This window comes from Nicotiana tomentosiformis, chromosome 5 (assembly GCF_000390325.3).
Source record: "Nicotiana tomentosiformis chromosome 5, ASM39032v3, whole genome shotgun sequence".
NCBI classification, from domain to species: Eukaryota; Viridiplantae; Streptophyta; class Magnoliopsida; order Solanales; family Solanaceae; genus Nicotiana; species Nicotiana tomentosiformis.
In genome coordinates this window covers 17,882,995-18,000,709 of record NC_090816.1, presented here as the reverse complement: position 1 = coordinate 18,000,709, position 117,715 = coordinate 17,882,995, and the positions used below count along the sequence as shown (strand labels likewise).

The 117,715-nt window shown below is 36.6% G+C and overlaps 3 protein-coding genes and 1 long non-coding RNA gene across 5 annotated transcripts; 2 read left to right on the top strand and 2 right to left on the bottom strand.

Annotated features, from left to right (window-relative positions):
- Positions 1-6,834: 6,834 nt before the first annotated feature.
- On the top strand, positions 6,835-7,740 carry LOC138891979 (uncharacterized). The gene is made up of 2 exons (XM_070175669.1): positions 6,835-6,931; positions 7,025-7,740. Exons 1-2 carry the CDS (start codon positions 6,835-6,837, stop codon positions 7,738-7,740), a joined length of 813 nt encoding a protein of 270 aa, XP_070031770.1.
- A 22,370-nt stretch (positions 7,741-30,110) lies between these two features.
- On the top strand, positions 30,111-30,677 carry LOC104103388 (ethylene-responsive transcription factor 1B-like). Its single transcript, XM_009611286.4, has one exon. It carries the CDS (start codon positions 30,111-30,113, stop codon positions 30,675-30,677), a length of 567 nt encoding a protein of 188 aa, XP_009609581.1.
- Positions 30,678-50,753: 20,076 nt separating this feature from the next.
- LOC108946375 (uncharacterized) lies at positions 50,754-92,770 on the bottom strand. 2 transcript variants are annotated; one of them, XR_011415947.1, is made up of 3 exons: positions 92,298-92,767; positions 79,594-82,480; positions 50,754-51,444 (listed from the first exon to the last, which is right to left on the bottom strand). It is a non-coding gene; the product is annotated as an uncharacterized lncRNA (long non-coding RNA). The 2 variants fall into 2 exon arrangements; XR_001970678.3 differs by having other exon boundaries at positions 79,594-92,770.
- A 12,374-nt stretch (positions 92,771-105,144) lies between these two features.
- On the bottom strand, positions 105,145-106,276 carry LOC104103386 (ethylene-response factor C3-like). The gene has a single exon (XM_009611284.4). The coding sequence runs from the start codon at positions 106,212-106,214 to the stop codon at positions 105,510-105,512; it is 705 nt and encodes a 234-aa protein (XP_009609579.1). The 5' UTR covers positions 106,215-106,276; the 3' UTR covers positions 105,145-105,509.
- Between the last annotated feature and the right edge of the window lie 11,439 nt (positions 106,277-117,715).

Below are 117,715 nucleotides of genomic sequence, written 5' to 3'. Positions count from 1 at the left end.
AATTTTATATTTACTCATGAGGAGTAATATTTCAAATTACATTATTGATGGAGTTTATTGATTATTAATTTTTTTTTTTTGGACCCTAGAAAAACCTGCAGCCGCTATAGCCTCTGCCCTTCGGGTGAGCACTCTGTGCGCACTAGGTAAACCTCTCACTGTGTAATAGCCTGCAAACTACACAAGGGATGTAAACCGCACTAGGCAAACCCCGTGCGACAGGCTCAGACCCAGAGGGCATTGAGGGGGGATCGAACTCGCGTCGCCCGTGTGGACAATACCCTCCAAACCAACTGGGCAATAAAAATTGATTATTAATTTTTAGAGAGGTAAACCGTGCAATCTGATAATATTTTTTTTTAAAATATTATGTTCTTTTAATCGTTTGAAATATAAGATGTTAAAGTTGAATTTTGTCTCATAGTAACTTTAATTGATAAGATTTTTAAACTTGAATTTGAATACTATATAAATATTTAACAATATGTAAGTCATGCAAATAATAAAGTGAAGATGTAATAGTGTACTAAATAAGATATGATTTTCGCCATAAACAGATAAGACGATAATTATAATTTTGTTAAAACACGTAATTAAATAAATTAGATCATAGTAATACTAGCATTCAGCAAAAGAGAATGGGCTCATTGGAGAGGGGGGTGTCAAAAGATGAATAATTATATGAAAGAGATGTGAGCCTTACAACCTTGAAAACACTCTTGTTGACAAAACCAAATCCACTATGTGTTGCTCGTAAGTTATTTGATGCATCACTCATATCTCCATCAGCATTAAATATAATAGCCTCAAGACCAATGATTAGATGAAACTTTCACAACGCCCTGTGAGGCTGAAGGATACAAAAAATTAAAGTTCCTACCCTTTAGCTCATAGTCTTGGTTAGCTCATAACCAAATTAACTAGCAAAGAAAGGCATGAAATTTACAGAGCAACTGGGAGGTTCATTATGCGGCAACAGAGTAAGGTATAATAACATGCTACCTGACTCACTGTACAGACAAAAATGTTGATTTAACACAAGGATCAAAAGAAACCATTTCGGAGCAGCAAGAGGAACACTAGAAGAAAATAGCATGTGTGTCGAGGATTAAGATTTCTTGTACCTTTTCTGCTGCAACCACAACCATAAGGCATCCAAGGATCTCTTTGTCAGATAATCTTGCAAATCGGACCAGGGCACATATACACTTTGAATCAAGCGCTCAATATTTCTGTCATCTGATGCATTTAGCTCCAAAACAACCTCCTTATAGTTTGGTCCCAAAAGCTCATGAGCAAGAACCAATATACTAGTGGTTTTGCCAGTACCAGGAGCAGAGGTGGACCCAGGATTAGAGAAAGACGGGTGCACCACAGTATGCTAATCACTAGCGATAAAATTCGGTGTGCAACTCTTTGAAAACTTAATATTATGATGACTTACCATTCAAATATAAACAAAAAGAAGTTCTAAAGAAAAAGAAAGCACTGAACAAAGAGAGATTTCTTCGCAAAATGGATGTTATGGGAAGGGAAGGCGTTTGATTAAGTATGATTATTATTTTAATAAATGAAAAAGAGGCCAATGATCAAAAGGGCGTCCAAACTTTAAATTATCAAAATTTAGTAAAGAAATCAAGATTATGGGCATATTAATGTGCGATATGTTGCAATTTGAGACTTTTAATTTTAAGATAGAAATTTGAAAAAGAATAAAACTAATTAAGTTGACTATTATGTATATTAGTACTAAGCTATAGTTGAATTCAAAAAGAAGATAAAAGTTAAAAATAAAGCAATTTGCAGGGTTTCGAACCCTCGTCATCCAGCAAATGAGCGAATTTAATTGTCCTACACAACCACTTCTCCATCAGCCTTTCTCTTTTTTTGGGGCACAACTCAAATATTTATTGGGTCCCATATATATGAACAGATATATATATAACATATATATACAGTATTTTTGCCGAGACTAACGGGGTCCCGTGACCCCTCAACCCACAACGTAGGTCCGCCCCTGACCAGGAGGACCCTGCAGAAAGTTTTATATAGAATTGAATATCCAACATGAAGAAACTATGCACAAAATATTTAGCAAACTGCTATTGCCATTTCAATGTGACACCAAAGGGACAAACATTTCAGAGTCTCAAAGTCCTAAATTAGATTTGCATTTTTGAGTAAAAATGCAACTTCCAGGAAAACTAGCAATACCTACTTTGTTTTTATACATTCTCATCGATCAACACATTGAAACTCAATATTACTCAAGGATACAACTCAGGAATAATAAAAAGATGGTATGTGAAACCAAAAGTCCATTCTTCCAAAAATAGAGTACGCACAAGAGGTAAAAGAATCAGTATCCAACATCTGGTATAAGCTAACACAAAAGACCATAGTTCTTTGCAAATATATGTACCTATAACTATGAAATTCTGTGATGACCCAAAAGGTCATCTTATATTTTAGAATTCGAATATGCGCTCTTAAGCCTTAAAAATCTCATTTTTACCCTTCTCGATTTGCGTATGTAGTCCGGGCAGGTTTCCGGAAAGCTTTTATGTTGAAAAGTAATGAAAATAAGAATTTTTGCCTTAAAAGTTGATATTAATTGACTTCGGTCAATATTTTTGGTAAACGAGTCCGGATCCGTACTTTGACGATCCCGGTAGGTCCATATCGAATTATGGGACACGGGCGCATGCACGGAATCGAATTTGGAGGTCCCTAGCTTGAGTTACGGATTTTTGATGAAAATTAAAAGTTTGGAAATTATTTGTTTTTAAGAATTGATTGATTTTTGGCATTGTTAGTATCGGATCCGTATTTTAGTTCCGGAGCCCGGTACAAGTTCATTATGATATTTAAGACATGTCTGTAAAATTTGGTGAGAAATGGAGTTGATTTGACGTGATTCGGACGTCCAGTTGAGAAATTAGAAGTTTTAAAGTGTTCTTGAGAAATTCATTTGAATTGGTGCTAAATTTAGAGTTCTAGGTGTTATTTTGGCGATTTGATCGCGCGATCAAGTTTATATGATATTTTTAGACTTGTGTGCATGTTTGGTTTGGAGCCCCGAGGGCTCGGGTGAGTTTCGGATAGGCCACTGGATGTTTTGGACTTTGGAAATCTGGTTTTTCTGCAGAATCTGTGTTTTGGCATGTCCTTCTTCGCGTTCGCGAAGGTACTCTTGCGAACGTGAAGAGTAAACTGGGCAGCTGAGGATATCTTCTTCGTGAACGCGAAGGCTTGGTCGCGAATGCGAAGCGATGGGGGCGTTACCCTTCGTGAACGCGACAAGCCCATCGCGAACGCGTAACGTTAGGCACTGGGGAGGGGGAGTCAGCCTTTTCTTCATCGCGAACGCGAGCAATGTCTCACGAACGCGAAGACCAGGGAAGGGTAGCCTATGCGAATGCGAGTACTGCATCGCGAACGCGAAGGCCTGGCAGCCCATACACTTCGTGAACGTGATAGTGATAGTGCTCTCGCGAACGCAATGAACACTGTCGCCCAGCACTTAACAAAACCCAAAAATGGGATTTTAGCCAAAAACTCATTTTTCTCAAAAAACCAAATGGTGAGAGTCGATTTTTCAAGAATTATTTCTTCCCCAAATTGTTGGTAAGTGATTCTAAACTATTTTATTTCAATTACCCATTACATTTCTTGAATTTTCAACCTAAAATCTAGAGTTTTCATGGTAGAATTAGGGGTTAGCGTTGAAATTAGGGTTCGGGAATTTGGGGATTTAGACCTCAATTTGAGGCCGGATTCCAAAACTAATTACATATTCGGGCTCGGGGGTCAATGGGTAAAAGGATTTTGGTCCGAACTTCGAATTTTGACCAAGCAGGTCCGAGGTCGATTTTTCTACTTTTTGGAGGAAAATTTAGAAAATTTAATTTATGCAATATAATTGATTCATTTAGCAATATTTGATATTATTGAGTCATTTTTGAATATATACGAGTGGTTTGGAGGTGAATTCCAAAGGAAAAGTTGTGATTGAGAATTAAGTGGCCTTCGGAGTGAGGTAAGTATTGTGTCTAATCCTGACTTGAGAGAATTAGGAACCTTAGATTATTTGCTAAGTGAAATTCATGTGAGCGGCGTATATGTGAGATGACGAGTACCTATGCGCCACCAATTTACCTGTTTTTCCATGTTTCTCTATTTTTCTGTTATTGTCTCATTCCTATGCCAAATTGCTACGTGTTATACTAGTGTTGTTCAAATTATCGTTCTTATCATGTTTACGATTTTTTCTGGTGATAACTGAGTTTTTATTTCAAAGTTGAGGTTGATATTATAGAACCAAATGTTGAAGTAAGGTTTGTACTTGTTATTCTATCTCCATGTTGTTATTTATGCGTTGCATTATGGTAAGGGAGAGTGTTAATACACGAAGGGTAATGTCGTGCCATATTGTGAGTGTTAATGCACGAAGGGCGATGCCGTGCCATATTGTGAGTGTTAATGCACGAAGGGTGATGCCGTGCCATATTGTGAGTATTAATGCACGAAGGGTGATGTCGTGCCATATTGTGAGTGTTAATGCATGAAGGGTGATGTCGTGCCATATTGTGAGTATTAATGCACGAAGGGTGATGCCGTGCCATATTGTGAGTGTTAATGCACGAAGGGTGATGTTGTGCCATATTGTGAGTGTTAATGCACGAAGGGTAATGTCGTGCCATGATATGAGAGTAAAATCACGAAGGGTGATGTCGTGCCGTTTCTATTAATTTTATGGTGAGATTGAGAGTAAAAGCACGAAGGGTAATGCCGTGCATTTTTCCTTACTGTATTCACTATTCCTGTTGATTCATGGTATATTGACTGCTCCGGTGATCATTCTGTTGTAGTTTTTTATCTTGTATTCCCCTCAGTATGTTTCCCCTCCCGACATTTCCTGTTTAGTTCTTCATTCCTGTTATTTGCGTATACACTATTAAATTATATAGGTTGATTTGTAGGTGCCTTGCCTTAGCCTCATCACTATTTCGTCGAGGTTAGGCTCGACACTTACCAGTACATGGGGTCGGTTGTACTGATGCTGCACTCTGCACTTTCTGTGCAGATTTTAATACCGGCTAAGGTTGATCGAGATTTGCTATTGGTCCGCTGTCCGAAGACTCAAGGTAGATCTGTCGGCGTTCACAGACCTTGAAGTCCCCGTCTATCTTTTTATGTCCTACTGTTTTCTTTCATTCAGACAGTTGTATTTATTTTAGACTATTACTTGTAGTAAATTCTAGAATGCTCGTGAATTATGACTCCAGATCCGGGTGGTAGTTATTAATACAGTGTTATGATATTCCGCACTTATTATATTTCATCTTAGTTAGTTATTGTTATTTACTAAATGGAAATAAGGAATTGGTTTAACGATTTTCTAACGTTGGCTTGCCTAGCAAGTGAAATATTAGGCGCCATCACGGTCCCGTCGGTGGGAAATTTCGGGTCGTAACAGTTGGTATCAGAGTACTAGGTTACGTAGGTCTCACAATTCACGATCAAGCTTAGTAGAGTCTGGAGGATCGGTGCGGAGACGTTTGTGCTTATCTTCCAGAGGCTATGAAGTTTAGGAACAAGTTTCACTTCTATTCTTCTTTGTCGTGCGATTTTGCTTTCTCAATACTGATTGAACTCTTCTACTCTTATTCTCTTGCAGATGGCGAGAACATGTACCGTTTCCTCAGCTGAGCAGCAGTCAGAGCCTCTAGTGATAGCTCCTACGCGGGGCAGAGGTCGAGGCCGTGCCAGAGGCCGAGGCAGGGCTCAGCCTAGGGGCCCAGCAGCAGCCCTAGTAGTGGAGCCTCAGATAGAGATTGACGAGGAGGTTCCAGCCCAGACTGTTCCTGTCGGACCAGCTCAGGTTCCGGAGGGGTTCATTGCTACCCCAGTACTTCAGGATGCTTTGGTCCGTTTGGTGGGCCTTATGGAGAGTGTGGCCCAGACTGGCGCATTTCCCATGGCACCAACAGTCTCTCAGGCTGGAGGAGGAGCCCAGACTCCTACTACTCTCGCTCCGGAGCAGATAGCTTCCCAGTATCAAGCTCCAGCAGCTCAGCCAATCGGATTAGTTCAGCCGGTTATTATGGCACAGGTCAGAGATGGGCCAGCTATGTCTTCAGAGGCTTTATGGAGATTGGACAGGCTTAACAAGATCTTTCTTGTTCACTTCAGTGGTGCTCCTTCAGACGACCCCCAGGAGTATCTCGACAGCTGTCACGAGGTTCTACGGAATATGGGTATAGTGGAGACCAATGGGGTCGATTTTGCTGCATTTCAGATGACTGGTTCCCGCCAAGAAATGGTGGAGAGATTACTTGTTGACCAGACCAGCTGGGTCGCCTGCTCTTACTTGGGACTAGTTCTCTCAGCTATTCATAGAGAAGTTTCTGCCTATCACATTGAGAGAGGAGCGTCGCCGTCAGTTTGAGCATCTCCAGCAGGGCAGTATGACTGTTACTAAGTATGAGGCCCATTTTGTAGATTTGGCCCATCATTCCATTCTTCTGCTTCCCACCGAGAGAGAGGGAGGGTGAGGAGGTTTATTGATGGACTTGCTCAGCCTATCAGATTGCAGATGGCTAAGGAGACTGGAAGTGATATTTCTTTTCAGGCGGCTGCTAATGTCGCCAGACGAGTCGAGATGGTTCTTACTCAGGGAGGTCAGGGGCCTGACAAGAGGCCTCGTCATTCCGGTGAGTTTAGTGGTGCCTCATCTAGAGGCAGGAGCACTTTTGGTAGAGGCCATCCTCCCAAGCTGTTTCATTCAGCGCTCCAGGCATCCCACGGTCCTCAGGTGGTCGTGGCCCTCAGATGCATTATTCTGACCGGCTAGCCTATAGTTCACCACCAACTCCTATTAGTGCACCTCCACTCCAGAGTTATCAGGGTGGTTATTCAGGTCGACAGGGTCAGTTTTAGGGTCAGCAGTCACAGCAACCGAGGTTATGTTATACTTGTTGTGATCCAAGGCACATTGCCAGATTTTGCCCTCGGGCAACAGGCAACTCACAGCATCAGAGTTCTCGTGCCATAGTTCCGACACCAGTTGCTACATTACCTACTCAGTCAGCCAGAGGCAGGGGTCAGGCAGCCAGAGGTAGGGGCCAGGCAGTTAGAGGTGGAGGTCAGGCCGTTAGAGGTGGAGACCAGCCAGCTAGAGGTCGTCCCAAGGACGTAGTTCAAGGTGGTGGGGCCCAGCCCCGGTGTTATGCTTTCCCAGCCATACATGAGGCTGAGTCATCTGACGTTGTTATCACAGGTACTGTTTCAGTTTGCAGTAAAGATGCTTCAATTCTATTTGATCTGGGATCTACTTACTCCTCTGTGTCATCCTATCTTGCTTCCTATTTGATTGTTCCCCATGATTCTTTGAGTGCTCTTGTGTATGTGTCCATACCAGTGGGAGATGCTATTGTTGTAGATCGTGTTTATCGTTCATGTGTGGTCACCATTTGGAGTCTTGAGATTCGTGTAGATCTTCTACTTCTTGAGATAGTTGATTTTGATGTCATACTGGGTATGGATTGGCTGTCACCTTATCATGCTATATTATATTGTCATGCCAAGGTGGTGACCTTAGCCTTGCAGGGTTTGCCTCGATTAGAGTGGAGAGAGAATCTTGGCAATTCTGGCAGCAGGGTTATCTCTTATGTGAAAGGCTCGGCATATGGTCGAGAGGGGGTGTCTAGCTTTTTTGGCTTATGTCCTCGATTCTAGTGCAGAGGTTCCTTCCATAGATTCGGTGCGGTTGAAGGAGTAGTTGCAAGATTTGCTAGATAAGGGCTTCATTAGACCTAGTGTCTCGCCCTGGGGTGCACCTGTGTTGTTTGTGAAGAAGAAAGATGGATCGATGAGGATGTGTATAGATTATCGGCAGTTGAACAAAGTCACTGTCAAGAACAAGTATCCATTGCCGAGGATTGATGATTTATTTGATCAGCTTCAGGGTGCCAAGGTGTTTTCAAAGATTGATTTGAGATCTGGCTACCATCAGTTGATGATTAGGGTATCCGATGTTCCTAAGATAGCTTTTCGAACTCGGTGTGGGAATTATGAGTTTCTAGTGATGTCATTTGGGCTGACAAATGCCCCAGCAGCATTCATGGATTTGATGAACCGGGTGTTCAAACCCTACCTGGATTCCTTTGTGGTTGTGTTTATTGATGATATCTTGATCTACTCCCACAGTCGAGAGGAGCATGAGCAGCACATTTGGATCATTCTTCAGACTCTGAAAGACAACCAGTTATATGCTAAGTTCTCAAAATGCGAGTTTTGGTTGAGTTCAGTTGCTTTCTTGGGTCACGTTGTATCAGAAGAGGGCATTCAGGTGGATCCTAAGAAGATTGAGGCAGTCCAGAACTGGCCTAGACCCACATCAGCTATAGAGATCCGTAGCTTCCTGGGTTTGGCGGGCTATTACCGTCGATTTGTGAAGGGGTTTTCATCCATAGCAGCCCTGTTAAACAGATTGACCCAGAAAGGTGCCCCGTTCAGGTGGTCAGACGAGTATGAAGCGAGCTTTCAGAAGCTCAAAACAGCTTTGACTACGGCACATGTATTGTTATTACCCACAGGTTCAGGATCTTATAAAGTATATTGTGATGCATATCGTATTGGTCTGGGTGCGGTATTGATTCAAGGTGGCAAGGTTATTGCATATGCTTCACGGCAGCTAAAGGTTCACGAGAAGAATTACCTTGTTCATGATCTAGAGCCGGCAGCCATTGTTCACGCGCTGAAGATTTGGAGGCACTATCTTTACGGCGTACCATGTGAGGTATTCACTGATCATAGGAGCTTGCAGTATTTGTTCGAGCAGAAGGAACTCAATTTGAGGCAGAGGAGGTGGCTGGAGCTATTGAAAGACTATGATATCACCATATTGTATCATCCCGGGAAGGCCAATGTGGTGGCCGATGCTTTGAGTAGAAAGCCATTCAGTATGGGTAGCCTTGCCTATATTCCAGTTGGTGAGAGACCGCTTGCATTAGATGTTCAGGCCTTGGCCAACCAGTTCATGAGGTTAGATGTTTCTTAGCCCAACCGTGTTCTAGCTTGTACAGTTGCTCGGTCTTCTTTATTTGAGCGCATCAGAGATCGGCAGGATTATGATCCTCATTTACTTGTCCTTAGAGACACAGTGCGGCACGGTGGTGCCAAGCAGGTTACTGTTGGAGATGACAGTGTTTTGAGGATGCATGGTCGTATTTGTATGCCTAATGTGGATGGACTTTGTGAGTTGATCCTTGAGGAGTCCCACAGTTCCCGGTATTCTATTCATCCGGGAACCACCAAGATGTATCAGGACTTGAGGCCGCATTATTGGTAGAGGCGAATGAAGAAGGACATAGTTGCCTATGTAGCTCGGTGCCTAAATTGCCAGCAGGTAAAGTGTGAGCATCAGAGACCTAGTGGTTTACTTCAGAGGTTAGATATTCCTGAGTGGAAGTGAGAGCGTATCACTATGGACTTTGTTGTTGGACTCCCACGGACTCAGAGGAAGTTCGATGCAGTTTGGGTCATTGTGGACAGGCTGACTAAGTCAGTGCATTTCATTCCTATGGCAGTTACCTATTCCTCGGAGCGGTTGGCAGAGATTTATATTCGTGAGATCGTCCGTCTTCACGGTGTGCCCGTGTCTATCATTTCTGATCGAGGTACGCAGTTTACCTCGCACTTTTGGAGGGCAGTTCAGCGTGAGTTAGGTACGCGGGTTGAGTTGAGCACAACATTTCATCTTCAGATAGACGGGCAGTCCGAGCGTACTATTCAGATCTTGGAGGATATGCTCTGCGCCTGTGTTATTGACTTTGGAGGTTCTTGGGATCAGTTTTTGTCGTTAGCGGAGTTTGCCTGCAATAATAGCTACCAGTCGAGCATTCAGATGGCTCCCTATGAGGCATTATATGATAGACGGTGTAGGTCACCAGTTGGGTGGTTTGAGCCGAGAGAGGCTCGGTTATTGGGTACAGATTTAGTTCAGGAGGCCTTGGACAAGGTCAAGATTATACATGATCGACTTCATACAGCTCAGTCCAGGCAAAAGAGTTATGCCGACCGTAGAGTTCGTGATGTTATATTCATGGTCGGAGAGAGAGTGTTACTTCGGGTATCACCCATGAAAGGTGTAATGATGTTCGGAAAGAAGGGCAAGTTGAGCCCTAGGTATATCGGGTCATTTGAGATCCTCGAGAGAGTAGGGAAGGTAGCTTATAGACTTGCGTTGCCTCCAAGGTTATCCTCAATTCATCCAGTATTCCATGTGTCTATGCTCCGGAAATATCATGGTGACTCGTCCCACGTGTTAGATTTCAGCTCTGTCCAGTTGGACAAGGATTTGACTTACGAGGAGGAGCCGGTGGCAATTCTAGCCCGGCAAGTTCGCCAGTTGAGATCCAAGAGTTACCCTTCAGTTCGAGTGCAGTGGAGAGGTCAGCCTATTGAGGAAGCTACTTGGGAGTCCGAGTCCGATAAGCGGAGTAGATATCCCTACCTTTTCACCAGCCCAGGTATTTTTCTATGTCCGTTCGAGGATGAACGGTTGTTTTAGAGGTGGAGAATGTGATGACCCAAAAGGTCATCTTATGTTTTAGAACTCGAATATATGCTCTTAAGCCTTAAAAATCTCATTTTTACCCTCCTCGATTTACATGCGCAGTCCGGGCAGGTTTCCGGAAACCTTTTATATTGAAAACTAATAAAAATAAGAATTGTTTCCTTAAAGAAAGTAAGGACAAAACAAAAAATCAAAAACAACGAGAAACTAAAATATAAAAAAATTACAAAAACCATTACAAGTTCATCTAAAATTCAAAATTATTACAATTCTTAAATTAGATAAAAGTAATAAAGTTCTAATTATTAAATTATTTATTTAATATATATTGTGTTTAAAATGATCTTTTGGGACTCGTTCGAGGTTCTCCATCCCTGGACAGGGCACTATTCAAAAAGCTCTGAAGCTCACGTGTGGAGCTTAGTTTTATGGGTCTTACACCCTAAAGTGTCCAACTATGCGCCCAAAATACGCATAATGCTTAATGGTCAGGGCTAGTCCAATAAATCCTACATAAATCATGTGTCAAATTCTCTAATTAACACTATTGATGCTTAAAATTCTTTAACAAAGTAATGATTAAAGTTTTATTCAAGAATAAGTCAAATACCGAGCCATATAATTGCATATTTACTAATTGAGAATATCGTGAGTGTGAATATCATTAGACTATTTCTTGTAAATTAGATAATCAAAATTTGTATCTTATTGCTATTGGTCTTCATGTCTTAAACTATTGGGCTTTTATTGCTTTGCTCTTTAAAAGTACTTTTGTATATACACGAAGGAGTAATCTTTTAAATTATAGTATTGATGAACTTTCTTGATTAATTACTTTTAGGAAGGTAAAATATATTTTGATACATTTTTAAAGAAATTATAATTTTTAATTGTTTGAACGTTAAGACATTATAGTTGTATCTCACAGTAATTTTAACATTATTGTATTATTTATATTTGTAAAAACATACTAGATATTTTTTATGAGTTTCTTTATTTTATTTTTAAATTTCTTAAACTTTAATATACTTTCTATTTTTTTGTTTTATTATGCGTAATTTTTAAATTAAAAAAAATTAAAGATATATGGGGCTTACACCTCGTCTCGTAGTAAAATGACTCGCCTCACACACCCGCATGTGAAAATACTATTTGAACGTAGAACACCTGCTATGATGAAAATAAAGAAAATTCGCATGCTAAGTATTGCAATTATCTATACCCCTTTAAAAGTTAATTATCTCAAACAAAATAAAAAAATTAAATATTTGTGTAGATAATTGTCACGACCCAATTTCACCTATAGGTGGTGATGGCGTCCAACATCACAGCAAGGCCAGTCAACTAGTGAATTAAACATATATTAATTTCTTAAATAATTATCCGAGTAATTAAACTCTTCTTACTTGCAAGAATTAAGAAAATATGAAGGATCTGATAAATTAAAATTTAAGAAAATAATTAAATCCAAAATTCTACTAGTGTGTGTGTCAAAACCTAGTGTCACAAGTGTATGAGCATCTAGTAGATTATATAAAAATTCTGAATACTATCTAAAATAAAATATACATAATACAAATACAAGAAAAGGCACTAGTTGCTGCTGAACGGCTCAGAAAGGCAGCTCACTACTAAGTCTTTGGATAACGTGGATATGTAGCGGTAGGTCCACCTATAGCACATGTCTCAGGTCCTGCACAAAAAATACAGCAAGTGTAACATGAGTACGTAAACAACGTGTACCCAGTAAGTATCAAGTCTAATCTCGAAGAAGTACTGACGAGAGGTCGACTTTGACACTCCCTATAGGTCAATAATATTAAAATAGAATATTTAAATAAACATGATTTATGTGAATAACAATAATTTTCTTAACAAGCGGAAATAATTAATTCCTTCAATTTCAATAATTTTTAATTTATCAATTAGTTTCATAAGCTGCAATAAAATATCAAGGTATCGTATATTTATTATTATTAGGCACAATTTCTGTCGAGGTCGCTCGGCCCGGTCCAGAATATCGTGTACACTGCCGAGGGACGTGCAACACGATCCATAGATGCATATATACTGCTGAGGCGTTCGGCCCGCTCCACAAGAAAGGAAGACATTTTCTTATGAACCTCCATAATGAGAAGTTATTATAAGGCTAACACATAAGGATGTATAATTTCTATTAACAGTCAAATAATTTGCACAAAAATTCAAGTATACAAAATTTCAGTCTTTTACTATTACCTCTAACAATTTACAATATAATTCCAATAATTAAATTAAATTAAATATGCAATTATCACAAGTAATTCATGATTTGAGTCCTAAACTACCCGGACATAGCATAATTAGTAGCTACGTACGGACTTACGTCACCTCGTGCGTACATAGGCCCCATAATTAGCAACAATTATTAATTGAAATTACCTATGGGATAAATTCTCTCTTACAAGGCTAGACAAGAGACTTACCTTGTCTCAAAGTCCACTTCCTGATCACAATGTCGCGTTAAAGTCTCAATTCGGGCGCCGAAAAATCCGAAACTATCCAAATGTTATATAGAATAATTAATACATGCTCAATAATTTGAAATTAGACTATTAAATTAATTACCCAATAAAAATGATAAATTTTTTAAAATTCGCCCTGGGCCCACATTCCCGGATTTGGGAATTTTTCGGAGGAAAACGTTACCCTTAATCTCAAGAACTCAAATATATGATTTTCACCAAATTCCATAACCATTTTCGTGGTCAAATTCCATTTTTATCCAAAATCTAGGCTTTTCATCTAAACCCTTGATTTCACCAATTTTACATGTTAATCTACCCTTAATCTATGTATTTAACTCACGTTGTGTAGAAATGACTTACCTCAAAGTGTTAGGTGAAAACCCTCTTCCAAAAGCTCCAAAAATCGCCCAAGAGATAAAATAAATGAGCTAAATGACCTAAGTCCCGCATTTAATAATTTGTGCACAGGTCTCAGATTGCGACATCTGGTTCGCAAATGCGACAAACACATCGCAAATGCGAACCTGGGCTCCCACTGCCAAGGTCGCAAATGCGACCAAGGACTCGCAATTGCGAACCCTGTCAAGGTCGCAAATGCGACTGATTTTCTCTCAAATGCGAGTTATGCCCAGATCAGGCTTCTTCGCAAAATGCGAACCCTTTCTCGCAAATGCGAGGTTCGCAATTGCGAACTATATCTCTCATTTGCGGCACATGCAGCACCATCAAAGAAAACACCAGAAAACTGAAGCTTCATCCTTCCGAACATTGTCTGAAACTCACCCGAGCCCTCGGGGCTCCACACGCAACATCCACACAAGTCTAAAAATATCATACGGACTCGCACGCGATCAAAATACCGAAATAACATCAAAATCCACGAATCGGATGCCAAAACGCATGGATTAACTCATAAACTCCAAAAACTTCTAAAATACTTCCGCGTGTCCGATTCCTATCAAATCAACTCGGAATGATGCCAAATTTTGCATGCAAGTCTTAAATCACCATACGGAGCTATTTTCAGACTCGTAATTCCAAACGGACCTCAATTACTCCAAAACCTACTCCAAACCAAATTTAAAGAACCTTAAATCTTTAACTAGTTGATTTTCACCATTAAGCGGTTAAACGCTCCCGAGTTTTCCAAAACCCGATTCGAATATACGCTCAAGTACGAAATTATCATACGAACCTATTAGAACCGCTTTCGAGGTCGTTTACTCAAAATGTTGACCGAAGTCAAACTTAGTCTTTTAAGGCCAACTTAAGGAACCAAATGCTCCGATTTTTGCCTGTAACCCTTCCAAATCCCGAACTAACCACCCTCGCAAGTCATGAAAGAGTAAAAACACGTATGTGAAGTCTTATTTAGGGGAACATGGTTCTAAAAAGCTAAACGACATGTCAGGTCGTTACAATAATTAAAAAACTTGGATGTCTCTCCTGCAGGCTGCAACTATTGTTCATCTTGTGTGTAGTCGTTACCTATGGATTCAAATATATTAGGAGAAAAAGATTACAAACTAGAAGGTATAGATATTGATGCAAATTGCATTAATTCGAAGAGTTTTAACTAAAATATGTAATTTGATTAAATTTTAAAGAAATAAGATGGAAAATATAACTAAAAATTTGCATGAGTTAAATCATTAATTTGTATCGAATTGCAATAATTTCTCAAAGAGTTGAAATTGATATATTTGTGGAGGTTATAAAAAACTTTCACAAAAAAACTGTCATAATAAGAAAATATTTGAGGAGGTTGGAACAAACGCCACGAATTGAATATATAGTGAGGATCTTTTACAACCCTCACATTTAAACCACCACAATAAGAACTATTTTGTGGGGTTGACTCAAACGCCACAAAACAAACGTATATTGGGAGGCTTTTATGACCCAATAAATAAACCGTCACGATTTGACAATTTTGTTTAGTGATTGTCTCTTTCCATTTGTCAACTTTTCCGGGTTTAGCTAGTCTGTCAAGATTTGCTATCTTTTGAGGTTATGATTTTGTTCAGAAAAAGGACGTAAATGTAAAACCCTACACAAAAAGGTATTAATCGTGTAATTAATTACTACACTACGTTTTTAATGTTATACTGGTGTATTAGAAAAGCTCCAGTATAACTTTCAAATTATATTATTACCTCCTTAGAATGCAAAGATACTCTTAACCCCGGCCCGTACTTTCTCAGCATTAGCATTAGAAGGGGAAAAGTATTCACTACCGCTTATAGCGCCTTTGTTCACTCGTCTAGCTACTTTAGGACTTTTCAATACATGATGTTGAACGTCTCTCTATAATATTACATTGATAGACTGATTATTATAGGTGAGTCTCTGATGGTTTAGAAAGAATTATGTTGTTACCAACATAAGAAGAGGAGATCCCCAAAAAAATGAGGATGACCAACTAATCATGCAAAGGAAAATAATAATAAAGGACTACGGAAAATCAACATGGCTTCCGATGTTTTAATTCTCGTTCTCTTTTGCTCAATATAAAAGTAAATTTATAAAAAATAGCAACGAGAAAAAAGAAAAAGAAAAAAGAAAATCAGAAGCTAATTGTAGCTTATCCATTTTAATGTATGTTTATTCTACGTGGGGTTTCCAGCCGACGGAAAAAGACAAAACCCATATGTGAGGCCCCCCCTGATGTTTCCTTGTAATAATATTATTAAATTGTTTCCTTGTAATAATATTATTAAATTGTTTCCTTACTTTTGATCGATAACGAAAGGACAAACTAATAATTAAAATGTCAAAAGTCATAACGAAAATAGAAAGATATGCACACTTGAGTTAATGATTTTATTTACGGCAAATGGCAAAATATATTCCTTTATTTCGAAAATAGTCTAAAAATACCTCTTGTTATATTATTGGGTTATTTATATTTCTGCCGTCATACTTTGGGTTCAAATATACCCCTCATTTAAACGGAGGGACACGTGTCATCGTCTTATTGGTCAATTCAAAATATCTCCTAATTAATTAAAAAGACTCATTATCCGTACTCAAAAAATAATTTTTTAAAGTAATTTTTTTTTTAAAAATAGAAAAAACTGAAATTATTTTTACTAAAAACTGAAAAAAAATAAAAAAAATACTCCCTCCGTTTCAATTTATGTGAACCTATTTGACTGTGCACGAAATTTAAGAAAAGAGAGAAGATTTTTGAACTAGTGGTGTAAAATTAGGCACGTATATTTTGTGTGGCTATAAATCATTGTATAAAGGTAAATATTTTTCAAATAAGGAAAGAGGTCATTCTTTTTAGCACGGATTAAAAAAGAAATAGATTCACATAAATTGAAACGGAGGAAATATTTTTTTTCCAGTTTTTACAAAAACACTGCTTTAGAAAAAATTGAAAAATAGTTTCTAAAATAATGTTTTTGTAAAAACTGAAAAAAAGAGCTGAAAATCAATTTTTTAAAGAATGTTTTTTTTGTAGAAACTGACTGAAAAAAACTGATTTTTTTTACTAAAAACTGAAAAAAACGAAAATATTTTTTTCCAGTTTTTACAAAAAAACTGCTTTAAAAAAACTGAAAAATATTTTCTAAAACAATATTTTTGTAACAACTAAAAAAAAAACTAAAAAGTAAAATTTTAAAGCAATATTTTTTGTAAAAACTGAAAAAAATAATTATTTTCTTTTTTTCCAGTTTTTAGTTAAAAATATTTCAGTTTTTTTCAGTTTTTAATTGCTTTAGAAAATTATTTTTCAGTTTTTACAAAAATATTATTTTGGAAAATATTTTTCAGTTTATTAAAGCAGTTTTTTTATAAAAACTGGAAAAAATAAAATTTCGATTTTTTCAGTTTTTAGTAAAAATATATTTTAGATTTTTTTTCAGCTTTTACAAAAAAAAAAATTATTTTTTGGGTATGAGTAATGAGTCTTTTTAATTAATTAAAAAATATTTAGAATTGACCAACAGAATGATGACACGTGTCCCTCCGTTTAAATGAGGGATATATTTGAACCCAAAGTATGACTGCAGGGGTATAGATAACTCAATAGTATAACGAAAAATATTCTTAGATCATTTTCAAAAGTACATGAGTATATTTGGCCCTTTTGCCGTTTTATTTACCTAGATTTCTTATTTGGAGTGTGTATCGTTACAAGAATATCTAGTATTACAGTTGAAACAGTTTACTATTGTTAAGTTCACGAACCGATATTCTGTGATTGTTTTATGTTCTCTGTATATACATATATCACAGAATATCTGGTTCATGAACTTAACAATAATAAACTGTTTCAACTGTAATACTAGATATTCTTGTAACGATAGTGACATAATTAATTGGTGATACACATAGTTAAATTCAAGATTTAAGTTTTATAATTCAATCTTTAAAGTATTTATGTCACGATCCGAAATTTCCACCTTCGGATCGTGATATCGCTTAACATTTCACTTGCTAGGCAAGCCAACGTTAGAATAATATTAAACAATTTTTAAATTTATTAATAATCCAAGAACAAATGCGGAAGCAAGTTTGAAATATAGTGAATAATCCATAAAAACAACGGTGTCTAAATACCATCCCAGAATTGTTGTCACAAGTGCACAAGCTTCTAGAATAAATACAAATAAGAGTATGAATAAAATAAAATTATCTGGAAATAAATACACAGCCAAAGTAAAATAAACGGGGACTTCAGGACTGCGGACGTCATGCAGTTATACCTCAAGTCTCCTTTGAATAGCTGAAATCTGAGCAAGTCTATGGTACGCTTTGGGACCAACTCCAAAATCGGCACAAGAAGTGGAGAGTATAGTATCAGTACAACCGACCCCATGTACTGGTAAGTGTTGAGCCTAACCTCGACGAAGTAGTGACGAGGCTAAGGCGGTTCACTTACATTAACCTTTACGCAATATTGATAACAACAACAAATAATATAAATAAATCAGGTAACTCATTTATAATAATTGAAGTCAACTCAGCAGTCATAATCCATTATTATTTCAACCAATTCTGTTGCAGCGTGCAACCCGCTCTCACAATATATTCACATTAAATTCTGTTGCAGTATGCAACCCGCTCTCACAATATAATCATATTCGATTCTGTTGCGGCGTGCAACCCGCTCCTCCAATATATTCATTGTAATCAAATCTGTTGCGGCGTGCAACCAGATCCTCCAATATGGACTTTTAATAAGTCTGTTGCGGCGTGCAACCCGATCCTCCAATATTGACTTTTTAATAAGTTTGTTGCGGCGTGCAACCCAATCCACAAAATTGACTTTTAATAAGTCTGTTGCGGCGTGCAAACCGATCCACAATATTGACTTTTAATAAATCTGTTATGGCGTGCAACCCGATCCTCCAATATATTCATTATAATCAATCCTGTTGCGGTGTGCAACCCGCTCCTCCAACATATTCATTCACAAATTCTTATAGAAGAAATCTTTCCAATAAATATAATAATTAATATAAAATTATAAGACAACAAGCATACAATAATTATGATTTAATTATGAAGCAAATAATGACAAATATTAAATTATTATGGAAATCATGGAGCAAATAGGCAGTTTAATATTTAATATGCTAAATATCAAATAACAATTAAGGCACATAATTCAAATAACATGTAACAATTAATGCAGAATTCAAGAATTAATATTTGACAAAGAATAAGAGAGAAATAATTATTATAATAATTAATTTATGATTAAAAATAATTTATGATTTTTCAAGTAAGCAGGCTAACAATTAATCTGACGACGTATAGACAATTGTCACCTCGCCTATACGTCGTTCACATGCAATTCACATAATAAATAATTTAAGGGTTCTATTCCCTCAAGTCAAGGTTAACCACGACACTTACCTCGCTTTGCAAATTCCAATCAATTATTCAACCACAACTTTTCCTTTTAAATTTGCCTCCGAAAGCTTCAAATCTATTCACAAACAATTCGATACATTCAATACGAATCATAGGAATTAATTCCATATAAATTTATAAATTTTCCGGATAAAAAATTCAAAATTCATTAAAATATTCGGCAATGGGACCCACATCTCAAATATCAGAAAAACTCGCGAAATCCGAACACCCGTTCCGATACGAGTTCAACCATACCAAATTTGTCCAATTCCGATGTAAAATGGATCTTCAAATCTTAAATTTTCGTTTTTGGAAGATTTTATAAAAATCTGACTTTTCTTCCATAAATTCACGGATTCATGATATAAATAAGTATGAAATTATGAAATATTATCAATATAGGATAAGGAACACTTATCCCAATATTTTTCGTGAAAATCGCACAAAAAATCACCTTACCCGAGATCAAAAATGCGAAGGAATTGAAAATGGATCGAAACCTCATTTCGAGAACTTAAGTTCTGTTTCTGGGATTTTTACCCTTCGTGTTCACGACGTTACTCTCGCGAACGCGAAGCACAATTTGTGTTGTCCAATTTTTGCTCTTTGCGAATGCGAGGGCTACCTCGCGAACGCGATGCTTGCCTTGCTTGGCCTTCGCGAACGCGAGATGACCTTCGCGAACGCGAGATGACCTTCGCGAACGCAAAGGCTAATTTTTCCTGGCCAGTCTCTTTCCCTTCGCGAACGTGAGCCTTCTATCGCGAAGGCGAAGCTTTGCACCTCAAGCCTTCGCGAACGCGAAGCACAAAACGTGCCAGCCCCAATTTGCTCTTCGCGTTTGCGAGAGTACCTTCGCGAACGCGAAGAAGAACATATCAGAAGCCTAAAGTCTGCAGAAAACCAGATTTCCTAAGTCCGAAAATATCCCGTAGCCTATCCGAAACTCACCCGAGCCCTCGGGGCTCCAAGACAAACATGCACACAAGTGCTAAAATATTATACGAACTTGCTCGCGCGATCAAATCGCCAAAATAATGCCTAGAACTACGAATCAGACACCAAATCAAAGGAAGTTTTCAAGAAAACTTTAAAACTTATATTTTTACAACCGGACGTCCGAATCACGTCAAATCAACTCCGATTCTCACCAAATTCGGCAGACACATCATAAATATTATAGTGGACCTATACCGGGCTCCGAAACTAAAATACGGACCCGATATTAATAAATCCAACATCAGTAATTCTTAAAAATCCTTAAGCTTTTAACTTTTCATCAAAATTCCATATCTCGGGCTAGGGACTTCGGAATTCGATTCCGGAAATACGCCCAATTTCTAAATCACGATACGGACCTACCAAAATTGTCAAAATACTGATCTGGGTCCGTTTACTCAAAATGTTAACCTAAGTCAACTTAGTTGAGTTTTAAAGCTCTATTTCACATTTTAATTATTTTTCACATGAAAACTTTCCGGAAGGTTTTACGGATTGCGCACACAAGTCGAGGAATGATAAATGGTACTTTTTGAGGTCTTAAAACATAAAATTACTTATTAAATTTAAAGATAACATTTTGGGTCATCACATTCTCCACCTCTAAAACAAACGTTCGTCCTCGAACGGAGTTAGAAAAAGTACCTGAGCTGGAGAAAAGGTATGAATATTTACTCCGCATGTCCGACTCGGACTCCTAGGTAGATGTCTCTATCGGCTGACCTCTCCATTTCACCCGAACTGAAGGATAGCTCTTAGACCTCAACTGTCGGACCTGCCGGGCTAGAATACCACCGGCTCCTCCTTGTAAGTCAAATCTTTGTCCAAATGGACTGAGCTGAAATCTAACATATGGGACGGATCACCATGATATTTCCGGAGTATAGACACATGGAACACCGGATGAACCGCTGATAAACTAGGTGGTAATGCAAGCCTGTAGGCTACTTCACCCACCCTTTCAAGAATTTCAAAGGGTCCGATATACCTAGGGCTCAACTTGCCCTTCTTTCCAAACCTCATTACACCTTTCATAGGTGAAACCCGGAGCAATATTCTTTCTACTACCATGAATGCAATATCACGAACTTTACGGTCGGCATAACTCTTTTTCCTAGACTGAGATGTGCGAAGTCGATCCTGAATAATCTTGACCTTATTCAAGGCATCATGTACCAAATCGGTACCCAACAACCGAGCCTCTCCCGATTCAAACCAACCAACTGGCGATCGGCATCGCCTTCTGTATAATGCCTCATATGGAGCCATCTGAATGCTCGACTGGTAGCTATTATTATAAGCAAACTCCACAAGTGGTAAGAAATGATCCCAAGAACCTCCAAAGTCTATAACACAAGCGCGGAGCATATCTTCCAATATCTGAATAGTGCACTCTGACTGTCCATCTATTTGTGGATGAAATGTTGTACTCAACTCCACCCGCGTGCCTAACTCATGCTGCACAGCCATCCAGAAATGTGAGGTAAATTGTGTACCTCGATCTGAAATAATAGACACGGGCACGCCGTGAAGGCGGACAATCTCACGAATATAAATTTCAGCTAACCTCTCCGAAGAATAGGTAACTGCTACTGGAATGAAATGTGCTGACTTGGTCAACCTGTCCACAATGACCCAAACTGCGTCAAATGTTCTCTGAGTCCGTGGGAGCCCAACAACAAAATCCATAGTGATACGCTCCCACATCCACTCAGAAATTTCTAACTTCTTAAGCAAACCACCAGGTCTCTGATGCTCGTACTTAACTTGCTGACAATTCAGACACCGAGCTACATATGCAACTATATCCTTTTTCATTCTCCTCCACCAATAATATTGCCACAAATCTTGATACATTTTAACGGTACCTGGATGAATAGAATACCTGGAACTGTGTGCTTCTTCAAGAATTAATTCACAAAGTCCATCCACATTAGGCACACAAATATGACTCTGCATTCGCAGAACCCCATCTTCCCCCATAACAACCTGTTTGGCATCACCGTGCCATACCGTGTCCTTAAGGACAAGTAAGTGAGGATCATCATATTGCCTCTCTTTGATGCGCTCATATAAAGAAGACCGATCGACTGTGCAAGCTAGAACCCGACGTTGTTCTGAGACATCTAACCTCATGAACTGATTAGCCAAAGTCTGAACATCTGCAGCTAATGGCCTCTCACCAACTGGAATATACCCAAGACTACCCATACTCACAGCCTTTCTACTCAAATCATCGGCTACCACATTGGCCTTTCCGGGGTGATACAAAATGGTGATATCATAGTCTTTCAATAACTCCAATCATCTTCTTTGCCTCAAATTAAGATCTTTTTGTTTGAACAGATACTGAAGGCTGTGATGATCAGTAAATACCTCACACGAGACACCGTAGAGGTAATGCCTCCAAATCTTCAGCGCATGAACAATGGCTGCCAATTCTAAGTCATGAACAGGATAATTCTTCTCGTGAACTTTCAACTGTCGTGACACATATACAATTACCTTGCCATCTTGCATTAATACTGCACCAAGCCCAATGTGAGATGCATCACAATATACCGTATACGATCCTGAACCTGTGGGTAATACCAATACTGGAGCCGTAGTCAAAGCGGTGTTGAGCTTCTGAAAGCTCAACTCACACTCATCTGACCATCTGAACGGGACACATTTCTGTATCAATCTGGTCAATGGGCTTGCTATAGATGAAAACCCTTCCACGAACCGACGATAATAACCTGCTAAACCCAAGAAACTCTAATCTCTGTGACTGAAGTAGGTCTAGGCCAATTCTGAACAACCTCAATCTTCTTAGGATCCACCTTTATGCCTTCTGCCGATACAACATGCCCCAAAAAGGCAACTGAGTCTAACTAAAACTCACATTTTGAAAACTTGGCATATAACTGATTATTCTTTAAAGTTTGAAGCACACTTCGAAGATGCTGCTCATGCTCCTCCCGACTGCTATAGTAAATCAAGATATCATCAATGAATATAACCATAAAAGAATCCAAATAAAGCTTGAACACCCGATTCATCAAATTCATAAATGCTGCTAGAGCATTTGTCAACCCAAATGACATCACTAGGAACTCGTAATGCCCATACTGAGTCTGAAAAGCTGTCTTAGGGACATCAGATGCCCTAATCTTCAACTGATGGTAACTAGATCTCAAATCAATCTTTGAAAATACATTGGCACCCTGAAGCTGATCAAATAAGTCATCAATTCTTGGTAGCGGGTATTTGGTTTTGATAGTGGCCTTGTTCAACTACCGATAATCTATACACATCCGCATAGAGCCATCTTTCTTCTTTACAAATAATATTGGTGCACCCCAAGGCGAGACACTGGGTCTAATGAATCCCTGATCAAGCAAGTCTTGTAACTGCTCTTTCAATTCTTTCTACTCTGGCGGGGCCATACGGTATGGTGTGATAGAAATGGGCTAAGTGCCCGGAGCCAAATCAATACAGAAGTCAATATCTCTGTCGGGTGGCATCCCCGGCAGATTTGTAGGAAATACTTCTGAAAATTCACGAACAACTGGTACTGAGTCCATAGAAGGGACATCCGCACTGAGATCGTGAATATAAGACAAATAGGCTAGACACCCTTTCTCTACCATACGCCGAGCTTCCATATAAGAAATAACCCTGCTGGCAGAATGGCCAGGAGTTCCTTTCCACTCTAACCGAGGTAACCCCGGCATAGCTAGGGCCACTGTCTTAGCATGGCAATCTAATATAGCATGATAAAGAGACAACCAATCCATACCCAAGATGACATCAAAATCTACCAAATCAAGAAGTAGATTATCCACACTAGTCTCAAGATTACCAATAGTAACCACACACGAACGATAGACATGATCTACTACAACAGAGTCTCCCACCAGTGTAGATACACATACAGAAGCACTCAGAGAATCACAAGGCACAACCAAATATGAAGCAAAATAGGAGGACACATAGGAATAAGTAGATCCTGGATCAAATAGAACTGAAGCAGCTTTATGGCAAACTGGAATAATATTTGTGATCACAACATCAGATGACTAGGCCTCAGGCCTAGCTGGAAAAGCATAAAATCGGGGATGGGCCCCACCACTCTGAACTGCATCGCTGGGACGGCCTCTAACTGGCTGGCCTCCACCTCTAACGGTCTGACCTCCACCTCTAATGGTCTGACCTCCACCTCTAATGGCCTAACCTCCACCTCTAGCTACCTGACCCCTTCCTCTAGCTAGTTGAGCAGACGGTGAAGCAATCGGTACCGGTATGATGGCATGAGAATCCTGCCGAGATCTGTTATTCGCCAATCTAGGCCTGATGTGACCAATGTTCCCACACTCATAACACCCATCCTGATGTCGTGGCTGCTGAAGCTGACCCAAGTGGGCTGGATAACCACTGTAATAACTCTGGAGTGGTGGTGCACTGATAGGAGCTGAATGTGCACTGAATACTAGCTGCACAAAGTAAGGCATAATAGGACTGTGACTCCTTGAAGCACTAGGAGATGCATGAAGTGCTGAATGAAATGGTCTGGGAGGATAACCCCTACCAAAATTACCCCTGCCTCCAGACGAGGCACTACTGAAACCACCAAACTGACGAGGCCTCTTATCAGACCTCTGCCCTCTCTCCTGTGCAAGAACCATCTCGATCCTCCTGGCGGCATTAACAATTGCCTGAAAAGAAATCTCACTTCCGGTTTCCTTGGCCATCTAAAGTCTGATAGGGTGAGTGAGTCCCTCAATAAACCTCCTCACTCTCTCTCCCTCCGTAGGTAGTAAAAGGAGAGCATGACGGGCCAAATCCACAAAATGGGACTCATACTGAGTAACAGTCATACTACCCTACTGTAGATGGTCAAATTGTTTGCGAAATTCCTCTCTCAGTGTAATAGGGAGGAACTTTTCCAGAAATAGCTGAGAGATCTGCTCGCAGGTAAGTGCAGGCGATCCGACTGATCGGGTCAATGTATAATCTCTCCACCACCTCTTGGCGGAACCCGTCATCTGAAATATAGCAAAATCGACCCCATTGGTCTCAACTATACCCATGTTCCGCAATATCTCGTGGCAGCATTCAAGATAATCCTATGGGTCCTCAGAAGGTGTACCACTGAAGTGAATTGGAAAGAGCTTAGTGAACTTATCCAGTCTCAATAAGTCCTTAAAAGACATGGTGGGCTTATCACCGGTCTGTGCCGCAACAACTGGCTGAACTACCCCAACTGGCGGGGCTGCTGGAGCCTGATTCTAGGGAGCCATCTGCTCCGGAGCAGGAGTAGTGGAAGTTTGTGTTCCTCCCCTAGCTTGTGAGACGGCTGGTGCCACTGGAAATGTACCATTATGGGCCACGCCCTCCATAAGACTTAGAAATGGACTAGAGCGTCCTGAAGTACTGGAGTGGCTATGAATCCTTCCGGGACCTGAACGGGTCCAACTGGTACATTCTGAATTAGAACCTCCTCCTGAAGGTCCACCTGAGGTTCTTCAACAGGTGCAGCTGCTCGAGCTCTGGGCTGAGCTCTACCTCGGCCTCTAGCACGACCTCACCCTCGATCTCTACCCCTAGCCATAGTTGCCACCGGGGGTTCTGGTCCCTGTACATTGGTAGAGGTATTACGTGTTCTCACCATGTGCGAGAGAATAAGAGTAAAATGGTTCAATAATCGTTGATAGAATAAAATCGCACGACAGAATAAGAAATAAGTGATATTGTTCCTAAACTTCATAGCCTCTGAGAGATAAGTACAGACATCTCCGTACCGATCCTTCAGAATATACTAAGTTTGCTCGTGACTCGTGAGACCTATGTAACCTAGTGCTCTGATACCAACTGTCACGACCCAAAATTCCCACCTTCGGACCGTGATGGCGCCTAACATTTCACTTGCTAGGCAAGCCAACGTTAGAATAATATTAACCAATTTTTAAATTTATTAATAATCCAAGAACAAATGGAGAAGCAAGTTTGAAATATAGTGAATAATCCATAAAAACAATGGTGTCTAAATACCATCCCAGAGTGTCACAAGTGCACGAGCTTCTAGAATAAATAAAAATAAGGGTCTAAATAAAATAAAGCTATCTGAAAATAAATACACAGCCAAAGTAAAATAAACTGGGACTTCAGGACTGCGGACGCCATGCCGTTATACCTCAAGTCTCCTCTGAATAGCTGAAATCCGAGCAAGTCTATGGTACGCCGTTGGGACCAACTCCAAAATCTGCACAAGAAGTGCAGAGTGTAGTATCAGTACAATCGACCCCATGTACTGGTAAGTGCTAAGCCTAACCTCGACGAAGTAGTGACGAGGCTAAGGCGGTTCACTTACATTAACCTCTACGCAATATTGATAACAACAACAAATAATAGAAATAAATCAGGTAACTCATTTATAATAATTGAAGCCAACTCAGCAGTCATAATCCATTATTATTTCAACCAATTCTGTTGCAGCGTGCAACTTGCTCTCATAATATATTCACATTCAATTCTGTTGCAGCGTGCAACCCGCTCTCACAATATAATCATATTCGATTCTGTTGCGGCGTGCAAACCGCTCCTCCAATATATTCATTTTAATCAAATCTTTTGCGGCGTGCAACCAGATCCTCCAATATGGACTTTTAATAAGTCTGTTATGGCATGCAACCCGTTCCTCCAATATTAACATTTTAATAAGTCTGTTGCAGCGTGTAACCCGATCTACAATATTGACTTTTAATAAGTCTGTTGCGGTGTGCAACCCGATCCATAATATTGACTTTTAATAAGTCTGTTACGGCGTGCAACCCGATCCACAAAATTGACTTTTCATAAGTCTGTTGCGGCGTGCAACCCGATCCTCCAATATATTCATTATAATCAATCCTGTTGCGGCGTGCAACCCGCTCCTCCAACATATTCATTCACAAATTCTTATAGAAGAAATTTTCCAAATAAATGTAACAATTAATATAAAATTATAAGACAATAAGCATACAATAATTATGATTTAATTATGAAGCAAACAATGACAATTAGTAAATTATTATGGAAATCATGGAGCAAATAGACAGTTTAATATTTAATATGCTAAATGTCAAATAACAATTAAGGCACATAATTCAAATAACATGTAACAATTAATACAGGAATTCAATAATTAATATTTGACAAAGAATAAGAGAAAAATAATTATTATAATAATTAATTTATGATTAAAAATAATTTATAATTTTTCAAGTAAGCAGGCAAACAATTAATTTAATGACGTATAGACACTCGTCACCTCGCCTATACGTCGTTCACATGCAATTCACATAATAAATAATTTAAGGGTTCTATTCCCTTAAGTCAAGGTTAACCACGACACTTACCTCGTTTTGCAAATTCTAATTAATTATTCAACCACAACTTTTCCTTTTAAATTTGCCTCCGAAAGCTTCAAATCTATTCACAAACAATTCGATACATTCAATACGAATCATAGGAATTAATTCCATATGAATTTACAAATTTTCCGGATAAAAAATTTGAAATTCATTAAAATATTTGGCAAAGGGACCCACATCTCAAATCCAAAAAAACTCACAAAATTCGAACACCCGTTCCGATACGAGTTCAACCATACCAAATTTGTCCAATTCCGATGTTAAATGGACCTTCAAATCTTAAATTTTCGTTTTCGTTTCTGGAAGATTTTATAAAAATCTGATGTTTCTTCCATAAATTCACAGATTCATGATACAAATGAGTATGAAATCATGAAATATAATCAATATATGATAAAGAACACTTACCCCAATGTTTTTCCGTAAAAATCGCCCAAAAATCGCCTTACCCGAGCTCAAAAATGGGAAGGAATTGAAAATGGGTCAAAACCCCATTTCTAGAACTTAAGTTCTATTTGTGAGATTTTTAACCTTCGCGTTCGCGACGTTACTCTCGCGAACGCGAAGCACAATTTGTGTTGTCCAATTTTTGCTCTTCGCGAACGCGAGGGCTACCTCGCGAACGCGATGCTTGCCTTGCTTGGCCTTCGCGAACGCGAAGGCTAATTTTCCTGGCCAGTCTCTTTCCCTTCGCGAACGCGGGGCTTCTATCGCGAAGGCGAAGCTTTGAACCTCAAGCCTTCGCGGTCGCTATGTCGCGAACGCGAAGCACAAAACGTGCCAGTCCCAATTTGCTCTTCGCGTTCACAAGAGTACCTTTGCGAACGCGAAGAAGAACATACCAGAAGCCTGAAGTCTGCAGAAAACCAGATTTCTTAAGTCTGAAAATATCCCGTAGCCTATCCGAAACTCACCCGAGCCTTCGGGGCTCCAAACCAAACATGCACACAAGTCCTAAAACATCATACGAACTTGCTCGCGCGATCAAATCGCCAAAATAACGCCTAGAACTACGAATCAGACACCAAATCAAAGGAAATTTTCAAGTAAACTTTAAAACTTATATTTTTACAACCGGACGTCCAAATCACGTCAAATCAACTCCGATTCTCACCAAATTCGGCAAACACATCATAAATATTATAGTGGACCTATACCGGGCTCCGGAACCAAAATACAGACCCGAGGTCAATAAATCCAACATCAGTAATTCTTAGAATTCCTTAAGCTTTCAAGCTTTTAATTTTTCATCAAAATTCTATATCTCGGGTTAGAGACCTCGGAATTCGATTTCGGGAATACGCCCTATTCCCAAATCACGATACGGACCTATCAAAATTGTCAAAATATTGATCCGGGTCTGTTTGCTCAAAATATTGACCAAAGTCAACTTAGTTGAGTTTTAAAGCTATATTTCACATTTTAATTATTTTTCACATGAAAACTTTCCGAAAAATTTTACGGACTGTGCACGCAAGTCGAGAAATGATAAATGGTGCTTTCGAGGTCTTAAAATACATAATTACTTATTAAATTTAAAGATGACATTTTGGGTCATCACAATTTAGCAACAAATTCATTATATTTTTAAAACTTTACGTTTATATTTACTATTTCTTGCAATTTTAATGAATTTCAATACATATTTGTTTTTCAGCATTGAATCTTCTAGTGAACCATAGTGTTAGTATTTGGAGCTTAAGCAAAATATTTAAGTGTTTAACTGTTCACATTTCTAAATAATATAAATATAATTAGGGGGAAAATGAAAATGGGGGACATGAAGAGTCACTTCATGTAATGGCAATGGCACCACAGCTGGTTTTTGATAGACATGTTGATCGATGTACAAACTCCATATGAAAAATATGATAAGACAATTTCAAACATATAATATATATATGTACAAACTCCATATGAAAAATATGATAAGACAATTTCAAACATTATATATATATATATATATATATATATATATATATATATATATATAAAATGTTTGAAATTGTCTTATATATATATATTAATGATGTTATAATTAAAGAGTAGGAGCATGTAATAAATAATACGTATTATTTTGCTAAAGTTTGGTGAAAAGTCTCTTTCTTGTTTCTTTTCTACCTAAAAAATACCAATCTTTAACATAATATTAAATTTTGTGCCTACGCCTCCGGTGCTTATGAAGTGCCATTCAGATGAATGAATTACTTTATTTTTCACGAACATTTCAATACTATTTTGACTTTCATGTGTAATTATCAGTTATATATATGTTTTTTTCATACCAGCATAAAAGTCAAAATCACTTGTCAAACTAGATACACTATATATTATTTTCAATTTTATTTTTTTGTGAGGTTAAACTGTTGAACTATAAAAGGAGAGGTGCATTGCGAATATATTTTATTTCGGTTAATAAAATGGACCAATTGCAAATCTTTTTCATGGTCTTGCTTGTGGACAACATACCCCCAAAAGCTCCTCAATCTAATCTAATTGTACTTTTGCCATTGCATCGTCCCAACTTGTCAAATAATATTCCCCCAACTTGCTCTCTTGTTTAATCCAATAATTGCCTCTCCCATTATAACATTATGTTTCTTTAATTAAGTTTGCAAATGCACACTTCCCTTTTAGGCTGGTAATCATGGAGACACATATATATAGTATCTCCACTCATATTCTTTAATACATCTTGTAAATATTAACAAGAAAGAGATCAAAGAATAGCATAAAGCTCTTAAAAAAGAAATGGATTTGAAGATTCAAGACGAAAAACAAGCTTCAAATATTTTTGTAGCTGAGGAAGTTGAAGTTGAATTATCATCACTCGAAGATACTTCCTCGAGTGAAACTTCCTCGAAGGAAAAGCAAAATGACTTCAGTCCAAAACGACCCCAAAAGGCCGAAAAACACTACATAGGTGTTAGAACAAGGCCATGGGGAAAATTTGCAGCAGAAATTAGGGATTCAACAAGAAATGGAATTAGGGTTTGGCTTGGGACTTTCAATAGTGCAGAAGAAGCAGCAATGGCTTATGACCAAGTTGCTTTGTCAATGAGAGGTCCATCAACTTGTCTAAATTTCCCTGTTGAAAGAGTTAGGAAAATGTTACAAGAATCAGAATGTAATTTCTTGAAAAATGGATTGTCACCAGCAGCAGCCTTAAAGGAGAAACACAAGAAGAGAACTACTGTTTCAAGAAAGAAAGGGAAAAGGAAACAAGTAAATAAGGAAGATAATATTGTATTCATATTTGAAGATTTGGGAACTGATTTATTGGATGAACTCTTGTCTGAGTATTCTAGTTCAAATTAGCTTAATTTCCATCTGTATGTTTATCCACTTAATTCTTCTATCTTTCCTCCTTGTTCATGTTTTTTTTTTCTTTCAATTTACTGCGTCCCTTTTATCCAGTAAATTGATTCAAGATTCTGTAAATTCATTTCCTAGACTAGAACTTCATATAAACTTAACCTCTTTTTTCCTCTCTTCCCGTCTCTTCGGGTGTTGCCTTACAATAACTCATGACCTGGAAAGTTACGGGTTTGAACCGTGGCGATAAACTCTTGTATAAATACAAAGTAAAGTTGCGTACAATACACCCTTGTGGTCGGGCTTTTCTTGAATCTCGCGTATAAAGGGAGCTTAGTGCATAATCTTTTGCAGAAATACAAAGTAAAATTGAGTATAATAGATTTTCCGAACTCTGCCCACCCTGCCGGATCCTTCCTCTCTTCTCCGATCTCCATGTAGCAACATAATGTGCCAAATTCAGGTTGTACAAATTAATGTAAGTTTATGAACAGTGACATTTTATGTCATTCTCAATTTTGGGCTATATATATTAATAACTGAATTCATAATTTCAGAAGGCAGAATTTCAAAAGTCACATTTTCGCTTTGACTCTTTACTGCTGTGACATGTTTGCTAACGCAGATTTTTCGGCTGGAGTGATCTAAAATTATACTATCCTCTTAGATTTATGTGAATCAATTTTGTTGTTGGTTCGTTCTCAAAAAAGAATGATCCTTTTTTAATTTTAATAACAATTTAATTTAAATTATAATTCTATCCTTAATGAGAAACTTTTATAATTATATAAATATTATGTATCTTTTTTTAACTTGTCTAGGACCATAAATTCCAAAAATCTTCATTTTTTTCTTAAATTTCGTTCTCAGTCAAAAAATATTCACGTGGAGGGAGTATCTTTTTTTCCCACCCATTGTCACGTATGTATCTATTGTGGGACTTGACTAATCGAGATTCACGCTCATTAAATTTTACTTTTGGATAAATGATTCCTGCTAAAGACAATTCCATATCATGACCTGTACTCAAAATCTCAGATTAACAGAGGACTTATCGCTCCGTCACAAACTTTAAGAGCTTGTTTGGAAAATCAGTAAGAATTGAATTTGAATGTAATTACACTGTTTGACATTTTGTTTGACCGAATAATTACTTGATTAACATTGAATTAGGTGTGATTGAAAATGTGTAATTGCAATCTCTAATTATGGGGAGTAAGAATTGGTAGTAATAATGACAAAGTTACTTTTTAATTTCTTTCCTTTTTTTTCTATTTTGATTTATTTTCTTTATAACATTTTATTTCCCTTATTTTAATCTCTTTTTATTTTATTTTTACTTTTTAATTTTTTTTTTAAATTTTAAAATATATTTTTCTTTGTACATTATTCTATCTTTTATTTCTCTACCTTTACTTGTGATTCCATGTAATTGCTCATATATTTTATTATTTATTTATTTATTTATTTATTTTCTTCATTTAGCATAACTGCGTTATTATTCTAATTTTTTAAACTACACCTAATATTAGAAATAATGAATCATTAACAAACTTGACATATAATGAGTGATGTCATTAAAGTAGAATTTTGTTATTGATTGAGGTTATAAAACTTATTATGTTTCCCGATCTTAAATTGTATTGGAACTTATTTTTATTATGTTGGAATTTAACATATGTTAAACTATTTTTTTTGAATTTTGAAATTGTGTTATATTTATGTTTTCAATTTACTTGTTTTAGTAGTATTGACTTGTGAGCACCTAATTTTTGACTATATTTGAATTTTTATCACCTTCTATTATGTAAATATTTTCAGAATTTAATATATATTTTCTACTATATATATATATATATATATATATATATATATATATATATATATATATATAGAGAGAGAGAGAGAGAGAGAGAGAGAGAGAGAGAGAGAGAGAGGGAGAGAAAAAAATTATTAATAATTTAAAAGGTCAATTATTACTATTAGTATTAATTTTTTTTCTTTATTTTTAAATAAAATGAATTAAAAATAAAAAATAAATAAAATTTAATTTAAAAAAAAAAAACAAATTTCGGATGGGAATTAAAAAATAGGAAAAGTAGAAATATAAAATTTAAAAGTAAAAGTAAAAGTAAGTAGAAATTGTTTAATAAAAAAAGTAAAAGAAAGTGAAAAATTAAAAAAATAAAAGTAAAAGAATGTGGAAATTTAAAAAATGAAAAGTAAAATAAAGTTGGAATTAAAAAATAAAAGTAAGGGTATCTGATTTTTTTTAATAAATAAAAATAAAAAATAAAAATCTGAAAATTCCGAAAAAGAAATAGAAGAGAAATGTGATGAAAAAAGGGAGAGAGAAAGAAAAAAGAGGGAGGAGGGAATTGAGAGAAATTTATTTTCTTCTTTTAGGATAAGAGAATTTCTACTTGTTTCATTCTTTCTTCGTCTTTCTTTCAAAAAAATCAGCAACTTCACCACCCAAAAATAACATTTAAACCTTCATAGAACAGCCCTTTTAATACTATAACTACCATCCAAACCCAGACGAAACAGTGAGGTTTTTAGTTGAGGTCGTCGGCGAGTTTCGATGCTCTGTTTGAGGTCTTGCGTGAGGTCTGAATGAGTTTAAGATTCAAAGTTGTAAAACCATAAAGTTTCAGATTCAACTTTTGAGGCGCACTTCTTATCTTGTTTTGATTAATGATATGAGTTGCTTTTTTTTTTTTTGGTGTTCTTTGAGATTCATTTATATCTTAAATGAATGAAATTATTCTATGTTAAACATGCCAATTTTTGAGCTTCCTCTTTGTATATTTAATTTACTTCATTAGCCTGTTCTCTTAAAAAAAGGTTCATCCATGAATGGTTTAATAAAATTTGCTAATTGATAAGTGAGTTGTGATTGTTTATAAAAAAAAAAAATCTTATTGAAATGGAAGCTCAAGCAATATTATGTCTCTATTTGATTATTTAGTCATTCATGTGTTAATAAATGAGCTTTAGTAGTTCCATCTTTGTTTTAAATTAAGCTGTCAATGTTCTAAAGTATAGAGTTAAGTTGTTAAACAAGTTTAACTAGAATTATGTCACTGGTGAAGATCCAATATTTGGGCTTAGGCACATGGTTGTTGAATGAAGTGGAGTTGTGAGGTTACTATAAGCTAATGAAGAAAGTTATTTTATTTTTGGGCCAAAACTTGAAATCTGCTAGGCCCATTAATCTCCTACAATGGCCCCCTTTTGTAGTTTTTGAATAATTAATTTAATCTATTTCATGCTTTTCTACAATGACATACTCTTATGGCTTTACAAATCTCAAATTAGTTTAAGACAAATAATTCAAAAACTTCGTAGCTTGCTTTAGGCACGATTAATAAATTATCGTGGCTATGGGTACGGTTCCCGTGGCATGGTCACGATACTTAAATCTCAATTCGAGTGTGCGTTTCACGCGACTTGACCATAACTTCAAATAATATTAATAAATATATTGTAAATCGCGGGTGCGTTTCACATGGCGCGGTTTGCAATGTGTACCAACCGACAAGTGTACGACATCGTAACTTGTTCAAGAAATAACTCCATAAGGTCAAAGGTAAAAATGCATAATAAGTTTAAAACAGGTAATAAATTAGATACTTAAAAAGTAAAAAAAAATAAAAAATAAAAATCAGATAATTAGGCCAAGTATTAATTGTTAATCGACCGTGCTAAAACCACAGAACTCGGGAGTTCCTCACACCTTCTCCCGGGTTAACAGAATTCCTTACCCGATCTTCTGTATTCGCAAACCATAAATAGAGTCAATTTCCTTGATTTGGGATTTTAAAATAAATCGGTGACTTGGGACACCATAAATTATTCCAAGTGGCGACTCTGAATAAATAAATAATCCCATTTCGAATAATGTCACTTAAATTGGAAAAACTCCCTATCCCCTCGGAAAAAAAAGGTGTGACAGCTCTGGCGACTCTGCTGGGGAATAAGAACTCAGAATCTCTGGTTCAGGGTTCAGAATTCGAGCTTAGAATAGCTGTTATACTTGGCTTTTATTTATTATCTGATTTTTACGTGTTTGAGCCTAATGTGCTAAATGCCGCTTTTTACCGCTTTGATATTGCTTGAACTGTATATAAACTGTTACGAAACCCTCTTCTCTCTGAGTCTTCTAAATCTTTTGGGAAGCGTGCGCTTAGCGTGGCTTCTTTTCTGTTAGAGTCATACCCTAATTTTAGAACGAAGTTCGGACAAGTTGCAAAGCCGGTGAAGTTTCTGTATTCCCGGTATGCTACCCCTCCGGCTCGAGTTGTTTGTTCGGGTAAGCCAGGTCTAGAACAACACACCTAGGATCTAAACCTAGAATAACATAGCCTCATGCCGGTCCCCTAGTAGGAAAGTTTATTTGCATCACGTGTATTTGACTTTGGGGACTCAACATAGGGGTTGGGTCCGTCTAGGACAGGTGTACCCAATATATTGGACCATCTTGATGCATTTTACGTGCTATTTGTGTATATGTTTATTTCGGTTTGCATGCTGACCGTTTTCTAGAATAGGGAAAGAAAATAAATTTAAAAAATAAAACAAGAGTGAAAGGTAGTTATTTGAAAAATTCTGAAACTCTCCCAAAAGTTTGAAAACAAAAGAGAGAAGCCATTTTTTAGGCAAACCTCATCAATTCCGGCCCCAATTTTCAAAAAATAAAATTCAAAAATATTTTTCCCTTTCCTTAATTCCCCCCCTCCCCCCCGACTCGAGTTGTCTGTTCGGGTAAGTCAGGTGTAGAACAACACACCTAGGATCTAAACCTAGAATAACATAGCCTCATGCCGGATCCCTAGTAGGAAAGTTTATTTGCATCACGTGTATTTGACTTTGGTGACTCAACATAGGGGTTGGGTCCGTCTAGGACAGGTGTACCCAATATATTGGACCATCTTGATGCATTTTACATGCTATTTGTGCATATGTTTGTTTCGGTTTGCATGCTGACCGTTTTCTAGAATAGGGAAATAAAATAAATTAAAAAAAAAAACAAGAGTGAAAGGTAGTTATTTGAAAAATTCTGAAACTCTGCCAAAAGTTTGAAAACAAAAGAGAGAAGCCATTTTTTTAGGCAAACCTCATCGGTTCCGGCCCCAATTTTCAAAAAACAAAATTCAAAAATATTTTTCCCTTTCCTTAATTCCATCTTTAGAATTCTTTTCTTAGAAAATCCAAAAAAAAAAACTAAATGCAAAAATATTTTCATTTTTTTATAAAGTCTTTCATTCGAAAAAAAAAGAAAAAATAATTTCAAATCAAAATCCAAAATATTTTCTTCCTTCTTTATAAAAAAAAAAAATCAAAATTCCATTAAATAAAAACTCAAAAAAAAAAAACAATATTCAAAAGTCTTTATAAAATAAAATGAGTCATCTATTCCCGATTTGACCGAATTACGCGGGTTTGATTCTCACCGGATGTGAGATACGTAGGCAAACCTCATCGGTTCCGGCCCCAATTTTCAAATATTCAAAAATATTTTCCTTTAATTCCTTCTTTATAAGTTTTTCTTTGACACATAAAATCCAAATTGTTTCCTTCTTTTATAAAAGTTTTTCTTTTGGAAATTTTAAAAAAAAAATTCAAAATCCAAAAATATTTTTATTTAATTCATTCTTTAGAAGTTTTTCCTTAGAAAATCCCAAATAAAAAAATAATTAAAACCAAAAAAAAAAAAAATTCTTTATAGAAGTCTTTCATTTGAAAAAAGAAACAAATCAATTCAAAATCCAAAATTATTTTCTACTTTTTTTAGAAGTCTTTCTCCCAAAACATTTTTAAAAAAATTCAAAATAATATTTTCTTTCTTTTCAAAAATTCTCAAAAAAAACAAAAACAAAACAAAGAAATCGAAATAAAAAAAAAATTCTTTCTTCTTTATAAGTCTTTCGAAAAAAAAAAGAAAAAAAAAATTCAAAATCCAGAAAAAAAGGAGTTAGTTTATTTACTTTATTCCTAATATTCCCGAACTACGTGAGATCTGATTCATGCGGCGTCATGATACGTAGGCAATCCCCATCGTATTCGATCATAGCCATAAACAAATTGAGTGAAAAAATAAACCCAAAAGAATTGAGTGAAAAAGAAAGAAAAGAGTGACAAAAAAATAACAGAGAAAAAAAAGAGAAAGAAAAATAAATCAAGATATGAAGAAAAAAAAAATCAAAAAAAAAAATAGAGTCTCCCGAGATGGAATAAGTTCACCCCTGTTGGTGAATCATTCTCGAGCGTATTCTAAAAGCTAGTCACGCTAGGTCTACTGCAGCCGTTAGCCCCGAACAGGCCAAACCCCGAGTCCCCCTTGCATCGAGTTGATGCTAGATGTAAATACCACTCCGGAGCAGTGGGACATGATACTGAAAATTGTTGGACTCTCAAAAGAGCAGTGGAAGAAAATGACCCTAATATGATGAACAATCACCTGCCTACTCACACCAATGTGCCATTAGTCGGAATGATTTGTGAAAATGAAGAATTTGATCCGGCACGGAAGGCCATTGCATCAATTGCCGAGACAGAAGAAAAGCTAAAATACGGTCGCCAAGCCTGAAAGTTCCCCATCAGACGAGAGTCTCGGTAGCCAGTCTTGCTATCCTTTCTGCGTCCGGATTATCTCAGGGTGTGATCCGGATATTTTACTTTATTGTCTTACTTTTCGATGTAAACCCTTCTAACTTCAAAATTCAAAAAAAAAAAAGAAAAGAATAAAAAAGTCAAATAAAATTAATATTTTCATTGTCTAGGAATGTCTATTTTTTTTAATCTTGTCACTTTCCTTATTCTCTTTTCAGTTTTGATTCATGCAGATTTTAATAACATGACATGCTTGCGGACTTCATGACTAGATCCTAAAACTCTGTCAGACTTTGAAATAATGAATCAAGAAGCAGAATGCAATGAAAATGAGGTTTAGGAAATAAAATAAAAAATCAGAACAATATGAGAATAAGCCTATGCCAAGCCCGATTGAAACCTGCAAAAGTTAAAATTCCCTCTCTCCGGGTCATTGTCGAAGCCGAGATTGAGGATAATGATTAGGTCACGAACCGATTGGAACAATTGACACTAATTGATAAAAAATGGCTGGTCACAATTTGCCACAGGCAGTTGTGCTAACAAAGAATAGCCCGTATCTACAACAAGAAAGTGTGACCCAAGAAATTTGAAAAAGGATAACTAATTCTAAGATGTATCCTCCCACCTCATGAAGAAGCTAAAGGAAAATTGGCTCCAAATTAGAAAGGTCCATACATTGTAACGAGAGTACTACAAAAGGGAGTATTATACTTGGGAAGAATCGAAGGAAATGACCCCGAGACAACTGCCATGCAGACGCGGTCAAAAGGTATTATGTTTGACCCTTTTACACAACTTTAATGCTCTTTGATTGGGATGACGAAGGCTTTCATTCTTGATACCCAAACACTATAAACCTTTTGCAAGCCCTTTGAGCCGGTTACCTTTTCTTTGATTACCCTCTTTGGAACCTGAAAACGTTAATGAAAAAAAAAAAAGAAAGACAAAGAAAATGAAATAAAAAATGAAAAAAAAGAAGAGAAAAACAGGAAAGGAAAAAGAAAGAGAAGAAACCAAAACAGAAAAGAAAACCAAAACAAAAGAGAATCAAAAATAAAGTTCTCGTCCTTGAACTACATTTGACTTGATTCCGAAAGGATACGTAGGCAGCCTCTCTCTGGGGCTCAGTTACACCAAAACAAAAACCCAAATTCCCCCAAAAGTGAAACTGGGGTAGATGTTATAATGGTTTGGCGATGATTTTGTCTGAAAGGTTCCAAAGTTGTAATTCAATCCAAATCCTTTTTACCCAAATCCTTTTCAAGTCCTTCCGATCAATCGGCAAAGAGATTCAAATTGGGAGGATACAATTACTCGGATCTGATACAACAAAATGAGAGAAATAAAATGAGAGAGTCTTATTGGTGAAAACCTCACGGGCACCATAAGGCGATAGTAAGCAGAGAAATTCGAAAATGAGAGTCTTGTTAGTGAAAACTTACAAAGAGCACTATAAGGGGATGATGAGAAGAATAATGAGAGAGGCCAACTGGTGAAAACCCGCAAAGGGCGCCACTGATCGAAAAGAGGATCCTCACAGTCACTGGCATCGACACAGTCCTAGGCAAAGTTTCTTAGTTTCAAAGCAAGGATTGTGATGAATTTCTGAGAGTTTGACAGTTTACACAGATCAGGCATCTAGTCCAAGAGGCATGTCATGTTCATTGAAGTTTGTATACACTCCAGATAAGTCTTTCTTTCTTTTCCCCGAAAGGGATACCTCTTGTCTAAATTCATTTGTCTATTCCATTGTTTGCTTTTCTTTGAATCCTTTTCGGTTTAACTCTGTTCTGAAACTAAGACAAAGAAGGGAAGGTAGGACTGATTTATAGGGTTCTCACTTGATACAAGCTAATATGCAAAAGAAAAGGCACCCAATCTCGACAAGGGCATCAAGTTGACTCCAACTGGCCATGTTGGCCGATGTTTCGAAATCAAAAACTGTTGAAAGAGGAAATTCAAAGTCAAATGCCCACAAGAGCAAAATAAAATTGAAAAGGTTAAGTCACACGTGACTAACCATCATGGCAAAGTCCGGAAAAGCCAGAGGTTCTCCGAGGTTAGAATTGCAATCGATATTCAGGAAACAACCAGTTGCAACTGAAAGGACCGAGACCAAGTGACTGAAACAATCAAGGCCACAAAACCAGCCACCGTTTCAAACTGACAAATTGTTCTATGTTTTAAAAAAAAGAAGGAAAACATGTGCAATCCAAAAGCAACCTTGCAAGAAGCAGGTGCAACCAAAACGAAATTACGCAAAGGCTAGAAACAGTTTTGCAGCAACGACTGCAAAAGGGAAGTCTTCTCCAAACTCTTTCCCGCATTTTACTCATTATCTTAAAAAAATATATGAAATTAAAAAGAATTAAAGAAAAAATCATGGTAGTATAGGGTCTCTAATAACTAGCTGCGTTTTCCAATATAGGGTCTCCACTCCCTAATTTATTTTATTTTAGACATAGGGTCTCCACTTCCTAGTCGTTTTCCAACATAGGGTCTCCACTCCCTAGTTGATTTTATTTTAGATATAGGGTCTCCACTCCCTAGTCTCTTTTCCAACATAGGGTCTCCACTCCCTAGTTGATGATTTTCCAACATAGGGTCTCCACTCCCTAGTTGATATTTTTAGATATAGGGTCTCCACTCCCTAGTCTCTTTGCCAACATAGGGTCTCCACTCCCTAGTTGATTATTTTCCAACATAGGGTCTCCACTCCCTAGTTGATAATTTTTAGACATAGGGTCTCCACTCCCTAGTCTCTTTTCCAACATAGGGTCTCCACTCTATAGTTGATGTTTTTAGGCATATGGTCTCCATTTCCTAGTTGCTTTTCCAACATAGGGTCTCCACTCCCTAGTTGATGATTTTTAGACATAGGGTCTCCACTTCCTAGTCAGCTTTTCCAACATAGTGTCTTCACTCCCTAGTTGATTTTATTTTTAGACATAGGGTCTCTACTCCCTAGTCGCCTTTTCCAACATAGGGTCTCCACTCACTAGTTGATTTTTATTTTAGACATAGGGTCTCCACTCTCTAGTCACTTTTCCAACATAGGGTATCCACTCCCTAGTCGATTGATATTTTAGACATAGGATCTTCACTCCCTAGTCTCTTTTCCAACATACGGTCTCCACTCCCTAGTTGATGATTTTTAGACATAGGGTCTCCACTCCCTAGTCGCTTTTCCAACATAGGGTCTCCACTCCCTAGTTGATTTTATTTTTAGACATAAGGTCTCCGATCCCTAGTCGCCTTTTCCAACATATGGTATCCACTCTCTAGTTGATGATATTTTAGACATATGGTCTCCACTCCCTAGTCTCTTTTCAAACATAGGGTCTCCACTCCCTAGTTGATGATTTTCCAACATAGGGTCCCCACTCCCTAGTTGATGATTTTTGGACATGGGGTCTCCACTCCCTAGTTTCTTTTCCAACATAGGGTCTCCACTCCCTAGTTGATGTTTTTAGACATAGGGTCTCCACTCCCTAGTCGCTTTTGCAACATAGGGTCTCCACTCCCTAGTTGATGTTATTGCAGACATAGGGTCTCCACTCCCTAGTCGTCTTTTCCAACATAGGGTCTCCACTCCCTAGTTGATTTTATTTTTGACATAGGGTCTCCACTACCTAGTCTCTTTTTCCAACATAGGGTCTCCACTCCCTAGTTGATTTGATCTTAAATGCAGGGTACACCATTCCCCGATATCTTTGCCAATATAGGGTATCCCATTCCCTGGCCACATTTTCCCAACATAAGGTACACCAATCCTTAGTTGGGACATCCTTTGACAATAAAGGAACACCATAAAAAAAACATGACTTTTTCAGGGTACACCTCTCCCGACCTTTTATTGCTTTCAATAAAGATGTAGTTTAGAATTTTATTACAATAACTCGAGGCACAGGGTTCGAGATGATCAAAAGAAGAAGTCTCAATTCAGAATAAAAGAATAGAAAAAATAAGTGAATCCAAAATGCAAAAGCAATTGAAAAGATGTTGGAATGCTCAAGACATGACTGAAGCCACGAGCATTGGAGTCCCGTTTTGATTAGAAGATGCTATAGAACAATGAACTAGAACCTACATCTAGCGAGCATCAAGGTTTAGATCAGAGTCTGCATGAAGAACCAGTCAAGACTCAGGATCAAGTTTCTGAAGACTCATAGATAGGAATCTTGTAACTCATAATTGATAGGCTTGTTTAGTTTCTTTTTTCTTTTGATATAATAGCAGGACCGCGGACCAGAACCTCACTCGACTCCTCAACTCATCATTCCACCATTCTCCTTGAACTACACGTGACCTGATTCCCCTATAACCCGGGATATGTAGGCTGTCCAAAACCAGGACTCGGTTGCACCCTATCTTTTATTCCTTTTCCTTTTGAATAATGATTTGGTCAAACATTAGTCATGTGGCTCACCTAGTCTTTGCCTGAAAACTCTTCATGTTTCCAAGCAAAGAGGGGCAGCTGTGAGTACCTAATTTTTGACTATATTTGAATTTTTATCACTTTCTACTATGTAAATATTTTCAGAATTTAATATATATTTTTAGCTTTGTTACAATATATATATATATATATATATATATATATATATATATATATATATATATATATATATATATAGAGAGAGAGAGAGAGAGAGAGAGAGAGAGAGAGAGAGAGAAATTATTAATAATTTAAAAGGTCAATTATTACTATTATTATTATTATTATTATTATTATTATTATTATTATTATTATCTTTATTTTTAAATAAAATGAATTAAAAATCGAAAATAAATAAAAATTATTTATTATTATTTTTTTAAAAACAAATTTCGGATGGGAATTAAAAAATAGGAAAAGTAAAAATATAAAATTAAAAAGTAAAAGTAAAAATAGGTAGAAATTGTTTAATAAAAGAAGTTAAAGAAAGTGGAAAATTAAAAAAATAAAAGTAAAAGAATGTGGAAATTAAAAAAATGAAAAGTAAAATAAATTTGGAATTAAAAAATAAAAGTAAGGGTATCTGATTTTTTTTTAATAAATAAAAAATAAAAATCTGAAAATTCCGAATTTTTTTCCTATAAATAGAAGAGAAATGTGATGAAAAAAAGGGAGAGAGAAAGAAAAAAGAGGGAGGAGGGAATTGAGAGAAATTTATTTTCTTCTTTTAGGATAAGAGAATTTCTACTTGTGTCATTCTTTCTTCGTCTTTCTTTCAAAAAAATCAGCAGCTTCACCACCCAAAAACAACCTTTAAACCTTCATAGAACAACCCTTTTAATACCATAAACTACCATCCAAACCTAGACGAAACAGTGAGGTTTTTAGTTGAGGTCATCGGCGAGTTTCGATGCTCCATTTGAGGTCTTGCGTGCGGTCTGAATGAGTTTAAGATTCAAAGTTATAAAACCGTAAAGTTTTAGATTCAACTTTTGAGGCCCACTTCTTATCTTGTTTTGATTAATGATATGAGTTGCTTTTTTTTTTTTTGGTGTTCTTTGGTGTTCATTTATATCTTAAATGAATGAAATTATTCTCTGTTAAACATGCCAATTTTTGAGCTTCCTCTTTGTATATTTAATTTAGTTCATTAGCATGTTCTCTTAAAAAAGGGTTCATCCATGAATGGTTTAATGAAATTTGCTAATTGATAAGTGAGTTGTGATTGTTTATATATAAAAAAAATCTTATTGAAATGGAAGCTCAAGCAATGTTATGTCTCTATTTGGTTATTTAGTCATTCATGTGTTAATAAATGAGCTTTAGTAGTTCCATCTTTATTTTAAATTAAGCTGTCAATTGTCTAAAGTATAGAGTTAAATTGTTAAACAAGTTTAACTAGAATTATGTCACTGGTGAAGATCCAATGTTTGGGCCTAGACACATGGGTTGTTGAATGAAGTGGAGTTGTGAGGTTACTATAAGCTAATGAAGAAAGTTATTTTATTTTTGGGCCAAAACTTGAAATCTGCTAGGCCCATTAATCTCCTACAATGGCCCCCTTTTGTAGTTTTTGAATAATTAATTTAATCTATTTCATGCTTTTCTACAATGACATACTCTTATGGCTTTACAAATCTCAAATTAGTTTAAGACAAATAATTCATAAACTTCGTAGCTTGCTTTAGGCACGATTAATAAATTATCGTGGCTGTGGGTACGGTTCCCGTGACATGGTTACGATACTTAAATCCCAATTCGAGTGTGCGTTTCACGCGACTTGACCATAACTTCAAATAATAATAATAAACATGTTGTAAATCGCGGGTGCATTTCACGTGACGCGGTTTGCAATGTGTACCAAACAACAAGTGTACGACATCGTAACTTGTTCAAGAAATAACTCCATAAATACTAAAAATTAATTTAAATACATAATTAAAAACGGTCAAAGGTAAAATGCACAATAGGTTTAAAACAGGTAATAAATCAGATAATTAAAAAGTAATAAAAAATAAAAAATAAAAATCAGATAATTAGGCCAAGTATTAATTGTTAAGCGACCGTGCTAAAACCATGGAACTCGGGAGTGCCTCACACCTTCTCCTGGGTTAACAGAATTCCTTACTCGGTCTTCTGTATTCGCAGACCATAAATAGAGTCAATTTTCTTGATTTGGGATTTTAAAATAAATCGGTGACTTGGGACACCATAAATTATTCTAAGTGGCGACTCTGAATAAATAAATAATTTCATTTCGAATAATGTCACTTAAATTGGAAAAACTCCATATCCCCTATCCCCTCGAAAAAAAAAAGGTGTGACATGACTTATTATTTCACATTGTGTGCTGTTCATTTTTTAGTTAGAATTGTTAGATTAATTTTGTCAAATATTTGAATAATGTTATGACATCATATTTATAAATATTATTTTATTTTATCAAACATGCATTTCATGATGTTGTTACAAAATGTATGTTTTTAGTTTTATAATTAACTAAATGAAATATTATTAATTTGAAAAATATATATCAATTATTTTTACAATATTAGTTATAAATATATGATTACAAATTAATGTATATTAAAAAAAAATGCATCTTTAATATCAAATCTAATATCATTTATACTTATAAAAAAATATTTATAGGCATATATTTATTATATTAACTTTTAAGTTTTGATAATTACCTCACTTAAAATTTAATCTAATTGTGCAATTACACTTGTGACCAAATAATAAGCTTGTAATTACACTATAATTACGTTATGAAAAACAATCATGTCGTCGTAACTATTAGGTTGTGTAATTACTAGGTTGTGTAATTACAATCCTAATAATTACATCAATTCCAATTATTAGGTACCTTTCCATTGAGACCTAATAGTTAGAATTATAAAGTCACCAGCCCCTCCTTTAACTTGAGGCACCCACATAGCACTTTTTTCTCTCTCGCACGTACACACATGTAAAATATCATATACTATTACATATTCATAGGGACTTTTCTAGTACAATACGTAGTCCCTTGGTAGATTTGTACAGAAACATCCAATTTTGTTGAAGACGTAAAATAATTAAATAAATTTAATGTTTTACGGTTTAAGTTTTTGATCAGGTGGTCATACAATTTAACATGGTATTAGAATAAATAAAGATCTTGTGTTCGGGTTTCATGTACGCATCCACTAAATAGAAACTTCACGTGTCTGTTCCACGTAAAGAATTAAATCTGCACACTGTCACGCCCCGAACCTGGGCCTGGACGTAACACGACACCAGTTGCCTGACTACATGCGACTGAGCAAATCAACTGGTTGGCTGAATCAACATGTGATATCATACCATATTGAATGCGGAAGATAAGCTAACACATGTTGATATACTGAAAGTATAAATGCTATAAATCAAAGTGCGAAAACTCTAATATAAGTCTGAAACATATCTGTAGCCAACATTGCATAACATGAAAAGCCTGCGACTCTGTCTAACTGTTACTCTAGTCTATGAAGCCTCTAATGAAGTACTGAGAACACCGACTATACGTAAATACTGAAAGACTACAAAGTAATGATAATGCCCCGAAAGAACTGGGGCTCACCAAATAGCTAGTGCGAGAATCCTAACACTCTGAATCGTCAACCTGTAAATCGTTACATGCATCGTGAGATGCAGGCCCCCGGCGAAAGGGACATTAGTATATTTGAATTGCACTGGTATGTAAAGCAACTGAAAGAAAGAATTGTAAATGCTGAAACTGAAACTGAATTGATAACTGATAACTGATAACTGATAACTGATAACTGATAACTGATAATTGATAACTGATAACTGAAATGATAACTGGAATGATAACTGCTGAAACTAAAATGATAACTGGAATGATAACTGCTGAAACTGAAACTAAAACTGAAATGATAACTGATAACTGATAACTGAAATGAACAAAGAAAGTAAGGATATGTATACTCCCTCTTCTGAATGATAAACCACATGTTTATCTGAGTAAGCTATGGCCTCAGGCCCAATATATATATGTACACAAGCTACGACCTTAGGCCCAAAAATGCATAAAGCATAAACTACGTCCTCGCGGCCAAACATACATAAAGCATAAACTACAGCCTCAGGACCATACATGCATAAAGCATAAACTACGGCCTCAAGCCCAAACACAGATGTTCAACATTCAGGGATTTAACTTCAGGAACTGAGAATCATACTGCAATATCTGATGCTGTAATACTGAATTATACTGAGTTATATGATAATAGAATACTAAATAGGACTAAACTGAGACATGTATTCATGAACTGATTATGAAAACTGAAACTTCAACTGTTTCTGACATGCTGAGTAATCCAGATTAAGACTCATGGGCATCAAAACCAAGTCTAGATTGATTACGCACTAAGCTCACAATGTTTAGAATGAAAGTCATGAACGAGTTACGAAGCTAGAGAATAGAAGTTCTGCAACTATTCAAGGAACTAGGCTTAACTATATTTCTGAGGCAATTAGTAACGTCGTAAAAGAAACGAAGTGTAGGGAGAATCATTAATATTCCTAAACATAGAGAGTTAGCCTCACATACCTTACTTCCTACTTTTGAGCGTAATACAACATTCACCAACCCTTTCAACTTTAATCTATATCAATACCAGTCAAAAGTATTCCATATTAGCAATAATACTCATATTTTGGCCACTTAGGTATTTTATCAAATACTTGGTGGACATAAAGCTTCATGGCCCTCATTAATGATGTTTCTACACCCAACAACCCATTCTCTTGCTCATAGATAAATCTAAAATCTCATTTTCTTATAATCAATATCATTCTTCATCACCCATAAGACAAACAACACTTTTAACCAATAATCAACAATCAACAACCCAAACCTATAACCGTTCATACTTTTCTATAAAACCCATCAACTCATATCTCATGAGCCTAGAGTCTATAATTATTAATCCAATCCTATAATAAATTAAAGAGTGAAGATATTACCTTTTGACGTTCAATCCTCTTGAATTCGAGTTCCACTACTAAAAAATCAGATTTTAGTGACGGATAAATTTTATAGCTAAATAGTAAAATCCGTCACTAATCTCATTTAGCGACGGATTAGCAGTAGATTATCAAGAAATTCTGCTAGCTACGAGCATTTTAGCGATAGATTAGCGACGATGTTCATAGCTAATTTCAATTTTTTTTTTGTAGTGTTCTAGGGTTTCTTTTCTCAACAATGATGTCTCGATCGAATATCTAATGATTTGAAGGGTTTACCCAGGTTAATAAGGTGTTGGAGAATTAAAATTTACTTAAAATCATCATTAGAACTTATCTTAGATGATGGAGGGACCTTGGAGGAAGTTGGGTTCTTGAGAACTTCCCTTTCTAGAGCAATTTTATGTGTTTAGGGTGTAGGGAACGAGGTAAGGCTTTTAAAACGATCTTCCGGGTGCACTTCCGTACAGCTGAAGGCCCAACCGCGCACTTGAATGCGCATCAAAGGCAGTGGCACTGCCACAAGTGCACTGCGACGCACGAGAATACCTGGGTGCGCATACTGCGCATTATCCAATAAAACGCGCATAACGTCTCCACAATATATCATTGGAAAGGTATTTCAAAATTCTACAACTTTGATGTTTTGAGTTTTCTCAAATGTATAACAGAATTGCATGAAATCCGACTGAAAGACAGACCTTCCATAAATTTATTCGATTTTATCGAATCTTATGCACTTCACTGTCCGTCTTGATTCCAAAACAACTATTTTCCCCATACTCATCCCGATAGGATTTCATGTCTAAAATATTAAATTAATACTCATTAAATACATTCACACCTAATCCGAATTTACGGAATATTACGCACACGACGAATGTGTCAAAGATATAATTAAGTAAAATATTAAAGTGTACTCTCTGGGACAGTTGGAACCTTTAAATTGAATGAGATCAATGTTGAATAGGTATAAGTTAAATTCCTAACTAAATGTATTTGCAAACCAAAATATAACAGCAAAAAGAGGATTATCAACAACACTCAGGGATGGATGCAAAGCTCCGATTACATCTGAATCTAGTACTTCGACGTGAAGTATAAATTAACGTATAAAATTCACATTAAGATTGCAAGAAATAATAGGTCTAAAACCGCTATAAATTTAAATTTTTTAATAGATCCTATTCTAAGAACCTAAGATATTGAACCAATAAAGTTTAAATCTTGAATGCGTGTCTAATAACAATTGGGAGACACAATAGAGTGTCTTGTATGTGGACAAATAGAGAAAGAGACCTGCAGAGTTATTGAGCTATCAATTGCATTATGCATTAAAAGCCTGTAAACACTATGTAGAAAAGTAAAATTAAAGCATGCGATATGGAATGATAGAGACCAATCATTTATGTTGTGGAACAAGACATCAATCAATTTCTAAACAACATTAATATAATATGCTTTTCATAACACAATTGTATAGCACTTCTATAGTGGCCTAAATTAGAACAAGTTGTCTACTTTTTTTTGCTGAACAAGCCAGTACATAAGCATCTTCAATACAATATATATTCGTGCATCGACAAGTTTTTCACGAGCTTCTTGTTCAGTTGAAATCTGATTTTATAGGCTGATATACCAGCAGGTGCATACCCTGTGCAAAAGCTGAACCATCTATTATTTGAAATGATGAGATTGCCACTTATATTTTCTATAAAATATATGTCTCCCTCACATGAGCCTGATTCTTTTAAATGGATGACGACAAGATTTGAACCAATATATGTGTTCCGTTTTTCTAAAGTAACTTCATGATCAACAGATAATTATTATTCCTAAAAGTTACTTTACTGGGATGGGGGCAAATGATATAAGTACACTACTATTACTAGTATACATAAGTTATAGGATATTATTGCGAAATTTGAGTAAGCTCTCACATTTAATGTATATCTAATATCCGATCTGGATTTCAAAATTAAAAGAGTTAACAAAAATACTTAAAGCTATATAACAAAAGTATTTAAAGTTATACGTTAAATAACCTCTCTCACATAGTAGGTTAATTAACACTTGAGGAAGACCGAAAATGGTGGTCTGGATCCAAATTTCCAACGCTGAAAGCGACGGCATAATTGAACACGTACTGACATACTTTGATCAACTGGAAGGGTACCTTTTGAGTACAATTTCAGTCTATAACACTACAACTCCGTAAATCCAGTATTTCCAATATGATGTCTAATCCTATGTCTACCGTAATAAATGAATCTTCTAATCTATTTGTATTAGCTGATCAGAAGTATGATGGAATTAATGAAGTCCCTAATGATATTTTAAATAAGAAATTGGCACTGTATAGCCGCTCTTAAAATAATAGCCGAAAAAATATATTTTTTTATGTATATGTATATATTCTGTATGTTATATACAAAAATTATACAAATTTTATATATTGTTTCGGCTACAGAATGTAAATAATTTCTGACGCGAGCTAAAAGTGGAAAAAACCCTTATTAAATTAGACTTCTGGTATTAATGTGATTAAAAATGAAATGCCTATACATAAATATTTGTTTGAAACAAAAGCAAATGTAGAACATTATGTGTTTATCTGAACTCAGTCGCTTTGGTTCGAACCATATATATATGTGTAATTATTTTATTAAATAAGTACAAATAATTAATTTGAACACAATAACTTATAGAATGAGTTATGACAGGATCCCGAACCGAGCTCACAAAATTCAAATCTTGAATTTGTCTATGTTTCTTAAAGTAGTTTTTTAGTTAAATGGATAGTTATCGACAATGTGTGTCCCTGTGTAGCTGTGTTTAGAGTAAAGGTGTTTACTGGACGGGCTGGACCGAGCTGGTCATGGGAAAAAATAGCCCGTCCGGTTAGTGGGACGGGCTGGTTAGTGGGTTGTTAGTCGGCTGGGTAATTCTGGGTTCTAATGGGCCCGTCCGGGTTCAGGCCTATCCGATTCGAATCGGGCGGGGTTTTTATATATATATATATATATATATATATATGCAAATTTCTAAATAATAAAATAATATTTTAAGACATAAAATTAAACTTTTAAACTTTAAAGTGTTAAATTTGAAATTTGAATATTAAAATTTGAAAATTGAAATTAAGTGGCTACATAAAATTATTTAACTTGCAAGTTATTTTTTAATTTTTGAACTTGTAAATTAAAAGTTTACAATAATTAAAAGTTAGTATTTACTGCTGCCAAGTGCCAGTAAGAGCAAATTGTCTAATAAACTAACACATTAAGCTTAAATAAGTCTAATGAATTCAAAATACTCCCTCACTTTCAATTTAGATGAGGTAGTTTGACTCGGCACGAAGTTTAAGAGAAAAGAGGGAGATTTTTAAAACTTGTGGTCTTAAAAGCATAAGGGATAAAAGTTTTGTGGGGCCATGACATTTGTGTGGTTATAAAAGTTTCTCATTAAGGATAAAATGGAAAAATGAAAAGTTTAAAAGTTGAATGACGAGCGCAAAACACAACACGAAATTAAACAATGCTCTAGTACTTTCTGGTTTAACTGCTACTCAGGATGATCACAACTTGATTTGCATTGATTACGAACTATGATTAACTACCAAAGTAAAGTAATTGACAATCGACTGCAAAGAACTAGAGATTAGCACAATTAGTTTCTTATCAATGTGAGGAATAAGGGTCATGACAAGATAGATGCAAGATAGCTATTTGGGATTTAACTCTAGTTTGATTCACTATATTATTCTAATATTTCTCACGATTTCATTCGATGATTAGTTCAAATGTGTAGTCAAGACTCCTCTCTCGATTAAATCTTAACTCTACGAGGTGAACTAATATAAGCACTGTGAAAATAAGCAAGCATGCGTTAATGGATTAATCTTCAAGAAAACGTCTCTCGAATATTCACCTAAAGTGATTTAATCAACAATTCAACAAGATCGTTTGGTTACTTAAGAGAATCACCGAATTAAACCAAACAAAATAATGCAAAGATAATCGCAAATATATTCCTCTTTTGATTAAATAAATCGGTTAATAAAGTTGCAACAATTCAAAACTCCATAAATTGAATTCAAGCAAGAAACTAGAGTTAAAATCCACAAATATTTATCAAAATACTATATACGTCAAACTCTAAGGGAAACTACTCCATAATCATGGAGGAAGTCATCACAAATATAATTAAAGAGTAATAAAACATTATTCTAACGTTACAATCCAAACTCCCGTATTGAATTGATGGAAAGATGATGAAATCTTGTGTCTTGTAGCTTCCAATGCTCTCCCAAAGCTTCCAAGGTTAAAAGTCCCTTAAAAAATATCTTTTTGGTGTATTTATACCATGTAGCAGTGGGCCCAGGCGAAACTACCCTTTCCAAGCCAAAATAGAAACATACTCAGAGAAAATTGTACAAGAGCGCCGCCCCATGCGGGGCGCTAGTGGGAAAGTTCAGAGAGCGATTTCTGACCTACGACAACATTTTACATTGTCGCGCTACCCCATGCGGCACAACTGTGTAATTTTCCAAGAATGTTTTGTTTTCTTCACGTTTTGACATCCAGACTTGGCTCCCGGCGTCCGAACGCGTTCCCGATTTCATTTCTTGGACTTTTACTCAGACTTCAAAACTCCAAATTATTCGATTTAGCTCCAGATTATCTTCTTAACTCATAATCACTTATTGCAAGGCATAAAATACATAATAAGTTCAATACACTAATATTTAAGCTCAAATACAAGTAAAATGCAGAAATTTTAGTGCAAACTATGACTAAAATACAGGTTTCTAGCCTACCATCAACACCTGCACTTAAATCATTGTTCGTCCTCGAGTAATCAAACTGCACTTCACATAGAGACGATCTTCTTATCAAACAAGTTCCCTAACTCATCATGCCAAGAATATTTAAAGTAAACTAAGCACTCCATCATAATATCCTAGCCTTAAGACTCGACTCACATGCACCACGTATTTCAAAACCTACTCATTTACTCTAACTCAGAGGCCAAAGACATTACCTTTCCTTCGCAAATCATGTGCCTTCACACCAAAGATAGAGAGTAGTTCCACACACAATAAAATTTAAGAACACATAGGAACTCAAGATAGAAAGAATTAACTCACTCTCAGAAATAAAACTCATGTGCCACAAAAGACGTACCATAGGCTTGTCCGTAATGTAATACTCTACTAATTGAGCTCATTCGGTCCAAGATCAAGTAGGACTTTATTTTTATTGTAATGTAAGTTGCAGTACGGGTAGGATACATTTGGATATAGTGACTATACCTCCATGAGCACTTTAATACATACAATTTTACAATTTAAACCCCACACTTATGTTTGAACCAAATTCCAAACTTCACACATAATAGCATCAAGCTACCAATATCTTTAAGTACAGACAATAGGAGAACTACCACTAGTGAGGAATCCATTTTTCTTTTCTAAGTTATGATTTTTTGTTTTTTTCTTTTCAAGCAAACTCGTTTTTTCTTTCAATTCCCTACAAATGGCTCTCACAATTTTTTTCAAAGCAGTGTACCTCTCTCATTTTTTATAATCCCACAAAAAAAACCAATCATATCTCAACTTAGATTTACAATTCATAGCAAGATCAAGTGCCCAAGAGTGGAAAAAAGTTTCAAACAGATAGTTAATTAAAACAAAGTGGATGGGGCTTGCAATGTGGTTGCCAAAGAAGTAAGATTACAGGCTCAAAAGGCTAACTACGATACACAATAATTAGGTGGGTAAAAGCATATATCTGGCTCAACAAAGGAACGCCTATATCACATCCTAGACTGAACAAGACTGTTATTTCGCTTTACAAATATATGGGGAAAGTTCTAGATATCAACTGACATGCACTGAATATCAGCAACAACCTCACGCACAAATTGGCACATAACTCACTCGCGATCGTATCTATCCTGACTCTCTAGTCAAAGCTGTTAAAGTCACAATCACCAATTTAAGGCACTTATAGATGAGCTAAGAACTAAGCCTAGGCGTCACAACTAAGGTACTCATCGCTCTCAAGGTACAACAAAGTCAAGAAAAATCATCTACATTTAATACCATAGCACAAGACCTCTCTAATCCTAACAAAAGAAAAACGAACTACCCCCGGTTTAAGCAAAATCCTTGGAAATGAACTGGGGCACAAAGAAAAACCAAGGGGGAATTGTTACACTATCTAAGAAAAACAATTTTTTTCTTCGAATTTGATCCATCAAGAAGACAGTCGAGGAAATCCATCGTCAGAAAAAGTAAAAACAAATTCCAATCAAAACAAAAACAAAAACACATGTACATATTTACATCCTCCACCCCAAACTATAAATTGTGGCATGTCCCCATGACACACAAATAAAACAAGAGGTAAAGTAAACTCTCATGATTCATCTAGTCGGGGTCTGAATCGAAGTTGGGATCTCCTTTGCACTCCCGACCCAATGCACACATCCATGCTAAGAGATTCTTTTCGGCCTTCTTTGGGTACACCCCACACTTATCAGTTTTACTCTCTCCAAGTTTCTCTTTTCGAGTCCCTCTTGCTCTTTCCATCTTGAATATCACCCTTTCCTCCCCCACTCTGAGCATGAGTTTCCTTTCTTGAATGTACAAAATTGCCCTGCCCGTAGCCAAGAAGGGTCTCCCTAGAATCAGAGGAACCTCTCTATTTTCCTCCATGTTCACCACAATTAAGTCCACAGGGAACATAAATTTGTGCACCCGAACTAGCACATTTTTCACTATTTCTTCAGGTATGATTGTGGTCTGATCCGCCAGCTGCAAGGACACATGTATCGACCCGATTTCTCCAATCTCTCCCTCCAATTTCCTGAAAGTAGTCAAATGCATAAGATTAATAGAAGTACCTGAATCACACAAAGATTTTTCAAACTTAGTACCTGCTAAAGAGCAAGGTATAGTAAAACTCTCTAGATCTCCACACTTTTGAAGAACTTGTTTTGCAGAATGGCACTATAATGTTCTGTGAGCTTGACAATCGATGTCTCTTCCACATTTCTCTTTTTGGACATATCTCCTTAAAATATTCAGCATAAGCTGGCATCTATGAAAGTACCTCTGTGAAGGGTATATTCACATGCACCTACTTGAGCACTTCTAGAAAGTGCCCAAATTGTTTGTCGAGCTTCTCTTTTCTCTGCTTCTGTAGGAAAGGTAGAGCATGCATATATTAACTTTCTTCAGTCTCCTCATTTATTACATTCTCATCTTTCTTCTTCTTCTGAGCTTTAATCTTCCCCTTCTTCTTCAGACCCTCAACTACCATCCCTGCACCTTCTTGAATGTTGTCATTTTTCTGCTTCTCCACAATCTCCACTTGCCTTTCAATCAGCTCTTCCCTTTGTTTTGCCCTGGGATCCTCTAATACATTCCCACTCCTCAAAGACACTATATTTATTATCTCTTTTGTATTTCTTTCAGTATCAGCAGGGAGAGTTCCTAGAAATCTCTTAGACAATAGATTAGCTAGTTGCCCCACCTACCTTTTCAAGTTTCGAATGGCCGTGCCCTATTCTCTGATAGTTGTGACATTGGTTTCAAGCCTCTCATCTATCTTAATAATAAAGTGCTTCATCAGATCTTCCATGATAGACTGATTAGACTGTGGAGGATGACATTGCTGCCTCTGCTGATTTTGAAAACCTAGAGCTCATTGTCCCTGGGGTCTAGAGTTATTTTGCTGCCATGCATTTGCACTACCACCTGGTCAACTCCAAGAGAAACATAGGTGCCTCTTCCCCATGGAGTTAAAATTGTTTCCACTTTGGTAGTTGCCTCTGTCAAATCTCCCCACAGCATTTACTTCAGTTGAAGCTTGACACTCATGTGTAGGATGTCCCATTCCACAAAAGTCACATGCTACTTGCACTGATGTGTTAGAGTCTACCTAGCGAACCCCAACTGATTTTCTTCTATCATTACTCTCAACAGGCCATTGGTTAGCATCTTCAGAGAGCTTATCAAGAATTGCAAGAATCTCCTCAGGAGTCTTCTTCATTAAAGGACCTCCAACTGCAGAACTGAGAGTTCATCGTGAGAAAGGTGTTAGTCCATCCCAAAAGTCCTGGAGTTGCATCCACAATTCAATCCCATTATACTGACACTTTCTCACTATCTTCTTGAATCTTTCTCAAGCCTCGAAAACTGTTTCAGTGTCCTTCTGGTAGGAGTTGTGAATGTTTTTTCCTGAATTTCACTATTTTTGCAGCTGAGAAGTATTTGTCAAGAAACCTTTTGGTCATATCTTCCCATGTCCTGATCGACCTAGTTAGTAAGCTACGAAGCCAGTGTTTCGTGTCATCCTTTAGTAAAAAGGGGAATGCCCTTAAGTAAACTGTATCTTTTGACACTGCGTTGTACTGGAAAGTGTTCATGATTTCCTCAAAATCCATCAAGGGAGTGTTAGGATCTCCATTCATCTTCCCTCTAAGGACACCATTGTTCTGGATAGTTTGAAGCAAACCTTGCTTCAACTCAAAATTATTCGCTGCTATTGGTGGAGGTATGACACTAGATAGCTTCTGATTATAGACTGGTCTGGCATAATCACCCAATGATATACCAGGCTTGGGTATCATATTTTCGAATTGGTCTTCAACCAAGAGTCGATTTAGATTGAATCTTTGACCCACACCATCTTTGATGGTCTCATCATCAACTTTATGGGCTGCCTCAACTGTTATTCGTGCAACTTCTTGTTGTGCTGCCTCTCTTATAGTTAAGTCTACTCCGTCGTCATCGTTATAAGCCATAAGTTCTATAACGACCCGGCCGGTCGTTTTGAGTATTTTGGCATTGATACCCTATTTACTGCCTCCTCTTTATTATATTATGATTATGTGACTTTTCGGGGTGTTTGGTTTTGGTTTCGGGTGAGTTTTGGAGTGAAATAGAACACATAGTCCATAAGTTGGAGGTTTAAGTTAAAAGAGTTGCCCGTAGTTTGACTTTTGTGTACACGAATCCAAAATGGAGTTTTGACAATTTCAATAGCTCTGTATGGTGATTTTAGACTTAAGAGCCTGTCTGGATGTTGATTTGGAGGCCCAAAGGTCGTTTCAGCTTGAATTGGCGAAAGTTGAAAAGTTTGACGGGAGTTGACTTTTTTGATATATGAGTCGGTTTCCAATTCCGGAAGTTGGAATAGGTCCATCATATCATTTGTGACTTGTGTGCAAAATTTTAAGTCAATCAGAGTTGTTTTGATATGAATCGACATTAGTTTTGAAATTCAGAAGTTCATAAGTTCCTTAGGCTTGAATCGATATGAGATTCGTGATTCTAGTGTTGTTTGATGTGATTTGATGCTTCGAGCATGTTTCTATGATGTTTTAGCACTTGTTGGTATGTTTGGTTGAGGTCTCGGAAGCCTCGGGTGTAATTCGGAACATGTTCGGCGCATTTCGGAACCTTGGAGACTGTTGAATCTCCTGCAAATGGTTTCCTTGTACGTGATCGTGAGTGGAGATTCGTGATCACGAAGAGCGGTTTGGTGAGCTTGTGAAAGTTGTTATATGCGATCGCGAGAAGGGTCATGCGATCGTGATGTTTGGAGAGTCAGTGAATCGCACACGCGTGTTATTGAATGGACTGGGGGTCTACGCATTTTGTTCTTCACGATCCCATGAAGGGTTCCGCGATAGCGTAGCTTGTGGAGTTTTGTGAGTTGCGTTCACGTGTAGACTTTCGCATTCAGGGAGAGTTATTTTTGGCAGCTGTGAATTTGTGTTTCATGATCGCAAGAAGAACGACTGGGCAGCAGAATAAAATTTCAAAAATGAGGGTTTCATCTCATCTGGTTCACGACTGCGGATTGCATTAGGGTAGCGACTAGAGAGGTCTTAGGGGTTATGAAGGGCTCTCCTAGGGGTCATATAGGGGACTAGTGGTGGAATGGAGAGGTTCAAGGTAAAGTGGAAGCTAAGAAAATTGCTTATTTGAAGCTAGTCGAGAGTACAAACGAGGAGGAAAAAAGGACTTATTGGGAGTGTTACAGAAAGGCAAAGAAAGAGGCGAAGTTAGTAGTTACGACGGATAAGAACGCGGTGTATGCTCGTTTGTACGAGGATATCGAGGGCAAAGGCGGGGACAAGAGGTTGTACCGGTTGGCCAAGGTGACTGAGATGCGACTTAGACCAAGTCAAGTGCATCAAGGACGAGTATGGAAAAGTGTTGATGGACGAGGCACTCATTAGGAGAAGATGGTAGACATTCTTCCATAAACTGTTGAATGAGGAGGGGGATAGACGCATTATGCTGGGTGAGTTGGAGCACTCTGAGAGTCGGCGGGATTTTGGGTATTGTAGGCGGATTATGGTAGAGGAGGTGGAAGGGGCGATGCGTAAGATGTGCAGGGACAGAGCGACGGGGCCACACGAAATCCCGATGGAATTTTGGAAGAGCGCGGGGCAGGCATGTTTGGAATGGCTCACTAGGTTGTTTAATGCTATTTTTAAGACAAAGAAGATGCCCGAAGAATGGAGGTGGAGTACGATGGTTCCGCTTTACAAGAACAAGGGTGATATCCAATATTGCAATAATTATAGGGGTATCAAGTTATTGAGTCACACTATGAAGGTTTGGGAGAGGGTGGTGGATGCTAGGGTGAGGAGATGCGTGTTTATTTTTGAGAATCAGTTTGGATTCATGCCGGGGCGTTCAACTACAGAAGCGATTCATCTGGTAAGGAGATTAGTGGAGCAGTACAGGGAAAAGAAGCAGGATTTGCATATGGTGTTTATTGACCTTTTTGAAAGCATACGATAAAGTTTCGAAGGAGGTCCTGTGGAGGTGTTTGGAGGTTAGCGGTGTTACGGTAACATACATTAGGGTGATTAAAGATATGTATGGTGATGCTAAGATTCAGGCGAGGACTGTGGGTGGTGACTCGGAGCATTTCCCTATGGAGATGGGGTTGCACCAGGGATCGGCTCTTAGCCCATTTTTGTTTGCCTTGGAGATGGATGTACTATCGCATCACATCCAAGGGGAGGTGCCTTGGTGTATGCTATTTGCCGATGGTATAGTGTTGATTGATGAGATGCGTAGCGGAGTTAACGCGAGGTTGGAGGTTTGGAGACAGACCTTATCAAACTGAGTATAACCAAGACATAATACTTGGAGTGCAAATTCAGTGATGGGACCCATGATGCAGACGTAGAGGTTAAGCTTGATTCTCAAGTTATCCCCAAGAGAGCGAGTTTTAAGTATCTCAGGTCTATTATCCAAGGTAACAGGGACATTGACGAAGATGTCGCGCATCATATCAGAGAGGGATGGATGAAGTGGAGGCTCGCTTTCGGTATTTTATGTGATAGGAATATGCCGCTAAAACTTAAGGGTAAGTTTTATCGAGTGGTGGTTCGACCGGCTATGCTATGTGGGGCTGAGTGTTGGCCAGTCAAGAACTCCCACGTGTAGAAGATGAGAGTAACAGAGATGAGGATGTTGAGATGGATGTGTGGGTGTATAAGGAGAGATAGGATTAAGACTGAAGCTATCTGGGACAAAGTGGGAGTAGCCTCCGTGGAAGACAAGATGCAGGAGTCGAGGCTGATATGGTTCGTACATGTTAAGAGAAGAAGCATTGATGCTCCTGTTAGGAGGTGTGAGAGATTGGCCATGGAGAGTTTGAGAAGAGGTCGAGGTAGGCCTAAGAAGTATTGGGGAGAGGTGATTAGGCTGGACATGACGCTGCTTCAGATCACTGAGGACATGACCCTTGATATGAGGGTGTGGAGGTCGAGGATTAAGGTAGAAGATTAGTGGGTAGTTTATAGTTGTTCACTGATAGTCTTAGTAGTATGCACGTATCTTCATATTCTTAGTTTTATTATTACGTTATATGGTTTTGTTCGCCTCAGGTATTGTATTTTCCTATTGCTATTATTGGGTACTACTTATCCTTTATCTCTCCCTTTTTCTTTTCTCTTCCATATTTCTTCCTTCCTTGCTTTCCTCTTCTTCTTCTTGCCCTTCCTGAGCCGTGGGTCTATTGGAAATAGCCTCTCTACCTGCATTAGGTAGGGGTAAGGTCTGCGTACAGACTACCCTCCCCAGACCCCACCTGTTGGGATCAAACTAGGTTAGTTGTTGTTGTTGTTGTTGAGGGTTTTATCTCATTTTTCATATTTTATACCTAGAGAGCTCGGTGTGAGGCATTTTTTCGTGATTGTTATTTTCAAAAACGTGTGGACTATATTTCATGAATCTACTGTTATTTTCATCATCTAATTCATGATTTGAGTTCGAAAATTTTGTGGGGGGGGGGGGGAGGGTTGTGAAAACTTCCTAGGCTAAAGTTTTAGGTTTTGAAAAGCGATTTTTAGGTCGGATTTTAGTAATTATTATATGTATGGACTCGTTATCAAATTGGCGTCCGGATTTTTTAATTTTGGTCAAGTTTCGAGATGCGGGCCCAGGTTGATTTTTTTATTTCTTTGCAAATAGCGTAACTTTATTGTTTGAATTAGTTTCCTATAGTTTATAGTTATGGTATGAAGTTGTTTTGACTAGATTCGAGCAGTTAGAAGTTGGATAATCGAGGGAAAGGCTTACTAATGGATTGAGTTAGTATGTTTTGAGGTAAGTGTCTTACCTAACTTTGTGTGGGGGAATTACCCCTTAGGATTTGTGTTGCTTTGTGATAATTGTGATATGTGAAAGCGGTGTACACAAGGTGACGAGTGTGTACACAGGCTAAATGTAGAAATTTACCGGTTTTAGCCATGTAGATTTATTTCATGCCTTAATTGAGTTTTCTTAACATGTTATATTCATCATCATTAATCTATCTTTGCATGCTCTGCTTGTAGTTGTTATTCTTGAAATATCTTGTTAAAATTGGTATTGAGGTATAAAGGTCGTGATTCATATTGAGGCAAAGTGTTAAGTTGTGAAATATTATTCTTGTTGAGTTATTCACTTCCGGTTGTTATTGTTGAGACTCTTGTATACATTGTGGTTGAGCCATGGGCTTTTTATTGTGAGAACATCATTGTTGTTAGTTTCTTTGGCAAGTTATGATATTGGGCACTTGAGGTGCGATTTGTGATACATTGTGATATTGATACGCATGCGGTGGTATAAGATTTTGGGGTTGAAACGCATGCGGTAAGATAAGGTGAGCTAAAACGCGGGATGCTATTTCAGGAAAAATGATTTTCAAAAATAAATGTAAGGCTCTCGCGGTGATATAAGGAAAGATTGTGGATTATTTTTGTGATTTGAGACTACGAAGCGGTACCTCGGTAGTGACTCTTGTTGGTATTTCTCTATTACTTCACTTGCGTTTGGTTGTTTCGTTTCCTTGATTTAACATTTCTTGTTTTCTTCCGTGATGCATTATTTGTCTTGATTCTATGTACTTTAATTTTGGCATACTCCTTACTTGCTTCATTTCCATTGTTATTATTATTGCACCATTAAATTATTTGTCATCTTTCTTATTTATTCTAGTAGGGTCTTGACCTGACCTCGTCACTACTCTACTGAGGTTAGGCTTGGCACTTACTGGGTACCGCTATGGTGTACTCATGCTACGCTTCTACACATCTTTTATGCAGATCCATGTACCTCCTACCAGTCCAGGCATTAGTGAGTTGAGTTCATAGTTGAAAACTTCAAGATACATGTGCCAGCATCCGCAGGGAGTCACCCTCTACTTATTACTATAGCTCCCTTCTTTTATTAGATACAATTTTATAAGGATGATTATGACACCGTGATAGAGCTTGTGACTCGATATCAATAAGTTTTGGGGAAACAGTATATACCAAGTTGTGGAGTTTTCTTTATTAAATTGTTGACTATTTGAGAGTTCGCTTATTATTTCAGTTATTTCTGTATGATCGTTAGGCTTACCTAGCCTTAGAGAGTATGTGCCATCACGACATCTTACGGAGGAAAATTGGGGTCGTGACAAGTTGGTATCAAAGCTCTAGGTTCATAGGTGTTATGAGTCACAAACAGGTTTAGTAGAGTCTCACGGATCGGTATAGAGAAATATGTACTTATCTTCGGGAGGCTATGGAACTGTTATGAAAAGCTTCACTTCTTTGATTCCTTATCGTGTGAATTTGTTGACTTTGAAATTATAAATCTCTATTTTCTATTCTCTCACAGATGGCGAGGACACACACAACTGGATCTGATGATCAGACATGCGTGCCCCCTGCTAGAGCCGCAAAAGGATGGGGCCGAGGCAGAGGCAGAGGCCGAGGATGGCTACGTGGTGCAGCTAGAGCACCTGCCTGAGCTGATACAGAGGAGCCACCAGTAGCTCCAGTTGGAGGGAAGGCACCTGAGACGCCTGTTACTACCCCTGCACTCCAGGAGATTCTCACCCAGGTTTTGAGCATGTTTGGCACTATAACTCAAGCGGGGTTGATTCCACTTGCTCCTGTTACAACTCAGGCCGGAGGAGAAGCATAGACTCTCGTAGCCCGTATCCCATAGCAGCGAGTCCAAGTTGACCAGGTCCCAGTGTAGCCGGTTGTTACAGTCCAGCCCGAGGTTAGGGCAACAGTATCTTAGGAGGAGTAGATCAAGCTCGAAAGGTACAAGAAGTACCACCCTCCTACTTTCAGCGACTTAGCTTCAGAGGATGCACATGGTTTTATTGAGGAGTGCCACCGTATCCTCCATACTATGGGTATTTTAGAGTCGAGTGGGGTTGTTTTCACCATATTCTAGCTGAAGCGAGAGACTTATCAGTGGTGGTGAGTATGAGTTGGGTAGCCCGACCGAGGCAACTTTTCTCACCTAGGCTCAGTTCTTAGAGATGTTCATGAGGGAGTTTGTTCCCTAAAGTTTTAGGGATGCATGGCATGCAGAGTTTGAGTAGTTGTGCTAGGGTGCTATGACCGTATCAGAGTATACATTCCAGTTCAACGAGTTTTCCAGACATGCACCTGCATTAGATTCCACTGTCAGAGAGCGAGTTCATCGATTTATCGGGGGGCTCAACCCTAGTATTAGACTTAGCATGGCTCGAGAGTTGGAGACTGACACCCCATACAAGTAGGTAGTGGAGATCGCTAGGAGATTGGAGGGTGTATGGAGTCAGGAGAAAGAGGAGAGGGAGGCCAAGAGGCCTCGAGATTCTGGTACATACAGTGGTGCTCGTGCACCAGTTGCAGCCCGTCATGGTAGAGCCTATGTGAGCCATCCCATTCATTTAGCAATTCCAGCTTTCAGCGGTATTCCGGCCACTCCCAGGTCTCAGGTTGTCCATTATGCACCGCCACACTCTAGTGCACCTCCCGTATGAGGTGCTTTCAATGGTCCATCCAGCCGACCAGTCCTGAGCCAGTTCTAGTAGCCACGTCCTCCGAGGTGTACCTCCATATACTACTCAAGAACCTCGTATTCCACAGGGTCCTCAAGCTTCCCAGGCAGTGGTTACCGCACCAGTTGTCACTCCACCTGCATAACCAGCTAGAGGTGGAGGTCGGGCGGGTAGAGGTCGCCCTGGAAGGGGGCTAGGCCATATGTTATGCTCTTCCTACTAGGACAGAGGCAGTTGTATCCGACTCAGTTATCACATGTATTGTTCCAGTTTGTCATTGAGATGCATCAGTCTTATTTGATACATGCTCTACCTATTCCTCTGTATCATCTTACTTTGCTCCATATTTATATATATCCCATGCTTCTTTGAGTTCTCTTGTCTATGTGTCCGCACCTGTGGGAGATTCCATTATTGTTGATTGTGTGTATCGATCGTGTTTATTTGTTCTTGGTGGTTTTGAGACTAGAGCCTACCTATCGTTTCTCAATATGGTATATTTTTATGTTATTTTGGGTATGGATTGGCTTTCGCCCTATCATGATATTCTTGATTATCACGCCAAGATGGTGAAGTTGGCTATGCCAGGTTTGCCACGGTTGGAGTGGAAGGGTAGTTTGTATTATGTTCCTAGTAGGGTTGTGTCTTTCCTTAAGGCACATCAGATGGTTGGTGAGAGGTGTGAGGCATATCTAGCCTTTGTGAGAGATGTCAATGTTGATACTCTTACCGTTGAGTCAATTCTGGTAGTGAGAGATTATCCAGATATAATTCTGGTGGATCTTCCGGGCACGCCGCCTGATAGGTATATGACTTTTGGTATGGATTTGTTGTAGGGCACTCATCCAAATTCTATTACCACATATCATATGGCCTCAGTGGAGCTAAAGGAGTTAAAGGAGAAATTGCAAAAATTGCTTGATAAGGGCTTCATTCGGCCCAGCGTGTCACCTTGGGGTGCTCTGGTCTCGTTTGTAAAGAAGAAGGATGGTTCTATGCATATGTGTATTGATTACCGATAGTTGAACAAGGTTACAATGAAGAACAAGTATCCATTGCCACGCATTGATGACCTATTTGATCAACTACAAGGTGCTAGAGTGTTCTCAAAGATTGATTTGCGGTCAGGCTATCATCAGTTGAAGATCGGGAGCTAGATATTCCAAAGATTGCCTCCAGGACTCGGTATGGTCATTACGAGTTGCTTGTGATGTCATTTGGGCTGACCAACAACCCATCAACATTCATGCACTTGATGAATAGTGTAGTGTAGCCCTATATTGACTCTTTCATCATTGTATTTATTGACGACACCTTTGTGTACTCCTGGAGTCGGGAGGATCATGAGAAACACCTGAGGACCGTGCTTCAGACCTTGAGATAAAAGAAGTTGTATTCAAAATTTTCAAAGTATGAATTTTGGCTTGATTCGGTGGCATTTTTAGGATATGTAGTGTCTAGTGAGGGAATCAAGGTAGATCTAAAGAAGATTGAAGCAGTACAGAGTTGTCCCAGATTGTCCTCAGCTACTAAGATCCGAAGTTTTCTTGGTTTGGCAGGGTATTATCGTCGATTCATAGAGGGTTTCTCATCTATTGCTGCACCTATGACCAGATTGACCCAGAAGAGTGATCTGTTCAGGTGGACCGAGGAGTGTGAGGAGACTTTCAAAAGCTCAAGGTTGCTTTGAAAACAGCCCAGTGTTGGTGTTGCCTACGAGTTTGGGGTCTTACATTGTGTACTGTGATGCGTCGCGTGTTAGCCTCGGCGCAATGTTGATGCAAGATGGTAGGGTGATTGCCTACACGTCTAGACAACTGAAGGTGCATGAGAAGAATTATCCTGTCCACGACCTTGAGTTAGCAGCTATTGTTCATAACTTGAAGATTTGGCGGCACAATTTGTATAGTGTCCCTTGTGAGGCCTATACCGACCATCGAAGCCTACAATATCTGTTCAAATAGAAGTATCTTAACTTGCGGTAGCAGAGATGGTTAGAGTTTCTTAAGGACTATGATATTACCATTATATATCATTGGGGGAAGGCCAATGTGGTAGCCGATGCCTTGAGTTGTAAGGAGGAGATCTTGGGCAGTTTAGCATATCTAACCGGCAAAGAGTTCATTAGCATTGGATGTTCAGTCCTTGGCCAACCAGTTTGTTAGATTGGATGTTTCATAGCCGAGTCGATTTTTGACGTGTGTGGTTTCTCAGTATTCTCTATATGATCGTATCAGAGAGCATCAATGTGACGACCTCCATTTGCATGTCCTCAGGGAGACGGTTCAACACGGTGATGCCAAAGAGGTCACTATTGGGGTTGACAGTTTGTTACTGATGCAAGGTAGGCTATGTGTGCCCAATATAGATGGTTTGCATGAGTTGATTCTGCAGGATGCACACAGTTCGCGGTACTTCATTCATCCGGGTGCCGCTACGATGTACCAGAACTTAAGGCAACACTATTGGTGGAGGAGAATGAAGAAAAACATATTGGGGTATGTAGTTCGTTGCCTAAATTGTCAGCAGGTGAAGTATGAGCATCATCGGCCAGGTGGATTACTTTAGAGGCTAGAGATTCCAGAGTGGAAATGGGAGCGGGTTACAATGGATTTTGTTGTTGGGATCGCATAGATTCAGAGGAAATTCGATGCAGTATGGGTAATTATGGATAGGTTGACCAAATCGTCTCATTTCATTCTAGTGGTGACTACTTATTCTTCAGAGTAGCTGGCTTAGGTCTATATTCGCGAGATCGTCAAGCTTCATGGAGTGCCGGTGTCCTTCATATATGATCGGGGTACACAATTTACATCGCAGTTCTAGAAGGCCGTACAACCTGAGTTAGGCATGCGGGTTAAGCCGAGCACAACATTCCACCCTCAGACGAACGGACAGTCCGAGCGCACTATTTAGATATTGGAGGATATGCTTCGTGCATGTGTGATGGAGTTTGGGGGTTCTTGGGATCAGTTCTTGCCACTTGCGGAGTTTGATTACAACAACAACCACCAGTCGAGCATTCAGATGGCTCCGTATGAGGCCTTGTATGAGAGGAAGTGTCGATCTCTAGTGGGTTGGTTCGAGCCGGGTGAGGCTAGGCTATTGGGTACAGACTTGGTTCAGGATGCTTTGGAAAAGGTTAAATTGATTCAAGATCAGCTTCGCACAGCCCAATCTAGATAGAAGAGTTATGTGGATCGGAAGGTTCATGACGTTTCATTCATGGGGAGTGGGTCTTGCTATGGGTTTTGCCCATCAAGGGTGTTGTGAGGTTCGGGAAGAAGGGCAAGCTGAGCTCTAGATATATCAGACCTTTTGCAATTCTCGAGAGGATTGGAGAGGTGGCTTACAAGCTTTCACTGCCACCTTGTCTACCTGCAGTTCATCCAGTATTCCATGTTTCTATACTCCGAAAGTATCACAGTGATTTGTCTCACGTGTATGATTTCAGCTCAGTCCAATTGGACAAGGATTTGTCTTATGTTGAGGAGCTAGTGACCATTTTGGACAAGCAGATTCGAAAGTTGAGGTCGAAGAACATTGCTCCAGTGAAGGTTCGGTGGAGGGGTCAACCAGTCGAGGAGACGACTTGGGAGACCGAGCATGATATGCGTAGCCATTATCCTAATATTTTCACCACTTCAGTTGTGTCTTTACACTCATTTGAGGACGAACGTTTATTTTAGGAGGGGGGATGTAACGACCTGGCCAGTCCTTTTGAGTATTTTAGCTCAGATCCCCTATTTATTGCCTCATCTATGTTATATTATGGTTTTGTGACTTGTCGGGGTGTTTGGTTTTGGTTTCGGGTGAGTTTTAGAGTGAAACGGGACACATAGTCCCTAAGTTGGAGGTTTAAGTTAAAAGAATTGACTGTAGTTTGATTTTTGTGTAGACGACACCGGAATAGACTTTTGACAGTTTCAATAGCTCTATATGGTGATTTTAGACTTATGAACATGTCTGTATGTTGATTTGGAGGTCCGTAGGTCGTTTAGGCGTGAATTGGCGAAAGTTTGAAAGTTGAAGGTTTGGAAGGTTGGAAAGTTTGACCGGTAGTTGACTTTATTCATATCGTGGTCGGTTCCTAATTCTGGAAGGTAGAATAGGCCTGTCATGTTATTTATGACTTGTGTTCAATATTTGAAGTCAACCGGAGTTCTTTTGGTATGAATCGACATTAGTTTTGAAACTCGGAAGTTCAAAAGTTACCTAGGCTTGAATCGATGCACGATTCATGGTTCTAATGTTGTTTGATATGATTTGATGCTTCGAGCATGTTCATATGATATTTTAGGACTTGTTTGTATGTTTGGTTGAGGTCCAGTGTCCTCGGTGTAATTCAGATCATGTTCGACTCTTTTCGGAACCTTGGAGACTGCTGAATCTTCTGTTGTTGGTTTCCTTGTACAGGATTGATAAGTGTGGATTTTGACCACTTATTAGAAACTTTTTGTTTTTGTTTTAGTTTGAGAGTATCGATTTATGTTCCCAAAAATATGAAAGTGTGCAAATTGCAGGAATGTTGGAAGTTTGGGCTCTCATGATGAAATCCGACTAAAAAAGGAGTGTTCCGACTCACAAGGCAAGAAGGGGCATAGAACATAAGATGTGCGGTCCGTAGAAGTATTTCTGTTGCTGCAGAAGAAAGTACGAACCGCAGAATTCCTTCTACGGCCACAGAATTCCTTCTACGGCCGTAGAACAAGTGAAGAAGCCCAGCAGAGATTTAGCTGATGTGCGTACCACACATGAATTGTGAGGCCGCAGAACAAGGTCCGCACTAATAAGTAATTCAAAGTTTAGAGAATGTGCAAGTGACCAACACTTGAAGCCTTGCCTAAAGTGCGGACCGCACAAGAATTGTGCGGCCGCAAAATATGCATTGTAGCCGCAAACCAAATTGTGCGGCTGCAGAATCCAAGTCCTTGCAAGCTGAAGCAATCTTCGGACCGCACATGAAATTGTGCGGCCGCAGAACCTCCCAAGGGGCATTTTTGTCAACGAATTTTGAGCCACTATAAATAGACGAGAATCACATTTTTAGGTCAAGTTTCGAAATTTGAGCTGTTGTAGCCGGTGTATTTTGCTATTTTAGGAAGTTTGTGATTATTTTGGGACTTAAACATCATATTTTATCATTTTAATCTTAGATTATGAGTTTAATTAGTATTTCTTCTTTGTTTTCTTCATTTTTCATTATGCGTAGCTAGACTCTTACTAGGGTTGTGACCCAACCCTAGTGTGTAAACTTATGGGTATTTAATTTAATATTTGTTTATGATTGGGTGTTGATTATTTAGCCTTGTTTATGCTTTAATTTTAGAATTAATGGTTGCAAACAGTGATTCATGCCTATTTGACTTGGTTCTTACTTGATAAAGAGGTACCTAGTCTAGAAAAACTTGACTAACAAGAAATTATGCTAATTAAGGGCTTGATTAGCATAATTAAAAGGGTTTTAACTAGAGATAGTGAGAACCCGACTTGAGCTCATATCAACTATTTAGCTTGATACCCATTTGGGCTTGAGAAAGCCAAATTGGGCAAAATCACCCTATGACCGAAAGGTATTGAGTGGGCAAGTTAGAGCTGAGAGCTATAATACACCCCGATCAATAAAACAAGTGTTAACGTATTTAACCCATTAGGTGAACACCTAGATTCAGGTCACATCCCTAGGCTTTTTAAAATTAGAATTAGAAATCAAACCCTTTGTTTGGAATTCCAATCTAGTTGTTCAATTTGCTTTCGTCAAGTGTATACCCCTAACACCCATATTAAACTCCCTGTGGAAATCGAACCCGACTCATGTTGGATACTATTCTTCCAATGACCGTTTCCACTCACTATTGAGTGTGGATTGGACGTGGATCAATTTTTGGCGCTGTTGCCGGGGAATTAAAACGGTGTTAGCTATATATTTGAGTTTGTTTTTGGAATATCTTCTTTTCCTTCCGTGTTACTAACTTATGTGAGAAATTATAGGTACAAACATGGCAAACAATGATATCGGAAATTTTCCATTGGGGGAATTGGATGGAGAGGAAGAGGAAGTAGAAGAGGTACCTCTTGATCCTCAAGAAAATCGGAGAGGCCGAGTACCTCATGACAATGTGCCCGTTCTACCCCCACCTCCACCACGAGTGGCTCCACACTGGATATTGCTCAATGAAGGTTACGTTAGTGCAATAGTATCTCCCCGTATTAGGTCGGGAAACTTCAAAATCACCAATGTGATGCTCACTGTTCTTGAGCAACATGGCTTCTTTACCGTTGCTCCAACTCAAAATGCTTACAAACATTTAAAGGGCTTTGCAGATACATGTTGGGGGAGCAAGCAAATTAATGTTTCCGAGGATACATTGAGGCTAAGGCTTTTTTCCTTCTCTATATAGGGGAAAGCTTTAGATTGGTTGAAATGATTATCGAGCCATTCAATTCATACTTGGGATGAGTTGGCGAAAAAGTTCATTACTAAATATTTCTCTCACTGGCATATGGCTACACTTCGAGATGAGATATTGACATTCAAGCAAGAGCCTAATGAACCACTACACGAATTATAGGAGCGCCATATAACAATGGTTAAGGAATGTCCCAACAACGATATGACTGAAAACATGATTCAACAAACCTTCTATAGTGGGATAAACACAACCAACTAATGTATACTGAATCAACTAGCCAGTGGAAACTTTTATGACTATATGCGGAGACGTGTGAAATCTTGGATGAGATGGTGGAAACATCGTCATCTTGGCAATACCGAGCCAATGTTCCACAATATGATCCACCTTCACAAAGAATTACAATACCATGGGCAAGTCATTTCCGAATTGACCACTATCATGACTCAACTAGCAAAGGCCCAACTAAATCAAGTGCAAGCTCCCAAGCAAGTTAATGCTATGGAGGGAGTGAACATGATGGTGAACAAAAGAAGGACCAAGGGTCCACAAGTGCAAACTCTAGTGGAAAACTATGTGCAAGATGATGGTGGTTTTGAACAAGATGATTCCTATAATGAACCAGAGGAGGACGTGCAATATGTGAACAATTTTCAAGAGCAAAGAAACAACTTCCAATGCCCAAATCAACAACTATGGCGACCACAAAACAATAATGGAAATTGGAATCCTAACAATCAAGGGAATTGGCATAACAATAACAACAATCAAGGAAATTGGAGTGGAAACAACCAAGGAAATTGGGTAGGCAACAATCAAGGTGGATGGAGTAACAATCAAGGCAACCGGGGGTCAGGTTTTCAAAGGCCCCCAATGTAGCAACAACCGATCAATCCACCTCCTTATCTTTCCCACGGTGCAAGTTCTTCAAACAATGATATGTGACGTATTTAAAGTATGTTCAAGCAAATAATGGAAAATAATGCCGATTCGGATGCCCAACTTGCCTCATACAACACATCAATCCGCAACCTAGAAGTTCAAATGGGGAAAATCTCTCAAGCTCTAAATTCTCATCCCAAGGGCATGACATGGCGGTTATCATAAGAAGTGGAAGAGGCGGGAATACATCCACCTCAAGTGGAAGGCGACTTGTTGATGATGGTTAAGTGATACAAGAAGAAGAGATCCCGAACATTATTGTGTAACCTAATAAAGAAGTTCGGATTGATATTGATGGCAGTGTGGAAGAGACTTAATAGGAGGTGAACCCGTCTAGGGAACACATAATTGACATACCGGAGCTGGTAGTGCAAAAGGATAAGGCATAATTGCCTAAGCCTCCACCTCCATACCCTCAAAGAGTTTCCAAAGTAAAATGGTGAGAATCAATTCAATAAGTTCATATAAATGATGAAGAGTCTTTCAATCAAAGTGCCATTGGTCGAAGCTTTTGAACAAATTCCCAGTTATGCAAAGTTTATGAAGGATCTTGTGACAAAGAAGCGGTCAATGAATTTTAAGACCATCAAAGTCACTCATCAAGTGAGTGCAATTGTGCATTCAATGGCTTCTATGTTGGAGGATCCTGGTGCTTTCACGATTCCTTGTACAATTGAAAGTGCCGAGTTTTCTAAAGCTCTTTGTGATCTTGGGGCAAGTATAAATTTAATGTCCTTTTCAGTTTTCAATACTTTGGAAATTGGGCAACCAAGACCCACCTCTATAAGATTGCAAATGGTCGATTGTACTATGAAAAGGCCGTTGGGTGTGATTGAAGATGTTTTGGTTCGTGTTGATAAATTCATTCTTCCAACGAATTTTGTCATTCTAGATTGTGAAGTTGATTATGAAGTGCCAATTATTCTTGGGAGACCTTTCTTTACTACAGTTAAGTCTCTTTGTGATGTTGAAACCAGAGAACTCACTTTCCGGGTTGGTGATGAAAATATGGTATTCCATGTCTATAAATCTATGCGGCAACCAAATAGCAATGATGTGTGTTCTTTTGTCGATTTGGTGACCGATGTTATTGTTGATGAAACAACTACTACAATCAATGTTGGTGATATGCTTAACTTTTATAATGACAAGATGAATGGTTTCATGGAATGTGTGAACTCTTTGCAAGGAATGGGGTCATACAACTATGCGCCCTGAAAATTATCCTTGGATCTTGAAAATAGGAAGACTCCTCTTACAAAGCCTTCTATTGAAGAGCCACCTATCTTGGAGTTGAATCAATTGCCTCCACATCTTTGGTATGAATTTCTTGGCCCCTTTTATACTTTACATGTTATCTTTTCCTCTTATTTGACTAACGTGCAGGTAGATTCCACATTGGCGGTGCTACAAAAGAGGAAGACGTCTATTGGGTGGACCTTGGCAGATATTCGGGGTATAAGCCCTACCTTTTTCATGCATAAAATCAAGTTGGAGGATGGCGCAAAGCCATCTATTTAACATCAAAGGAGACACAAATGAGGCTATGCAAGAAGTTGTCAAGAAGGAGATTATCAAGTGGTTGGATGGCGGAATTGTCTACCCCATCTCCGATAGTTCATGGACTTCTCCGGTTCATTGTGTCCCAAAGAAGGAGAGCATGACGGTGGTCACCAATGACAAGAATGAGTTGATTCCTACAAGAACGGTTACCGGTTTGAGGGTGTGTATGGACTATCGCAAGCTCAACAAAGTCACAAGGAAGGATCACTTTCCATTTCTTTTCTTAGATCAAATGCTCGATAGATTGACCGATCGTGCTTTCTATTATTTTCTTGATAGGTACTCGGGATACAACCAAATTCTTATAGATCTTGAAGCTCAACAGAAAACAACATTTACATGTCCCTATGGTACCTTTGCTTTCAAGCTGATTCTATTTGTTTTGTGCAATGCACCGACGACTTTTCAAAGGTGTATAATGGCTATTTTCATGGATATGGTGGAGGACTACCTTGAAATTTTCATGGATGACTTCTCGGTGGTTGGAAATTCTTTTGATGATTGACTTGCAAATTTGGACAAAGTGTTGGCTAGATGTGAAGAAACCAATTTGGTGCTCAATTGGGAGAAATGTCATTTCATGATAGAGGAAGGTATTGTTCATGGCCACAAAATCTCAAGGAAACAAATTGAAGTTGACAAGGATAAGATTGAGGTTATTTCTAAGCTTCCACCTCGTACTTCGGTGAAGGGTGTGCGGAGTTTCTTAGGCCATGAAGGTTTTTACCGGCGCTTGATCAAAGATTTTTCTAAGGTGGTAAACCTGTTGTGCATGCTTATTGAGAAGGATACCAAGTTTAATTTCAATGATGATTGCATGAGAGATTTTGAATTGTTGAAGCTTAAGTTGACAACTACTCCCATCATCACAGCTCCAAATCAGAGTGTGCCTTTTGAACTCATGTGTGATGCAAGTGATGTAGCAGTTGGGATTGTTTTGGGGCAACGTATCAACAAGATTTTTTATCCGGTCTACTATGCTAGTAAGACCATGAATAGTGCCTAAGTCAACTATACCGTTACAGAGAAAGAGCTCCTTGCTTTTGTGTTTTCAATAGAGAAGTTTTGCTCGTACTTCATGGGTGCAAAAGTTATTATTCACACGGATCATGCAACACTTCATTATCTTATGAGCAAAAAGGTCCCCAAAGCTCGATTGATGAGATTTGTTCTCTTGATACAAGAATTCGATATTGACATCTAAGATAGGAAAGGTAGTGAAAACCAAGTGGCGGACCACTTGTCTCGTTTGGAGGAGGGGGGAGGCCGCAAGATGGCCTTGAAATCAATGACTTCTTCCCTGATGAGCAACTATTGGCAATTTCAATGAAAAAGGTGCCATGGTTCGCGGACTTAGAAAATTTTCTTGTGTGTGAAATCATTCCGGATGAGTTCTCTTCAAGCCAAAGGAAGAATCTCAAAAGGGATTGTCAAGATTATTATTGGAATGAATCATACCTTTTTCGGATTTGTACGGATGAGGTAATTAGAAGATGTGTACCGGAAGAAGAGCAAAGTGATATTCTTGGGGCTTGTCATTCTTCGCCATATGGTGGTCATCATGGTGGAGCAAGAATAGTGGCCAAAGTGCTTAGTTGTGATTTCTAATGGCCTACTCTTTACAAAGATACTAGTGAGTTAGTGAAAATATGTGATGAATATCAACGGGCCGGTGGAATTTGAAAGAAAAATGAAATACCTCTCAAAACCATTTTGCAATGACTTCATGGGCACTTTTGTGACTTCTTGTGGAAATACCTACATCTTGGTCGTGGTGGAATTATGTGTCCAAATGGGTTGAGGTCGTCGCTTTACCCAACAATGAGGCAAGAAGTGTAGTGTCTTTCATGAAGAAGAATATTTTCACAAGGTTTGGTACTCCACGTGCAATTATGATTGGGTCACACTTTTGCAACAAGGCTTCTGATACTTTACTTAGCAAGTATGGTGCTAGTCACAAAGTCATGACTCCATATCACCCATAAGCTAGTGGGCAAGTGGAAGTCTCCAACCGGGAGATAAAGAGTATCTTGTCCAAAATGGTGAAAGCTAATCGGACGGATTGGTCCAAGAAGCATGGTGATGCATTATGGGCTTATCGGACGTCTTACAAAACACCTATCGGAATGTCGCCATACCGGTTGGTGTTCGGAAAATCTTGTCATCTTCTGATGGAACTAGATCACAAGGAAATGTGGGCTCTAAAGAAGTTGAATCTTGATTGGGATGTAGCCGCTAACTTGAGGGTTGAACATGACAAACACATATGTGAGTTTGTCCTTATACAAAGAAAAAATGAAATATCGTCATGACAAACACATTTGGAACAAAGAGTTCAACGTAGGTGATCGTGTATTGTTGTTCAACTCATGGTTGAGGATGTTTCCCGAAAAACTAAAATTCAAGTGAAGTGGTCCTTTTGAAATTGTAGGTGTGACACCTTTCGGTGCATTAGACTTGAAGAACAAAAATAATGACGTATTCTGAGTCAATGGTCACCGGGTAAAGCACTACTTGGGAAAGGTTGGATATAGCCATGTGGTGGCAGTCATTCATTTCACTTGAGGGTATTTTGCGTCTTGCAGCGACGTTAAATCAGGCGCTTCTTGGGAGACAACCCGTGTTTTTTTTTTCCTTTTTTCCTTTGTAGTTAGGTGTTATTTGTGTTCTAACTTGATTTGAAGTGTGCTACAGGGATGAGTGTGACTTACAAGAAAGGTTGACAAAAATATGGCTAAGTGTTCAAGATTGTACGAACCACACTTTATTTGTGCGGACCGCACATTTTTATCTGCCATAGCAGAATAGCAGTGCAGACACACATTTTTCTTGCGGACCGCACATTTGAAATGTTACAAAAGTGTCAAAATACCAACTCTCTGAAGTTTGACCTTGTCAGTGCGGAGGTCGATTTGCGACCGCACAGGAAATCTGCAGCCGCACTTGAAAATGTGCGGACGACACATTGAAGTTCTGAGAATGGCCACCTAGGTGAAAGAGTGCGGACCGAACATGAAAATGTGCGGCCGCACTCATCTCTTTTCCCTTCCTAAAATCGTTGGTATAAATAGAAGAATATGGTTCATTTCACATTTTCCCCTCTCTGAACAAAACACTGTTGTTCTGTTGAATTTTCTTGGAGATTTTTCACTGTCCTCACATACAACCACCTTGATTATCAACCCATTGCACTTACTCTATCTGGTATGCTTCAATTTCATGTTAAATGTTTTGTGTTAGTTAATCTTTTAGACTTTTAGTTCTTTTTTTAGGCCATCTGCTATTAGAGTTCAATTATTTGTCCATGTGGGGTAGATCTGAACTAGGTAAACTTGATACATGCTCTAATGGGGTTGGATTAGTGTAGATTCATGGTTTTACCATGTTTCCATGCCTATTTGTGCAAGAATTAAAAAACTGCTCGTAACCATTTGAAATATGCGGTCGCGCTTGAATTTGTGCAGTATGTAGATGTTGAATTTGGGCAACTCAGAGAAGAAGGAATCTGTGGCCGCAAGTTAAAATGTGCGGACCGCAAATTTCCCTCTGCGACCGCAGATAGTCCATTTCTCTGACATCAGAGGCTCACTATTTTTGAGACTCAGAAGTGTGGCCACAAGTTAAAATGTGCGGACCACACTTCCCTTCTGTGGCCGCACAACAAAATTTTGTGGACCGTGATTTCCTTATATAGATGCACATAAAAATGTGTGGACAACATATCCCTTTACCTACAGACAAGTGTTGCATGCGTATCCCCACTATGTCCAATTATCTCTCCCTTACCTACAATAGTCCTGAATGTGTTGAACAATGAATTGAAACTAACAATCTTCTTTTCTTTGATAAAGACAATGGTTTGATCAATAGGTCGAGGCAACACTTCAAAGGGAAGAGGTGAATCCTCTCGGGGTCGAGGTAAAGGTACCTTGCCCCTTGTCCAACCTAAGACAATCAGGAAGAAACTCACAACCAATAGAGGGGGAGGTGCAGACCTCTACGAGTCTAGCTCCTATGCCACGTCTAGGGAGGTGTTAGAGGGAAACTCAACCTCTGTTCGGGAGAAGCAGATGGCCACACAATCAAAGCCACAGGGGAGATACAAGCTCAGGGATGAGCCTTTTTTATCTCACAGCACCTCTGAGGGGTTGAAGAGTGCTAGCTAGGCTTCTGAGCCATCTGCTACACCAGTCCCAGAGGTACAACCTATACTTGAGATACCCGATGATGATAGGGGGGTGGTACAGCTACAGGTTTGGAGAGATCAAAGAAGAAGGAGGTCTGGGAGGATAGATTTTTTTAGTTTGGCTGCCTTTACTAGCTTTCATATGTGGTGTCCAGTGAGTTCGTTGACTCTTGAGTGACAGTTCTTATTGAAGGATTTGGAGACATACAACCCGACAATCTTAAGTCAATTCATAGCATGAAAGGGTTGAATGTGGTTCACCGAGAGAGTAGAGGATGCCAAATAATACCTCGTTCGAGAGTTCTATGCCAATGTTGCTCATATAAAAAAGAAAGGGACAAAGGTGACCAAAGTGCGCAACCTCACGGTAAGGTTTGATCAACATACGCTACACACGTACTTGGGCTTCAAGGATGTTGAACCAAAGGATTATCTGGAGAAGTGCGCAATGAAGAAGGAAGTCCAAGCTTGGCTAGCTGAGATCCTAGCACCACCAAGGCCACCACCACCATGGATTACCGTTGGGGTTCTCATTCAGTGGAGCACTTTAGGTTACGAGCCAAAGGGGTGAAAGATATTTGTTTGTAGCAGATTGGATCCATGCTAGAACGAGACTCACCTTCCTATTCCTAGGGCAGTTCTTGTGGCTTCCATCATGGTCGTGTACCCAATCAATGTGGGTGTTGTGATGTCGGTCAACATTTCAGTGATTCCACGGCAGGATAGCTCGGCCTACCCTTATCCCAACACTATCACAGAGTACCTCATTGATGCAAAGGTAGAGCCAAGAGCTTTTGACACCAAGGTGAATCTGAAGAAGCCATTTGACTAGTATTCACTAATGGATGCGAGCAACCCAAAAATGAAAGTCCAGCCTTATACCACCACATGCCAGTCTGATGAGCCAATAGTGGTAGCTTCTGAGACAGTTGATCTTCCATCCACCTCTACTGAGCCTTCTACCAGAGCCCCTCCTATGCCTCTACCATCATCCTTAGATCCTACCACAACCTCTAGTGCAGCTTTGAAGCCAATGCCCACAGTTCCACTATCTACTCTACGAGTCTCCCAGACATTGGGAAGTCTCAACAACTGGATGCAGACAGCTATTTCTATGCTGCCTGACTTATCTAGTACTGTTGCAGTGCAGTCCACTACTCATGTACCATAGGCTCCTTTTGACATTGATGAGAATAAGATTATAGAGAACCAGAAGACGATCATGGACACCTTGGTACATCACAGGTCTGTTATTGAGGAGTTGGGAAAGGAAGTGAAGAAGATGAGAAAGTCCCAGGCAAGCAAGAAATCAGTGGACAAGCTCCGAAAGGAGGTGACTAGACTGGCCACATCCGGAGACCTTTTTGGTATGCTATTTGACCCGCATCAGTCCGCCCCAGATCTTTCAGCACAATTTGCACCAATAGCACCAGCTGGCCAATCTGAGGAGCCAGACTTGATGCCGACACTGCTGAGGCAATGCGTGCGATGTTCGACAACCCAGCCACGCTTAGATTTGATGGTGATGAGATACAGTTAGATGATCCTGAGGGAGATGATATTGATGGGGACACTGAAATGTCCAAGGATCCTTATCGAGCTTTCTTCACCCTCCCTCCTTTTACTCTTATTTTTCTAAGCATTAGGACAATGCTTACTTATATTTGGGGGGGGGGGGGTGGAGTTTATTTGATACATTAGCACACTTTGGATACATTTGGTTTGTAATAATTTAATGATTCTCTTTTTTGTTCTTATTTGTATTTATCTATCTTCTCTCTCTTTTATTATGTATATTTATCTATCTTTAGTAGTTATTGCTCATTAGCTTCTTTATTTTTTCCATATTAGTTCTTGTTTTGTTAAGTAACTTCTTTTTATGCTCTAGTAGATAATAAGCCATTGGTTTTCTTTAAAGCCACGGTCTTTCCAATGTTTTTTTTGTGTGAACCGGGTGACTCGTTGGATGGCGTTACAACATTTTTAAGGTAATGAGGAGTCTGTTTTTGTGTTTAGGTAATAATAATAGTAGTAGTAATTAATAAAAAGGCCTAATCAAGTCATTATCGAAAAAGAGTTAATCATGCTTCATTTGGTACCCACACACTTAACTACGTGTTTATGGTTAGAGACAAGGTTTTTGAAAGAAAATAGCTCTAGTTAGTGACTTTATGACTTTTGAGTTGACTTTGGTGATCATCGAGTGGTTTATTGGACCATAGTGATCTTTAAACTTGAATGTGGTCGTTGTAGGCTCTCGACTCTATCCTCTTTTACAATTTAGTTGCGTGAGGGGTGAGATGAATTGTTTCTAGTCCAAGTATCCATGTGAATGGTCTAGAACTTGCCCCGAATGTGTTTCGAGGAGAAATCCTAAGTTTTGCTTGGTTTGAGAAGTGATTGTAGGCTCTCCTTGGACCGTTTGAGCTTTCTATTGCCAACCAATATCGTTATACCTAGTCAACCCCCTTTGAGCCTCTAGCCTTTCTTATTTGATAACCATGTTATAAACCTTTACCCGTATTATTGTGATCCTCTCTTGGAACCCAGACTTTCCTTAACACTCTTGTGAAATAAATGGCTTAAAGCATAAGTATGGGGAAGAGATGAGGAATTTGAAAAAGGTATCAAGACACAAAAAGAAAAGAGAAATGATCTCTATGAAAAGTGAAAGCCAGAAAAGAAAAGAACAAGAAAAAAAATGTAAAAACGAGAATAAGTGGAAGGGTTGATGGATTCAAAAAGAGGTAATGATCCCTAAAATGAGCATCAAAAAGGAAGAAAAAGAATGAAATGAACAAGAAAGAGTGATGTCAAGTCTCTCTAGCCGTCAATAAAAAAATGCCTCTAAGAACTGGTAATTGTGAGGCGAGAAATGCAAATATGGAGTGCTTAAGGAAAGGTGTAACCACTTAGCCATATGGTATCCTACCCTAATCCAAAAGCCTTCATTACAACCTGAAAGAAGTCCTACTTGATTTCGAACCGAGTGAGCTTACATTAGTGGCAATCTACATGAGGGGAAAGCCTATGGTACTTGAAGTCGTTCTTGTGACATTCTCTTGTGAGAGAAGAGTGAACCTTTCATGAATATTAAGATTGAGTGCTATCTTTTTAAGTGAGTTTGGCAAATGGAAAGTAGAGGAGGAAGAGTTTGGAGTCTACCATGACCTGCATGATAGAACAAGAGTCCTTGATGAGTAAAGTCAATTCTTGAAGCTCAAATGTCACATTAGAAATATATCTGCATGAATATTTGACTTGTCACTTTGTTGATAATACATGAGTAGTGTGGGTAATTGTTGGCCTCACGTGATGTATGAATGGCTCACCATTGACTCGATGAAATGACATTTAACTCTGAGAAGGTGGGAATTAATTTATTTGCTTGAGGACTGTCGCACCTCCCTTTTCCCGAGGAGATAGGGGAGTTTTTCCAATTTAAGTGATACTAATCGAAATGGGATTATTTAATTAATCAGAGTCACCACTTGGAAAAATTTTATGGTGTCCCAAGTCACCGATTTATTTTAAATTCCAAATCGAGGAAATTAACTCTTATTTATGGTCTACGAACACAGAAGACCGAGTAAGGAATTCTGTTAACCCGGGAAAAAGTGTGAGGCAATCCCGAGTTTTATGGTTTTAGTACAGTCGCTCGACTATTAATAATTGTCCTAATAAGATGATTAATTACATATTTAAAACATGTTTTGCATTTTCGCTCTTCAACCGCTTTTAATTATTTATTTAATCACTTTTAGTATTTATGAAGTTTTATTTGAACAAGTCGCGATGTCGCGCACTCGTCTGTTTTGTATATATTGTGAATCATGCCACGTGAAACGCACCTGCAATTTACAACATGTTATTTTTTTATAATTATTCAAAGTTATGGTCGGGTCACATGAAATGCACACCCGAATTTGGCTTTATGTATCGCTACTATGCTACGGGAACCGTACCGATAGTCGTGAGGATTTATTATTAATCGTACCTAAAGCGAGCTACGATGTTCATTAACTATTTCCTAAAGATAATTAGAGATTATTGTAAGACATGCGAATTATGGAAGGAGTTATCTACTCTACCTTTAAAATTATGAGACATTTATCTTAATCTATTGACTAAAATAAATGAGGCCTCGAGATTAAACTTGTTCGGCCCAAGAACATTATTAAAGATCACTGTCACATTGTTAAAAGCAGTAACCACCCAACTAAAACTCAAATGATCCTCAATAATGAAATTAATTCAAGAGACTAACAGAGAAAGCATAGCACATTCATAAATCATGTCACTTACTAATGTGACTGGAGAAAGTCACATTTTCATACCAGAAACCAACCAAAATTATATGTAAATGAAAATAGACTTTTTGTTATTGGATTCTAACCTTTTTGCTGCATACAAAGCAAGCTAACACCAAAGAAATAGCAACGCTCAAACAAGGTATTAACTGGAACCCCGGACCGGCAACGCAACCTCGAACATAAAATCAAAACTGGAATCGTCGGAAAATCGCAAGACCGGCTAAATCTGAACAATTTCAAGCCGAAATCTGGTGGTGTTCGAACCTGAACCTTTGTATAGAGATGTTCTAGTTTTTCCAATCTGCTAAAGTTCGACTCACAATGTTTTTTTTTAACTTGCTTAAAATATCACCACCAAACTACAACTTTTCTTTTTGTCAGAGAGAGTGACGATGGAGATCTCTCTATATTTGGGAGGTGCCGCTGATTTTAGGTCTGTGGCTATTTTTTTAAGAAGGGGTGGCTGCTGGAGTCTTTTATGGCTGAAGTGGGGGAGTTAGCTTAGGGTTTTGGGTGTTAATTTAGTTTTTATTTGATAGTGGGGAGTGAGCATGGGCCCTTGGATGAAAGTAGATCAAAGGCTATGATTAAGGGAGGGGTTTGATGGGTGAGAAAAGGGTTTGGGCTAAAAGGGATTGGGAAGGAATGAGTCTTTGTCTTGTTGGGCCACTAAAATCCGAAAATGAACTCCCAATTGGCCCAAATTTAATTCTTTCTCATTGAATAAAAATAAAAATACTACCAAAATATACTAATTAATCTTAGTTATTATTAAAGTGAACTATATATTAAAATAAAAATATTTTTGGTGTGTTTATTTTTAAATGTTATAAATATTATAAAATACTAATAAGTTAAAAAACGTTATAAAACTATTTTTGTGTTTTCAAACTTATGCTTTACAATTAAAATTAAAAGTTGACCGAAATCCTATTAAAAATAAAAATAAATAATTTTTTTTGAAATACTGCTTTTAAAAGTTGAGCGGGTCAAAAATTACGTACTTACAGTTGCCCCTCTTTGCTTGGAAACACGAAGTGTTTTCGGAGCAAAGAACAATAAGCAACGTAATTGATTTATGACCCGACGCTTATTCAAAACGAAATAAAGACGGACAAACGATTGTGACCGAGCCCTGGTATCTAAGCTGCCTACATATCCATGGCTTTAAAGGAATCAGGCCACGTGTAGTTCAGAGGTGAATGAAGTGATGGAGTGTGTGGAGAGGATGAGAGAGTCGAGTGAGGTTCCGTCGAGGTTTCGGTCCGCGGTCCCTGCCATTACATCATAAATTGAAAAAAAATATTACAGCAAAAATAAAAGAAAAATACAAGATCCTATCTACTTCTTGTCTTGAATCTTCCTTGAATCTCCACTTGATCCTTCAACTTGAAACTGAAAATTCAAATTTGACCATGTTCTTCAATAGGGCTCCTGATGCCTCTCTAACTTGAACTTGAAAATTCAAAGTTGACCCTGTTCTTCAGGCGGGCTCCTAATGCCTCTCTAACTTGAACTTGAAAATTAAAAGTTGACCCCGCTCTTCAGGCGGGCTCCTGATGCCTCTCTAACTTAAACTTGATATTGAAAGTTGACCCTGTTCTTCAGGTGGGCTCCTGATGCCTCTCTAACTTGAACTTGAAAATTAAAAGTTGATCCTGTTCTTCAGGCGGGCTCCTGATGCTTCTTTGATTTGAACTTAAAAATTGAAAGTTGACCATGTTCTTCAGGCGGGCTCCCGATGCCTCTCTAACGTGAACTTGAAAATTGAAAGTTGACCCTGTTCTTCAGGCGGGATCCTGATACCTCTCTAACTTGAACTTGAAAATTGAAAGTTGACCTTGTTCTTCAGGCGGGCTCCTGATTCCTCTCTAACTTGAACTTGTAAACTGAAAATTGACCCTGTTCTTCAGGTGGGGTCTAGATGCTTCTCTAACTTGGACTTGAAAATTGAAAGTTGACCCTGTTCTTCAGGTGGGCTCGCCTCTCTGACTTGAACTTGAAAATTGAAAGTTGACCCTGTTCTTCAAGCGGGCTCCTGATGCCTCTCTAACTTGAACTTGAAATTGAAGGTTGACCTTGTTCTTCAGGCGGGCTCCTGATGCCTCTTGAACTTGAAATGAATTCCCCCATTCTCTAGGTGGACGCCTACGACTGACTTGAACTTGAAATGAATTCCCTCGTTCTCCAGGTGGGCGCCTGCCAATGACTTAAAACTTGAAATAAATTCCCTCGTTCTTCAGATGGACACCTGATGCTGACTTAAAACTTGAAATGAATTCCCTCGTTCTCCAGGTGGGCGCTTGATGCTGACTTAAAACTTGAAATAAATTTTCTCGTTCTCTAGGTGGGCGTCTGATGCTGACTTAATACTTGAAATGAATTCCATCATTCTCCAGGTGGGCGCTTGACAATGACTTGAAACTTGAAATAAATACCCTCCTTCTCCAAGTGGGCACCTGCCAATTACTTGAAATGAATTCCCTCATTCTCTAGGTGAGCGCCTGCCAATGACTTAAAACTTGAAATAAATTCTCTCATTCTCCAGGTGAGCGCCTGCCAATGACTTGAAACTTGAAATAAATTCCATCGTTCTCCAGGTGGGCGCCTGCCAATGACTTAAAACTTGAAATACATTCCCTCGTTCTGCAGGTGGGCGCTTGATGCTGACTTAAAACTTGAAATAAATTCCCTTGTTCTCCAGGTGGGCGCCTGATGCTGACTTAAAACTTGAAATAAATTCCCTCATTCTCCAGGTGGGCGCCTGCCAATGACTTGAACTTGAAATAAATTCCATCATTCTCTAGGTGGGCGCCTGCTAATGACTTGAAACTAGCAATAAATTCCCTCGTTCTTCAGGTGGGTGCCTGCCAATGACTTGAACTTGAAATAAATTCCCTCATTCTCCAGGTGGGCGCCTGCCAATGACTTAAAACTTGAAATAAATTCCCTCATTCTCCAGGTGGGCGCCTGCCAATGACTCAAAACTTGAAATAAATTCCCTCGCTCTCTAGGTGAGTGTCTGCAATCAAAACAAACAAAACAAACAAAATATTCTGCCCTAGTTTGCAATAAGAAGATTTATGAGTTGTTAGCGAAACAATAAATCACCTATGCTATCGATAAAGGATGCAATGATGAGACTAGAACTAAAAACTCAACTAGGATGTGTGTTTTCTGTGAGTAAAACCAAGAAAAGTTTGACTAGCAAATGTGTCTGCTAAAAATAAAACCTGAATGACCCAAACTAGGAAGTGCGTCTCCTAGGGGTGACACTTGAATGATCCAAACTAGGAAGTGCGTCTCCTAAAGATGAACTTAAACTACCCAAACTAGGAAGTGCGTCTCCTAAAAGTGAAATCTCAATTTAGGAAGTGCGTCTCCTAAAAGAATGACTTGAAAGACCCAAACTAGGAAGTGCGTCTCCTAGGGGTGAAACTTGAAATAGGAAGTGCATCTCCTAGAAACTGAATAACTCAAACTAGGACGTGCGTCTCCTAGATGTGAGATTGAGCTTGAGGAAAACTGTAAACTGATCTTGACTAGAATAAAAACTAACCCTATTTTCCAGGCGGGACCCCTGAACTTAAAGAAAACTAAAGATTCTTCTCGACTAGAGGATTGCCTAGGAGGTATGGTTCTTCTCAACTAGGAAAAATGCCTGGGAGGCAATGATCTTCTCAACTAAGAAAATACCTAAGGGTAATGAGATTCTCAAACATCCGATGCTTCAATTAAAACAAATACATGATTTGTTTTCTATTTTTTACTTTTTTTTAATTAAAAATAATTGGTTGACTCGTGACAAACTTGCAAGTTGACTTTTAAGCATTGTTATTTGACTTGGCTTGCCAGGATTGATTTGAATTGGTTTTAAAGAAAGTCCATATTGATTTGCCCATGGGATTCAACCAAGTTTATTCCGATCACTTCACTCAAATTTCAAAAATTAATTCATTCTTTTTCAATTGAATTGTCAAACAAGTCATTTCCCTTTACTAGGATTGCCGAATTGATCGTCTCTTTCATATTGATTACCAAAACTGATCATCTGCCTTCCTAATTTGGGACCTCTTTGTGACAAATTTGAAAATTCTTTCTTGCTTGTCTTGAGCAAAAGAAGAAGAACAAATGCACAAGTAAAAATCAAATAGAGTGGTGTATGATGAGATTCTACTGAGAAGGAGAGCTTATCTAAAATGAAGAATAATGCAAAGGAATGTGACACGCATTTAGACCAATAACTTGATTTGTCCATTTTTTCAAACTTGTTGACTCATCAAATCCTTGCCTGATGTTGAAGAGTTGGTCTACTTTGCTCCTCCAAATGTGCTGCAGATGTTGCATGTTTTCATCAAAGACATTTTGTTGCACACATATCTCACCATTTTGTAACGATCCAACCAGTCGTTTTGAAAATTATAACCATGTTCCCCCATTTACTACTTCATTATGTGTTGTTCATATGTGTTGAGTTATATTGGGTTAGTTGGTTCGGAACCGGAATAGTTTCAGAGTGAATTGAGACACTTAATCTCTTTAATAGAAACTTAAATTGGAAAAGTCAACCGGATGTTGACCTATGTGTAAACGACCTCGGATTTAAATTTTGATGGTTCTGTTAGCTCCGTTAGGTGATTTTTGACTCAGGAGTGTGCCCGGAATATGATTTGGAGGTCCGTGGTAGAATTAGGCTTGAATTGGTAAAATCTGGAAATTTGGCGATTTCAGTCGGTAGTGGGAAAAGTTGATTTCGGGGTCGGAATGGAATTCCGGAAGTTGGAGTAGGTTCGTAGTGTCATTTTTGATTTGTGTGCAAAATTTGAGATCATTCGGATGTGGTTTGGTTGGTTTCGGCACTGATTGTCGAATTTGGAAATTTAGAAGTTCTTAGGCTTGAATCCGAGGGTAATTTGATGATTTGGTATTGTTTTGAGTGATTCGAAGGTTCGACTAAGTTGGTATGTTGATATATGACTTGTTGGTATTTTTGGTTGAGGTCCCGAGGGTCTCAGGATGATTTCGGATAGGTATCGAGGAGTTTGCACGTTGGAAATGCAGCTGGAGCTGCTGTTCTAGTGTGTCCGCACCTGCGGATTGGGAACCGCAGGTGCGATGATCGTAGGTGTGTAAGAGGCTCGCAGATGCGGAGATGGAGGCCTGGGGCTTGGTCACAGATGCAAAGATTGGATCATACCTGCGGGCTCGGAGGTGCGAGGAAGCTGCCGCAGGTGCAAAGTCTGGTCGGTTAAGCGGAATGCGCAGGTGCGCACCTGTGTCCGCAGATGCTGAAGTGCATGTGAGATGAAGGGTCCGCAGGTGCGGAATCCCTGGGGCAGATCCTATATATCACACTTCGCGAATTTTAGTGCGTTCTTCACCATTTCTATTTGGTTTTTAGAGCTTTTGGGAAAGATTTGAAGAGGGAATCAAGGGGGTTTCGTTGAGGTAAGTTACTTGAGCCCTAATACTTGTATATATGGTGATTTTCCGTTGTTTAATCATGGTAATTAGTGAAAATTAGGGAATAGGGCTTGGAAATTTGGGGAGTAATTTAAGGAGTTCAAGGACCAAACGATGTCGGATTTTGATGAATTTGGTATGGTTAGGCTCGGGAGACGACAAGGTTTATTATTCTGTCATTTTTGACTGATTTCGAGATGTAGTCCCGGGGGTCGGGTTTGAGCCAATTTCGGGTTTTGGTCTAATTTGATAGTTTTTCTTGTGGAATTCATTTCATTAGCATATATTGTTGGTATTGTACTGATTGTGAATAGATTCAGAGCATTTGGAGACCGAGTCCAGAGACGAGGGCATCCCTGAGTAGGATCTTTACGTTAGTAAGGTAAGTAACAGTTTTAACTCTGGCTTTGAGGGTATAAACCCGGAGATTTGACATCACGTGATTGTTTGGAAGTGATACCCATGCTAGGTGACGAGCGTGTGGGTGTGCACCGTGAGGGATTGAGACTTGGTCCGTCCTGTGAGGCCTAATGGCTATTATCTCTGGTTATGTGCGTATTGTTGTTGAACTTGTTTGCCTTCATGTTAGAGATCATGCTTAGGCGTTAATCATGCTCACATTATTTGTACTCAGTCATAGAAATTATTGTACCTGCTTACCTTAGTCTCTATTATTTGCTAATATACGGTGATACTTGATGTGGGTTGTGTTCCATTATTTGTTGATGATGGTGAGGCTAGTGAGGTACATGATTGAGTGAGGCCGAGGGCCTGGTTGTGAGAATATTAATACCATAGCACGTGAGTTGTCCGCGTAGCACGTGAGTTGATCGTGGAGGTCGAAGTATTGATACCATAGCGCGTGAGTTATCCGCGTAGCACTGAGTTGACCGTGCGGATCCAGGTATTGATGTGATGGCACGTGAGTTGTCCGTACTTAGCGCTTGGGCTTTGGGAGCCCCTCCGGAGTCTGCACACAGCCCTAGTGAGCGCAGAGTGTTGAGTGTTGAGTGTTTTGAGTATTGAGTGTTGAGTGCGAGTGATGAGTGATGGAGTGACACTGTTGTGAGGTTGTATTTATTTTTGTTGTTTCTGCATTTATCTGTTAAACTTCTTTGTGGCATTTACAGAGTTATGGAATTTACCTGTTTATTTCTGTTTATTTTTAAATTGTGAAAATAGATAACTGGATTGTTTTACTTAGCTCGTCACTATTGCTCAGTTCCTTAGTTATTTCTGTTACTTGCTGAGGTGGTTGTACTCATGCTACACCATGCACTTTATGTGCAGATTCAGGTGAGTTATAGCACGGCGATCGTTGAGTTCATGCTGGCTATCTGTGGAGATTGCAAGGTAGCTGCTAGCGTCTGAAGGACCTTGTCACTCCTTTTATCATTTCTTCTTTTGGATTGTATTGATAGTTAGACAGTTTCATTTCTTAGTTCATAGATTTAGACGCTCATGATTTAGTGACACCCCGATGTTTGGGGTTCGTTTCCGTATTTCTAAAATTATATTTAAAGTTGATTTAGTTTATGAGAAATTCAAATGTTGAAATATTTTATTAAATTCTTATAATCGGTTTAGTAGTAATATTTTGGGAAATATGCTTGACTTGTAACACGATAGGTGCCATCACGACCATGGTTCGATTTTTGGGTCATGACACATTTCGACCTGTAGTGCCTCGAAAGGTTTTCACCAACAAGTCTATCTCATTTTCCTCTTTGCTCTCATTCATTGCCGCTTCCAATTCTTAACTTGGATAATTGACTACCCCTTAATCGTTATTGATTTCCACAAAAATCTTGATAAGCTCACAACATGCTTGACTTGGCATTTTTAGTAATCAATCTGATATGGACTTTTATTTGGATCGTAATGAAGGCATTTGGACAGGGTGAGAAAGAAAGGACCGCATGGAGGCTCAAAATTGTAATGACATGGTTACTTTATTTACAACTTTTGGAATCCATTTTTTAAAAACTTTTTTTACAACTTTTGGAAAAAACTTTGCCCCAGCAGCGTAACCCCGAACAAAAAATCGAAACTCAAATCGTCGAATAATGGCAGGACCGGCTAAATCTGAACAGTTTCAGGCCGAAATCTGGTGGTGTTCGAATCTGAACCTTTTTATAGAGATGTTTTGGTTTTGCCGATCTGCTAAAATTTGACTCACAATATTTTTTTTAACTTGCTGAAAATATCATCACTAAACTACAACTTTTCGTTTTGTCAGAGAGAGTGACGATGGAGATCTTTCTATATTTGGGAGGTGGCGCTGATTTTGTCAGAGAGAATTTGAGTGTTTGTTTTCTTTTTTCTTTTTTTTTCTTTCTCTTTTCTTTTTCTTTTCTTTTTGAGATGAAATTTCCAATAAACCTGCCCCACTCTTGACTTCGTGGGATTAGGAAATATTTTATTTGGTGCGACCGAACCGTAAGGCTGCCTACGCATCTTGTGGTAACAAGAATCAGGTCGAACGTAGTTCAAAGAACTACATGGTATAAGGATCTCTCTCTTTTTTTCTCCTTTTTTCTTTTTCTCTTTTTATTTTCAATATTAAATTCAAGTCAGGACCACTTTAAACCTTAACAAACACTTGATTACAAAAGAGGGTTGCCAATGAAAGACAAATATATTAAGGCTCAAAGGGCTAACAAAAGGTATTAGTGTTCGGATAGCAGAAAGATAGCCTTTCGTCATTTCAACTCTAAAAATGTCAACTCAAGACATGCTTCACACTGATTTCACCTGGAATATCCTGAAGGATTAACATACGTTTGGAGGATAGAACTAAAATTACTTCAGATTCCACTTGCGAATTCCCTCTTCAATTGAGCCCTAGATGTGCTTATCATCAGCTCAAAAACTTGTTTCTTCCTGAATGTGAAATTCATTATCATCTTTTACCTTGGAACTTTATTATTTTATAACTCATTACCTGAAAGCTTGTGTTTATGTCCAAACCTTGCCACTGGTCAAGACGCATGTCACATTAATTAGGCTAGAAGATGGTGAACTACAGTGAAGGCGAATGAAAAAATGCAATAATAATGGGGAATGAGTAAAAGATTTCATTTAAGAGAGAAAGGTGAAAAGGACACGGGGGGTTGAACAAGACAAGCAAAACACGATCCAAAACCCCGGGTTGAACCGGTCTATCCGAAAGAATGACCAAATTAAAACAACAAACAAGTCCTTTTGGCACGAGAAAGGATTGCGATCTGCACTATTCTTGTGTCCTTTGGATAAGGTCATAAGCTATTATAGCATGTGAGAACAAGGGGCATTGGTATCCTCTATTTTGAATCAGCTCAATGAATCCTTTTAATTAATCAAGACCTTGAAATGTTCAAAAAGGGTCAAGGCATGAAAGGAAGTGACGGTTTGTGTCGAGGGGAACATCGTCTATGTTATCTTTTTATGTGAATATGGATTGAAATAAGATGGGTATGGTCTTGAAAGCACATGAGTTGTCATTTATGGCCAACATTACTTTTGGTTGAATAGAATCGGAATGGTGTTTGTTCAAATCCAAACTTGTCACGCATCAACCTTTATTTTGGAAAACCAACGGCACCCCCCAAATATAAGTCTCCTCAAACAGCTTGTGAAGGCAACAGTCCTGAATGGGATGGACCTAGGGCGTCTGTCATGCTCAACCTCTGGTAAATGGATCCAAACCATCTTACGAAGGCTCATAAACTCTCAGGAATCACGGTCCCTAAAATTGCTTTGCAAAAATGATCCCACTTTGCAGAAATGACCTATGTGGCCGAAAAATAGCTAAGCATGCAAATTCAACAAGAATGGACCTTAAACTGAGAGAACATCTTGTTGTGGACTTAGGACTCTAAGACATGGGTTAACAAGCTACTTTAGCGAAAATATCCCTATTTTGCAAAAATGACCGATGTGGCCAAACGTGGCTAGGCATGTAAGATTTGGCTACGACCACCAAAGCCAAGAACTTAAAACTCACTAGGAAGACCAAAACCTATATGGTCTGCCTACGTATCCCGCCCCGAAAGACGAGAATCAAGTATGCGTAGTTCGGGAAGATCGGGAATAAAGGAAATAAACTAACTCTTTTTTTTTGAATTTCCGAAAGAAAGACTTATAAAGAAGAAAGGAAATATTTTTGGATTTTAATTTTTTTTTTAAAGAATTTTGGAAAAGAAAAACTTCTAAAGAAGAAAGAAAATATATACATATTATTTTTTAAATCAATGATTTTGTTTTTGGGAATTTCGCAAGAAAAACATCGAAATAAAAAAGGAAATATTTTTGGATTTTTGAACTTTTATTTTGAATTTATGAAAGAAATACTTCTAAAGAAAATAAAAATTTTGAATCTTGAATTTTCTTTTCAATTTTCGAAAGAAAAATATTTTTTAATTTTTAAAATCTAAAGAAGGAAGTAAAGGAAAATATTTTTGAATTTTTGAAAATTGTGGGCCGGAACCGATGAGGTTTGCCTACGTATCTCATATTCGGTGAAAATCAGACCTGCGTAGTTCGCCAGTTTTGACGGAACAAGGGAAACATGACTTTTTGAATTCGACTTATTTTCTTTCTCTTTTTTTTAAACAATTTTGGGAGAGTTTTGAAATGTTTCAAATACCTACCTCACTCTTGTTTTTTCTTGATTTTCTTTCCCTATTCTAGAAGCCGGTCAGCATACAAGATGAAGCAAATGAATGCACAAGTAGCACGTAAAATACATCAGTATGGTCTTTTAATTTTTGGGTACACCCATCCTTGACGGACCCAACCCCTGTGTTATGTTCCCAAAGTCAAATGCACGTGATGCAAATATCATACCTACTAGGGATCCGGCATGAGGCTATGTCATTCTAAGTTTGAATTCTGGGTGTATTGTTCCATACCTAGCTTACCCTAGCGAACAACTCGAGCCGGGGGAGAGGGGCAGTGTACCGGGAATACAGAAGGTTCACCGGCTTTGCAACTTGTCCGAACCTCATTCTAAAATTAGGATATGACTCTAACAGAAAAGAGGGCACGCGAAGGGCACGCTTCCAAAAACTATTAGAAGACTCAGAGAGAAGAAGTGTTTTCGTAACAGTTTATATGCAGTTCACAACAATATCAAAGCGGTAAAGAGAGGCAATTAGCACATTAGACTCAAACAAGTAATATCAGACAATTAAAAGTAGCCAAGTATAACAATTATTTTAAGCTCTGAATCCTGAACCAGAGATTCTGGGTTAGTTCCCCAGCAGAGTCATGAGAGTTGTCACACCTCCTTTTTCCCGAGTTGATAGGGGAGTTTTTCTAATTTAAGTGATATTAATCGAAATGAGATTATTTAATTAATCAGAGTCGCCATTTGGAATACTTTTATGGTGTCCCAAGTCACCGATTTATTTTAAATCCCAAATCGAGAAAATTGACTCTTATTTATGGTCTACGAACACAGAAGACCAAGTAAGGAATTCTGTTAACCCGGGAGAAGGTGTGAGGCACTCCCGAGTTTCATGGTTTTATCACGGTCGCTCGTCTATTAATAATTGGCTTAATTAGCTGATTAATTATATGTTTAAAACCTGTTGTGCATTTTTGCTCTTCAACCGCTTTTAATTATTTATTTAACCGCTTTTAGTATTTATGGAATTTTATTTGAACAAGTCGCGATGTCGCGCACTCGTCTGTTTTGTATATATTGCGAATCACGCCACGTGAAACGCACCAGCGATTTACAACATGTTATTTTTTATATTTATTCGAAGTTATGGTCGGGTTACATGAAATGCACACCCGAATTTGGATTTATGTATCACTACTATGCCATGGAAACCGTATCCATAGTCGCGAGGATTTATTATTAATAGTGCCTAAAGCGAGCTACGATGTTCATTAACTATTTCCTAAAGCTAATTAGAGATTATTGTAAGGCATGATAACTATGGAAGGAGTTATCTACTCTACCTTTAAAATTATGAGACATTTATCTTAATCTATTGACTAAAATCAATGAGGCCTCGAGATTAAACTTGTTCGGCACAAGAACATTGTTAAAGATCATTGTCACATTGTTAAAAGCAGTAACTACCCAATTGAAACTCAAATGAAAATAGTTGCATTACCCAAGAATTTTCATTATCATCTCCTCCTAATCAAGATCCTCAATAATGAAACTAATTCAAGAGACTAACAGAGGAAGCATAGCACATTCATAAATCACAGCGTCACCTACTAATGTGACGGGAGAAAGCCACATTTTCATACTAGAAACCAACTAAAATCATATGTAAATGAAAATAGACTTTTTGTTATTGGATTCTAACCTTTTTGCTGCATACAAAGCAAGCTAACACCAAATAAATAGCAACTCTCAAACGAGGTATTAACTAGAACCTCGGACCGGCAACGTAACCTCGAACAGAAAATCGAAACGCGAATCGTCAGAAAATAGCAAGACCGGCTAAATCTGAACAGTTTCAGGCCGAAATCTAGTGGTGTTCGAACCTGAACCTTTGTATAGAGATGTTTTGGTTTTGCCGATCTACTAAAATATGACTCACAATGTTTTTTTTTAACTTGCTGAAAATATCATCACTAAACTACAACTTTTCGTTTTGTCAGAGAGAATTTGAGTGTTTGTTTTCTTTTTTCTTTTTTTTCTTTCTCTTTTTCTTTTTCTTTTCTTTTTGAGATGAAATTTCCAATAAACCTGCCCCACTATTATTTTTGGGAGGTGCACACCATATTTACAACATGTTATTTTTTATATTTATTCGAAGTTATGGTCGGGTCACATGAAATGTACACCCGAATTTGGATTTATGTATCACTACTATGCCATGGGAACCGTATCCATAGACGCGATGATTTATTATTAATCGTGCCTAAAGCGAGCTACGATGTTCATTAACTATTTCCTAAAGCTAATTAGAGATTATTGTAAGGCATGAGAATTATGGAAGGAGTTATCTACTCTACCTTTAAAATTATGAGACATTTATCTTAATCTATTGATTAAATCAATGAGGCCTGGAGATTAAACTTGTTCGGCCCAAGAACATTGTTAAAGATCATTGTCACATTATTAAAAGCAGTAACCACCCAACTGAAAATCAAATGAAGATAGTTGAATTACCCATGAATTTTCATTATCACCTCCTCCTAATCAAGATCCTCAATAATGAAACTAATTCAAGAGACTAACAGAGGAAGCATAGCACATTCATAAATCACAGCGTCACTTACTAATGTGACAGGAGAAAGTCACATTTTCAAACTAGAAACCAACTAAAATCATATGTAAATGAAAATAGACTTTTTGTTATTGGATTCTAACCTTTTTGCTGTATACAAAGCAAGCAAACACCAAAGAAATAGCAACTCTCAAACGAGGTACTAACTAGAACCTCGGACCGGCAAAGTAACCTCGAATAGAAAATCGAAACTCGAATCGTCGAAAAATCGCAAGACCGGCTAATCTGAACAATTTCAGGCCGAAATCTGGTGGTGTTCAAACCTGAACCTTTGTATAGAGATGTTCTGGTTTAGCCGATCTGTTAATATTCGACTCACAATGTTTTTTTTTAACTTGCTGAAAATATCATCACCAAACTACAACTTTTAGGTGCCGCTGATTTTAGGTGTATGGTTTTGATTTTTGAAGAAGGGGTGGCTGCTGGAGTCTTTTGTGTCTGAAGTGGGGTAATTAGCTTAGGATTTTTGGGTGTTAATTTGGTTTTTATATGGTAGTGGGGAGTGAGTATGGGCCTTGGATGATAGTAGATCAATGGCTATGATTAAGGGAGGGGTTTGATGAGAAGAATTGAGAAGAATGAGCATTTGTCTTGCTGGGCCACTAAAATTCGAAAATGAACTCCCAATTGGCCCAAATTTAATTCTTTCTCATTGATTAAAAATAAAAATACTACCAAAATATACTAATTAATCTTAGTTATTATTAAAGTGAACTATATATTAAAATGAAAATATTTTTGGTGTTTATTTTTTTTAAAATGTTATAAATATTATAAAATACTAATAAGCTAAAAAATGTTATAAAACTATTAAAAATAAAAATAAACAAATATTTTTGAAATACTACTTTTAAAAGTTGCGCGGGTCAAAAATTACTTGCTTACAAGGACAAGCAAAGACTTAAGTTTGGGGGAGTTGATAAGTGTGGATTTTGACCACTTATTAGAACCTTTTTGTTTTTGTTTTAGTCCGAAAGTATTGATTTATGTTCCCAAAACTAATGAAAGTGTACAAATTGCAGGAATGTTGGAAGTTTGGGCTCTCATGATGAAATCCGATTCAAAAAGGAGTGTTCTACCTCACAAGGCAAGAAGGGGCGCAGAACATAAGATGTGCGGTCTGCAGATGTATTTCTGTAGCCGCAAAAGAAAGTTCGTACCACAGAATTCCCTTTGCGGCAGTAGAACAACTGAAGAAGCCCAGCAAAATTTTAGTTGATGTGTGGACCGCACATGAATGCATAACAAGGTCCGCACTGATAAAGAATTCAAAGTTAAAGTGTGCAAATGACCAAGACTTGAAACCTTGACTTAAGTGTGGACCACACAAGTTGTGCAGCCGCAGAAGATGCATTGCAACCGCATAACAAATTGTGTGGATGCAGAATCCATGTTCTTGAAAGGTGAAGCAATCTTCGAACCGCACATGGAATTGTGCGGCCGCAGAACCTCCCGAGGGACATTTTTGTCAACGAATTTATGGGGCAGTATAAATAGATGAAAATCATATTTTTAGAGCAAGATTCGAAGTTTGAGCTGCTGTAGCCGTTGTATTTTGCTATTTTAGGAAGTTTATGACTATTTTGGGATTTAAACATCATATTTTATTATTTTAACCTTAGATTATGAGTTTAATTTCTTCTTTGTTTTCTTCATTTTTCATTATGATTAGCTAGACTCTTACTAGGGTTGTGATCAGTGTGTAAACCTTATGGGTATTTAATTTAATACTTGTTTATGATTGGGTGTTGATTATTTAGCCTTGTTTATGCTTTAATTTTAGAATTAATGGTTGCAAACACTGATTCATGCCTATTTGACTTGGTTCTTACTTGAGAAAGAGGTACCTAGTCTAGAAAAACTTGACTAACAAGAAATTGGGCTAATTAAGGGTTTGATTAGCCTAATTAAAGGGTTTTAACTAGAGACAGTGAGAACCCGACTTGAGCTCATATCAACTATTTAGCTTGATACCCACTTAGGCTTGAGAAAGCCAAATTGGGAAAAAATATTTTATGACTGAGAGGTATTGAGTGGGTAACTTAGAGTTGAGAGCTATAATACACCCCAATCAATAAAACAAGTGTTAACGTATTTAACCCATTAGGCGAACACCTAGTTAAGGTCTTATCCCTGGGCTTTTTAATCAATTGGAAAAACAACGAAAACAATCATTTGCTTTTTAGTTTCTTCTCTTAGCTTATAATTGTTTGAGTAAAATTAGAATTAAAAATCAAAACCCTTTATTTCGAAGTGCAATCTAGTTGTTCCATTTGCTTTCGTCAAGTGTATACCCCTAACACCCATATTAAACTCCATGTGAAAATCGATCCCGACTCATGTTGGATACTATTCTTCCAATGACCGTTTCTACTTACTATTGAGTGTAGATTGGACGTGGATCAGCGATCGTGAGTGGGGATTCACGACTGCGAAGAGCAGTCCGGTGAGCTGGTGAAAGTTGTTCTATGCGATCGCGAGAAGTGTCACGCGATCACGATGTTTGGAGAGTCGGTGAATCCTGAATACGTGCCATTGGTCATGTCCACGAAGAAGGAATGAGGGGACTGAGGGTCCACACATTTTGTTCTTCGCGATCGCGTGAAGGGTTCCGCGATCGTGTAGCTTATGGAGTTTTGTACTTTCGCATTCAAAAAGAGATATTTTTGGCAGCTGTGAATTTGTGCTTCGTGATCGCAAAGAAGAACGACTGGGAAGCAGAATAAAATTTCAAAAACGAAGGTTTCATCTCATTTTTCATATTTTTGACCTAGAGATCTCGGTGTAAGGCGATTATTCGAGAGTTTTTCAAGAAAATCGTTGGAGTAAGTGATTTTAGCCCGAATTTTACTATACTTCATTAATCTGTTGTTATTTTCATCATCTAATTAGTGATTTGAGTTGAAAATTAGGGGGTGGGGGGATGGTGAAAACTTCCTAGACTAATGTTTTGGATTTTGAAAGGCGATTTGAGGTCGGATTTGAGTAATTCTTGTATGGTTGGACTCGTTATCGAATGGGTGTCCGAATTTTGTAATCTTAGTTGGGTTTTCGAGACGCGGGCCCTGGTTGACTATTGAGTTAATTTTTTTTATTTATTTGCAAAGATCGTAACTTTATTGTTCAAATTAGTTTCCTATAGTTTATATTTATATGAAGTTGTTTTGGTTAAATTCGAGCCGTTTAGAGTTGGATAATCGACGGAAAGGCTTACTAGTGGATTGAATTAGCGTGTTTTGAGGTAAGTGTCTTGCCTAACTATGTGTGGGGGAATCACCCCTTAGGATTAGTGTTGCTTTGTGATAATTGTGATGTGTGAAAGTTGTGTACGCAAGATGACGAGTGTGTACATGGGCTAAATGTAGAAATTTACCCATTTTAGCCATGTAGATTCCTTTCATGCCGTAATTGAGTTGTCTTAACATGTTATATTCATCATCATTAATCTATCTTCGCATGCTCTACTTGTCTTATCTCTTAGTTGTTAATTGCTCTACATGTTTAGTTGAAGTTTTTGTTTTCTTTATTCCGTATTCATTATGTAACCATTGAATTCTCTACTTGAAGTTGTTATTCTTGGAATATCTTGTTGTTAAAATTGGTATTGAGGTATAAAGGCCGTGATTCACATTGAGGCAAAATGTTAAGTTGTGAAATACTATTCTTGTTGAGTTATTCACTTCCGGTTGTTATTGTTGAGACTCTTGTGTACATTGTGGTTGAGCCATGGGCTATTTATTGGAAGAACATCATTGTTATTGGTTTCTTTAGCACGTTGTGACATTGGGAACTTGAGGTGTGATTTGTGATACGTTGTGATATTGATACGCATGCGGTGGTGTAAGGTTTTGGGGTTGAAATGCATGCGGTGAGATAAGGTAGGCTTGATACGCGTGGCTAATAGGGAAACTACTGGAAGCCATATGGTGCGATAGGGTGGGCTAAAACGCCAGATACTATTTCAGGAAAAATAATTTTCAAAACTAAATGCAAGGCTCCCGCGGTGATATAAGATAAGATTGTGGATTATTTTTGTGGTTTGAGACTACGAGGTGGTATCTCAGTAGAGACTCTTGTTGGTATTTCTCTATTACTTCACTTGTGTTTGGTTGTTTCGTTTCCTTGATTTAACATTTCTTATTTTCTTCCGTAATGCATTATTTGCCTTGATTCTGTGTAGTTTAATTTTTGCATACTCCTTACTTATTTCATTTCCATTGTTATTATTATTGCATTGTTAAATTATTCGTCCTGATTCTTATTTATTCCAGTAGGGCCTTGACCTGACCTCGTCACTACTCTATCAAGGTTAGGCTTGGCACTTACTGGGTACCGTTATGGTGTACTCATGCTACGCTTCTGCACATATTTTGTGCAAATCCATGTACCTCCTACTAATCCAGGCATCAGTGAGTTGAGTTCGTACTTGGAGACTTCAAGGTACACCTGCCAGCGTCCGCCGGCCTCGGAGTCACCCTCTATTTATTTATATATCTTCCTTTTTTTATTAGATACAATTGTATAGGGATGATTATGCCACCAATGTAGAGCTTGTGACTCGATATCACCAGGTTTTGGGGAAATTGTATATGCCGAGTTGTGGAGTTTTCTTTATTAAATTATTGAGTATTTGAGAGTTCACTTGTTATTTCAGTTATTTCCGTATGTTTGTTTAGCTTACATAGTCTTAGATACTAGGTGTCATCACGACATCCTACAGAGGAAAATTGGGGTCGTGACAAGTTATTGGGTTGAAGATTTCCCCAAGAACTTTCCGATGAGTTCTTTCTCTTTCCTCAACTGTCACATACTCTTTTCCACCTCTAGATTGTATGGAATCAATTCTTTTGAAGAAGATCTAGTCAAACACCAGAAAAGTCAACTTGTTGTTTGTACACGGAAGAGAAAACCCGTGAAGAATAAAATAAAATAGGTTCCTGAATTAGAACCAAAAACTATTTTGAACACTATTGATTGCCAATCCCCAGCAATGACATCAAAATTTGACGAGCACAACACGAAATTGATGATCGCTAGCCAAAAGATAATATAGTTAAATTTCATCTCCACATGGATTGGATTTAAATAATTCTCTAGTAACTTCTGGTTTAACTGCTATTCAGGATGATCAAAACTTGATTTGGATTGATTACGACTATAATTAACTACTAAAGTAAAGCAATTGACAATTGACTGCAAATAATTGGAGATTAACATAGTTGGTTTCTTATCAATGTGGGGAATATGGGTCATTACAGGATAGGTGCAAGATATCTATTTCGGATTTAACTCTAGTTTAATTCACTCTAATATTCTAATGATTCTCACGAATTCACTCGATGATTAGTTCAAACGTGTAGTCAAGACTCTTCTCTCAATTAAATCTTAACTCTACGAGGTAAACTAATATAAGCACTGTGAAATATGCAAGCATGCATTAATGGATTAGTGTTCAGAAAAACGTCTTTCGAACATTTTCCTAACTTGATTTAATCAAACAATTCAACAAGCTCTTAATAAAGTTGCAACAATTCAAAGCTCCATAAACGAATTCAAGCAAGAAACTAGAGTTAAAATCCACAAATATTTATCAAAATACCATATCCGTCAAACCCTAAGGGAAACTACTCCATAATCATGGAAGAAGTCATCACAAATATAATTACAGAGTAAGAAAATATCAATATAACGTTACAATCCAAAGTCAAATATTGAATAGATGGAAAGAACATGAAATCATGTGTTTTGTTGCATCCAATGCTCTCTCAAAGCTTCCAAGGTCAAAAGTCCCTTCAAAATTATGTTTTGGTGTATTTATACCATGTAGGAGGGGGTCGGGCGAAACTACCCTTTCCAAGTCGAAATTGTTCGATTTACTTGGACTTTTACTCAGATTTCAAAGCTCCAAATTGTTCGATTTAGCTCCAGATTATCTTTTTAACTCCGAATCACTTCCTGCAAGGCATAAAACGCACAATAAGTGCAATGCACTAACATTTAAACTCAAACACAAGTAAAATACAGTAATTGGAGTGAAAACTAGGACTAAAATACGAGTTTCTAGTCTACCATCAACACCCCACACTTAAATCATTGCTCGTCCTCGAGCAATCAAACTGCACTTCACATAGAGATGACCTTCTTATCATACAACTTCCTTAACTCATCATGTCAAGAATATTTAAAGCAGACTAAGCACTCTATCATAATATCCTAGCCTCAAGACTCGACTCACATGCGCCACGTATTTCAAAAGCTACTCACGTACTCTAACTTAGAGGCCAAAGACATTACCTTTCTTTCGCAAATCATGCGCCCTCACACCAAAGATAGAGAGTAGTTCCATACACAATAAAATGCAAGAACACATAGGAACTGAAGATAGAAAGAATTAACTCACTCTCAGAAATAAAACTCATGTGCCACAAAAGACGTACCATAGGCTTGCCCGTAGTGTAATACTCTACTAATTGAGCTCATTCGGTCTAGGATCAAGTAGGACTTTATTTTGGTTGTAATGTAGGTTGCAGGACGGAAAAGATACATTTGGATATAGTGACTACACCTCCCTAAGTATTTTAATACATACAATTTCACAATTTAAACCTCACACTTATGTTGAACTAAATCCCAACCTTCACACATAATAGCATCAAACTCCCAATATCTTTAAGCATAGACAATACGTGAACTAGCACTAGCAAGGAATCCATTTTTTCTTTTCTAAGTTCTGATTTTTTATTTTTTTTTTCTTTTCAAGCTAACTCACTTTTTTATTTCAATTCCCTACAAATGGCTCTCACAATTTTTTTCAAAGTAGTACACCTCTCTCCTTTTCTATAGTTTCACTCAAAAACTCAACCATACCTCAACTTAGCTTTTACAAGCTCATAGCAAAATCAAGTGCTCAAGAGAGGAAAAAAGGTTCGAATAGATAGTTAATTCAAACAAGGTGGATCAGGCTTGCAATGTGGTTGCCAAAGAAGTAGAATTACATGTTCAAAGGGCTAACTAAGATACACATTAACTAGGTGAAAAAAATTATAATCTGACTCAACAATGAAACGTCTCTATCACATCCTAGACTGAACAAACCTACTATTTTGCTTTGCAAATACACAGGGCAAGTTCTAGACATTAAATGGCATGCACAGAATATCAGCAACAACCTCACACACATATTGGCACATAAGAGATCGGGATCGGGTCTATCCCGATCTTTAGTTAAAGCAGTTAAGCAAAGTTACAATCAACCAATTTAAGGCACTTATAGACGAGTTAAGAACTAAGCCTAGACGTCACAACTAAGGTACTCATCGCTCTTAAGGCACAATAAAGTCAAGAAAAGTCATCTCCATTTAATATCATAGCACAAGACTTCTCTAACCCTAACAAAAGAAAAACTAACTACACCCGGTTCAAGTAAAACCCTTGGAAAAGAACCGTGGCACAAAAAAAAACTAAGGGGGAATTGTTATACTATCTAAGAAAAACAATTTTTTTGTTCTTCGATTTTGATCCCTCAAGAAGACAGCCGAGGAAATCCATCATCGGAAAAAGTCAATTTTTTTTGTCCAATCAAAAGAAAACAAACACACACATGTACATATTTACATCCTACACCCCCTCACTTTAAAGTAGGACCCCAGTGCAAGTATCAACACAAGGCAGGAAACCAAAAAAATATCACCATTAATGCATACGTCATACTATCGTATTATCACATATATGATGTAATTCAACAAATGGTTTGAATCCACATTATGAGACCAACAGGTCAACTTTGGCAAACAAAATTGAAGGTGGCTGGATAAGATTATAAATGCTTTACCTAACTCGTATAAATTATATGACAATTAAGTTTCTTATGTCCGCAAGTTTGTGGTCCAAGTACTAGGCCAATTATAGGCCAAATTGAATAAAAACGAGGTCTATTCTATAACATTTGGAAGTTAATGTCTAAACGGCTAAAACCCAGGTAACAAGATTGTGGAAGACATTACTCTGCCTTAATACTACTTGTCACGATCTGTGATTAGGAGTTGTGAAGAGGAAAAAACAAAAATGGCTCCTTACATGTGAGGATATATAGGTCTAAATAGTCTGAGCACTAAAGTCATTTAAGTTTGTAAAAAGTGAGTATCTTTTATCTTCGTTAAATATTTAACACATTCTGGTAGTTGGATTTTTAAAAAAATGTGGGGAAAAAAAAAAATTAAACAAGAACTCATATTTGGAGGTGCGAATTTGTAGTTTCTGCTATTTTTAGTCTGTTTCTGGTATCGGTTGCATTTTTGGGATTTGACATGAGTTTTCTGGTGTTTCTGGTTGAATATATATATTGATATTTTACATCTAATCTAACAATAAAGTTCACTAAATGTTTGAGGGAGACTAATAGTGCTCCTTTTTGACAAATTTAAAGGAAAAATTGCTCAGGAGAATATTTAAAAGATTATTTTAAATCTACCTCAAATGTTATTAGGGACCATTTTTGTTATTTTCTTGAGTTATGACCAACACCCAATGGACTTGCGATATGACGAAGTATTTTTGAATCATAAGGCACTTATCAAATGACTAAACTCGTTAATTTATATCATGCCACTCATCAAAGCAAACAGAATAATGTTTTGGTTGTTGAATTTAAGTATTTTAAGGTATTTTCTTATAATTTTGTGTACCTTGATGTTAGTGAGAAGAGGGATGTGCATAATTTGGTAAATACCGAATTACCGTATCGAAATCGAAAATTTTGATATTTGGTATTCGGTATGATATTTGGTTTAAATTTTAAAAAAATAGGTATTAGATATGGTATTTGGTATTTTAAAATGAAATACCGAAATATCAATATCATACCGAAATATATATTATATTACACAATACACATATTATTAATTATAACAAAAATATAAAAATCTAAAATTTTAGTTTCCTTTATTCTCTATGTTCATCAATTAACTCTAAGCAAGTAACAAGATATTTCTAATGATCAAATTTATTCTTTAATGTATAGTTTTCTCACTCTGGGTTGATATTTGTTAGTTTTGGACAACTTTTGTCAACAAATATTTTTAGTTTTGTACTTTTGAGTACTTTAATTTAGAATATTACGGTCTATAACTCTATGCACTAGTTAGTATTCAAACCAAATAAACCGAATAAATCGAAACCGAAGGGAGAAAAATCGAACCATACCGAATTTAATTAGGTACGGTATTAGTATTGTATTTTAAGTAACTGAATATCAAAAATACTGAACCGAAATGTCTAATTACCGTACCGTATCGACCGACGAACACCCATGGCAAGAAGATTGACAATTATCAAGCAAAACTTACAAAAACCATGCATCAGAAAGTGTGTGTGTGTATATATATATATATATATATATATATATATATATATATATATATATATATATATATATATAGTGTGTGTGTGTGTGTGAGAGAAAATATGTGTCATATATTTTACTGGATGGTTATAAATATTGAGTACAGACAAATTTCTGTGGAGTGATATTCTTAAGATTTACGTTACATACGATATGACGAAGTATTTTGGATGTACCAGAGGTAATCAAAAATTTTAATACTCAAACAAATTACCATACAATTTTTTTAAATAAAAATCTTTTCTTTTTTCAATAGATATTTTTAGAATAACCAAGTTCTTTCTTTATAGTCAAAAGCTCAAGATATGACAAACAATTAGGATCTATATAATTTAAGGAGTTTTCCTTTAGCCTTCTTCCTGCATAATTTAAGATATGATGTAATGCAAAAATACCTCCGTAATAAATTTTCAAATGTGAAATTACCAACTATAATTTTTGTTCAATAAAGATATTTTCAAAATAAGTAAAGTTTAATAATTGCCTTAGTATAATAATTTTAATATACAAAGAAAATACATAAATAAATTAATACTCACATCAACAATTCTTTCATTAATATATATGTTAGAGAATTGACAATTTCAGTGTATCTTTTTCCCTTTAAATTGAAATGTTAAATCATCCATGGTGAATGTGCGTTCACCATATTTCTTGAATTTTGTATGCAACATTTATTTCTTTATTGCAAAATATTTAACAATGACCTCAATATAATAGAAAATATCTTAAATTTTACAAGCAAGAAAGACAGATTCAAGTATTGGTTTGGATGAGAAAAACTATACTTCACCTTTAAAAGGATAGAGAGAGAAAAAAAATTATTTTAAAAAAGAAACTCTCACTAAAAAAATATTGCATAAGGGAGTTCCGTTCACATTCAAAATGTGAGGGGTATTATTTCCCGCCCCTTGAAGGGCAAGGGAGTAAAGTGAATTTTACTATGTATAACCAAGAGACTTGTTAAGAACAACTGGCTTTGTTCACACTCAACTAACTCTAATTCCACAATGAATTACTGTTTCTCTCGTGTTTCGCATAATATATGTGATGCTATTACTATTTGTTGATTCAAAAATAATTCTTCCCCTAATTATGAGTTTTAAAAGGACCTTATTAATGTAATTTCAGTTATAATTTTCTTTATTTATAGCACTCTATGAAATTTTCAGAATAAGTAAAGACTCGATGCTTGATTTATAATAGAGAAAAATGTAGAATTGGCCGGTCAAGTCGAAACTAATTGCATTCGCTAGCCAAAGTGCATAAAATATACATATTATATGTATATAATACATATACAAAAAGATATATATTTATCTATTATTATTTTTAAGAGCGACTAAAAAAATATACATCTCTTGTTACAGTATACTATATATACAGTTCCATCATCCATATTCATATAGAAAATGGGATAATCTTTCTCTAAAGGTCAAAATTGGTGATATGATCTTTGTTTCATTCGCACAAGCGTTTCACCTTCCCTTTCACCTCATGACAAGAGGACGAACAATGGTATAATTCCAAAAGAAGAATAATGACACTTGATTATTAGAAAATGAATTTTGTTTTAAGAAAACAAAGATCGACATCGGCTTTCTAGCTAGAGACAAATGAATAAGTTAAACAAAGAACTCTATTTTTCCAAAAAAGAAACAATATATATAATAAGAATGTACAAAGGATATTGTAAATTATTCTATTTGGCTGAAGTGCCTACTTAATTATGAAACGTCTCAAGAATAATGTAAGTTGGTCTCCCTTTGATGGGGTAGACACAGTAAAATGGGATTGGGTGTAAAGGTGGATAATTTTTATTAGTATTTTTTTCCATAGTGATGATGGAAGCCATTTTCCATATTCAAAATTCAAGATTTTGTGACTTTTCCATATGTGACAAGTGACAAACTAATTTTAGAAAGGGAATCACAATTGAAAAGGAAAGGGTCAATAACAGTATTCTTTTTTTAATCTGTTTTAATAGATTGATACCTTTTATAGTTAAGGATATTTTAGCCACCTTAACAAATATCAGGGTATAGCTACCTTTAGTGAAATGGTTAATTGAATCCCGTTGCCAAATAATTATACTGTAAAAGTAATTTGTTTGTATATATATAAAATGTTGGATCTCTTTTACTTAGGTTCATAGATATTTTCATATTTTCTTTGATCCCATTACTCAAATTTCTAGTTTCACTAATATATCCAGTAGAATAGTCAAGGTGCGCTAACTTTGCTCAGACACTGTCGTCACAAAGAAAAAATCATAACATATTTAAAGATACAGGTTTCAAAAATACTTGTGATACAATAATAACAACAAATCCAGTATAATTTCACACAGTAAGATCTGAAAAGAATAGTGTGTACGCAGATCTTATCCCTATCATGTGAAGATAGAGAGATTGTTTTCGAAAGACCCCCAACTCAACAAGCAGGAACAACAAGCAGTAATGACAACAAAATTAGAAACAACAAGACTAATACGAAAATACGATGCTAAGCAATAACAAGATAAGAAACAACAAGAAGATTTAAATGATAGAATATCCAAAACCAATGAAATAACATGTAGTAGAAGAAACATGCGGATAAGAAGATACGAAAATGAGAAACTAAAACTAATGATACCGGCATGAAAATGAGACATGCTTGCCTCCGGACTAACCTTATACCTTAATTTTCAGCCTCCATATCCTCCTATCATGGGTCATGTCCTCAGTAAGCTTAAGCTGCGCCATGTCCTGTCTAATAACCTCTTCTCAATACTTCTTAGGCCTACCTCTACCTCTCATCGGCCCCACTACGGCCAACCTTCCACACCTCCTCGTCGGGGCATCTGTGCACCTTCTCTTCACATGCTCATACTATCTCACTCTCACTTCCCGCATCTTGTTCTCCACGGAGGGCCACTCCCACTTTATCCCTAATATATTCATTCCTAATATTATCTATCCTGTTATGCCCATACATCCAGAAATACTTTTGAAATTCACTTAAAATCTTTTTTCTAGAACCATATCTAATCAAACATCTATAAAAGATTTCCCAAGAACAACATAAGAGCTCCCTGCGATAAAATATAATACACAGTAAAATGGGATTAGTGCAAAAGGTCATTTAATTTTTCCTTTTTTTCTTCGTCATGATGGAAGTCATCTTCGATATATAATATGCACTATAAATTCAAGATTTTGTGACTTTTTCCTATGGGACAATTGACAACTAATCTACCCAAATGGGAAGCAAAATTGAAAAGGAAAGGGACAATAGTACTCCTAATATTGTTTCATTTTGTAGGGCCTCTATTATTTTTTATTCATAATGATATGCTTTTAATTATAATTAGCTAGATTAATGCCATGATAAGTTTAAATCACAAATATAATATCAATCAATGCAAAAGTTAAAGTCTAAGCAAGTATTTAATATTTATAGAAAAAATTGATTGTTAATTTTTAAAAGATGGCGTACTTTTTTATTATTTAAAACTATCGAAATTTCCAAAAGAAGAAGAGGAATCGCCTGGTAAGCATCATGTTTATTTATAATACCAGCACTCAAAGTGAAAAATTAAATAAAAAAGGCAAATTTGTATGCACAAACAAGTCGAATCATTATATCTGAGATTGTACCCATCAAAAGTTCTTAAAACTAAACTCCCAATTCCTCAAAAACCAAGAATTCAAAAACAAAACAAAATTAAAAAAAAAGCAAGTTTTACAAACTCGTAGATCGTGAGATTCTGATTGTCTTCCTTCCACTGTTTTTTTAATGGACGGAATTTTTTGAATCATCTTTTCCAATCAGATAGCGAGTAATAACTCATCAATAAACGTAACTAAAGCGACGGGGAGATAAATTTTATTCTCTTTCAAGAAAACTGAACTCAGTCCCTTCGACACGAATGTTGTGATGAAGTCATTAAAAGCTCTTCTAATAACTCAGCACCCAAGTCCTCAAAAACAATAACATTATGAGTTTCTTTATTCTTTTTCTTTCTACTACTTCTTTTATGCTTCACTCTCCTTGTTTTATGAGTAGCTTTTAGAACAGCAGCAGGAGACAATCCATCTTTACAAGAATACTCAATTTTTTCAAGTGATTTCTTGACTTTCTCCAATGGAAAATTAAGAAGAGACCAAGGACCTCTCATCGATAATGCAGCTTGATCATAAGCTAAAGCAGCTTCTTCAGCTGTATCAAATGTCCCTAACCAAACCCTAATTCCATTTCTTGTTGAATCTCTTATTTCTGCTGCATATTTACCCCATGGCCTTTTTCTAACTCCTATATAGTGTTTTTCTTCTTCTTCTTTTTCTTTTTCTTCTTGGGATGTTACCTCTTCTAATTCTTGACCATGGCTACTTCCTTTTGACATGATTGTATTGTCTGAGGATTCTTCAAATACTTGATGATTTTCATCTTTCTCTGAGTTACATGGTATAATTGGTGATTGATCATCATCAAACCATGGATCATTGAAGAAAAGATCATCATCCCATTGTAAAATTGGTGATTGATCTTGGAGAAAGAAGAAGTTGGAATGTGAAAATGAAGTGTCTATTTCTAGTGGGCTTGAGTTACTTGACATCTTTTGGTGTTTTTGGTTGTCAAAGGGAGAGTTTCAAAATTCATGAATTGCTACTGAGACTTTTATATGGAATATATAAGAGAGTATTGAGAAAAAGAAGAGTAATCCTTCTTTTTATTTTATATTTTATATTAGTGACAAATTGAGATATGTTTAAGAAAGAAATAAAGATATATATATATATATATATATATATATATATATATATATAGTGGCGAATCTAGGATTTTAAAGTTATGAGTGATCGCCGATAAAAACTCCAAAAAAAAAAATGAATTATGGGTACTCACTCAATATTTATTTAAATATTTTTATAATTGTCTAGGTAAATTTACTAAATCTGGTCAAAGTTAATGGATGCTTAAGCCTGCACCCACAAGCGCCCATGTAGATCTGCCACCGCATATATCAATAAATTCCGCAAAACTTTGTAATTTTAAGCATATTATAACATTTATTTGGTTATAAGATTATGTAATTAAAACCAAAATAAAAAATAAAAAATTTAAAATTACCCTTTTGTTCTTTTTAACAAATTATAGATCATTGTTTCAAGGATTTTATAGAGATGGATAGTCAATAGATATGGATGGATATACATAATGACATTTTCCTTGTTCAAGATACTTTTACCTCTTTTTCCGAGTTGATCCAATCCCACCTATTACTGTAAAGATTATATGACATACTATTGAACGTGGAATGTGTCTTATCCTTTCATTAAATTAAATAATGCATTAAAAAAATAAGCTTAGGGGGTGAGGTGTAGGTCGAGTGTAAACCCTAGGAGAAAGACAAGAGTACACCTTGGCCAAAGTTTGGTATCAATGTGGCCAAGTGGCAATATTCCTTAGCCATCATCCAGAAAGTCTCATATATGAAAGGTTTTTTAAGGTAAGTTCATCATTATAAAAAGAAATGTGGTACGTTCCCTTCGATCCAATTTTAAGAAAGTGTCAAATCAATTGTCTCAAAATTTTATACGCAAGATTGTTGAACGCCGAGATTGCAAAATAAGCGAAAAAACGGTGTGCAGCCTTTAGTTTGACCAAAGAAATTTTTTGAGGTGTAGGTACTAGTGGTATACAAAATATTTTGTATATTTGAATTATTTAAAAGGTGATTAAAAGTAAAATTTTGTGATAATTATTAGTTTGAATTAGAATTTAAGCTATATATACTTATATTATATAAAGATATTTTACACTAGTAGTTTTTTGTATATGCTATAACAAATTGATTACTGTGGTTATTAGGTAATCAAATTATAATTGTCATGCAATTTACCTCTAATTATTTTATAAATAATATGATTTCCTAATATGGTAAAAATAAAATAACGAACCTACTATCACGTTAAATTACATTGACGGTGTAAAATGGAAAATCTTTACAAACTTCTAAGAGGGTGTAAATGTTGCTACTAAAAGGAATCCTAAATTTGCATTTACATAGAAGCTTAATTAATATCTACTGACGATGTAAATAATTTTTATTTTATTAGGCTATCTTTACCTGCTAATAGGTAATATGTTTTATTCTTGAAAATTATAATTTTTTAAAAGGTCACTTGTAGATATCTTTTCAAAAATAGATAACATAAAAATATATTTACACGATAACATATATAAGTTAAACTCTTTACATTGATGTAGCACAATCGTAGCCCGTAGGGCATACATATTAATCGTAATTCGTATGGTAATGACCATGTTCATTTCACACTTAATCTAGGACTAATTAGCTGCCATACTATATTCTGAGGCATATGTTGTATTATAGTACGGGGTTCATCTAACCTAGTACTTTCGACATGAGTATAAATTTAGTGTAAAAATTTATTAAAATTACAACATATAATAAATTTGAACTCATAACTTTAAAAATATAATCAGTTCAATACTAAAAATCATAAATACTGAACTCATAAAATTAAAATTTTAAATACACCTTAATTATATTATGCCCTACATGATACCCTTTAGTACTACAAAATATAAAGAAATGTATCAAAATTTCAAAAAGTCAATATCTCTGAGATAAAGTGAATATCGTGCTTAAGAACGTTATTGCTACACTACCTAATCTAAGAATTTTTTGGACGTCACAGTCTTTTTAGACCTGGACCTACTTAATTAACTAGAAACAGTACTTTTAAGGAAAAATATTATTTAAAGAACAGTAAATACTACCATGATAATTAATCAGGATTAAAAATCCTTTAGAAAGTAATTGGATATATATAGTCAAGTGGGATCATTTTACTTGGTTTTTCTCATGAGGCATGATAATGCCCTTCTAGGATTATATATTTATTAAATTATGATGTGGCTGCCTAAAGTCTAAATTGTATCATATATTCATAATCATTTACATACAGATGAAATTTGCGTGGTCTAAATTAGATGCCCGCTTGACCAAAATATGCCTACCAACCTTTTTGCACAAAGCTATTTTTCCTTTTCCTTTTAAAGATTTTATTAAAAACAATTCAATATAATATAACAAAAATATTTGGATAGGTTTCTTTTTCATGAAGAGCTTTACATTGTTGCTTAAACTAGAGCCAATTTTTCTTTAAAACAAAATTGCTCTTAGCATGACGAGGTTAATTAGTTAGACCCATGTCGGTATATTAAAAAATGAGTTTAACTTTATATATTGATAGTTAAAAAAAAACATTTGTTGTAGCAGGTTGATCATTTGTTTTTTACTTCAGATTATTAATTTTACTTATTAAAATCGATTAGTTATAATTACATTTTCGGTGATTTTGATTGTGTCAAAATTATTTTATGTTGCTAGTGGATAGAAGTAATTGAATCTCTTAAAAGTTATAAGTAAATACATGAATGAGAACGTAAGCCTTACCTCCACCAATATCTCAATTAAGAATGAACATACTCATTAGATCTAGGGACGGCTCTAGAGTGTAACTTCTAACTTTATATTTGTGTTAAATGTTTACTAAATAGGTAGAAAACATTGATCTCATAAAGTTTAAAGTTTAAATGTGTCTCTGATTAATAATATTTTGTTGTTTCTACATATGATCAAGAATAATTAAGATATCTAAATTTAAAAATTATGACGTTGCATTTTGTCAAACAAGATAAGGTTTCTAGAGATACATGCATGAGAGACCTTGAGAAGTAGTGTCAAAAGCTTCAAGTTGTTGTACGATCGATGACTATCCCCTTCTTTCATATCTCTTTTTAACCCCTTGCAAATACTTTATAAATATATTGAATTACTAATTATCGTAACTTATATTATTTTTTCTATAGTTTTAAATAGGTGATTTTTACTTCAAAATTTTGAATATTCTATATTCGAATTCACATAAGAAATGGTCAGCTTGATCTCATACTCTGAACTACGTCGTTTAAAGTGAAACAAGCAGAGTATATAAATTTCGTTCATTTTCTTGTTCAAACTTCAGATCTCTCTTATTTTCCTTTCCTTTTTCATGCGTGGATTGTCATGACCTCTTGAACATGTGGTTGGTCAGAAAGAAGGGGGGAAAGAGCTTAAATTGGGAACGAAATGATCAAAGCATTTCCTAATCAAGTTCAATTTGCTATTTGCATATTTTTTTTTATCCTCCAAAAAATACTACTGATTTTAATGTCTATGCAAGGACGATGTAAAAAATATTTACACAATCATATCTATATTGGTAGCTTAAAACAACATAGTAAATAACTTGCTATAATTATTAAACTATAATTTATATTGTATTCTTACATTGTTAGTAATATTAGTTAAGTCTTAGAAATTAAAGATGTTATCTGATTGATTTTATACATATTGGTGGAATCGCATTCTTTTGATAACTTCACACGAAATATTTCTTTAGTGCTTTGAGATATGCATATCAAGGCGGAATTGGTAAATTTTAAACTTTTATAACGTTAGCTTAACAATAAATAAAAATTCTTTTTGGACATAAGAATTTTTTTATTTTTTTTAGAAAAATTTTCTTTTTTTTTTCGAAATCAATGTTTGGCCATAAAATTTTTAATTTCACTTAAAGATGAATTTTGAAATTTTTCCAAAATTTGAAAAACTCCAAAAGGCTATTTTTCAAAATTCTCTCGTATCACTCACAAACCTTCAAAAACAACCCAAAATTATATTCATGTCCAGAAATAACTATAATTTTTTCAATTACCATTTTCACTTCAAAAAAATTTTACTTTTTTTTTTTTGGAATTTTACAATTCTTATGTCCAAACGCCCACTATAATATTCTCCAAAATTTTAAAAATTTCTTTTCTGAAATAGAGATATTTGTAAAGACCAGTCTAGGGTTATATGTATTATTGCATAGCATTTCCCATTACCCTATGTCTTACATTATTATAATTAGCTATCATATAGGTGCAAGTGGCTTTAGAGAGGATGAATCTAATTACAAGTTGAAGTATTGTACCATATATAGGTGCAGAAAAGGACGCAAAAAAAAAAAATGGTCCCCAAGGACCCCATTTAAAAGCATAAGTACCTCTTTAACATTAATGATGAAGACTAAGTACATTATAGTTATATATATATATATAGTATTTTTTTCCTTTTGCAAATAGTTCCAACCTTACCTTCGAAAAATTTATTACAAGAAGGGAACGGAATAAAATATAGGGCAATCTGGTGTATAAAATATCTCATGTGCACTTTAGAATTTGGGGAAGGGTTGCACCACGTGAATTATGTAGGCAACCTACGTACTTTAATGTAAGTATTAGTGACGGATTCCACGGCTCGAACCCAAGAGAGCGAGAATTTAGAGTATCTTTTCCGTTCTTTCGGTACTACTAACATGTTTGAAATTGGCAGAAAGTGCCATTTTGGATATATATATATATATATATATATATATCATAGAAAAAAGAACCGTATAAGCAATCTACTCCTTTATGTAAAGGAAAAATACAAAAATACTTGACATCTAAACTGAGAGCAAAGCAAATGAAAATTAAGAAAAGTAAAACGGAAAGCAAAATCTAAGGTTACTATTTTAGATCTCCATTGACATCTAAATAATAAAAAAATTGATCTTGTTTGTTTTTTCGCAGATTCACTTTTATTGAGGCCAATCTTTCGGGTATAAACAAACTTAATTTTATTTTATTTTATTTTTGTACAAACTGTAATCCAAGTTGTTGATCAATGAATAACAGCAAGATATCATTAACTAATAAGCAGTCATACAAAGTTAAGTTTTCAAACATTAATTAAACCTATTAATCAGAAAGCTATAGTTAAGTTAAATAAAATGCATTGAATAATGTCATGATTTGCTTTTTGGGACATTGAGATTTGGTCATTTTACGATTTAGATCCACATTAGCTATATATTGTCTTATTCCGTCGGCTGCTGCCCTTGTGTTTAAATACCATTGTATTTCCTTAAGTTAAACAACTCGATTAACACTTCATGTAAAATATTTATGTTTAGTGATGTAAGGGTAGTGAAATTAAGCAGGAGGAGAATAATAACATATTTGGCCAAACTTTTAAAATCAGCTTATTCTCAAAAATATTTTTCTCAAAAGTGAAAAAGGACTTTTGATGAGAAATAATTTATTTTTTGCTAATTAATTTAAAAATTACTTTTAAGCCGCAAAACAAGCTTTTAAAAAGTGTTTTAAATGTATTTTCTGGAAAGTGATTTTTAAAAAGAACTTTTGAAAAGAAACTTTTTTTTTGCTTCTACTTAAAAATATTTCTTTTTCTTTCTAAAAGTTTGACAAAATATCAAGTTCTCCACCTTTATTCTTCTATATGTAAAACAGTGCACGATGCAATTACTGTGCAATCACACGACAAAGTACAAGCTTTTAGGAGTCGTTTTGTTCAAAAATAAGTTATGTAGGAATTATACGTAGGAATTAGTTACTTAAGAATTAGTTAAATAGAAATTAGTGATACAGAGATTTTTTATTGGGTGTTTGGTTCATTAATTGTATTAAAATTGGATATATAAGATATTATTTAAAATATTATATATTTTTCTTAAACCAAAAAACAATGAGTTTACAAGTATATACCTTAGACATTTGACATTTATTGGCTTCTTAGAAAAAGACAATGATAGTTTTGTCCTTTTTGTCCTTTATCCATATATAAGATATACATAAATTAGTTTTTCCATATTATTAGTGAACGGATGAGTATAAAATAATAACTTCATTTTGTATATTAAGTTATACCTGATTCAAATTACAAACTAAACATTGGATAAGATTATACCAAACTATAGACCATAATTATTTTCCTTATACATCATATCAAATGACCCTTTAGTCCGTGGTATGAAAAGACCCACTTCATCTTATTTACCTTTTATTATCAACATTTAATGGGTGAAAGAGAAACCAGGGATAATAATCAACTTAGGTATTGAAAAACTCATACGAGTAGACCTCTTCAAGTCTAGCTTTTTGTACTTCATGGAATGGTGCCTCTAAAGATTAGGCGTTATTAGGAGGAAGCGTTTTTCATATGTCATTATTCGTTTTAGTTATGTAAATCTATTTTCTTTTTAGTTTAGTTTAGAAAGAACGACTTTCTTAAATTTGAAAATAATTTAATTTAAATTTTAATTTTTATCTTTACTAAAAAACTTTTATAGCCACACAAATATTATGACTTGTTTAGGATTATAAGTTTCAAAAGTTTTTATTTAGTTTTTAAACTTCGTGTCAATTAAATAAGTTTACATAAATTAAAACGGAGAACCTCTCGATCAGTCAAACCTAGTGACTTAGCGTTCAATTTTCCTCATATCTCTAGAGTAGACCAACTTAAAATAACTTTATGTCGAGTTCAGCTAACGATCTAAAAGATAAATTTTTTTTCAGATAACTAAATCTTTCTGATGTACTAATATATGTCCCAATCAGGGACAATTCGAAGACCAAAAATACAAGTGTGATTTTCAACCTTTTAAAGCTTGAAGGAAATTTTCTTGTCATATCATTAATTTGGTCAAATGGTTAACATATTTACTAGCGTAGAGTTTTGGAAGTGGGATTTAATAAGAATCTACTATTACTTAGATGATCACTGAACTGTTGAAAATCATGGAGCAAAGTCATTTTTTTTTTCCAATTGTAACTAGAAAGTCACTCAACTATTCATATTGCAGATTGATATCACTCAACCGAATTTCTTAATATTTTCAGTGAAAAAAGGCCATGGCAGTCCACATGGACTTTTTATATTTTTGGTCACATAAAATAATTATCACCCAAACAAAAAATAAATCCAATCTGATCCACTAAAGGTAAATCCATCCGAAATAAACCTTACTCCTAAACGTATCTCTCTTCAAAAAACCCTTGTACCCATTACTATTTTATAAAACTCTCCTCTTCTTTTCTCAAGTAGATGAGCTTTTCAAGGTTTCTCTAATCCAACATTGAACCTTTCAGCATCAAAAATAGTTACTTAATAAAAATAGTTATTTAGTTACCTGGTATATCATAGTCCAATTAATACTATTCAGAAAGTAAGACTATCAACTTTCCGTGACTCATTGTTTTGGCTCCACCCTTGTGTCTCTTATTCTCTTATTCTTTTCTCCTTAAAATAATAATGGGTACGAGGGAGAGCAACATGGATGCTTCTACATAAAAGGAGTGAGACTAAATTTCTTTTAAAAAATAGGACGGGAATGCAATAAATAAACTATAATGTAAGATTAAACAAATAAGAAAAAGAAAAAGAAAAACAATAACTGATTCTATTAGTATGATATGTTATAAAGTCCGATGGTTCAAGTGAAGAAGAAAAGAGTTATATAAAATAATAATGGGTCCAAGAGTTTTTGGAAGCGTTTAGGAGTAAAAGTTTATTTAGGGTGTTATTACCTTTAATGATCAGGTTGCATTAATTTTTATTTGGATGATAATTATTTACGTGGCAAAAAATATAAAAAGTTCATGTGGATCGCCAAGTCAGCTTTTTCCATCGAAAATATTAAGAAATCCAGTTGAGTGATCATGAGAGTGCAATAAGGATAGTTGAGTAACTTTCTTGTTATAAATGAAAGAAAAATGACTTTAATCCATAATTTTCGATAGTTCAGTGATAATCTAAGTAATAGACTCCTTTAAATAATAATCAAGCCACCCAAAAGACATTGATTCAAGGAACTAAAGTACTGAAACCTGAAAGCCTACGTTGATTAATGAGGAATTTTCAGAAATGACTATTGATTAGTGGCTATTAACTTTCTATAGCTACCATATACATAATTACTTTCCTTAGCTACATTTCGGTTGTTATGGTAATATATTCGAGTACTGTATTCATGAATACAGTAGCAAAAATCGGCTAAAACATAGGGCAGTCCAGCTGCCAGCCGCTGTATTCACCTGTATTCGTGTCATGTATTCATGAATACAGTAACGTCAATCAACATAATAATAGGTCTCTCCAGTTGTGTAATAACGGAAAGCTACTAATTTAACGGGATACACCCCTAATATAACTCATCTAAATCAATTATACCACATAACATTATCAATCCAATTAATAAGAAGATTTATCAGACGCTAAACACCAAAAAACAGAGCATTCTTCAGAGTTTCAGTCCCTCTTTTTTTTTCTGATACAATTTGAGTTTTTTTTTCTCCTTACATTGTTCGAGGTTCTGCTCTTGATAAAAGTATCTATAGAAATATTTTGAAATTCGATTTTATGTATATGAATACATTATGTATATATGCAAGATACAACCTGTAATAGTAACCTACTCCCTGCATATTTCATAATAAACCTAGTGCTTATATTTTGTTGGTTCTATTCATTGATTTTGTATTTGTATTGAGAGTATTTTACTGTATTATTGTCTTAAATACAGATGGATACAGTTACGTTTAAAATACAGATGAATACAGTTAGATTGAATGCATAACTAATTGATGAATAACATCAAAATGATAGAACTAACAATGTATTTAAAAATGTTGTTGTATGAACTCAAATACATATAAATACAACAGTCAAAAATTACTGTACAAAATAAAAATTAGTGTATGCTTTATCGAATACATATAAAATATATCTAAATACAAGAAGAGAAACCCATTATACAAACTAAAAATTAATGTATGCAGACTCGAATACATATAAATACATGTACAATTAGGGTCATCGCGTATTTTTGTTCTCCTTTCGGCTTCAATGATTGTTGATGAACCTGCAAATACAGGTTTCTCTTGAGTGATTTGCAAATCGAAAGATGGCCCTTCGAAATTGAGTGCTTTAGTGGGTATTCTGCAGAAAACCTAACAATGGTGAATATTTTAAAAAATAACTGTTGAAGAGAAAAAGAAGAATCTTTAACCGGCAAAAAACCTAAAAACTTTAACACTTAACACAAATTTTTGGAGAAAAAAATTAAAAATTGAGAGAGATAATGACGTTATGAGAGAACTATAAAGCTTGGGAAAGACAATGGGGAGAATCGTGGTTTAACAATGTGGAAGACAAACTTGTTGTGAGAGAGAGATCAGGGAGACAAAAATTAGATATACTGTGCGGTGATTTTGGGGGAGAATAACTGAAAGTATGAGAGAGAAAAACATTAGACATCGCATTTAATGCCCTAACGATAGTGTATACCATAAATACATATTTTTCTATAAAAAAAATAAAAGATAGCTATAGAAAATAATATTTTAAAAGAGTTTTTATTTATAATAAATATGGTGTAAACCTTTCCTATATGAGGTAAAATTTCCTTGATTAATTAGTTTAATTAAGCCCATTTCAAAATTCAGAAATGGGCTAGCAACCAAACTTAACACCCCCAAGCAAATCATTTCTATCTTTAGCCGCCAGTTTGCTGTCCATTTTGTATATGTTTTTCCAATGGGGACCATCCTAAGTTATTAAAGTTTGGTGTAAATACCCGATAAGAAAGTAAGATTTACTTAGACCCGTCAATACGGGCTTGGCCCGTCGAGCCAGCCCATCCCATGATTTAGTAGGGCTAGCCTAGAATTTTTGAAGTCCATTTAAAAACAGGAAATTTTACCTCCTATAGCAAACTATTACACTATATTTATTATAAACCAAAATAATTTCAAAATTATAGGTGAAAAAATGGTTAAACAAAACAGTAATCCACCCATATTATCCGTTAAAAATGGGTTGGATAATGAACTTTTTAAAAACGGATCGAATATGGATAAAAATCATATTATCCATTTAGAAAATGGTTAACCAAATGGATAGACAATGTATAACTAATGTGTTTAACTTTTACATTTGTAAAGCCTCAAATTGGGGGTTCCTCAAGTTTGGGAGACTAGGAATTCTCCCAAAAGTGATCATATTCAAGAAGCCATGGATAATATAGATATCCATATTATCTACCGGATAATCCATTTTTTATCCGTCTCAAATACATATCGGGTCGGATAATTTATCCGTTTTTTAAATTATCTATTTTTTACCCGCTCATATTCGACCCGATCCGCCTATTTGCCACCACTATTCAAAATATTATTACTTATAGCTACCTTTTCTATTTTATAGCAAAATATATATTTATTTATACCCTACCATTCAGGAGTGAATTACGCCAATTATGTTCTCTCTCTCTCTCTCTCTCTCTCTCTCTCTCTCTCTCTCTCTCTCTCTCTCTCTCTCTCTCTCTCTTAGCACGATTCTCAGCCATCTCTCTTCTCCCTCAAATCTCTCTCCCTTTTCCAGAATCATTGACAATCTTTCTTCTCATATCTAATACTTATCATGGACCCGAGATTGACGCACCACCCATGTGAATCCACATTATTGAAAGAGTCGTAAGTCAACGAGGCAAAAGTGATTCCCCATCAAAAGGCATAATCTTCTGAATCTAGGAATAAGAATTCCACACATGAAAGTTCATTGGAATAAGAAACACCCTCACCATATAAGATATCCACATCTAAAGGTTCATAGTCAGCATATAAGATATCCATATCGGAGAAGATTTGAGGGTCGAGTTTTTGTTCGTCTCTATTTTTAGTTTTAATACAATGTATTTTACTTGGCCGAAAAACGTCATCTTCGGAAAACTTTCTTCTCTTCTTTGCTATTGAGTCACACACAAAGATACAAATACATTCTAATATGTACAAATACACTCAAATACATTATATTTTTGTATAAATACATTATTGTTTTGCATGTATTTATGTATCCCGATGGTTTGTATTTTTTGAATACAACCGAATATCACTGTATTTTGTGCTTTTGTATTGTTTGAATATAGTCGAATTGAATACAGTGAATTGAATACAATATATAATAGTGAATAATGAATATTTGTGAATTGAATACAATGTATACAACTGAATTGAATAGAACGTACACCCTATTTCTTATCTTTTTGTTGTTTAAATACAATTGAATTCAATATAGTAAAATTGAATACAATTTAATATTGCGCTTTTTGTTATAAAACAATCACTATCTTTTAAGCGGATTACCTTACTGTATTT

What these genes read in the sequence shown, in the direction of transcription:
- LOC138891979 (XM_070175669.1), top strand. Translation starts at nt 6,835, where the DNA reads ATGCATTATTCTGACCGGCTAGCCTATAGTTCACCACCAACTCCTATT. An exon ending in TGGTTATTCAGGTCGACAGG is followed by an intron (nt 6,932 to 7,024) that starts GTCAGTTTTAGG and finishes CTCGGGCAACAG; the next exon opens with GCAACTCACAGCATCAGAGT.
- LOC104103388 (XM_009611286.4), top strand. Translation starts at nt 30,111, where the DNA reads ATGGATTTGAAGATTCAAGACGAAAAACAAGCTTCAAATATTTTTGTA.
- LOC104103386 (XM_009611284.4), bottom strand. Translation starts at nt 106,214, where the DNA reads ATGTCAAGTAACTCAAGCCCACTAGAAATAGACACTTCATTTTCACAT.